This window comes from Canis lupus, chromosome 13, assembly GCF_011100685.1.
Source record: "Canis lupus familiaris isolate Mischka breed German Shepherd chromosome 13, alternate assembly UU_Cfam_GSD_1.0, whole genome shotgun sequence".
NCBI classification, from domain to species: Eukaryota; Metazoa; Chordata; class Mammalia; order Carnivora; family Canidae; genus Canis; species Canis lupus.
This window is the reverse complement of record NC_049234.1, coordinates 20,700,198-20,844,376: the sequence shown is the minus strand read 5'-3', so window position 1 is coordinate 20,844,376 and position 144,179 is coordinate 20,700,198. Positions and strand designations below refer to the sequence as shown.

General features: G+C 39.7%; 1 protein-coding gene and 1 non-coding gene across 3 annotated transcripts; one reads left to right on the top strand and one right to left on the bottom strand.

The window, feature by feature from the left end:
* The first annotated feature begins 73,707 nt into the window (after window positions 1-73,707).
* HAS2 (hyaluronan synthase 2) lies at window positions 73,708-123,573 on the top strand. 2 transcript variants are annotated; one of them, XM_038555426.1, is made up of 6 exons: window positions 73,708-73,834; window positions 91,872-92,006; window positions 93,237-93,488; window positions 106,668-107,294; window positions 120,303-120,404; window positions 121,896-123,573. In XM_038555426.1, the coding sequence occupies exons 4-6, from the start codon at window positions 106,668-106,670 to the stop codon at window positions 122,823-122,825; spliced, it is 1,659 nt and encodes a 552-aa protein (XP_038411354.1). In that variant the 5' UTR covers window positions 73,708-73,834; window positions 91,872-92,006; window positions 93,237-93,488; the 3' UTR covers window positions 122,826-123,573. The 2 variants fall into 2 exon arrangements, with proteins under 2 accessions (XP_038411354.1, XP_038411353.1); XM_038555425.1 differs by having other exon boundaries at window positions 92,891-93,488.
* Window positions 116,961-117,068, bottom strand: LOC119865569. The gene has a single exon (XR_005369102.1). It is a non-coding gene; the product is annotated as a U6 spliceosomal RNA (small nuclear RNA).
* Window positions 123,574-144,179: the final 20,606 nt, after the last annotated feature.

Genomic DNA, 144,179 nt, shown 5'->3' with positions numbered 1-144,179 from the left:
TTTCCTCTCGGGATCCTTAACTTAATCATATCTTTTGCCACTAAAAGGAACATTCACTCTTCTTTCCATATAAAGTGACATTCACAGATTCCAGAGATTAGGAAGTAAATATGTCTCTGAAGGACCATTTTGACAGCATACTGAAGTGTATCTTAAAGAACCACTTTTAAATTTTCTGAAAATAAAGGGAAGTGAGGCCAAAATACACCTTACCTTAGAGCTAATTAAGATCATTTTAAGATAAGACAGATGAACATCTTCTCCAAGAGAATTCCTTCTTAGAGGGGCTACCTCTGCATTACTATAAACAGATATGTATGGCACTTGTGAATAAAGCCTCTAAGCATGCATTACCAAAGCCATGTTTTCAAAATGAGGGAAACTAAATGAATTATCAAAGAAGTTTCTGTTATTAATTTTTCAATGGGTTCACTTTTTACCCACAAGAAATATTCTCCAGTAAAGACCTTTTTTTTGATTAAAAACAGACTCTAATAAAAGTGGGTTAGGATCACAATGATAACCTATATTCAAGAACATGAATAAAAAGTGCACTTGAAGGGAAAGGCTCACATGTGTTCACATTTGATACCGGAAAATAACTGTATGATGTTGAAGGGTGATTACTACCAGCTGCAAGTGTGTACACCACACAATAACATCTCATCCGTGCAACCACTAGGAAAATTTCTTTCTTACTCTCTCTTTCACCCGGAGTTCCATAAAATATGGCCAAATCTTTCCCCTCTTACAGAATACTGACCTTCTCAAATCCTTGTATGTGAAATGAGAGACTTTGAATCTTGAAAGAACAGTAAGAAGAAACACGGAGTTTACATGCTCTTCTCCAAGAGTAAGATTGACGAGACCATGCCATTGTATCCTTTCTTCATATTCTGTTGGGAAATGTTTTATATTATTTTCCAGTGGCATTGGCAAGTTTATAATCTTCACAGCCTAGAAAACATCACTGAACTATAAGAAAAACTGTTCTGAACAAAAGGTGTTCAGATCTCAATAAAGCATCATTTATCTGTAGACTCTTAGCACTGGATATAACTTGAAAAGTCATCTTGACCAAACTCCTAAATTTTAGGAATGGCAAATTCTGAATCACTGCTTTACCATAATTTCCTTGCAGAAAGCCTGGTGTCTTCCTAGATCTGTCTTACTTTATCCTAGCTAAACTAGAGTCTGTAGGAGGATTTCTAGAGTGTTAGATAAGAATCTAGAGGAGAAGGCAGAGAAAATTTGAAAAACACTTGATTCACAGGAACATATCTGGGTTTTTTTTTTTGTTTTAAATATTTAATACCCCAATAAGGTTTTTGTATGAAGAAACTGCACCCAGGAAAAAAGGAGGAAAAAATATTTATTTAATCTTTTTAGTAGGCAAGTCAAGAGAAAGAAGGGTATGAGACACTATCAACATGAACATCAGAGACTTTTTTCTTTAACCTGATGCAACTACATGTAAATTAATCAAAGGAGGGCAGCCGGGTAGCTCAGTGGTTTAGCGCCGCCTTCAGCCCAGGGCCTGATCCTAGAGACCTGGGATCAAGTCCCACGTCAGGCTCCCTGCATGGAGCCTGCTTCTCCCTCTGCCTGTGTCTCTGCTCTCCCCACCCCCCGTGTCTCTCATGAAAAACTAAATAAAATCTTTGAAAAAAAACAATAAAAGGAATAGAATTTTGGCAAAAGCACTTAATGTGTTCTAAAGTGTGACCCAAGTAATGTGGGACATTTCAGCCCTTGAAAGAAAGTTAAACAACAAATGGTCCATTAAACAATAAGGTAGAAGGTGGTGATCTCTTTGTCTAAGTATCACTTCTTTCCATCGCTCAGGCTTGGACTGCTGTTGCTTTGCATATAAAATCCCCTTTACAACACCTGCCTAAGCAGCCAACACACTTCATTGTAATCAGCTGCCATCCCCCACCACACACAGTCTTCAATATAAACTTTGTGACATGAGGTATTAGCTTATATTATTAAAATTATTATAGGATATAGCAGTGGATATGATTTATCTTAAATAATAGACATTTGTTGAATGAAAGAATAGAAAAATGATATCTCATGAAGAGGGGAAATTGGATTCCTACACTCAGAAGCACAGAGTTCTCTTGGTTGGAGTATCAGCTAAAGATTCATATAAGTTAATTCCTTGTCCATAATGGCCCACCCAGTCTCATGTCAACCATCAGTAACCTAATAATGAGAGAGCAATTGTTCTAGGCCAGGTGTATTACACACATTACCTCTGTAGCAATGTCACCTCTAGAGCAGGTGAGCATTACTGTCCTAACTGCAAAAACGAGAGAATTATACTCAGACATGCCCCTGCCTGCAAGTGACCATTTCCAATTTTAAGCCCTCCTGTGTATAGCTCTCAAACTAATGTTATTCCCATTACACTACTCTGTCCTTCGTTTCCTCAAAGCTCCTTTACCTTTAACAATGAAAAGGTTGGGGCACCTGGGTGGCTCAATGGTTGAGCATCTGCTGTTGGCTCAGGTCATGATCCCAGGGTCCTGGAATGGAGTCCCTGCAGGGAGCCTGCTTCTCCTTCTGCCAACGTCTCTGCCTCTCTCTGTGTGTGTCTCCCATGAATAAATAAATAAAGTCTTTAAAAAACAAACGAAAACAATGAAAAGGTTGATGAAAGCTGTTTTGATCTTATTTTGACATGGAATTCATACCACATCTTAACGGTAATATACAGCAAGGGATTGCGGATCTATGGATGGTAGCACAAGTGATCAGTGAATAAGGACAGAGGGGTTACCTGAGATTGTGAAAGGAGAGATATTAGCAGAAACTGAACAGCACCTCCATGTCCTGGTCTCTTACTGAGGCTGAGAGCTTGATAAGACAACATACCCTCTAAGAAGGGCTCGGGGCACTTTAAGCATAAGACTTTCAGAAAAAGCCAAGAATCCAATGCCCAAAAATGCAGGGGAGCCAGAGTACTTCCTGATGCTCAGTCACCATGAGGACTACAACAGAGAGCCCACTAGTGATGACCCACAAGGACCAAAAAAAAAAGGTGGGGCTTTCCAGAATATTCTATTCTGTATCAGATCACGTGAAGCTTTGCATAACTCCCTGGGAAGGGGCAGGGAATAATTCTCAATAGCAACAGAGACTGGAGTTTTGGGCAGATGTGCAGGATGAGAGCTCATAGTAAAATTCAGTTTGACCAATCTTTAAACAACATAGTGTGTCATTTCTCACATTCCTGAGACTGCTGTCAAAAACTCATACCTCATATATATTGGTGAGGTCATTTGTCATTTTGATCACATTGTCCTTTAACCTTCATTTTCTCCTTTTGGAGGGAAAAAGGTATTCTTTTCTTAGTCCCTCTTTTAGCCCACACATTAAACATTGTCATTTTCCATCACCAAGATACTGCATTGTCCAGTTGCTCCCATGCTTCACTAACATTTACTGTTACCTGAGGTGAATATTTTTAAAGTATATAATCCTGTGTTTTATCCTTAGATATTCTGATTGATTAGTTTTTTCCAACCCAAAAATAATAATAAAGAGAAGGACAGTGAAATCCATTATAAAACATGGCTAAAAAAGGAGGTTGCCAGAATTCTGATTTCATTGCTCATTCCTTAATTTGATATGATCCACATGCGTGGAGACCTTTTGAAAGAAATTTTTAAAAGAGGCAACAAACAGATCAATGACTAACTCAGCCTTATAGTTGACTAAAATCCAGTTTTTTTGGCTTAATGGAACAGTTTAGGACCAAGATTATTCCATCAAGAGAAAATTATTTTCATAAAATGGAAATTGGCAATGTACCCATTGAAGTCTGGAAGAAACTCAAATGTCTGCATTTCCACTGGGAATGAATTCTGACAGGCATGTGTAGGGAGCGCTGACAGTACAAAAATAACCACCTGTTGCCCCACAGGAGAGGAAGAAGCCAGGTGGGACACATCCCCCATAAAGGAAATGTGAGCAGTCTCTTGGCTTCCTCTGGGATACAGGGGAGTAAGGGAAGCTGGCAGGAGGGAGGTTGAAGAAAGGAAATCTGAGCAGGTTCCCTAACTGTCTTCCATGTGGGGAAGGCAGGACTGAATTGGAGAGACCATAGAACGGGAAGATTGACAAGAAAAGCTTATGCACTTAAGGCACATTTAAACTATTAGAATGCTGAGAAATATATAATAAATCCTCTGAAATTACAAGGATATCTAAATGGATATGAAACCAGGAGTTGCCTCAGTCACCATCATTCTAGAAAATTTAAATGCTCAGTAAAATGCTCTTCTAACAACATAGTATTTTCAGGAAAATAAACTTTTAAACATAGAGGAAAAAATAAATAAATAAATAAACATAGAGGAAGCACAAGGACAAAGGAATATGCTGCTACAAATCCAAATCCTTAAGGCTCATCAAAATGAAAGGCTTTAGCCTTTCTTGACATGTCTGATACCAAACTGGGCAAGAAGAGTAATATTTATTTATATCTTCCCCTTTCTTTCCGACTCTTTCTCCCGTGAGGTAAAAGAAGAAAATGAAATATTTTACAATAAACATTTAAGGAGGAAAAAAAAATTATAAACAGAATACCTGGGTCAGTAATCATCCTTTGAATAGTTGGAAATGTACTGTCAACTTAGAAATCAACTTAAAAGGGTGTAGCAGATTTAATAAGCAGCCATCATATGCCATGCTTTGTTCTAAATGCTTTACCTGTATTCCTCATTTCAACCATGTGAGGTGTCATTATCCCCACTCTGCAAAATAAGAAAGGAAGAAATAGTAGGTAACTCTTTCAAATATATAACACTCCTCAGTGATAAATCTGAAATTTGACGCTAGGCTCTACAAACATTCTACAGCAATATGTTATGATCAAGCAGCATGAACGATCCAAAATAAAACCAAGATTCTGAAAAAAGTTTTGAAAAAATAGAATGTTTCTAAGAAATTAAATACACATGTCGCAAAACTCAGTCAAGCCTTATCAGAGCCTATTGATTTATGTTAAGTAAAATATTAACAAATAGGTTATTTCATTTCTAAGCCTGGAACTGATAAATAATAGCAAATTAGTGGGGTGTTTCTAGAACTGTTGGGGAGAGACAAGGACACTGATAAAATAAGAAAGAGCGATGGTAGCCTAATTCTGGGTAGATTGTCACTTTCCTTTCTCTTGGTTCCAAGTGACAGAAAAATTAATACATTCACTTAAATAAGGAGAATTTATTAGTTATGAATCTCCTACTTGTAAACCTGAGTCATAGAGACTCCAGGGGCTCAAATATAAGACTAGGACTCAGTTTCTCCCCTTCATCTTCTACTTCTAGGCACCTCCAACACCTCTTGAATCACTTTTTTTTTCAATCTCAATAAAAGCAGAAGGAAAAATTGTGCAATTTACTCCATGTAGTCCCAGAAAAGTAGTCTCAATGGCAGTTCTTAATTCTAGTTGGCCCTGGACACAGATATGAAAGAAACATGGTGAAAGGGAAAGGGAAGCCTGGAATGGGGCAGGATGGATCCTTACCTGAAATGTACACACTGAGGTTATAAGAAGGTTGGTTCCTTAAAAAAAAAAAAAAAAAAAACACTCAGGTTTTACAAAAGATGAAATGATTAATTGGTGCTAAGAAGGAAATTTTTAAAAATGAAAACAAAGACTGACAAATCTGTTTTAAAAATGCAAGCTTAAGAATACAAAAGACTAGCTAAGCTTCCATTATTATTTAGAGCTAAGCAGCCTCAAGCAATTCAATGCATGGAGTAGATATCCCTTAAAAGTATGGCTTACCTTGAGTTTCCAAAAGTGTAATGTTCAAAAGATAGAAAGGATATCAAACAGGAAGATAGAAATAATATCAAATTAAATAGGCTAACATCTTTGTATTATTGACTATGCGCCAGCCATTAGAACATATCACAACAACTCTATAAAGTATCGTGACCTCTTTATTAGTATTATCCCCACTTTATAATGAAGATTACATGAGGCCCAGAGCAATTTCCCAATGAGACTCAATTATTTACTTGCACAATTAACATGTAAAAGAATGATTATTCAAATGTCTACAATATTACTCACTTTGATAAAATACTCAGTGTGAGAGCTAACCATGGATTCTTTCAAATATAGTTTATTGTTACTCTTTGTGCTCAGTTCTTTTGATTTTGGCATGATTGCTGAGCATCTACTATGTGCCAGGTATTACACTACACATTCAGGATACTTGGGCTTGCAATCTATACTTATATTCAATTTTTGAGTTTGTCTGGCATGCATTCCCTATTCAAAGTTTAATATTTATACAGTTCTATGAACTTTTTATTAAATATCTAATCCTAAATATTAAAATAATAACAATACCATATTCTTATTACTGCTAAATGGGAAAGAAGAGAATTAGTAGCGGTAACAAAGAATTCATTTTCATGCCAGATAAAATATTGGATGCCAAAACATGTTAACACTTCGAGTTGTTAAATATCCATCTATCAGTTACCCAGTAGAGATTGGCAGGCATTTTTATTAGGCATTATTAAACAATTCTCTGAATTTCTACGCTTGTGGTTGTCTACTCATATAATGTAGAAAACTAAGACAGAAATACTACATAAATATCTTTTACACAAGTGAAAAACACTGAAAATTCTAATTAGTACAGTAATTTACACATTTTCCTTTATCTTGGATTTGTCTGAAGCTGATTTATAAAAATTTCTTTACATGCATCTGATCCGTTACTTTTTTTTTTTTTTTTTTTTTTTTTTATGATAGTCACACACAGAGAGAGAGAGAGGCAGAGGGAGAAGCAGGCTCCATGCACCGGGAGCCCGACGTGGGATTCGATCCCGGGTCTCCAGGATCGCGCCCTGGGCCAAAGACAGGCGCCAAACCGCTGCGCCACCCAGGGATCCCAATCCGTTACTTTTAAAATAAGGGTAAAATAATCCATTACCTTTAAAATAAGCCACCAGGGGCACCTGGATGGCTCAGTTGGTTAAGCATCTGTCTTCAGCTCAGGTCATGATCTCAGGGTCCTAGGATTGAGCCCTGCATCAGGCTCCCTGCTTGGGGCAAAGTGTCTGTTTCTCCCTCTCCCTCTGACCTTCCTCCTTGCTTGTGCTCTCTGTCTCAAATAAATAAACAAAATCTTTTTTTAAAATTAAAAAAAAGCAGATAGACCAAAGAGAAATACTAACTTGTAAAGACAGAAGTGGCAAAAATAGTTATCTGTGATTTAAGTATTTAAGAAGTGTATGTATATATGGCAAAATTTGGGATAAGGATTAGGGACATGAGAGAGGCAGGAAGGGAAAATCCTTTGAGATTTATTTTACTGTAGATTTCCTTTGACTTTCATCTGTCCCTGAAGTCTAGGCGATGTTCTCACCAAGGGCATTTTCTTTCAAAGTTGAATAACAATTTTGTTATCATTTTCATGTTTCTGTTTTCATGCTGAAAACATCTTAGTTTCGTAATCAAACCTCTATGGGTCTGGAGGCTCAAAAATTATTTCTTCTGCTTCATGGAAAGGTTTCACCTCCAGGTAAAACCCTTACTCCAGCTTGCATAGATATACCAACCCTAGAGAAAGAGAAGTTGCCCCAGGCTTCCTATGAATAAATGTTGGGTACATTGAGCACATCCTTTCATCAAATGAAATGGGTAAGAATCTAGACTCCAGAGTCAGAATTCCTGGGTTCAAAACCTCACTGTGTTACTCTTAGTCAGTTCTTACTGCTACAACAAAATTCCAGAGATTAAGTGGTTTATTAAAACCAGAAATGTATTTCTCACAGTCTGGAAGCGGGAAGTCCATGATGAGGGTGTCAAGATGGTCAGATTCTGGTTGAAAGCCCTCTTCTTCCTTGTGGCAGACTGCCAACTCCTCGTTGTATCTTCGCATGGCAGAGAAAGTTCTTTTATGGAAGCACTAATCTCATTCACAAGGGCTCTGCCCTCACATTCTAATCACATCCCCCAAAGCCCTACTTCCTAATACCATCTCATTGGGCATTAAGTTTTCAACAGATGAATTTGGAGGGGACAGAAGCATTCAGACCAAAGCTCTTACTTAATAACTGGAGGTCCTAGGGATTTACTTAACATTTCTAATCCTTAATACACTCATCTGTATGCCGATTTCATGGGGATGCTGCACGTCAAATATTCCACTTAAATACATTGCCTAGTACAGGAGAAATGTTCATAACTGTTGTTATTTTTACAGCTATTCTTAGTATCAATAACGATAAAATATGTTTTTCTTTTTAACAAGATTTGGATAAATTACATGGGTCCACAAAGAAGGGATAGGATTTCCACAATGGAAAATGGATTGAGGAGGGGGAGGTATTGAACAAAAGAAAGAAAAGGAACAAGAAACCTCTGCAGAGGCATAGTGGCTAGAAAATACCAATACATTAAGGCCAGAATGTTAAAAACACTTATCCTACTCATATTGGAAAGAAGGCTGGAATCACATTTTTTTTTCCTATCTTGGATTAGTGGCCCTTCTGTATATGTTCAAAGAAGGCTTGATTTCTTTCAATACATCACAGAAATAAACCAGGAACCTTAGGCTTGGAAGACAAACGATCTACATTAAAATCCTGGTCTTGCTACTTACTTCTGTGCAAAATGGAGGGGAAAAAATAATTTTTCTGGGTCTCAGTTTTTAACAAAATGGGAAAGACTTTTGCACAGTCATTGTCGTGATTAAAAATAATGAAAATCTTAATAGCATCAACTATTACCCTTGAACGAGTACCAGGCTCTGTGCTAACATCTTTGTATCCATATTTTATTTAGCCTCCTCAACTTCTCCAGGATAATGAATGAAGAGTGGTTATCATAGCAGAACTACCTGTGGAGTAAGGGTCCCAAACAGAAGCTAAGAAAAGCTATTAATAATAAGAAATAAGATGGACACCTTTGAGTTTTTAATAGATTATAGAAGGTGGAGTTGAAGACAAATCTTAACTAGATTTCTGAGCAAAGAAATTTTAATTTGCACCTAAATTATGATAATATTGTCCTACATTCCTCATAGTATTGTTGTTAGGATAAAAAAAAAAATACTACACAGTAGATAGAAGACTCCTTATCTTAAAATGTGTGATAAGCCTATTAATCAAAAGGTCAATTTAACAAAAAGAACAATAAAAAAAGACACAAATATTTAATCTAACAAAACTTTTTAAAATTAGCCAGATTTTTCTTTCTTTATTATTGTACTTATTTATTTGTTAGAGAAAGAGTGAGGGCATGAGCAGCAGGGAGGGGCAGAGGGAGGAGAAGCAAACTGCCTGCTGAGCAGGATTCTGGGATCACTACCAGACGGTTAAGTGACTAAGCTACCCGGACACCCCTAAAATTAGCCAAACTTTTGATGTAAGGCCAAGACATTTTGAACACAGATTCACTGATTTGAACTCTGCATCATCTCTCTTATGGAAAGCACACCACAATGCATTTGTGAGATTTGTATATTTGCTTTCAAGTCGGAACAGAATCTGTGGAAAGACACTTGCAGAGCAACCTAAGTACAGAGATGTGATAGATTATTACAGTTTCCCCTCCATCCTTTTTTTTTTATATATAGGTTGTCTTGTCCACTTATATGCTGCAGCATTTTTTAATGGTGTAGAACATCCATCCTTTCAAAGCACAGAGTTTGTTTTTCTTAGGAACAATCTCTTCTTCCACACTCACATTTAATTGGTTTTATTGATATTTAATTAAATTACATAATAGCTACAAAGGATTGACATATACAAGTTTAGGAACCACCATGCTTGACACTTGCTAAACATTCAACACATTTGATAGGAGGAGAGATGTGTAGACAACCAGAGAAAAGTCTGCTGGTCATGAGCTTTCAGTACATTGTGGGCTTCAGCTATATGACTAATAGCATGCATAGTATCATTTAGTCTAGCAGCTCCACTAGGAGATAATTAAGAAAAGTCTACTCTTTGTTAAAGTGTATAACAAGTTCTTTTTATTAATATGAGAGAAGAGAGACATCTGGGTGACTCAGTAGTTGAGTGCCTGCCTTCCACCCAGGATGTGATCCTAGAGTCCTGGGATCAAGTCCCACATCGGGCTCCTTGTATGAGCCTGCTTCTCCCTCTGCCTCTGCCTCTGTCTCTCTCTCTCTCTCTCTCTCTCTGTCTCTCATAAATAAATAAATAAATAAATAAATAAATAAATAAATAAATAAATAAATAAAATATTTTTAAAATAAAAAATAAATAAAAAATTTAAAAATAATATGAGAGAAGACATCATATTTCTTTCGCTCATTCTTCTATGACATAAATACACTTCAACATATTTGATTTTACACAAAGAAAAAAATTCAGAGCCATATAAGAAATCATCTAGGTCTTAGCAGCAAACATGAAAGGAGCACCTCTTCAAGATAAGGGATCTTCCTAGAAATGTTTTTTTGTGTGTGTGGGGTTTTGGGGGGAGGGTTTTTTAAAGATTTTATTTATTCATGAGAGACACAGAGAGAGAGGCAGAGACACAGGCAGAGGGAAAAGCAGGCTCCATACGAGGAGCCCAATGTGGGACTCCATCCCAGATCCCAGGATCACACCCTGAGCTGAAGACAGACGCTCAACCACTGAGCCACCCAGGCGTCCCTAAAAACATTTTTTATACATCTCTCCTTTACCCATTCGCCTTGTTTGTGTTCCATTGGTGGCATAACACAGCCAAGCAGAGAGACGGTTTGGTTTCTCTACTTCTCTCCACTTTTCATTTCAAATTGCCATTTGTGATGTTGCCCAAGGGCTCACACAAACACACACACACACACACATACACACACACACACACATCCCAAAACAAAACAAACGTGATTGTTTCCATTAAAATTGAAGGCCTGAGAGAGTAGTCCCACATGAATCTTCCCAGTCCCTGTGCCATCAGATTTGTGCCATGAGGCTATTCTGAAGGCAAGGCTAAGAAGAAAATACATGCAGGATACCACTGGACCTAGACATCTGGGGACACCATTGGTCAACCACCAAATCTGTTCTATATTTATATTCATTTAAAATCCATTATAGTAAATCCTGAAATCTCTTTTATTTTCAGCAGTGGAGAAATGTTTATTCTCTAGATTGATGAAAAATCAAACACTAAGATAGAATTTCTTTTTCTGTCAATGAAGGATTTGTGGCAGTACAGGGTAGGAAATATCTTAGTCCCTCAAAAAGTGGCAGAGTATAATAACCCTAAAACTTAATATAAATATCTATTATTATTCCCCCACAAAATTTGATTGCCAGTATATTCTTATTTTCTTGCCTACTATGTGGAATCCTTTCATCAAATTGGCATTCAAATATGTTCCTTAGAACTGCAGTTCATGGGGGGTGGGGGTGACTGGGTGACGGGCACTGAGGGGGGCACTTGATGGGATGAGCACTGGGTGTTATTCTATATGTTGGCAAATCGAACACCAATAAAAAATAAATTTACAAAAAAAAAAGAACTGCGATTCATAAGCAAAAAATATGAGTAAGAATCAGTAGACCCTTAAATTCTTTGTGGGCTATAAGTCCAAGCCCTTTGTTTTACTGTAAATAGGTTCTATTCATCTACCCTTTGCAGAATCAGCCAACTGGTTTGCCAGCTATGGTTGTGCGGTGTGCATTACTTCTTCAACCTTAGCATAGTGAGAAATAGTTTTATTCCCACCACATTCATGTCCTATGAACATGTCTGCTGGTCCTTAACTCTGCCTCTGCATTTAGCAGAAGGAAAAAGAAAACAAAATACTATTGATCAAGTACCAACCATGGGTGAGGCACCAGGCTAAGCTTTTTACGTACAAAGTGTTCTTTCTAGAATAAAGCATTTTCAAGAGGTAGTAGGGTAAAGAAGCCAAACAACACATATTTTAGAAATTAAGTAATAAATGCTCACAACAAAAAGAAAAGTTTTTTTTTTGTTTTTTTTTTTGTTTTTTTAGTTTGAAACAGCAACCGAGGCTTGAATTATAAAAGCTCTCTGGGGACAGTAACTTTAGAGTGACATAGGGGAGAAGTAAGAATGATGACCCAGTAACAGAGGTTTTTCAGCATTAGCAGATCACACAACATACAGAAAAGACCTCAGTGTCCCTCTTCCCTTTAGCTAACTCTGTCATCAGGATTATCTTCCTACTGTTCAGATTATGGCGTTGAAAGAAAAATCAACTGAAAGTCTGACTAAGAGTTAGGTAATAAAACCACTTACTATTTGTGTGATTTACTGTTCCAGTTTAAAGAGTAATGTTCCTACAAAGAAACCAGTTGCTAGGGAGTTGTTAAAATAAATCCAGAAAAAGGTTCTAATAGTTAACTCTAGTAACTACTTTCAATCAAGCAAGAGAAAAAAAAAAAAAAAAACCTTTGCTTGATTAGGAGACAGAAAGAATAGAATAAGTGAAAACAGCCCAAAAGTTTATCAAGGAGAGTAGATAAATTATCATAGTCACACAATAATGCAATCCTTAGTACCGAAAGGAACAAATACACCAAAATATAGATGTCAAAAATATTATACTGAGCTAAAGAAGTCAGACGTAAGTATATGTGAATTTATTTCTATGAAGTCTAAGACAAACATAAATTACAGTGATAGAAATCAGAAGAGTTGGGTGGCTCAGTGGTTGAGTGTCTGCCTTTGGCTCAGGTCATGATCCCTGGGTCCTGGGATGAAGTCCCGCATCCGGCTCCCCACAGGGAGCCTGCTTCTCCCTCTACCTGTGTCTCTGCCTCTCTCTCTCTCATAAATAAATAAATAAATAAATAAATAAATAAATAAATAATTTTTAAAAAGAAAGAAAGAAAGAGAAAGAAAGAAAGAAAGAAGAAAGAAAGAAAGAAAGAAAGAAAGAAAGAAAGAAAGAAAGAAAGAAAGAAAGAAAAAGAAGAAAGAAAGAGAAAGAAAGAAGAAAGAAAAGCTTATGGTGAGGTAAGACTTGACAGAAAAGGGTCATGAGGAAACTTTTCGAGATGACAGAAATGTTCTATATTTTTCCATCCATTTGTTTTCACTGTTTAACAAACCATTGCAAAACCTAATAATCGAAAGCAAGATTCATTTTATTCAGCTCATGATTTTGTTGGTCAGCTGCATAGTTTATGTCTTCTGGACAAGCTCAGTTGATCTTACGCATCTTTCATAGTACTTCTCTATGATCTGGATCCTCTAGGAAGGGCTCTTTCATGTGTCTGGTTGTTGGCCAGCTCCAAGCTGGGTTACCCTGGTTCCCCTCTAGGTGTGATCTTATCATCCAGCAGGATAGTTCGATGAAATTATTCATATGAGCATCTTGGGATTCTAAGTTTGCAGCTATTCTTTCTATCTATTTCAATCTTGACTCAAATGTTATTTACATAGGTGTATACACATTGTCCGAATATATACTCAAAACCAGTGCATTTTACTGTATATAAGATTTATCTTATATATCTTAAAGGAAAGATACTAAAAAAATGCAGATGGGCCTTTGGGGTGGAAATATCAACATATTATGATATATGGCTTATCATTTAGCATTAGGTTTGTAGTAAGAAATAGAAAAATCTGACTCACATAGAGTCAAATAATAAAGAAGATTTAGTTTTTAAATAAAAAGGCCAATTATAGCTGCAGGTATGGCTTGATCAAGGCTCTAGTTCCACTGCTCTGTAATTACATCTTCTTTGCTATTCTTCTTATACAGGAGTAGACTTTGTTTCCAGATTGACACTCTTTATTGTAGCAAAATGTCTACAGCTATCTTAGGCCTTACATCTGCACACTGTCCAGAGAAGAATGCTGATTCTCTACCATAACCTATGAACAAAAGTCAAGGGACAATTGGACCTACTTAGGTCCTAAGCCTGGACAGAAACTGAAATATGCCTGGGTTACATACTTACCTATGAACCAATCATTGTAGTAGAGAAGAGTGGACATGTTCAAGAGCATGTTGACCAGGATCAACCCCTGAAGGTAGGAGTGAATTAATCCTGTCCTGATCCCCCTGAGCATACAAGGGGTGGAGTAGATGCTGTAGAAGCAGTCAAATTATACAGAGCAGTTGAATTTGGGGGGAAAACAGTAAGCAAGGAAAAATAATCTAAGTCGAATAACCAAATAAAAAACTAACAAAGAAGGGATTCTCTGGGGATGGGTAGAACTCCCAATCAGAAAGAGCTCATGGATTTACTTTACTTTTAGTCCTAAGTAAAATAGTAAAATAAGGGAAAATATAAAAGACTGGCATGGCAGGGGCTGTTATTTTTCTTTGTATCTTTTGATACCTCCGTATAGCTCCCTGGCTGAGGCAGTCTTCATCCCACTACACCTGTCCTGCACCTGTTTGTTTCTCTGTTACCATAGAGTTGTTCTAAGGGGAACATCTGGACATTGGATTACGCCCACTCAGGGACACTAACCTAGTTTACTTTCAACCTGTAGATTTTATTAGTGCACAATCTCTTACACAGACTACTGCTAAAGCAGAATGATCTGGAGACCTAGACAACCAAGATATGATTTTGGAAATCTGCCTCAGGGACAGTGTTCTCCTCCCAAATATTTCTTTTTATCATATGGCTCTTTGTGAGGGAAAATAACAGGCAGTGGATGCTTTTTGACACCCCCACATTCTCCAGTATATGCCTAAATCAGTCAAAAATCGTCTGTTTTATTTAACATTCTCCACCTGAGAATTGCAGATGACTGTAAAAGAAGAAATACACTTTTGCATATACTTCAACTTCAGTACATTGGAGGGCTCTGGGTACGTGGGGTAGGACAGACAAGAAAGGAAGGTGAGAGCATGAGGACATTGAGAAATCCTGAGTGTCTCCAGACAAGAGGAAATCACTAAGGGGAAAACTCCCTGAAAGTAAAACCCTAGGAGCCAACAGAAACAACATCTACTTTACAATTGTGTCCTGTCTACACCTGGGTTTATTCTCAGCGTGTTTAATGGAGCAGTTTGTGTAATGCAACACCATCACATTATCTTAGGGAGGACAAGGAAACCTCAAGGAATAGGGAAAGCGCTCTCGATATCGAGCTCTACATCCTGTCTTGGACACCTACTCTGCCACTTGCTGCCAATATGACCCCAGGCAAGTTATTTAGCCCCCGGTGAGCCTTCACCTTCTCATTTAAAAACTAAGGACAATAACATTTATCTCACAGCATAATTTCGAGAATGAAACTTCACGGTATATGAGTAAACCAGTGTAAAGTTATTTTTTAATCTTCTTTAAATTTAAATTCAGTTTGTCAACATGTAGTATAACACCCAGTGCTCAACCCATCAAGTGCCTTCCTTAGTGCCCGTCACCCATTAGCCCATCCTCCATCCACCTCCTCCTTCTGCAACCCTTTGTTTTTTCCCAGTGAGGAGTCTCTCATGGTTTGTTGTCTTCTCTAATTTTTCCCCACTCAATTTCTCCCCCTTCCCTAATGGACCCTTTCACTATTTCTTATATTCCACATATGAGTGAAACTGTATGATAATTGCCTTTCTCCAACTGACTTATTTCACTTAGGATAATACCCTCCAGTTCCATCCATGTGGATGTAAATGGTAGGTATTTGCCCTTTCTGACGGTTGAGTAATATTCCATTGTATACATACACCACTCTTCTTTATCCATTCATCTGTTGAAGGACATCTCAGCTCCTTCCACAGTTTGGCTATTGTGTATATTGCTGCTATGAACACTGGGGTGCAGGTGTCCCACTGTTTCACTATATCTGTATCTTTGGGGTAAATACCCAGTAGTGCAATTGCTGGGCCGTAGGGTAGCTCTATTTTTAACTTCTTGAGTTAACTTCTTGACCTCTACACTGTTTTCCAGAGTGGTTGCACCAGCTTGCATTCCTACCAACAGGGCAAGAGGGTTCCCTTTAATCCACATCCTCGCCAACATTTGTTGTTTCCTGTCTTGTTAATTTTAGCCATTCTCACTGTTATAAAGTGGTATCTCATTGTGGTTTTGATTTTTATTTCCCTGATGACAAGTGATGTGGAGTTATTCTAATCTTAGTCACACGCAAGCAACGGTTGTCATGGTGGGTGGGGAAGGACTAAATAAGAGGATAAAACGGAGGGGGAACTTTTTTCTTGTAACTGAAGCTTTTGAGGCAGAGAAAAATGCAAAGTACTCTGTAAGCATCTGTCCAGCAGCAGAGTAGACATTGACAGTGATGTAAGAGACATAATTCCTTTCTTTACAGGTTTCACAGTCATTGAAGAGGGAAGACAGAGCAAAAAGTAAGTGATACAAGAACCCATAATGTCAAATAAACAATGCGGTTGGAGCTATCATGGGTCAGAAGCAGCTTAGAGAGGTCAGGTAGGGCTTCATGGAGGAAATGGACTCATGCTGTTTCTGAAAGAATGGCTAAATAGAGAAGAATGCTGTGGTCTGTCCCTGGGATCCCAGGAACCAGTCGAGCTGGGTAAAGGATGATCTGCTATCCTCAACAAAAAGTACTTGCTGGCCTTCCTCCACTATGTGCCAAAAGAGCACCTGGAAGCCTTAAAAATGCAACCGTTGTAACAACTGAGATGAGATGATGTGTGAAGAAAGGCAGCCGGATGTGAATCACCGACTCCACATGAGCCATGGACTTTAAGGCCATACCTAATTCAGAACAAAGTACAGTCAGAGCATCTGAGGGAGGAACACCAGGCTACTCTAGTCATTTAGAGCTGGAAGACGTGGCCATGGTTGAAGGTACTGAGGAGCGGGTCACTCAGGCCCATGCTTGACCATGCAGGGTAGTTCCAGATCTGTAGTCATTCCCTGACTGGCCACTGCACTAACCGGGACTTCCTCTAAGGTTGGAATTTCAAAGGACAATTTCACCATAAACACTGTATCTTTCTCTTCTCTTCTCTTCTCTTCTCTTCTCTTCTCTTCTCTTCTCTTCTCTTCTCTTCTCTTCTCTTCTCTTCTCTTCTCTCCTCTCCTCTCCTCTCCTCTCCTCTCCTCTCCTCTCCTCTCCTCTCCTCTCCTCTCCTCTTCTCTTCTCTCTTTCTCTTATTTTCTCCTGAGATTAAAGAACTTGGAACAATCTGGGTTTTAATTTCCTCAATAGTGAAATGAAGATGTTGAACTACAGTATCACCATAAACTCTCTTCATCATTTTTCTGCCATATTGGAATTATTCTCCATGTTCTTCTGAACGCTTTCTTCTCATTGGACCATTGGACGTGATCAAGATTGTCCTTGAGGAGTGAAAGTAAAATTTAGGAGGACAATGAGAACAAATATTAACAGAGCACAACCACTTGCATAGGGACTTTGTGGTGACCCCGAGGAAACTATGAAGTTCCTTTAAAAAAAATTTTTTCGAGATGCTAAAGCTGTCTTCCATAAATCAGATGACTGGCTAAAGTGATATATCACCTCAAAAGTGTACATAAGAAACAAAGTAATGTGAAGATAAAATCAATATTATTAAACTGGATGGACCAAGAGACTCAGATCTTTGTAGTTCCTCACTTGGTGATATCTGTGTTTTATTTCACTGCACAAAAGAGTTCATGTCTGCCAGGTGCTTTCAGCTCCTCAGAAGAAATGTGCTTAAATAAAATATGAGGTGTCACCTTGAGTGGTGAGCTTTGACCTCCAAGTCCAGGGAGTATGGGTTTAAACTCGGGGAACTGGAAACTCATTTGTTTTGCTTCACAGCTCCTTCTGAGTCCTCTGCTTTGCTGCTCAGCTTAATAGCGTAGGTCTGGAGGTGAGTCTTATTTTTACCTATAAACTCAAGGTTTGGTTCTCATTAAAAGATGGTATTTGGAGATCTAACAATTCTAAAGGAAAAAAACAAACTGCAACTTAGCATGTGTTCAGTGGCTCTCCCGCTGTTGGTTTCCTTCTAGGAATCATTGTGCTGTATTGGAAACCATTTCCTTTCCCAGCCAGTGCAAATCCACTCTTATCTGAGATCTAGATCTTAACCAAACACCCTTACAATAAACCAGACAGCCCTACGTTTGATACCATTAACCTCTGACCTCTGAAGAACTTCCTCAGAAGGGAGCCAGGTCTGAGATGTTAACAAAACTTGGCCATCCACAGAGGCACTAGAGCTAAAAGAATTGGAATAGCTTTTAACTTTGAAAAGGCAGAAAGTTGTCTCCATTGAGTAGGGTTGATTGGGGTGGGCAGGTGGGAAGAGAGAATAAAAAAGGAAGGGACCTTTTGAAAGTCATTCTATCATAGATTAAATATGGATCGCCTGACACCCACGAACTCAGACCCAGCATTCCAATATGTCCTCTTCAAGGTCTTAATGGGCAAAGACTGCAATTATATTTTGAAAGAGATCACATCTTAAAAGTATCACTGATGCTCCTTGGTACTATAAAGTTTGTATAATGAGACTAAGCACAAAAAATTATCTGTAATATTAAATCCTCAGTTGTTTCAGATGAGGAAAACACACTGGGAAAAAGTTTAGATGTCCACCCTGAATACATTGCAGGACGATCTTTTGGTTAGAAAATTTGTTAGGCAGAATAGGATTCCCCTAGTGCATCTACTGGTCAGAATGTCCAAGTTAAAGATTTTTTTCAAATCTTGGAAATCAAAACTTAGATACCTGCACATGAAGATTCAGAAAGCTAAGGAAGCAAGGTTGACCAAATGAACTCATTGGTTCACTGTGGGGATATATTTTTTTTTCAAGTCAGATTGAGCAAGCAGATTTAAGAAGCAAAAAAAAAAAAAAAAAAAAAAAGAATTACTGCAGCTAACATCCCAGACAGGAAAATATGAAATTGGATGGTATTTATCACTCCCCACAGTAATTATCTCAACAGGCACAAGCTGAGGATTGACTCAACCAATTTTCTTTTGTTTGGGTGTTGATCATGTTATTTTCGTTTCTTTCTGTTGCCAAAGGATGAAGGAAAACTTGAAACCTGAACTAAAAGTTTTGAGCAATAGTGAGAGGAGCATTGACTTTTCTGTCACTTATTCCAGTGAATTCCTTCAGGGAAAAAAATCATTTTTGTCAATAATCGATATGTAATAAGTTGCAGATGGGTTGATGGAAGCACTGTTCTATCAGCTGCATCTTACACAGGTGTTAACTATCCCATCCGTCCAGGATCGGGCAGTTATTAGTCTTTTTTTTTTAAGATTTATTTATTTGAAAGAGAGAGAGACCACATGGGCATGAGTGGAGGGAGGGGCAGAGGGAGAGAATCTTCAGGCAGACTCCCCACTGAGGGGGAGAGCCTGACACAGGGCTCAATCTCATGACCCATGAGATCACAACCTGAGCTGAAACTGAGTCAGACACTTACCCAGCTGAGCCACCCAGGTGACCCAGCCATTTTTTTAAATTAGAAAGACATTCCACAAAGAAAGAGGAAGGTGGCACCTGGGTGACTCAGTGGTTGAGCATCTGCCTTTGGCTCAGGTCATGATCTCGGGGTCCTGGGATTGGGTCCCGCATTGGGCTCCTTGCAGGGAGGTTGCTTCTCCCTCTGCCTATGTCTCTGCCTCTCTCTCTGTGTCTCTCATGAATAAATAAATAAAATCTTTAAAAAGAGAGAGAGGGGGGAAGACTTTAGAATTCGTTAGAAAAGTACATTCACTGCAAATCTCAAAAAACCAACTTAGCCATGGACGTGGGCTCTCAGTTGGCTTCTACAATGTCTCAGAAGAGTAGGAAGCACTAGGCCAATTCACACACAGCTGACAGGTATTAAGTATCCAATAATACAGATTGATCCTGTGGAATCTAAAAGAATAAAAAATACATAATCCCAACTTTCAGGAAATCCATAACCTAGTGGAGGGCCACATGTGTTGACCACTAGTTAATATAGCATGGTAAGTGCTATGCAACATACTTGAAGAAAGGATTACCCGGCAGAAGGAAAGTGAGAATTCTGATTAAGAATTCCAATTCAAAAAAAAAAAAAAAAAAAGAGAGAGAGAGAATTCAAATTCCACAAATATGCTCTCCATAGAACACTATTCCCTCATTATAGACTATTTTCTTGGACTCTTCAAGGTTTTTTTGGACTTCAAAAACGTAAAGTACCATTTATTGAGAACTTGCTACTTGTGAGAAAGCTAAACCCGTTCACATAAGATCTACTCAAGGACTATGAAAGGAAAGCTTTATTTTCCATTTTTACAGATACAAGAGAACTCAGAGATGTTAAAACAAAGGTCACACAACTACTAAGAAGCAGTATTTGATATAATTCCAGAACTACTTGTCCTTGGGTTCAAATTTTCTGCCCACTCGATCTCATTCCTATTGAAACACAAACCCACCATAATAAACTCAAACCAGCACGAAATGCAATAGGGCTGGGGGGTTAGAAGGACAAGAGATAAAAAGACTTGGAAGGGGGTGGTTAGAGCACCTATGTAAAGTTTGCAACTTCCTAATTTTTCAGAGAGTGGCTCCTTGAGAGCGTTTTAATGGTATATGAATAAATAAATGGTGAAAGAAACGCATAAATTCTGCTATATATACGCATATGTGTGTGTGTGGTGTAAGCATACATAGTCCAGAACACACCAATAGTGAACAAAAATGGTTTGCTGAGCTTCCCTTCCTCACAGAACACAAACAAGTCAAATATTGGAAAGGAACTATCTTCTTCCAGGCCACTCTCCCACAAATAGCACAAAAATGAAGTCTTTTCACGATTCTCAGTTATGTAAGAGACAGATCTTGTATGCAGCTGTCCCTAAAATCAATGAATCAATCAGAGTGTCTCCTTGGAGGTAAGAGGAATGACTGCTTTATGGGCAGCCAGACCGGGGGTCAGAGAGGGGCCGACGAGGAAAAATGAAGTGGCTCCCAGGGCTGGTATGTAAGGGGAGGGGGGATTCATATATACATTAATAAATTAAACACATCCCATTAACATCATCTTCATCATTCACAAAATAGCTCTAACAGCCTAGCTCCCTCCTCCCCTCTCTGCATGTCCTGAGTTATACAGTTGGGATTCCTTTTCACCTTTCAAACAAATGCAGTTAAATTTGTCTCGGTCAAATCATTGTTTTAGGGAGGAGAGAATACAGCCAAAGGAGAGGAGAGTTACAACCTTTTAGACCCGTTGATTTTTACATTTCTCCTCTACAGCAGGAGATTAAGGCTTCTCCAAATGATCATCCGAGATGATCTAAACAAAACGCTGGTGAAATGAGTAGCATGTAAACAGAGTTTCACGGATGGTAGCTGTAGTCGTTGGCATTATTGCTTTTAAAAATTGTCATCGTGATTTTTAGAAACATTCCATGATGATTAGCCCCTGGCCTTGGTGTGAATCTAATTTCTTCAGATGTAGATTAACCTTTCCTTTTTGTTCTGGTTCTCATCCCCTGGTTTGAAAATGTGTGTCTTAAGATCTTTTCCTATTCAACGTGGTCCTTTAAACACGTTCCAAATTATCTGTAAAATTTCCATTTTGCCCATCTAGTCCTTCATATTTCATCCTCTAACAATCCCTTTAGCTTATAAAGTTCCCCTTATGCCATGTCCCCTCCCCCACAACACCCTGGGTTTCCCCCTCTTTCCTTCTCAAATTTTCCCACGTTGCTTTCTGCAGTCCCATCAGCACCTTTGACCACTGACAGCTAGCTAATCACTGCCCATTTCTTTGCTGACGGCCAACTGGCCTTTGGGGAACATTATGTCACGGTGACATTGAGTCCTTTAGATGTTCACAAGTCAATCTGGAAACTCAAATCCCAAATTGAAAACATATTTCAGCAGAAATGAGATGCAGATTTTCTGTACTTGGAGAGCTTGTTGGAACTCTACAAGGTGGTGCCATTGTAGAGAAAGGAGAAAACAGACAAAGGGAGCCCTGCTCTCAGAGGCCGTGACCCAATTCTTCCTTTTGGAGGGTTTCCAATCAATTATTTCCTCTCTGTTTTAAGTTTTAGCTTTAGCCTCAACCATTTTGGGGTGGCATAATGAGGAAAGCTAATAGGATCTGAGAATAGGCTTCACTGAGGTATGGACAGAGCAGTCCATATTTTTAAAATGGAATATAGAATCCTTCTTCCATCTTCTGGCCAACACAGACAAACAATGATCACAAATGCCCACATCTTCTGAGATGGCCTCTTGGAAATCCTGTGCTTTGCCAAGGCCCAACACTTGCCACAAAGATTTAGAAGTAGTACAAGCTGATGTTTCCTCTCCTTAGAATTAAGATTTAAGATCTCCATCTGTGTGGAAGGCTAAGTGCTGGAATTAAACGCTTCCCCTCTCATACACATTTTATTATGAATCCCTCTACTTTTAAGGGCATTTGCTATTTTCAGCTTCCCATTGTCATAAAAGTTTGCAGAACAGAGAAAAAATGTAATTATTAAAAATAAGATAGGTTTTGGGCAGCCCCGGTGGCTCAGTGGTTTAGCGCCTGCCTTCGGCCCACGGTGTGATCCTGGAGACCTGGGATCAAGTCCCACGTCATGGTCCCTGCATGGAGCCTGCTTCTCCCTCTGCTGTGTCTCTGCCTCTCTCTCTCTCTCTCTCTCTCTCTCTCTGTCTCTCATGAATAAATAAATAAAATCTTTAAAAAAAATTTTAAAAATAAGATAGGTTTCAAATCACTAACTAAAATAACAAGTAGGAAAATGTTCATCTTCTCCATTGAGCCTTATTCTTTAATTTACTAGAAATTAATTATTGTATATTGCACATGATTTTCCAGTATCATTGTACTGCCTGCCATAACTGTCATCTAAAAACAGGGTAGTTGGGGCACCTGGGTGGCTCAGTCGGTTAAGTGTCTGCCTTTGGCTCAGGTCCTGATTTTAGGGTCCTGGAATCAAGCCCCACATCAGGCTCCCTGCTCAGCGGGGAGTCTGCTTCTCTCTCTGCCCTTTCCTTCCTTCCCTCCCCTACTGCCTCATGCTCTCTCTCACTCTGTCTTAAATAAATAAATAAAATCTTTAAAGAACAAACAAACAAAGGAGAAAGAACTTTATTTCTCACTCACGTGAGAGTCCAAGCCTCTCCTCCTTATGGTCACTTGGAGACCAAGGATGATAGCTGTGACACCACCCTTCAGACAAAGCTTTGAAGTTTGCCAGAGCCAACATCATTTCCTTCGTTAGGAGGCAGAGAAAAAAGTAGGTACAGAATCAAAACATTTTTCTTAAGCAAATAAGGAGGAATGTAGCTACAGCCCTGCTAGAGAACTAAGAGAGAGAATGGATTTGGGGGAATTGGATCTGAGATTGGGGTGTCTGCTTAGAAATAGCAGTTAATGGGGTGATAGATGACTCAATCTTCAAGAATAACTGATGAAGGGATCCCTGGGTGGCGCAGAGGTTTGGTGCCTGCCTTTGGCCCAGGGCGCAATCCCGGGATTGAATCCCACGTCGGGCTCCCGGTGCATGGAGCCTGCTTCTCCCTCTGCTTGTGTCTCTGCCTCTCTCTCTCTCTCTCTCTCTCCCTGTGTGACTATCATAAATAAATAAAATTAAAAAAAAAAGAATAACTGATGAAGAAGAGTTCAAAGACATTTGCCTGCAGACACCCACCATAATGTCTGAAACACTGCAAGTGTGTAATAAATTGAAACTATTGCTTGTAGTTTCTTATTGTTCCAGCTATTTACAAACATTTGATAGGCTGTGAATATATTTGATGTGCATTATATACTATGAGCTGTTGTGCCTGAGATGGAACTCCACGACTTCTGTTGTGGAAATACTATGAATTTAAAGTGGCAAATCGTTATCTGCTTTTCAGGATGCAGAGCGTTGAATTTGAGGGCAGACTATTTCTCCAGTTAGACTCCTTGAGTTATGCAATTGTAAAATTTTAAAATAAGGACAAGAAAAATCTATAATGAAGCTACCTCCCATAGCTTCAAACTGACTGGTGTAACAATGAAACAATTTTGGTGATAGCTGAATTATCTCTCCACAGACTGTTTCCCTCCAACATAATTCTTTTCTATACGTGGAATAGTATAGCCTCATGCCTGTATTTATTGCTTATTTGCAAGGAAATGGCTATGTGTCTGCGTGATTCCCTTACATTAGATCTTTGCTCATGGCTTTCCCGAACAGCAGTGCTCCTCATCCTAATGAACATTGTTAGTGATTGGTCATGTGTGAATGAGTTCACTCTATCCTATATTATTTGCACGTGAGATATAAGACCTTAACCAAATAAGCCAACGTCTCAGGGTAGAATTAAGTGGCTGACAGTGTAAAAAAGGACCTAAGGGCAGAAGTAACATCCTTTAAAGCACACAAAATAGCTTTAGCTTAAAAATGGTCATAGATTTTTACAGTCTACGTGGCAATGACATGATTCAAGACATTTTTCCCCCGACTTTACCTTTAACCCAAGAGTGACCAGCAGGAAAAATGAGTAAAAATAAATATTAAATTGCAAATAAAGACTATGATAATGACTTAAACTTATGTAATAGTTTACTTTAAAAAAAAAAAAGATGTCCATATACTTAACGAATATCATCAATTCACTACATTGTTGCACTCCCTGTGCACTAAGCCTCCACCTTGTGTGCTACCATATAATCATGTACAGGATGATTTGCAACAACATGGATAGACTAGAGGGCATTATGCTAAATGAAATAAGTCAGTCAGAGAAAGACAAATACATATGATTTTACTCATATGTAGAATTTAAGAAACTAAACAAATGACCAAAGTTAAAGAGAGAGAGAGAGATCAAGCAACAGACTCTTAACTCTAGAGAACAAACCGATGGTTACCAGGGAGGAGGTGGGTGCAGGGAGGGGTGAAACAGGTGATGGGGATTAAGAGTACACCTGTCGTGATGAGCACTGAGTCATGTACAGAACTGTTGAATCACTGTATTGTACATAGGAAACTAAGCTGACACTGTATGTTAACTGTACTGGAATTCAAACTTAAAACTTAATTTAAGGGGCGCCTGGGTGGCTCAGTCGGTTAAGTGTCTACCTTCAGCTCAGGTCATGGTCCCAGAGTCCTGGGATCAAACCCTGCCTTGGGCTCCTTGCTCAGCAGGTACCTGCTTCTCCCTCTCCCACTCCCCCTGCTTGTGCTCTCTCTCTCTCTCTCTGCCTGTCAAATAAATGGATAAAATCTTGGAAAAAAAAAACTTAATAGCATACAGGATAGATAAAAGCCTTTGCTAGACAGGTGAGGCAGAGTGCTAAGCAATAAAATAATAAATACTACAGTTGTTGCAAATTTTGCTAAGTCCTAGGAAGTAAAAATGATAGCCTTGGAAAAAATAATAGGGGGAAAGATCTACCTTAGAAAGGATAGTGAGAGGGGTGGCTCAGTGGTTTAGCACTGCCTTCAGCCCAGGGTGTGATCCTGGAGACCTGGGATCAAGTCCCGTGTCGGGCCCCCTGTGTGGAGCTTGCTTCTCCCTCTGCCTGTCTCTCTCTCTCTCTCTCTCTCTCTCTCTCTCTCTCTCTGTCGATCATGAATAAATAAATAAAATCTTAAAAAAAAAAAGATAGTGAGAGACGTTCTATCATTTAAACAATAAAGGGAGGAAAAAAAAAAAAAAGGCTTGGAGAGATTAAGTGACTGGCCCAAGCTCACAGAGTTAGAGGCAGAACTAGATTCTAGATCCAGCCCACAAAGCAGAAAAATGGAAAAGAGGAGTTTCATGTGTTCATTTGATGATTTGCAAGCTGCAAGGCTTATACTCCTCTTAAAATAGCCCAGAAAGAAAACTGTATCCTCTTGCTGTCTGCAATCTCAGACCGAATAGTCTTAAGAGTGTGGAACAGAAACAAGAACGTGCCCGTCACTCTTCCAGGGAATCAGCCCGGCGCCAGGCTTGTTGACAGAACGGGGCTGGTGGACTAGAAATCGAGGATGACAAATCCGATCGTTGCTGCCACCGGCCCCCCCGGCTAGCTGAAATGTCACTTCATAGCCATGGAGGAGATTTTCTATTCTGTGCAGCTGCAGCTCCACCAGCCGACGGCCTACCTGTCAGGCGCATCCCTTAGGGAGCAGTTAGCAGGTCTCCAGGAACCTGCCACAGCTCCCGGCGTAAGGCTCTCTGCTGAAGGCTGGCCAAGCACTGCTATTTCCAAAAAAGCTCACAGTTGTCTAGTTGTTGTTGATTTTTTTTTTCTCCCTTCGAGATTTTTCCAGATATTTAATTAATGGGTTAAGACATAGCTAGAATAGAGAGACAAATTTTCTGTTTCATGGCTTTAGTTCATGCCTCTTCCTTTCCAAACTACTTTGTTTAAACCCCACCACCACCACCACCGTAAATCCTACGTCTGCCCTGAAGAGACTTTCAATCCCTGACTTAAAGGATCTTCCCCCTCGGGCCACCTGGGTGACTCAGCCGGTTCAGCTTCTGACTTTGGCTAAGGTCATGGTCATAGGGATCCTGATGGAGTCCTGGATCAGGTTCCCTGCTCGGTGGGGAGTCTGCTTGTCCCTCTGCCCCTCCCCACCACTTGTGGTCTTCCTCTCAATAAATAAATAGAATCTTTTAAAAATCCCCCTTTCCTCAATTTTCATCTTCTGCTACTTATCATGACACTACTGAGCACAAGGTAAAAAAAGAGAGCAGTGGGGCCCCTGGGTGGCTCAGTGGTTGAGTGTCTGCTTTTGGCTCTGGTCATGATCCCGGGGTCCTGGGATCAAGTCCTGCATCAGGTTCCCTGAAGGGAGTCTGCTTCTCCCCCTGCCTCTCTCTGTGTGTCTCTCATGAATGAAAAAATAAAATCTTTAAAAAAAAGAAAAAAGAAAAAAGAAAAAAAAACTGCTAACATTAATGGAACACACATTGGTTGTTTCATGATTTTTACAGAACTCATCCTCAGAGCAAATCTCTGAGCTAGAGATGATGAGGATGGTAATAAAGGTGCTATTTACTGAGCACTTATTATCCAGTACTGAGCATTTTGCTGGACTCCTCGCTTACATGTATCACTGCACAATCCCACAAAGTGTGTTTCGTTTTCTTTACTTCCCAGACGAGGAAACTGGGAAGCATAAAAGTTCACAAGGCCACTCCTGATTCATACATTAGCTCATATGATGCCTTTTCTGCAAATGAGAAAAGGTCCCTCCAAGTGGGTGCATCCCAAGGATATATGGCTTAGCATGTTAATAATGTCTCTGTGCTAATAAGAAATATCAACCTCTTCTTCCAAGTGGAAGGGGAAGTAGCTCTTGTGCCAGGGCACTAGGCTGCAGGAGCAGATTAGAGGCTGCGTTTCAGATCCTAGTCACCTCTGGGCCTGATTCCCTTGGGCAGAGAACAACCTGCACAGCCATATATGCAGTAGCGATGCAGACACACAGAGGTGAGAAATACCAGAGCTGGAACTTGAACTCGAGTCTGTGTGATTTGGAGCTTGTAATCTTAACAAGCAACCATATCTTTTGCTGTGGATTTCCCTATACGTGGATTTCCAATAGCAGAGGGCTGTTTCTTGAATGCAATTTAGAATGCTTGGAGGTCAAGAATCATGTCCAGGGAAACTCAGAACCCCATCATGTAACTTTGCACCCTAAATCAGCTCCAGATCCACCTGTCGCTGGATTGCTTGATACACGGAGGTGTTATAGGGCAGGACAACAAACCTTACCCTACCAGTCCCCAGGGAACCAGCCAAGCAGCTACTTTTCCAGATGTTGCTTCCATGTCTTCCCTCTCGCCCCACCCTTACCGTCACCATGCCCACCCCCACAGTACTAGAACTGGCACGCCTGGCCTCAGCATAGTCGCCTGAAACGGGCCTTCAATTTAACTGATGCTCTCACAACATCATTAAATCAAAACTCCAGAGAAGCAAATACCCAGAGTTAATGAGACAAACCATGAGACTGATCCCAGATATCAGAGCCTCATTCTTCCAGTTCATTCTCCTTTCCAAGGCTTCAGAGACTTCAACCCCTTGTGTCTCTTCTGTTTTCCTGCCAGCCTTTTATGTGTGGGTGTCCCTTTGGGGACCAGAAGGGAGGCTGGCCAGATTTAGTCCATTGAATGAACAGGCTGGGAAATCTCAGAGGCTTTTAAAAACAGCATCACAAAACTTTGCAGCTTAGACTTCTAGATTTGTTCATTAAGACACTTAGAAATTGAGGTGCCCGGGTGGCTCAGTGGCTGAGCATCTGCCTTTGGCTCAGGCTGTGATCCCAGGGCCCTGGGATGGAGTCCCACATTGGGATCCCTGTGGGGAGCCTGCTTTTTTTCTCTGCCTATATCTCTGCCTTTCTCTATATCTCTCATGAATAAATAAATAAAATCTTTAAAAAAAGAAAGAATGAAGAAACAAAGAAAAGAAAGAAAAGAAAAGAAAAGAAAGAAAAGAAAAGAAAAAAGAAAAGAAAGAAAAGAAAAGAAAGAAAAGAAAAGAAAAGAAAAGAAAAGAAAAGAAAAGAAAAGAAAAGAAAAGAAAAGAAAAGAAAAGAAAAAAGAAAAAGAAGAAAGCTTAGAGATCCTCTGGCCCAACCCTGCCATCCCCAGATGAGAACACTGTGGGGGCAAAGGGCAAAGGAGTACCACTGCCTTTTCATCCCCACTGCTCTGTTCCTTCTGTCCCATCCATATCCCCCCCAACCCCAGGCTGAAGTGAAAGCCCAAGCAACATATTATTCCATCTACATTCTTCTTAACCTGCGGAGAAAGCTTTTTAAATTTCATTTTGGCTTTGATGTATCTGCTCTGGTGTTTCTTTTAGTAATACAATTAAATAACAATTTTTAAAAGATTTATTTATTTATTTGAGAGAGAGAGAGAGAGAGTACACACAAGTGGGAGGGACGAAAGGAGAGGGAGAGAGAATCTCATGCAAGCTCTGCACCGAGCGCAGAGCCCGATGCAGGCCTGGATCTCAAGACCCTGACCTGAAATCAAGAGTCTGTAGCTTAACCACCTCTGCTACCCAGACACCTCAATAATTATTTCTTAAAAACAAAATTTGGGGGGATCCCTGGGTGGCTCAGCAGTTTAGCCCCGCCTTTGACCCAGGGTGTGATCCTGGAGTCCTAGGATCAAATCCCACGTCAGGCTCCCTGCATGGAGCCTGCTTCTGTCTCTGCCTGTGGCTCTGCCTCTCTCTCTCTCTGCATCTCTCATGAATAAATAAAAAAAATTAATATATATATAGCAGACATAGCCTAGGACTGCGATCTAAGAGGGTTTTTGCTTTGGGGTTTTTTTCTTGTTTTTTGAAGAAGAGGAGATAGACCTCTTTTTTTTTTCCGTGTCTCCTCCAGGCCTGCTAAATCCGGCCGCCCTCGGGCCCTGCATCTCAGGGTGGCACGGGCACCGCTGTCTGCCACTCGCAGAGCTGAGTCTGAGTGCTGGGGTGTGGACACTCTGGCTCATAAGTGCAGCTTTGGGGGTTCAGGGTTTGCAGACGGGAGACTCGTTTGTGCTGCCTGGGGCTTGCAGGTTCGCCTCCCATCCGTCTTCCCCGTCCCCAGCCCAAGCAGCAGGCTCTACTCCAATCCCAAGTGACTCAGCAGGCTTTCCTAGGCAGGCCCAGCCGGAACACCGGCCACTTGGCAAGGGCGCGGGGTGTTCCCCCAACTGCTCGGGGACCTGGCAGCGGCGAGGCACAGCGCGGGCCCCTCCCCTGCTGCCTGGGGAGCCGCGCGGAGCCGAGCGGCGTGCGCTGCAGGCCAGGCCTCCCCCGGCCAGCGCGGCTCCCACCCCCACCCTCCTCCGCACGTCCCGCCCTCCGTCCTGCAAAACACGACACCCAGAAGCACCGAGAGCCGCAGGAGCGGCGTTGGCTGAGCCGCCTGCTCCCCGGGGGCTCCGGCTAATCGCAAACAGGGCGGTGCGCGCGGAACACGGGGATCCCTCGGTCCTCCCGGTGACGCAGGCGCCGCTGAGGTGGGGCCCGCGCTGCAGCTGTGAGAGGCCCCGGGGCTGCACCCCGGGCTCCGGCTGGGGTGGCAGGTGGGTCCCGGGCTGGAAAGAGGCCAGGGGTCCCAGACTGCAAGCTGTCACCCCCAGGAAAGCACGCTGTTCGCTGGCTTATTGATGCAATCCGCACACGCTTGCCAGGCCCGGGGCTGGGCGCTGGGGAAATCTGTGCCATAAAGGCCCGGAGAAGGTGGGAGAGGTTATGGTGACATTGCCCAGGCCGTGGTCTCCAGCCTCAGGGAGCTCACAGGCTAGTTGGAAAACCAAGAAGAGAAGGATGATGGCTGGCAAGGGGATGGGTTCTTTGAACGAGTGGAGGGTCCAGCCAGGCCTTCCTCTTTTGCCTCTGGTTTTCTTTCTTTCTTTTTTTTTTTTAATAAATTTTTATTTATTTATGATAGTCACACAAAGAGAGAGAGGCAGGCTCCATGCACCAGGAGCCCGATGTGGGATTCGATCCCGGGTCTCCAGGATCGCGCCCTGGGCCAAAGGCAGGCGCCAAACCGCTGCGCCACCCAGGGATCCCTGCCTCTGGTTTTCAAAAGCACTGGGCTCCTGCCCTCGGCAACACTGCACATGCACGCCGGGATTTGCTCAGGTGTGGCTTTTACGTGGATGTCTTTCCCCGCTCTCCACCTGGATAATCAGAAGTTACCCTTCCAGACTCAGGCGCAGGCTTGCCCTTAACCATGCGGTCTTCCTGACGCCCCTGGCCCCACTCTAGGATGCAGAAGGTGCCTCTCCTTCCTCGGCCTTGTGCCCACCTGTGTCCTTGCACACGCACATTGTTTATGAAATCTTTGTGGGTCTTTGTCTCCCAGGAGACTGGGAGTTCCTTGAGGGCAGGAAACTACTATTTCTCTCAGCAGCTCTCACTCTAGCAGCAGAGCTGATATACGATAGGCAACGGATCAGCATTTATCAAATAATGTAGAATGACGGTTGTGGGAGACGGCTCAGGGGACCCCCAAGAGTCCCAACCTGGTCTCATGTCCTCCCCTTGGGTGCAGGTGGAACTGTAACTCAAATTCTGCCCATCAGCAATGACAGGCAGTGGGAAAAAAGCAAAAAAAAAAAATATTTATCATCCTCATCCGTTTAATTATGAATGTGTCAATGTGCTTTTCTTAAAAGAGCTTAAGACACTTTCCATGTCCACGATAAATTGGACAGTTGATATTATATTTTATTGCTTTATAATTATCGTCCTTCCCACGATAATCATGTTCTGATGTGTGGCAAGGTGATGAGGTGTCACCTCTACAGTCATCCTATAGCAGGCCAATTGCTCAAATTTTTAAATCCTGACGTTCACATCTTCTAAATCTTTATTGTTGGCTTTTTCTATTGGTCACTTAAGGTGTTAAAATTGCCAGCCATGATTGTGTATTGTCTCATTTTCCTTTTGTTCTATCGGTTTCTCTTGTGATTTGAGAGTATATCATTAGATGCATGAAATTTGGAATTACTCTAGCCTCTTATTCAAGTGGCCTCTTTATCATCATGAAGTATCTCCATCGCCAATATTAAGTCATGCTTTAAAGCCTACTTTGATCAGTATAACTAGTCTGGTTTTATTTTGATTGATTTTTGCATGTGTTTCTTATCCTTTTACTTACAACTTATCTGGGTTCCTCTATTGAAGCGGTGTCTCTTGTAAGCAGGATTGAACTTTTTAAGGTTTCACCCTTATGTGGAATATAAGAAATAGTGCAGAGCATCATAGGAGAAGGGAGGGAAAACTGAATGGAAAGAAATCAGAGAGGGAGACAAACCATGAGGGACTCAGCAAGGAGAGTTGAGGGTTGCTGGATGGGGGTGGCTGGGGGGATAAAGTAACCGAGTGACTGGTATTGGGGGGGAGGTGATGTGATGAACACTGGGTATTATATACCCAGTATTATGTAACTGATGAATTACGAAACTCTACATCTGAAACTAATGATGTACTATATGTGGGCTAATTGAATTCAAGTAAAAAATCAGTTGTACTACCTACATTTTATAAAAGAGGTACTTACTGCATTTTTATTTAATATAATTGCTGATATATTTGACTTTAAATCTACCATCAAATAAATAAATAAATAAATAAATAAATAAATAAATCTACCATCATCCTATTTGTTTTTTTGTTGTTGTTGTTGTTCTTTGCTCCTTTTTGTCCTTCTATTTGAGTTTGTTAAAAAAAAAAAAGTACTTTAAATATTAGTCTTTTGGGGGCACCTGGGTGGCTTAGTGGTTGAGTGTCTGCCTTTGGTTCAAGTCGTGATCCCATGGTCCTGGGATCGAATCCCACATTGGGCTCCCCAATGCATATCTTTTTTGCTTCTTATCTTGTTGACAATTCCACCATCAGGTGTACTTTTGTTTTTTTTGGAGGCAATCTGTTTTTTGTTCTGGTTTAGGTGTTCTAAAATTTCACTAAGATGGAGCTTTTAATGTATCCATTTCCCTTCCATAGCTTATTGGTTAATTATTTATTTTTTTATTCTTTTAGTCTTAAATTAGAAGTGGTAATAGTATTCTATTTGCACTCTGCCTTGAGTTGCACTTTTACCAATTCCCAGACAAAACCTGAGAACATTTGTATCAATTACCAATTGTATCAAATACCAATTTACCAATCTCATTCCTACTTCCAGCCTTTTATGCTCATTTCTAACACTTATTGTAACTCTGTATTATATGGTAGTTCTCACAGGTCCTATATATATATATATATATTATTATCTTAAAAGTCAATGTTTTGGGGGATCCCTGGGTGGCTCAGCGGTTTGGTGCCTGCCTTTGGTCAAGGGCATGATCCTGGAGTCCTGGGATCGAGTCCCGCATCGGGCTTCCTGCATGGAGCCTGCTTCTCCCTCTGCCTGTGTCTCCGCCTCTCTCTCTCTGTCTCTCTGTGTCTATCATGAACAAATAAAATCTTTAAGAAATAAAAAATAAAAAAATAAAAGTCAATGTTTTTAGTTTTTTTTTTTATTCACGAGAGGCATGGAGAGGCAGAGACATCGGCAGAGGAGCCCCATGCGGGATTCGATCCCAGGACCCCAGGATCATGCCCTGAGCCAAAGGCAGACACCAACCGCTGAGCCACCCAGGAGTCCCTGTTTTATAAATTTAAAACTCTACACATTTACCCTTTTATTCCTAATTCTTTAGAGCTTCCCTTTAAATTTGATGTAGCAAAATCTAATGATAAGCAGTATGTCTACCTTCCTCTGTAGAAATGCAAGGAGCTTGGGATGCTTTAACCCTGGTCAGCCTCACTTGTCTCCTCTGTTATTATTAGCCAAGGATTTATACTTTGAATTTTGGAAAACCATTATTATTAGCCAAGGATTTATACTTTGAATTTTGGAACCCCACAATCAAGCACCAATATTTTTAATTATCCAGCCTAGTCTATATTTATGTAGGTTTACACATATGTTTACAAGTTATTTGCTCACTATTCCTTCAATCACTTCCCTACTCCCTCTATACAACTTTCTTCTGCTGAAATGCTTCCTTCAGCGGGTTCTTCCAGGATGTAGAGGTCAAAACTCTGGATGTATAGAGTTAAAAATGCCTAAGGGGTGCCCAGGTGGCTCAGTGGGTTAAGCACATGGCTTCCGCTCAGGTCGTGACCCCCAAGGTCCTGGGATCTAGCCCCACCCATGTCAGGCTCCTTGCTCATTAGTCTGCAATATAAATTCTTAGTTGAAACTTTTGTTTTTCCCTATCTACAGCCCAGTTGGAGAGAGGATTTTCTTGCTATCAACCTGGTGGGTAGAGTTTTCTACTATTCTAATCTTTTACTTTTCTACTATTCCAATAGACCTTCTTGGATTCTGGACCTAAATGAGGGATGTCAGTTCCAACTCCCAATGAGGCACAGGTTCAAAGTTTTCTTTCTGTCCTTGGTTAGATATCAAAAATGAGTTATCCTATACATTCACTGTGGCAAGCATTTCATAATGTATATAATTGTCAATTCACTATGCTGTATACCTGAAACTAATATTTTATATCAACTATATATAAACTTCCATTTCAACAAACAAACAACTAGTTACCCTCATCCTTCTAACCTCCACAGAAGTTTCAGTAGGTGTCTATATACCAAACAACGTGGCTTTTAGTTATGCTTTGTTTTTAACCCCTGGGGAGATAGTTTACATTCTTGTGCATTCAAAAGAAATGTATGCAGGGCACCTGGCTGGCTCAGTGAGTGGAGAAGGCAACTATTGATCTCAGTGTTGTGAGTTCAAGCCCCATGATAGGTGTGGAGATTACTTTAAGAAAAAAGAAATGTACATTATAATTTATCCATAATTTAAAGGATTTTTTATTAGGGAGTGTTTTCAAGTAATCTTGTCTGTCATAATTCTTTAACTAGAAGTCAAGTCAGGTGTTCCTTTTAAGGTAATGGATTGCCAATATCGAGCTTTTGAAATTCATACCATAAATGTCTAAAACACTGTAAAAGAAATTGTTTGTCCTCACCAAAATGGGACCACTCCCAAAGAGCCATAAGGTCTCATCATGGCTCTTGGTCTCCAAAGGGCGCCATCCACTTAGACCAGGCATCCGCCAGGCTACAGTCCATTCTTGCCACAGGCTATATGTCTCTTCTCACTTTTCTCTACCTCTCGGGCCAACATCTGATTGTAAAGTTGGATTGCATTTCTATTTTGGCTCTAAGGCTCACACTACTCTTAGGAATTTAAAGGATGGAAACAGGACATCTTTTTCTCTCTCTATGGTACAACCTTGTCATTTCACCCAGAGAATCCTGCCTCAGTTCTTCCCTCTGACAGTCATGAAACTATGAACTTGCAAGACTGGTGTTCAAATACAGGTTGGCCCTTCTCCAGAAACTAAATTCTTGTCAAGCACCACACACTTTCTTTCTCTCTTTTGTTGATTTTTCAAAATCATGCACTTGGAGATCCCTGGGTGGCTCAGCGGTTTAGCACCACCTTCAGCCCATGGAGTGATCCTGGAGTCCTGGGGTTGAGTCCCGCATCAGGCTCCTTGCATGGAGCCTGCTTCTCCCTCTGCCTGTGTCTCTGCCTCTTTGTGTGTGTGTCTCTCATGAATAAATAAATAAAATATTTTTAAAAAGTAAAAAATAAAAAATAAATAAAATCATGAATACCCTTGTTCCCCTCCTACTGTTTCTCAGTTTTCTTCCTTTGGCGTCAAGTGCTGGCCTTCAACAAGACCAGGAGGTAAAGATTCTCTAAATGACTTGTGAAGGTATGTCCCTGGCTTTTAAGGTCACCAGTGCTTTGGTATGTATTTTTTCTTCCTATAGTTTCTTATCAAAAGATAGAGTACCACGTTTGTGTTAAAAGCTCATGAAAAACTTCTTGGCAGGATTCAATTCTAAGCAAAATGTTCCAATTAACTTACAGACACCAAGAAATACTCTATTTATAATGGAAATGATGAGCTCATCACTGGATTTTGCTCTATGAATAAAGGACCCTGAACAGTACTACTTTTTAAAGCCTATAAACCATTTTGGTTTTATAACTGTTAAAGATATCTTTTCAGTTTCTCTCTTGCTAGAGAACAGCCTATAAAAAGTTACTCTTAGAGCCAAGATGGAAGAAGCTCTTTGACAAATGTCCCATTCAGGGGATAAAAGAATCATATGCCTTGAAAGGAAAAGATTATTTAATCTACCTTCATCAGTTTTGAGAGGAGAGAAGAGAGAATCTTAGAGATTGAAGTGACTTGCCCAGAGTTACACGACAGCTGTATGGCAGAGCTACCTGCAAGATCTAGAGGCCAGGTGGCTTGAGCCCAATCCAGTTTTCTTCCTGAGTCACCGCATTCTTAGGCCTATTGTATGTGACAGGTGTTTTGGCCTGTATTAAAAAGTTTTTGTGTAATCTGTGCTATGTTTCTGCTTGAATGAAGGAGTGATTTGATAAATAGCTCTAAGAAAGCAGTGGCACTGCCTATCGATTGCATCTTACTTATACCTTATTACCAATTTGGTCTTATTTATTTATCTACTCAATCAGAAAGAACTATTCCACAAACTTGGAGCACAAAGGCAGCCACAGTTCTTTTAATTTTTTACATAATATAAAAACACAGGGGGTTTTTCTGGTAGGAAGACATTTAAGATCTTCCTCCTGAGGTTTTACTTGGATTTCCCAAAGAACCCTAAGGATTTGTAAAATTCAGGGATCCCTGGGTGGCGCAGCGGTTTAGCGCCTGCCTTTGGCCCAGGGCGCGATCCTGGAGACTCGGGATCGAATCCCACGTCGGGCTCCCAGTGCATGGAGCCTGCTTCTCCCTCTGCCTATGTTTCTGCCTCTCTCTCTCTCTCTGTGTGTGTGACTATCATAAATAAATAAAAATTAAAAAAAAAACTTTAAAAAAAAGGATTTGTATAATTCAAAAGAAGGGATCAAGTAGATTTCTACACTCATACAGCACCAGAGATATAATCCCACCAGTGCTCAACTGCTAATGATTCTCAATATTATATGAAGTTGAGGTTGTAAAGTTGTTGGTCACATAGAGAGGGTCATCTGCTGATCCAGATCCCTGAACTGAAATTGTGGTCTTTAAAAATGATCCATTTCTTAAATTCCAAATCCATTTAGAGTACCCTGGCCATGGATTTGCTAGACTGCAGTTATCTGTGTTCAAATGCAGAGTATCTTTAAATGAGTGAGTCAAATCAGGCATGCTGGGTCATTTGCCTACTCTTGTAATAGAGGTTTATCATGTGTCTATTGGATGTGGAGTGTCTACCATATTCCAGGCATTATGTTTGGTTCTGGAAGGTACAATGGTCAACAACCTAGACAAGGTGTCTACTATTAGGAAGTTTATATTCCAGTCTTTAGGACTTGATCCAACAATCCAACACCTACAGTCCCAGGGACCTAACATGATGACTCCTTTCCTTCTCCACGGTTTCACATCTAGCTTCCAAAGAAGCATATTCCTTTAAAATCTCAAAATGTATAGACTCCTGGCTGGCTCAGTTGGTGGTATGGGACTCTTGATTTTAGGGTTTTACCCACATTGGGTATAGAGATTGCTTAAAAACACAATCTTTAGAAAAATAAATTTTTAATAAAATAAAATATCAAAATTTAGGAGTTCCTGGCTGGCTCAGTCAGTAGAGTATGTGCCTCTTGCTCTCAGGGTCATGAGTTTGAGCCCCATGATGGACACAGAGATTACTTTAAATTTTTTTAAAATAAAATCTCAATATTTAAACAATCTGATCACTTCCACATTTCTTATTTACCTGCATAGTGGTATGTTTTCCCATCCTTCTAAACGAAGCTTTCTCATAATCTCCAAGAGACTAAGTTCCCCACTCCCAACTCTTTACCATACATACAAACAGTCTTGGAAGAGATGACCTGAAGTGATGAAGAAATGCACCCAGGAGCCTGCCTTCTAAAGAGACCACCAAAGCAACTTCAGGCAATAGGCATCTATCCTTCAGACCAGAGGGGTGAGTTCAATAGAGGCTACCATCAGTAATTCAAAAAGAAATTTCCTGGCACTTTACTACCTAAGGAAGACATAATCTCTGGGTGAGCAGGCACATAAATAAATGCAGTTTTCAAATTAAAAGGTATCAACTATCCTAATGCTTCTCAAGTTGTTTTCCAGAAAACAAGTAACCAGTAAATGGTGAGACATACGTCAGATGGAGAAGTCAAGTCCTGAGGACAGAAACATTGCTGGGGGAAATGATAGGGAACCCATGTTCCTGAAGCCCACTCTACGTAAATGGCCTGGCTTCATCTAAATTCAAAGTATGTTGGCCCAATGTTAGTAAAATGAGGATGAAGATAATTGAAAGAAATTTTGCAACTATTGATAGATAATGTGGAATAGATGAGTGGAATCTCCTTTCATTAAAGTTCATCAACCAAGAGGTAAAACTCATCCCCCTGGGAAGCCTTGCCCCCAGATCCATACCCCAAGTTTATGCCTTTAGTCACCAAGCAGATTGAGAGCCTATCTTATGGTGGGATAAAAACCTGGATTTGCTTCTGCCTGAGGGCTTTGTGTGTGACATTAAAACATGAACTTTCATTTAAGAGGCAGTAGCCACTGGGGTGGCTCAGTGGGTTAACGCATCTGCCTTTGGCACAGGTTATGATCCCAGGGTGCTGGGATGGAGCCCCGTGTTGGAGCTCCCTACTCAGTGGGGAGCCTGCTGCTCCCCCTGCTGCTCCCTCTGCTCATGCTCCCTCTGCTCCTGCTCTCTCTCTGTCTGTGTCAAATAAATAAATAAATAAATAAATAAATAAATAAATAAAATCTTTAAAAAAGAGGCAATAGCCAGTACAAAGGTTATTTGAGAAGGTTAATGACTTAACCATAGTTGACTTTCAGTAAGGTGAATCTGAGGTAAGTAGGACAAGCTTGAGGAGTGGAGATATGTAGGTAAAGAGATCAGAGGGAGGCCATTGTGTCAGGTGAGCGATGAGAACTAGACGTACAGTGTGGCAGTGTAGATGGACAAAGAAGGAAATTTTCTCAATTTGACTTGTTTTTGCTAAGCTAATTTGAGGTGTTGATGAATACATTTGATATGGGGCTAAATGGAAAAATTACTAGCCTTTTGATTCTTTCCTCATAACTAATCTCTGTTGCTGGGGCAAAAGCAGGAATGGAGACAGGACATCAGTTGAAGATTTGCAACCAGAATTTAATGATATAATCAACTATGAATTGTATGATAATTATAAAGTAATAAGATATAATATCCACTGTCCAATTTATCATGGACATGGAAAGTGTCTTGAGCTCTTTTAAGAAAAACACATTGACAACAAACATTCATAATTAAACTGATGAGCATGATATATGTCTTTTTTTTCTTTTTTCTAAATACCACAAAATACAACTGAATAAGAGTTTTCTCTTAAGGATTCCAAAATGAAAGGAAATGACCCAACCTAACTAACTTCTTGAGGGTTCGGCACCGTCCAAACCAGGTAGAGGAAAAATAAAATATTTTCTTGAAAGTAGAAAAAGGATAGTCCTGGAGAAAAACCTATTTCCAACTTTTTGCCTCAGGGTTGAATGCTAAGAAACTTCTGCCAGAAACCAAAAGTGCACAAATGCAGAGAAGCAGGACTGTGGGGATGTGTGTGATCTGAAAAGTGACTACATGGACATAGTGATTTCTCTGTGTGGAAAACCAAATGAACTCTGTGATAATCATTTGTGAAAGAAAGAGAAATATGTTGTGTTTCAGAGCAGAGTGAAAGGGTTTTAGCTCACTATCATAAAATCACTATTAGAATGGGAGAAAACTATGAATCCCAAAGCAACTATTAAAACAAAGACAATAACAAATAATGATCCCTCCATAAATTTATTCTGATGATTATACCTTGTGTTCCATCTTCTGCCAAGCTGTCAGCGGCAAGATATGTAGACAGACGTAAGCTTTAAACAGTCTAACCCCGCCCAAGAGTAGAATTAGGCCATGGGCTCTCACTGCAGCGATAGTCCTTGAAGCTGATGCAGATCGCCCCTCTGTGATGTCATGGCTCTCTTCTCCTCAGAGAATAATCCCCCTAATTCCTCTGCACTACCCATTCCTTCTACAACTTTGGATGGATTCTCTATAAAAATCACACAAGTGTCTTCCCTTCCCGTAAGAAATCATTGCATCGTTCACAGGGGGCCCTCCCTGCCCCTGAAATAAGAGAGCCTCCGTCTTCTCATTCCCACAGGTACAGAATGGCAGAAGAGGCCCCCGGGAGCCTACAGAAAGGAAGCCAGTTGGTGTTTCAGATGGAAAGAGCAGTATTATAATAATAAATCTGCAAATGAACCATAAAATCAGAAGAGGACAGATAACTTAATGGGGTGGGAAGGCAGAAGAGAACCTCCCATAAAAAGGAGAGCTTCAGCTTCTCAGGGGTTTCCCACCCATTTGGGAAGTAGTTCCATGGCAGGTACTGTCTTCATTCTTCCGAGAGCAAGGATCTAGAGGTCAAGAGCTAAGAGTGTAAAGTCTGAGCCACTCAGCCAGAACCTCTGTGCTGCGTCGCTGCCTGTCTTGTGCCTCCGTGAGGTCAAAGCTGCTAGATATTCCCACACCCCTGTTGCCAAGACTCAAAGGAGGAGAGAGGGCATTGGTCTAACCTACTGTCTTCTGAATGTAGGGGAGTGTACATTCTTGGGTCAGAAAGAGAGGAAGAAGGATTGTGAAAGACACAGCAGGGAAAGTGGGTAAAAATAGACAATGACAAGCATTTTGCAGTATTTACAATCTACAATATGCTTTCACATGCATGTTCTCATTTGCCCTAATAGCTCTGTATTTTTAATATGCACTGTTTTTTACAGAGGAAAAAATTAAGATCAGAAAGGGTAGGTACTTTGTCCAAGGTTGAGTGAGAAACCAAATGCAAAATTGTGGCTCTAAATCCTAGCCTATTCCATTTTTTTCTATTGCGAGTTGTATAGATTTTGTTTAGGGATTAATTTCTTCTTGGGGTGTTCAAAGGCCAGTTTTCTTCGATGCACAAGGAATGCACCCATTTTCCTGGATTCTATACTGAGTCGTCTCTTCCCTAACCAATTTTGATTCTACCATTGGAAAACAAACAATTGCTGGTCCTGCCTCTTCTCCCTCTAGTCTTGCTAATGGACCCCTAATAAGGAGACCAGTAGAGAGGTGTGCAGTCCTAATAAAGATTAGAGAGGGTCTGCTGGCCCCTATGCCCTACGGAGGGGTGTGTATCCCAATGCTAGGACCACTTGCAACTGGTTGGCTTGGATTTGACATTCACATTCCCAGAGATGGATTTCCGTTATTTGTGTCTCAATCATGCCCTGCAATAGGTTATTTTGTCCTCAAGTCTCCAATGACTAAGATTTCCATCTCATGACACAATTTTGCAATAATTATGTGGTTGCTCTATATCCTATCCAACCCCACATGCATGCAATCTTTTACTTGGGCACAAATCTCCCTATGAGTGGGTCCATGATGCCTACAATGTGATGCCCTGATAGCTACTTACCTCCTTGGGCTTTTGCTGATTAGCAGTTATAAGCTTATTTGTCAATTATTTTGTGAAATAGTAAAATGAGTTGCTACTATGTTTGGGGCATATAAATGCCTAGTACTATACTAAGCATTTTACCTGGGTTATCTTACTTACTTCTCAAAACATCCCTGTGAGAGTCATGTACCACAGGTTCCGTTTAAACTTGGGCCAGGGATCCCTGGGTGGCGCAGCGGTTTGGCGCCTGCCTTTGGCCCAGGGCGCGATCCTGGAGGCCCGGGATCGAATCCCACGTCGGGCTCCTGGTGCATGGAGCCTGCTTCTCCCTCTGCCTGTGTCTCTGCCTCTCTCTCTCTCTCTCTCTCTGTGACTATCATGAATAAATAAATAAAATCTTTAAAAAAAAAAAAATAAATAAATAAACTTGGGCCAAAATACTTCTGTAAATGTGTATGAATGCAAATTGACAATTTGTACAAAACAACTAGACAAGAATACTTTATTTGGTAGAAAATAAGGGTCTATGTGTTTTAAACTTTCATAACACATATATAAAAACCATATATCCTGGGCAGCCTGTGTGGCTCAGTGGTTTAGCCCCTGCCTTCAGCCCAGAGCATGATCCTGGAGTCCTGGGATCAAGTACCTGCATGGAGCCTGCTTCCCCCTCTGCCTGTGTCTCTGCCTCTCTCTCTCTCTCTCTCTCTCTCTCTGTCTCTCATGAATAAATAAATAAAATTTAAAAAAAATATATATCCTTAAATTGTCTATAGAATGAGTACTTGATAATTACTTGCCCTTAACCATTCAAGAAAATTAGATGAGAACAAAAAACTATAGGAAAACTTCCTTTGAGCCCTATTATTTCACTTTTGCGAAGTGGTGGGGGAGGGAGGGACAACTGAAACACACACACATATACTCACACAAATTGTTTTTCTCTGCTTAGATCGACACAAAAGTCTAAAAGCTATCAACAGTGATTTTTGAAATAATTGGAGCCTCTATATTGAAATGCATTGGGACTCCATTACACCACTGAAAAGGATACAGTCCATTTACTGTTATTTAACCACATTAATCATTATGATGAAATATGTTGTGAACTAATTCATGAATTTCATACTTAGACAATTACAGTGTTGCATGAGGTAATGACTTCAAGCAGTGACAGGTAAACTCCTTCCATGTTGGCTACAATGAGTAAGTATTCACTTTCCTCTGTAGGGACCAGATATTCTGGACACACCCAAACTTCTATAGACAAGCATCAGTAATGTGAAAATGAGATCCATCCATTACTATTTTAAATGTTAAATATTTCTTTTTCTTTCTTTCTTTCTTTCTTTTTTTTTTTTTTTTTTTTTTTGTCTTCTACAAGAACTTGACGTCTATGCTCTTGACTATTATAAATTAAGCAGGGGCAGAATTTTGCTTATGCTAGGAATCTAAATTCCCAGCAATTTCACTGCCTGACTTTATGATATCTACAATCAATCAAGTATCAGCTCTGAAGTTCATTCCTTTCACAGTCTTCTCACAGGGGAACACAGTGAAACTAGTTATCAGTGTGCCAATGGCTCCGTTAGGGCAAGGACCATGTTTATATTTTATCACTGTGCCTCTGTTACCTGGCATAATACTTGGCACTTAATAAGGGCTCAATGAATAATGACTATTCCAGGTCCTAAGATCCACCGCTAATTGCTTGTGTGGTTTGGGGCTAGTATTTAATACGGTACAGGAGCTGGGCTTAACGGACTCTTAGCTATGTTCTCAACTCTAATATTGTACTAGTCTTTAATTGAATTTTCTGGGTGTTCACCAGTTTACTATAATGACCACAGGGAAAAACACCGTTCCTCCCAAAAACACTTAAAATGAAATAATCCTCATTTCCCTCATTCAAACAATTTGCGACTTCTTAACTCAATCTCTCATCTGCCAAAGGAACACCCATTGCTCATGTTTTATAAAAGGATTCTCAAATCTATCCCATCATGGTCCTAACACGATTTCTGGCCCAGAGTAGGGAACATATGTTAACTTGATCTAATACTGCTTCTAGTTTGGATTTCAGAACTCAGCTCTCCTTTGGAACCATTATTAGTGCCCCTTAATCAAACCAATACCTACTATACCTTTTAATTTGTTTGTAAAATATGTCTTCTATGCACCACCAGGAGGCAGTGTTGAAGTAGCTCTAAGCTAACGAAAGACCCATCAGGCCAGGGCTCGCAGTGGAATCTGACTCCCCAAGCTTGGAGGTTTCCTATAGAATCTGCTTCAAAAAATAGAAAAAATATTCCAACATCTTCCTCACAGAGAGATGGCCAAGAGTCCTAAAAGATGCATGCACCTGTCAGAATCCATTTTTCTAACCTCTCTGCAGTTGATAATGCCATCATTAAGGGGCATTCCTGAAGTTTAATTCAGCACTTAGCCATTCAGAACTACTTCTTGTTGTGCTACTAGCTATTTTTCTATTATTAGTTATCAATGACTCTTTTGTTTTCGAAAGGATGTGATCAGTAACTAAAAGGTAGCCCTTCCTTAGAAAAATGCTTTACTTTTTAAATAAAAAATAAGTTCTTAAAAAGACCATAAGCTAAGGAAAGGGGAGAAAAAAGCATATTCTTTAATCCTAGTCATGTACTGAAACCTCACAGCAACACTGTGCAAATGTTACTCTTCCTATTTACAGGAGAGAAAATTAAGTCCAACCCTATTAAAGGTCAGATAGATAATTCAGTGCTCAGCATGAGGATAGGGCCTGTCAGGTTCAACGGTCTACTAGATCAAATGGCCTTGTGAAAAGAAACAACAATCTAAGTGAAGTGTTACAACAGTTGTCAAATTTGGTGCAAGAGTCTCTCCATTCAATGCTCTAATCTTGGTCACAGTCTGGACCCTCTTCATTCAGACACAAAATCACCTCAGGCATTGCACCTCAGGCATTGCTGCATGCTCATCAACACAGTGTATTTGAAGCATTTTTATTATTATGGGAGTATTGACACAGCCATCCTAGGCCTCCTTCTTCCCGATTGGAAGGGCCATCCCCCCTACTGCAGCCCTAAATTGCCTTTTCTGAAAAGAAAAACAAACAAACAAACAAAAAAACAAACAAACAAAAATCAAAGCTCTTATCTCTACTGATTTCCAAAGCCTAAACTCTGGGAAGAGCATTTGAAAAGTAATTAGAGTCACAGTCTTCTTCAGGCAGACCTCACACACTGTCCTAAGCCTCACAGAGTTAAGAGACACCACTCTGTCCAGGCTTGTGAGTTTTATTTTTGGCAGTTTTTAATGTTAGTCCTCTATTGACTGTCCATCACCTATGCCCAGGTTTGCATAACTACAGATGAAATGGCTGAATTTTCTGTATGCTTTTAGAATTACTCAGACTATAGAAAATACAGGTAAAGAGACTCAGAAAGGGGGGAAAAAAGGAAGTTTCATGATCTCACTTATATAGAGAATCTACAGAAGTCAATGCATAGGAGCAGAGAGTACAGCAGGGGTCACCATATGTGGGAGGTGGTGGCCAAAGGGCACATAGCCACTCATGAATAAGTCTAGGGACTGAATGTAAACCATGGTGACTAGAGTTAGTAATACCATGTTGAATTCTGGAAAGTTGGTGAAAGAAGATTTCTGGTGTTTTTATCACACACACACACACACACACAGATAACCATGTGAGGAGACCGTGTGCTTATTAGCTGACAGCGGTAATCATTTCACTAGGTATATGGATATTAGGTCACCATGATGTACCTGAAATACATACAATTTTTATTAAAAAATGAAATTTTCACAAAGAAATAAAAGAATATACAGAGAAGGGACGTCTGAACAGAGATACGATTAACAAGACCATCCATACCACAACAAAACTTTTTGCAAAGTCTTGCAGAGACAAAGGAGTAGTTTAATTAATTGTCAAGGTATCAACTATCCACATGTAGGAGTGGTTCCCCAGTGATACTGTTCTTAGAGCACACGTTTCACAGATTCTAGTAGAATAATATGTAAATATAGCCATCACACTAGTTGTCCTCCTACAGTTTTTATTTGCTAAGGAGGGTGGTGAAAAATTGTAAGTGCTTAGTAAAAAAGGAGGAGCTCTAGACCTTTGGAAAGATTTCATGAGTCTACAGATGGGCCGTTGAGAAAATAACTAGAGTAGATCTTGTGTATTTGAACATTTCTTCCAAGATAAGAGACAAAACAACCAGAAGAAATCCTAGCACGTCATTAGCACGGTGCGATCTAGAGGAAGGAAATAGGAGGTAAAGCTGCCTTCCACAGAGGGAGGGATTGAGGAAAAAAGAGAAAAAAAATGAATGGCAAAGGGGCAGGCTCTGGGCCCTGCTGTGAAACTCTTTACACTCAGCAGGTGGGTCATTATTATTTGTAATCACCTCCCCATTGATTTAGACCCTTTCCGGTGGCAACTGAGGGAAAAACTGCTAGGGCCCGAGTAGGGAAATGGAAGGAAAGACGATAAAAGCTAATAGCTCTTTGAAAAAAAAGAAAAAAAAAAGCACACATACACATTTAACGTAATAGCGATTTTATTGCCTACCCTGATTTTAGGAAGCTGAAAATGCAGAACCATGTCTTCAGATGAAGGAAATGCGGCACGCTGTATCTTTCTCTAACTCATCCATACAGCCTCCCCTGCCCCTCCTTCAGCTGTCATGAAAAACACCAAAATAAAACAGTTACCACCATCAAATCACATTGCACTGAAACTGAGGCTGAAGATGAAACCCATAGATGTTGTCTTCAGGGAGGTTCAAGAGTCCTATAGTTACATACCAGCATTGGGGTGCCTAAATAGGCAATAGAAGCACTCACGGGATTTCCATTTTCCTGCCAGGATGGTTTCATCCTCATTACACAGAGCCACCCTAGTTATTGCCAAATGAAGTGGTCACCAGAGTGCCTCCAATTTAAAAGTTAGGAAAGATTTGCATTGTGATAAAATGCTTCCCATGGAATGGAGATCCTTTGACCCCTCTAACCCTCCAGCATTTTAAGGGTTGTTTGCTGAGAACCTTGTCTTTTTGCACGCCTTTAACAGTCCAGCAACTGGTCACAGCATACATAATTGGCCATTTGTGTTTTCCAGCAAAAGGGCCAGTGGTGAATGTGGCTTTTAAGCCAAGAGCAGGGCTCCACCCTGAACAAATTTGGCCTTAAAAGCAGACCTTGGAAAAAAAAAAAAAAATCTACTTCTCGCTTGCCAAATACTCTAACATAAATACTATTCCTTTTTGCAAAGCAAGATAGATCAGAACTAGATCAGAACACTATTGCTTCTTTTCCTCTCCAGTTCTATTCTATCAAAGAACAGGAAATAAGAGGCTGGGACCAGAATGTATTGATTGACCAGCCTATCAGAAATTCGTGTCATCCTCAGGGGGATTATAATAATTACAGAGAATGTAATCAGAGGTCATTGGAGATACATTTTTATATAAAAATACTTTTATTTATGTATGTAAACATGGACATATTCACAGATTCTTACTTCTTTGTAAATAAACATTTGTATATATCGATACAGCTGGAAGAGATTCTAAAGAAAATTTTAAAAAGAAATTATCTTTTTCACTGATCACTGACTTAAATCATATACTATATTTCATCCAAATAAGAATTTTAAAAAAAGATTTTATTTATTTATTCATGACAGACACACAGAGAGAGGCAGAGACACAGGCAGAGGGAGAAGCAGGCTCCCTGCGGGGAGTCCCACGTGGGACTCAATCCCAGGACCCTGGAGATCATGCCCTGAACTGAAGGCAGACGATCAACCAATCACTGAGCCACTCAGGTGCCCCTAAAGAAGACTTTTTTAAGTTTTTCTCTTTTGAAGCATTTGGGATGAAAAGAGAAAGAAACAAGCTTTTATTGAGACCAAATTATTTTCTTATTCTCCATTTTTAATTTTATATATTTAGTAAACACTTACACAGCCCTTACTATGTACCAGGCACTATTCTGAGCACTCTGTAAATATTAATTTGTTTAAGCTTCCAACAACCCTATGAAATATGTACTATTTATTATCCCTATTTGACAGATGAGGGCACTGAGTATAGAGAAGACAAATAACTTGCCCAAGGTCACACAGCTACTAGCGGTCAAGGTGGGATTTTAGCTGGGCATTCAGTCTTTGAAATCTAAAGTCTATGCTCTTGACTCTGCTTACTCCCTAGGTGAAAAATTAACTTAGTCTCATAAAAACCTTCACAGATGATGAAACTAAGGCACAGAACTTATATAACTCTATTTAATTGCTGCCAAATTTAAACAAAATATGGTAAATTAGAAAAATAGCACTAACAATGGTATTTTCGCATCAATTTTGTGTTCTTTTTAAGTTGACACCTGTTCTTTTCTACCTATTACCTCCAACTGGCATTTCCTATATGTGGTACGTAGCATAGTTCCTTGTATGTATTTAGACTTCTCTCTTCACCAGTTAAAAAATAGATGAATCACTTAGTGCCCCATTCCCAATCAACAGTTGAAAAGCCAGGCACCTGGGTGGCTCAGTGGATTAAGTGTCTGCCTTCCTCAAGTCCTGATCTCAGGGTCCTGGGATAGAGTCCCAGGTCAGGCTCTCTGCTCAGCAGGAAGCCTGCCTCTCCCTCTGCCTGCTTGTGCTCTCTCTCTCTCTGTCCTATAAATAAATAAGATCTTAAAAAAAAAAAAAAGTTAAAGAGCACATTCAAAAGAATAAACTCACACATCAGCTATCAGTTCATTGTAAAATGGTGTAAAAATTAGATTGGTAATAAAAAATTTTATTAGGTACATCCACAGTGCATCTGCTAAATGAACTGGACTTGACTGGACTTTAGATATGCTTTTCTAGGACACTCACATATAAAGTTTGCCATCATTTGATTTTAAGTGAATAAATAAGAAATAAGATGATGTTAGCAAAAAAAGATATATTTTCTAATATTTTCATTCACACACACTGTAGAATTTCTAGAGAAAAGTAAAAGCAAAAGCAATCAAATCTTTCTGGATGATGAGGTATTTTATTCATGTTCGTTGCTGGTAATGGGGGTATGGAACCATATTTCATTGTCTTCAATCCATCCCCTTCTCAAACCCTGTTCAAGTTTTAATCTCTCTGTTTTCTTTTTTTTTTTTTTTAAGATTTTATTTCTTCTTCTTTTTAATATTTTATTTATTTATTTGAAAGAGAGGGTGCTTGAGTGGGGAGAGAGGCAGAGGGAAAAGGAGAGAGAAGATCTTAAGCAGACTTCAAAATGAGCATGAAGCCCAAAGTGGGGCTCGAAATGAGGATCCTGAGATCATGACCTGAGATGAAATCAAGAGTCAGACAGCTAACTTGAGCCACCCAGATGCCCCCAACCTCTCACTTTTCAATCTTCACTCCTCCTCTATTTAATTTTCACAGGACTGATAGATTGATCTTTCTGAAAAACACATAAATTCCTGTCACTTCCTGGTTAGAATATTTCTGTTAGGGATGCCTGGGTGGCTTAGCGGTTGAGCATCTGCCTTTGTGTCAGGGTGTGATCCCAGAGCCCCTGGATCAAGTCCCACATCAGGCTTCCTGCATGGAAGCCTGCTTATCCCTCTGCTTGTGTCTCTGCCTCTCTCTCTCTCTCTCTCTCTCTCTGTCTCTCATGAATGAATGAATGAATGAATGAATAAATAAATAAATAAATAAATAAATAAATAAATAAATAAAATCTTTTAAAAAAAAGGATATTTCTGTTATTCTCTAATATATTTTTAAAAAAATTTTTAAAGTAGGCTCCAGGGCAGCCCAGGTGGCTCAGCAGTTTAGCACCGCCTTCAGCCCAGGGCGTGATCCTGGAGACCTGGGATCGAGTCCCATGTCGGGCTCCCCACATGGAGCCTGCTTCTCCCTCTGCCTGTGTTTCTGCCTCTCTCTTTCTGTCTCTCATGAATAAATAAATAAAATATTTTTTAAAAAACCTTAAAATGGGGATCCCTGGGTGGCGCAGCGGTTTAGCACCTGCCTTTGGCCCAGGGCGCGATCCTGGAGACCCAGGATCAAATCCCACGTCGGGCTCCCGGTGCATGGAGCCTGCTTCTCCCTCTGCCTGTGTCTCTGCCTCTCTCTCTCTCTCTCTCTCTCTGTGTGTGTGTGACTATCATAAATAAAAAAAAAAAAAAAAACCTTAAAATGTGTCTGCCTTCAGAGTTTGCATTTATTAGAGAACACACACTTAATTGTATAATCATAGGTTCAGGTTGAGAAAAATTGTGACTTGGTATATTGAATCTTCCTATCAATGAACATGAATTATCTGCCTATTTATTTAGTTCTTCTTTGATTTTATTTATATAGATTTTCTAGATAGGTAATCGCATAATTTAAAAAGTCTTCCTTCCTTCCAATCTGTATACCTTTTTATTTCATTTTCTTCTCATATTGCATTAGCTAGAACTTCCAGTACAGTGTTAAAGAGGAGTAGTAGGAGGGACCATCTTTGCCTTGTAGCTGATCATAGTGGGAAAGCTTCAGATGGACAGAATTTTTCACAGTATTCCTTTACTATCTTTTTTTTTTTTAAATATATTTATTTATTCATGAGAGAGAGAGAGAGGCAGAGACATAGGAAGAGAGTGAAGCAGGCTCCATACAGGGAGCCCGACATGGGACTCGATCCCTGGACTCCAGGATCACACCCTGGGCCAAAGGCAGGCGCTAAACCACTGAGCCACTCAGGGATTCCCCACCTTTACTATCCTTTTAATGCCCATAGGTTCTGTAGTGATATCCCCTCATTCATTTCTAACATTAGTAACTTGTGTCCTCTCTCTTTTCTAGTTAGCCTGGCCAGAAGCTTATTGATTTTATTGATCTTTTCAAAGAACTAGCTTTTGTTTTTATTGATTTTCTCTTGATTTCCTAATTTGAATTTCACTGACTTCTGCTCTACTTCTCATTTCTTTTCTTCTGCTTACTTCGGATTTAATTTGCTCTTCCTATTCTAGTTTTCTAAAGTGGAAACTTAGATTTCATTATAGATGTGTCTTATTTTCAAATATATATATATGTATCATTTTTGTTACTGTTTTCTATTTTTTTGTCCTTGTTTGTTGTTCCTATTCTTGTCTTCTGCATTCTTTTTTCCTTATGTGCTTCTTCTCTCTACCCCCTGCTCCCCCAGGATGCTACCACAGCTGATCATGCCTTCTTGTGCTTATTATTGTTATTATTATTATTATTAAAGTAATCTCTATATCCAGTGTGAAGCTCAAACTCACAACCCTGAGATTAAAAATCAGATGCTCTATCGACTAAGCCAGCCAAGCACTTCTGTTTTTGCTTTTAATTGAGCATTTTATATGATTCCATTTTCTCTTCTTTTTTAAAAAAAAATGTTTATTTATTTGAGAGAGAGAGGAAGAGAGAGCATGAGTTGGGGAGGGGCAGAGGGACAAACAGATTCTCCACTGGGCAGGGAGCCTGACACAGGGCTTAATCCCAGGACCAGGAGATCATGACCTAAGTCAAAGTCAGACACTTAAATGAGCTACCCAGTGCTCTGAATTATCTCTCTTTTCTTAGCAAAACAGTTTTGCTTCTTCTCCTTTTTTAATTTCTATTTTTAATTTATTTGGTGGGGGGGTTCCTAAAGTTAGCAATATACATTTACAACAGATAGATGTCTACTTTTGTACATACTATATTGCTTCACAGGAAGCTCAAGGACCTTATTATCACAAACAATTTTAATTCTAACCTCCTGTCTCCTATATCATTGCTGTCATTCATTCATTTATATATAAATATATATCAGCATATATACCATATATAGATAAGAATATATACTATTATTTGTTAGATCTATTAAGAATAAGAAAAAAGTTTTTATTTTACCTTCTTCAATGTTCTTTTTTTTCTTATATAGATTTAAGTTTCTGAACTATAATAGTTTCCTTCTCTTGAAAGAACTTTTTTTAGTATTTCTTTCAAGGCAGAATTGCTGGCAACAAATTCCCATAATTTTTGTTTGTCTGAGAAAGTCATTATTTCTCCTCCACTCTGGAAGGATAATTTCACAGGGTACAAAATTTAACTTGGTGATTGTTTTTTCTTTCAACACATTAAATATTTCACTCCATTCTTTTCTTGTTTGTATGGTTTCTGAGGAGTTGTCATATGTAATTATAGTCTTTGATCCACTATAGGTAAGGTTTCCCCCCCTTGGGGCTTTTTTCAGGACTTTTTCAATATCTTTGATTTTCTATAACTTGGATCTGATATACCAAACTGTAGTGCGTTGTTTGTTTGTTTGTTTGTTTGTTTTGGGCATTTATCTGCTTGATGTTCTCTGAGTTTCTTGAATCTGTAGTTTAGTGTCTGATATTAATTAAGGGGAAAATTTCAGTCATTACTGTTTCAAAATGTTTCTTCTGTTCCTTTCTCTTTCTTCTCCTTCTGATATTCTAATTACGTATCTGTTACACTCTTTGTAGTTGTCTCACAGATCTTGGATACTTTGTTCCGATTTATTTATTTGTCTTTTCTCTCTTTGCTTTTCAGTTTTGGAAGTCTCTATAGAGATATCCTTAGGCTCAGTGATTTTTTTCTCCAGCCATGTCATCTACTAATAAACCCATCAAAGACATTCTTCATTTCTGTTACAGTGTTTTTGATCATTAGCATTTTTTATTACTGTGGGGTTTTTTTCTTGGAATATCCACCTTCCTGCCTGCATCGCCCATCTGTTTTTCATGCTATTAACTTTATCTGTTAGAGCACTTAACATATTAATCATAATTATTTTAAATTCCCAGTCTGAAAATTCCAACAGCCCCATCGTTGCTGAGCCTGGCTCTGATAAGTGCTCTTTCTTTTTTTTTTTTTCAAACTGAAATGTCTGTATTTTAATATACCTTGTAATTATTCATAATTGTTACACATGATGTACTGAGTAGAAGACATTGCCATAAGTCAGTATTTATTAATGTAATGGTAAGGTGTTGGGAGAAGAGAGACATTCTGTATTCTCATGATTAGGTCTCAGTTTTATTTTATTTTTTTTAAAATATTTTATTTATTTATTAATGAGAGATAGAGAGAGAGAGAGAGAGGCAGAGACACAGGCAGGGGGAGAAGCAGGCTCCATGCAGGGAGCCCGATGTGGGACTCCATCCCCAGACTCCAGGATCATACCCTGGGCTGAAGGCAGTGCTAAACTGCTGAGCCATCTGGGCCACCCTTTTTTTTTTATATATATTTTATTTATTTATTAATGAGAGATGATAGATAGATAGATAGATAGATAGATAGATAGATAGATAGATAGGCAGAGACACAGGCAGGGGGAGAAGCAAGGTCTCAGTTTTAAAGACCAGTGCTGTTGGCATTTCCCTCACTCCACATGGAAGGCTAGAGCTAGCTGGAATTGCATACTTCATTCCCCCAACTCAGTTAGGCTTTGCTAAAACGCCAACAGGTTAGGCTCTGGCTAAATAATTTCTATGAGGGCAGATCTTGTTAAGAACAGATTGTAGGGCACCTGGGTGGCTCAGTGGTTGAGCATCTGCCTTTGGCTCATGTCATGATCCTGGGGTCCTGGGATTGAGTCCTGCATCAGGGTCCCCACAGGGAGCCTGCTTCTCCCTCTGCCTATATCTCTGCCTCTCTCTTTGTGTTTCTCATGAATTAAAAAAAAAATCTTAAAAAAAAAAAAAAGAACAAATTGCTCTGGCATATTTCAGAATGATTCCTTTTTCCCTCCCCTGCCAGAAGCATGGGAGGATTTTTCTTTGATATTTTCTGTGAGACCCTGGCAGAGTTTTGAAGGTACAACTCACAAAAGTTTAGGGCTCCCCTGATGATCAATTCTCCCTGGAGTTATCTCTCAGAGTTGTCTACACTGAGCCTCTAGCAAATTTATCAATTCCAATTCAGGTTTCCCTACCCTGGTAGTAGGTCCTGCAGAGATTTCGGTTATTATCGTATATGTTGGCAAATCGAACTTTAATTTTAAAAAAAAAAAGAAAAATATTTCTGTTAATATTAAAGTTTGTTGTGCTTTTCTGTATTTGCTTGTTGGTGTCTCCAATTTGAAGGCAATGGTTTGTCCTGTGACTTCATTTCTTTAAAAAGGTTGTTGATTTTTCAGTTTATTCAGCTTTGTGCAGATGTTATTTTTTAAAATAATTTTTAACTAAAAAAGGGAAATTTGAGGGCACCTGGGTGGCTCAGTCTAATGAGTGTCCAATTCTCAATTTCGGCTCAGGTCATGATCTCAGGGTCTTGAGATCAAGCCCCACATTGGGCTCCACACTTAGCAGGAAGTCTGTTTGAGACCTCTGTCTCTCTCTTTCTCCCTTTCCCCCCAACCATGCTCTCTCTCTCTCTCTGAAACTAATAAATCTTAAATAAATAAATAAATACAATTTTAAAAATTCCCCAAATCACTATATTTTAGAATAATTACACAAAGAAACACTTGAAAGTTCTTGACAACAATTTAAGTGGAGTTATTTTGTTTGTTTTTTTTTTTTATTTTTTTTTAATTTATGATAGTTACACAGAGAGAGAGAGAGACGCAGAGACACAGGCAGAGGGAGAAGCAGGCTCCATGCACCGGGAGCCCAACGTGGGATTCGATCCCCGGTCTCCAGGATCGCGCCCTGGGCCAAAGGCAGGCGCCAAACCGCTGCGCCACCCAGGGATCCCCTAAGTGGAGTTATTTTGAAACGTGACTGAATTAGCATGCATTACTATTTGTAATTATGAATTCTTCAGATGGGTATTTGTCTACTTCATACTGTAAGCTACTCTAGGTGGTACTGAAACTTCTTATAACCAGTCAGTACAAAGCAAAGATGAAAGAATATATATATATATATATATATATATATATATATATATTTTTTTTTTTTTTTTTTTTTTAATCTTCCTTTTAGCTTCAACTTCTGGAAGGATAGAGTAGTTCTTGCAAGGCCAACTAATGCTCCAAAACACCAAACCACCTGATAAATTCACATATTTGAAGATAATCAGAGATCTACTGAAGCATCTAGAAGGAAAGAAATCTTTAAGAGGTGAACTGAAGATCTACTCCTCTCCCTGGAAGCCTTTGCTGATCTTAGGTTGCAGTAAGGCTAGAAACTTGAGGTTGTCCTGGGAAAGGTCTTATTGGGGGACAGAGAAACTGGGACAGCTTTGGGGAGTTGCATATAATGGAAGTGCCAAAATCAGAAGACAAAAGGACACTAAATACAGAGCCTGCCTATTCCTGGAGATATTGTTAAGTTGAAGCTATAGGGCTGGATGAACAGAAAGGTTAAGCCAAAACCTCTCAAAGGCATAACGGAAATTCCTATGCCCTCTCAGAGTTTGTAAGGAAAAGATATTCTACGCTTTGCTAATTGATTCTTCCAAAAATTTAAGGGAGAAATAAAGCTAATTTTACATAAAATCTCTCAAATAATGGACATAGAAGGAACACTTCCTAACAGTTTTAAAGTGTGAATAATCTTTATATCAAAACATAGCAAGACCATTACAAGAAACAAAAATTACAGACCAATCTCTCTCATGAATATTGATATAAAAGTCCAAACTCAGTGGCATACAACATGTATTATATGTTGTATTCAAATAATAAAATAAAATAGTTCTTTTTTTCAAGTTTGTATTTTAATTCCAGTTAGTTAACATACAGTGCAATACTAGTTTCAGGCATACAATATAGTGATTCAACAATTCCATATATCACCCAGTGCTCCTCATGACAATCCCCATCATCTATTTCACCCAAAATAGTTCTTTTTTTTTTAAGATTTTATTTATTTATTCACGAGAAACACAGGGAGACAGAGAGAAAGAGAGAAGCAGAGGGAGAAGCAGGCTCCATGCAAGGAGCCCGATGTGGTTCTCAATCCCGGGACTCCAGGATCACACCCTGGGCTGAAGGCAGGTGCTAAACCGCTGAGCCACCCAGGGATCCCCAGAATAGTTCTTAATAGTAGAAGGTATATTCACAGATTGATAAGAGGTATATTCACACTTTGAGAATACTACGTAATACAATGAGAATGAAGGTACTACAACCACACTTAAATAAAATGTTGATTTAAGAAAGAGTCCATCGTGAAAGAGTGTACACTTTATTTATGGTCCATTTATGTAATAGTCATAAACAAAACTAATGTAATGATATAGGTCAGCATATAGTTTACCTGAGGGAAGATGTTGACTACATGGTGGTATAGGCATGTCTTCTGGGAAGTAGTTGATGTTTTGTTTCTTCACCTGAGAGTTGCTTTCAAAGTGTAGTCACATTTAAACATTTACTAAGCTCTAAACTTATGATTTATGAATTGTTTTGTATGCATGTTGTATTTCAAAAAAAAATTGCTTTTTCAAAATCTTCTTTTTACCCAGGCTCTTCTACCGCCAGGAAACACCAAATACATCTGTGAAATACAGGGTTTTTTAAGGTTCATTTTGAAGTTTCTCTTCTCAAATTCAGCATTAAAGATACTCCAAGATTAATTCTCTGCACCCCACTGATGTAGGTATGAGTTTGGCTCTGCCATCACTATTTAGCCATTTTAAAATTATTCCCCAAGGCCTATTCTCTTATCTCCTTCCAACTCCCTCAAAAAACTGTTAGTGACGTTGGACTCTAGACAATTACACAACCCTTTTATTGTCAGTTCTGGAATGAAGACTTTATGCATCACTAGCTGTGTGCCTGTATAGTGAGGTAAAATTAATATCCTCTGTGTTGTTTAGTCTATATTCCATTGGCGAGCTGCCTAGAATGACTAAGGAAACTGCCTGAAAAGTTACCCCTTAGTCCTCAAAAAGAAAAAAAAGAACAGGCAAACTATGGAATTACTTTGAGCAGAGGGAAAATTAATAAATGATTTCTAAAATAAACTGAAAGGAGAAAAAGGAGTTCTCATACTAGAAGTTTCCTTATTGCACAAAAGGAAAAGTACTTTACTCAGACCTAGTTGTGGTCAAGCCAAACTGTCACCATGCTCTGATGATTTACAAATTGAGAGATGATAGTCACAGGCAATGCTTGTGTCACTTCAAATCTTAATGTGAAGTTAATTGTATAGCTTGGGTTATGTTCCATAGCATCTCAGGTAACATTGATGATATTGAAAATATTATTTGACAACTCTCTGAAAAGTCATGAATGTATCTCCTAATTAAGCAAAGTTTTGGAAGGACTTTGATCCTGCAAAATAGTTCATTGTAAATTAAATTTAACCATTATGTGCGTGTGTACGTGTGCACTCAATTATTAAAATGTCAAGACAAGAATTAACATATATGATTTTTTGTTCATAAATTGTTTTTGATCATTCCAGAAACTGAGAAGCAATGACTCCCTTCTCTGCTGATATTCTATATAATTTTTTAATGGTCTAAATTTCCCTTTTTTTAAAGATTTTATTTATTTGTTTATTTATTTATTTATTTATTTATTTATTTATTTATTTATTTGAGAGAGAGACAGAGAGAAAGCAAGGAGGAGCAGAGGTAAAGAGACAAGTAGACTGCGCCGAATGTACAGCCCAATAGAGGACTCAATCCCACAACCTGAGCCAAAATCAAGAGCTGGACACTCACACGACTGAGCCAGCGAGGCACCACTAAATTTTCTTTTTTTAAGAGGTGAAGTTTTTTTTTTTTATCCTGTATACAGTATGGCTTTTAGAAGAAAAGAGCCCTCCTTGATGTCTGGAAGGATATTACATGCGTTTTGTAGCTTTATATCTTCTGATTATTGGCTGCAGTTTTGTTCTTTGAAATTCCCATGGTTCTTCTTTATCCAACAGATATTTAGGACACATTTGAAATGAAGTCATTGATGCAATAGGCTTCAAACCTTGGTGTGAGCTCTGGTCCTAGCAATGTTGTTAGGTAACAGAGAAGTATAGCAAAGAAGTAAATACCTGATTTTTCATCCTGAAGTTTAATTTTGGAAACACCAGTGCTGGAATGAGATAGTCCACTTAGACTGAACCTGTACGTTTCAGGCATTAAACACTACAAATCCCCTGTTCATTGAGGTGAGATGTTGTGTGTATCATGCAGGCTGTATAGAACCACAGCAATGACTTGTTGCCTTTCTTCTCTCAGGCTCGTCTTCCTGACTTTCCAGTCTGAATTCTCATGTTTATTGATGGCTTACTCAATATTTTCCCAATATGGGAACACTGCCAATTTCCTTCTGGTTCTCCAGATGGTTTTTGGTCTCATGTCCAGAAGGATCTTTATCTTTCTTTTCTTTCTCCACAGACCACCCTATTAGTTGAAGGCACATTCTTGTTCTTCTTTCCATTTATAAACAACTCTCTAGCCCACTGCCTTCTTATCTTTTTTTTTTTTTTTTTTTCAGCCTACTCTTCCCTTGTGGCCTTTTTGGGACATACTGAAAATCAATGTTTGCTCCAATATTTGCTCTGAGGCTAGGCTGCCTTCATTCAAACCCTCATCTTTAAACTACAGACAATTGAAGACTTTTCTTTCTTTGCTTCCATACTTTCTCTGTCTTTCCTCTGGATTCAAGGTGTGGTCCTAACCACTCCCAGTTTGGTGCTGCCTGATTGGAATCAATTTTTTTTTTTAAGATTTTATTTATTCATTCATAGACACACACAGAGAGAGAGAGGCAGAGACACAGGCAGAGGGAGAAGCAGGCTCCATGCAGGGAGCCCTATGTGGGACTCGATCCGGGGTCTCCAGGATCACACCCCAGGCTGCAGGTGGCGCCAAACCACTGCGCCACCGGGGCTGCCCTGGAATCAATTTTTGTTCAAATAAATTCTTAAGAATTTTAATATGCCTCAGTACATCTTCTAACACATTGCTTAAGCCTTTTAATCTAACCATCAATGAAGAAACCCCTAGCTGAAGTTTGCCAGTACATATACCAGAAATTTCCCATTTCCTTAAACAATTTTGAATTGAATTTTGTCTCTTTTCACTCAAACAGGGTTGCCTACTACAAAGCCCTACTGATAAAAACATAAAGCTCTCTTTGCTTGCTCTCACAATTTATTCTCAGTAACAGCCCATAACTAACCCATAACTGTGCCACTTTCTCATGCTTTTCCCAAGTCTAGGGTAAGAAGCCACTGTTCACAAAACGCATTGGTGATGCTGCAGGAAGGGAGGTTCAGGGAGTCTCTGCTCCAAATCAAATACATACTTGTGACTGGTGCCTTGAAATTGAACCATCAATACTTGCTCTCTTCTATCTACTATCCCTTCCCAAGACATAGGTACTTCAGTAGGGTGTAAAAACTAGTAAGACATGTTCAACAGGGAAAAACAGCAGCCAGAACCCTTGTAGTATGTGAATATCTTCCTAATGATGTCTGAAGAATAATGAAGTCAGTTTCCAGAATATGTTCTTGGACATGAAATGAGAAAAGAAAACAAAATGAAGCAAAGCAGGAACCTAATCACCTGAATTAGAATTTATGTACTGAAGAAATGACAAGTTTTGGAAAATTAATAAGGAATAGTTTTCCAGGACAAAGAGATCCAAGTAGATTTTGCTGATTTTTCCCCCCATATTATAGTGGTTAGGTTCACTTTCTTACTCCACAGCTTTAAAGCTGGACGACGTCAAGACATGTCTTCAGGCATCAATTCTACATATCTTGTAACATGTTCCACAGAGTTAACACAGGGCATTGCATGCATTGCACTTGAAGGATAGAAATTAGTACATTTAGTAAATTCGTACATATTCTCATGAGTAAAATATATATACATATATATGAATACATTTTTATGATAATATCTCCTGAAAAATGGTATCTCTCTCATTTTTTCCCCATGTGCCATAAGATCTGTTGTTTTGCAGGTAGATTTTCCTAATCACAGGTATCCAAACTGTCAGGTCAATCTCTGGCCCACTTTTCTGATTTAATCTATTCTTATGACACAGATATCTATCCAGAGATATTCTGGTCAAAAAGCACAACTTGATCAGTTGATATATTAATGTCCAACTCTATTTTTAGCTCTGTTGTTATTAATTTAAAAATGGTTATTTTTAATAGCCATTAATATTTTAATAATTTAAAATGGTTATAATACATGCATGTATTATAATTGATAAAATGTGGCATATTGCATGACTCTGACTGATTTCATTGTTGCTAAGCTTGACCTCCTTTTTTCTTTTTTGGATATATAAAGCAATATATGGGGTGTGTAGCTGGCTCAGTTGGTAGAACATATGACTTTTGATCTCGGGGTCATGAGTTCAAGGCTTACGTTGGGCATGAAACGTATTAAACATATATGCGTACATATATATAGCACTATGGAACTCTGATATCACATGTGAAGGAGAAACTCATGCCACTTTCTAGCACTAGAGAGAGAAAAAGTACATAAGAAGTGATTTATTAAATTCTAACAAAGAAGAGCTTATACAGAATGACATAATACCAAATATGATAGATATAGATATAGGTTTAGGTATAGGTATAGATATATAGATATAAATATCTATATCTCCCTTTCCTTTTCCACTCAGAAAATGATCAGTTTTACAATTTATATCTTTTCTTTCATTTGTCTGAGCATTTCTTTTGTCATCTAGCCCCAATTTGCTAAAATGTTAAAATAAAATACACCTTGCATTTTGCCCAAAGTATGCTTAGTGTAAAAGTGACAGAAAAAAAGTCAGGATGTTTTGAATACCAGTTTAATTCAGGCATTATATTTTAAAAGGATTGGAACGGATTTTTTTTTTTTTTTTTTTTAAGGCTGTTTAAGATGCTCAGATGTGTTCTGGTGCTGGTTTTGCCACTTAATTTATATATAATCCAATTTCCATCTTAATCTACTGCATTATCTAATGTTTAACACTAAACCAGTCAATTTGGGGATGCCTGGGTGGCTCAGCAGTTGAGCGTCTGCCTTTGGCTCAGGGTGTGATTCCGGAATCTGGGATCGAGTCCCATATCAGTCTCCTTGTCAGAAGCCTGCTTCTCCCTCTGCCTGTGCCTCTGCCATTCATTCTCTGTGTGTGTGTGTGTGTGTGTGTGTGTGTGTGTGTGTTTCTTTTATGAATAAATAAATAAAATCTTAAAAAAAGGTCAATTTGCCATCTACTAAATGAGGCATTCCTAAAATTTCCCTTTAGCTCTATTTCTCTGTGATCCTTAAATTTAGGGGAAAAAATATATTCTATTCTTTAAAAATTGGTCATTTGAGAAAAAAAGGATCATGTCCTTTGATCCTAGTTAATCTTACTAATTTGAAAAATCAATCTAGCCTAAAGTAATAATCCAAATGAAAGCAAGAGCTTACATGCACACAAATGTTCACCATATTGCTTTTTATAAACCCTCAAAGTAAGGATAGAGTAAATGTCTGAGGATAGGGGGATGGTTAATCAAATTAGGTTACATCCTCAATGGGATATTATGCAGCTGTAAATGATATTTGAGTAACTACATGAAAAATTCTTATGATACACTATTAATTGAAAACGGCAGACTTTCAAATTGTGTGTACCCTGTGGTTTCATTGATGCAAAAATGTGCACACATGTAGAAACTGGCTGGAAGGAGACAGATGATCCTATTTTGCTAGAATCCTGAAAATTATTTTTTTGGTAGTCCAAATCTTCTGTTTATTGTTGTATTATGAAAAATAATACAAGGAGAAAAAAACCAGGGCGGGGATGGGGGTGGAGGGAGTTGTTTCCAGTTATTTCCTGAAGAGAGATATTGCTTCCTTTTCTAAGAAGGTATTCTTTGCCCAACCAAAATTTTTTTTAATTTTTAAAAATTAGGATATACTTGATGAATAAAATTGTATAAGTTCAAGATGTACAATATGTTGGTTTGATATATTTATATATTGCAATATGATGACCACCATAGTGTCAGATAACACTTTAATCACATCATCTAATTATCATTTCTTTTTGCGGTGAGAACAATTAAGATCTAATCTCTTAGCTATTTTGAAGTTTATAATATAAAATCAATGACTATATTCTCTATGCTGTGTGTGAAAGAGTTTCAACCTAAAATAAAACTGGAGGATATGAAGTGGTAAATCTCACGCATGCACCCTCAGAAGAACAAAGCTTTAAAACTGAAAGACTGATTTTCCACATATGTCTGATTTACAGAAAACCAAGACTTATCTCCTGCCCAATACATATCTGACAAGAATCTTCCCCCATCCTCAAGCCAATATACTTCCTGCTTGGACTCTGGCTGGATTTCCCCTCTTTACACTCTTTGCCTGTAGAGATAACCCACCCAACTCTCGACAGACTCTCCTGTAGCTTCCTGCTGCACACATCTCCTGCTACTGCAAATCCTCTGCTATTCCAAAATAAACTCAATTTCTGCTAATTCAAACTTTTTATTTAGGTTAACATGTGCATCAGATCTTCAGAATCTATTTACTTACTAGTTACAAGTTTGTACCCTTAAACATCTCCCCTATACCCTTTGAGGAACTGTCATACAGCTTCCCATAATGGCTGTACATTTTATGTTCCCAAAAGCAGTGTATAGGGGTTCCCTATTCTCCACATCCTCACCAACATCTGTTATTGCTAGTCCTTCTGATACTAGCCATCCTAATAGATAAAGAGGTGATAGCTCATTGTTGCTTTAAATGCATTTCCCTGATGATGAGTGATATTGAGCATCTTTTCATATACCTATTGGTCACTTGTATGTCTTCTTTAGAAAAAATGTCTATTCGGGTCCTTTGCCTGTTTTTTTATTGCATCACTCACTGTTTTCCTATTAAGTGGTGTGAGTTCTCTGTACATTTTTTAATATTAATCCCTTGTCGGATACATGGTTTATGAATGTTTTTCCCATTCTGTAGAATGCCTTTTCATTTTATTGATTTTTTTTTAAGATTTTATTTATTTGAGAGAGAGAGATGGAGCATGAGCAGAGAAGAGGGACAGAGGGAGAGGGAGAAACAGGCTCCCCACTGGGCAGGGAGCCCAATGAGCCCAAGACCCTGAGATCATGACCTGAGCAGAAGCCAGATGTTTAACCCACTGAGCCACCCAGGTGCCCGTTATTGAGTATTTCTGTTGCTGTACAGAAGCTCTTTAGATTAATGTAGTCCCAGTGCTTATTTTAGTTTCTGTTGCTTGTGCTTTTGGTGTCTTATCTAAAGAAATCATTGCACAGCTAATGTCAAAGACCTTATCCCCTGTTTTGTCTAGGAGTTTTATAGTTTCAGGTCTTACACTTAAGTCTTCAAACCATTTCAAGTTAACTTTTGTTAATAGTGTAAGACGGGTTCAATTTTATTCTTCTACATTTGGATCTCCAGTTTTCCCAACACTATTTATCAGAGACTGTCCCATCCCCATCATGCATTCTTCAAACCCTTGTCAAAAATTGGTTGCCCATATATGTGTGAGTTTATGTCTGGGCTTTCCATTTTTTTTTTTAAGATTTTATTTATTTATTTATGAGAGACACCAAGAGAGAGGCAGAGACACAGGCAGAGGGAGAAGCAGGCTTCCTATGAGCAGCCTAATGCTGCACTCAATCCCAAGGATCAGACCTGAACCAAAGGCAGACGCTCAACCACTGAGTCACCCAGGTGCCCCTAGGCTATTGATTTTGCTCCATTTGTCTCTGAGTCTGTTTTTATGCCATTACATGTTATAATATGATGCATAACTGATAACTGTCTATACGATACTTAATTGATATAATTGTGTAATATGGGTGAACTTTGAATATATTACACTACTTGGAAAGAAATAGTCCACATATTTTATGAATCTATTTGTCTGAAATGTTCAGGATGGGCAAACTATATATTAAGAAAGTAAATTATGGCAGCCCGGGTGGCTCAGCAGTTTAGCACCACCTTAGGCCCAGGGTGTGATCCTGGAGACCTGAGATCCAGTCCCACGTGGGGCTTCTGCATGGAGCCTACTTCTCCCTCTGCCAGTGTCTCTGCCTCTCTCTCTATCTCTCATGAATGAATGAATAAAATCTTAAAAAAAAAAAAGTAAATTAGTAATTGTCTAGGGATGAGGGGAAGGAATATTTTTGGGGCAGGGAGGATAGACTGCTAACAGGTACAGTTTCTTTTAGAGGTAAAATTTTTCTAAATTTAAAAAAAAAAAAAAATTTTTCTAAATTTAGATTGTGGTGAATGCCACACAACCCTGTGACTATACTAAAAAAAAAAAAAAAAACCAATGAATTTTACACTTTAAAAGAATTATTTATATAATATGTGGATTATATAACAATAAAGATGTCTTTAAGTCTTATTTCATTTTATTTATAGTAAGTCCAGCCCAGGGGCTTACTAAAACCCCAGAACCCCAAGACCATGACCTGAGCCAAAGACAGTTGCTGAACTCAGTGACCCACCCAGGCACCCCCTACCATTGCTTTCTTAATGTGCAAGTAGGTTTAGCACCGATCTCCTTGAAGTGTTATATTACTGCCTGTTTGCTTATCAAGTGGTCATGGATAATTTGGGACTTCACATGGAAGATTTAGCAGTGATTCTAGTTGCTATTTTAGGCAAAATGTATGATAAACACTGGGCAAATTCCTGTCCCATCCTCCTAATCACTTGCTACAGGTTTCCAAAATCCCATGGTTGGACAGCCGTCCCTTTGTGTCAAAGAACAAGGCAGCACTTCTCCAAGCTTCAGCTTTAAGAAGCCCTGAGAGTTAGTAACTCATTAAGCATCCTATCATCATTAACACTTTATGATGCTAATCAACCTATCAGCTACTGACCACCAAGCCTAAAAGTTCAATTCTAGGCCTTGCCTACAAAGAGTTTACAGCGTAATTGCATGGAAGAAAAGGCATAGGAAGCTGACTATGCTCATATAAATTCCTTTATAAGAGAATCAAATAAAAGGGGTAAAACCATGAAAACTAGAAGACTGGTGGGAAGCAAGTGTTATGAATTCTTCCCTCTCTCATGAATTATCAGTTATTGCTTCTCTCTAGAAACATGTAAGATTCCTTCCACCTACACACACACACACACACACACACACACACACACACACACAACAAACAAACAAACAAACAAAAATTGTCTTAGGGCACTGCAATCTCCTCCAGTACCATTTCCCTGTGACTTCAGTCTCTAAATTCCTTGAAAATGTAGCCTCTATTTCCCTTCATTCTTGTTTTCTCTCAAAATTATTCTGGTCAGACCATACAGCCCCCACCATGTCACCAAAATATCCAGTGATTTCCACAGCACTAAATCTCGCTGTCAATGACATGCATTACCTTCTTTGATCTATCAGCATTCTTTGGCTCAATGATTCCTCTCCCCTCCTTGAAATATTTTCTTAATGTAGCCGGGAAACCACTTTTGTTTTTGTTTTTAACTTAGTGACTATTCTTCCTTTCTTTTTCTTTTTTTGGCCTTTCTTATTCTATAGATTGCTAACCATTGAATGCATTAGGCTTGATTCTATGACTACTTCTGTTCTCTCTGCATTAATTCCTGGAAGATCTCATTTAATTTTATGGCTTTAATTGCCATTATTTGCTGACAACTCCCAAATGTATGAGTCCAGCTGAAATTTAGTATGCTCAGAACTAAATGCTGGATCTTCTCCCCAAACCTGTCCTGAATCACCATGTCAGTTGCTCAGATGAAATACTTGGAAGTCATGCCTGATTTCTGTTATGCTTTCAAATCCATTTCCAATTTCCAATAAATCTGTACATCTTTCAACTTTTTAAATTTGCCCAATCTAATAAATCTATTTATTCTATCTTTCAATTTAACCTGTAAATCTTTACAACTAGGACTAAGTAAACAAAGTCTATTTCATTAAGCAGACTAAAGTCTGGATATGTGGAGAATCAGAAAATTAAATAAGCAATCATATGCAGTGTGTTAAGTTTTATGTAAGGTTCATTAGCTATAATTAGGTTTGCTTTCCTTGAAGAGAAAAGCAGATAGATATTTTAAAGAGTATCTATTTATTTTTGTTTCATGTAAAATGAATGAATGAATGAATGAATGATTCAATCAACCAATCCTGGTAGGAAAATAGTCCAGGTATGATATAACATCTCTACAAAGTTCTCAGAGAACTTACATGGTTCTCATCCTCAGAGTCCGCTTCTGGTCCCAGCTAGTTCTTGGCTACACAGCCAGTACATCTACATGCTAGGCTGGATCAAGGAGGAGTGTGAAGGAATAGAGAACTTCAATCAGCTCAGTCTGCATCCCTTAAGCAGCTTAGAAGTCCCATCCAGTACTTCCACTCACATTGTATTGGGCAGAAATTAGTTACATTGCCACATCTGACTACCAAAGGATGTTATGAAATGGATTATTCTAATATGTACAGTACATTGTTATCCCAAATAAAATAGGGGTTCTGTTATTAAGAAGGGGAGACTGATACTGATTGGTGCTAGGCATTCTTTGCCACAGATTCAGTGTGTTACAGGTGTTCAGAGGGGAGGTCAGAGAGAGATTCCAAGAGGAAATGGTTTCTGTACCCATCCCAGTTTGGCCTGATTTAGAATTGCATCTGCACATTTCTGTCTTCCCACTGGACTGAGCCCTGAGACAGCAGGCATAGGCATTGTGTCTTCTGCATATTTGTTACCCCCAAGGGGAGTTTTTTTACACAGCAGATCCTCAATGTATTTTTGGAAAATTGAGATGAAGGTAAGGAAGTTTTTGAAGAGTAAGAGGGTAAGGTGTGTCAGTTTTACTAGAACTTTCACTATCTTTAATCTTCACACACACCCACAAAAATACCTTAGGCTTTATATCACAAAGGCAGCTTATATAAACAATTTTTTGGAACATTTATTCTCTGTAACCCTTAAAAGGTCATCTTACTTTTTACTCATCTCATTAAGCAGACCTTCCCCTCCTTCCCCTGCTCCTACTCTCACTCCTGCCTTGGAGGTCCAAACTTGGCCAGGAGCCTAACAGACAGGCCAACTTCAAAATCAGGTAAGATCATATGCTTGATGTAGGAAAGGAGCAGTGACTCAGAGGTGCAGAGACCATGACTTGCCATCCTTTCATTGAACACAGCTCTTGGAATAGGTATGACGATAAAACCAACATTTGGACACAGATCATTACCGTAACTGATTCTCACATGAATCACATTAGCTATTTCCGGATTTATGGGGTTATCTAAAGTTGAACATGACAACTGCTACTTTAGAGAGTCTAAAACCCAAACTAAGACAGATCTCGATGACCAGGGCAAATTTAAAAGCAGCTGCTAACACACTTTCTCTTATTCCATCTCATTTGTCTTAGCTGGTTTGAGATTACACACAGAAGGAATGTCTCTGTGAGATGACAGCTGATTTACCCAGAAACGAAACCTAAACTCTAACAGCTAGTTACCTTCCTGTTTGGTTTCTCATTCTGTTACAAAGAAATGCATGTTTCTATACATGTTAATAATGGCAAAGCGGATAGAAACTTGGCTGCCATATCTAGCCACTGGCTGAGCCTGGATCTGGCTGGAGACCTGGTCCAGCTTGAAGCGAGATTATTTCTTGACCTGAATTGGCTTTTCCCACTTTCCAATTCTGAGACAGCCTGATATAGGCATGCTGCCAGTTGCCTCAACTCCGACATCTGTGCATTATCAGTTGGGTGTGGAGGAGAGAAAGCAGACTGCACCCCCTTCAGATTCTGCCCAGGAGATACGGAGAGTCATGTTGGAATGCAGATTTCCAAGGATCCCTAAGATGTGCTCTTAAGTGCTCTTCAACAGATGAACTTCTTAGAACTTTTTCTTATCTCTTAGGGAAAAGAGATAATTTTCTCTGTTACATTTCCGGTTTTCACATGTGATGATTTGTGAAGAAGCTATAAAGCCATGAGGTCCAACTTACTGTTGGAGGACAGTAGTACTGTCAAACAGGGCAAATTGATAAGCCCATGAAGTTAGGGAACATAAAGATAACCAGGAACTTTCATTCTACTCTTGAGCCTGAGAAGCACTTTAAGCATAGCATCTCAATGAAGAGAGGAGAAAAACCACCTTTCCAAACAGGAAATTGCTCCTTTAGTTAGTTAAGTCTACAGAAATCTCAAAAATCCAGAACACCCAGTGGGTTGAGATGTTTGGTCCTGTGCACAATGGAACACAGGAAGCAAAGAGTCAAAATATCACAGAGCTGAGGGCACACCTTAGATTTCAAATCCAGCATTCTCATGTTCCAGATGGAAAAGCCCAGACCTAGAGAGGCGAAGTCAGCGACTTCAAACCTAAACCCAGTATAAAGATGTGCTCACAAATCTAACACCTATCTCAACGTTTCTGTAAACTCAATTGTTTTTTTGTCACCATTAGCAGAAATAAGACTGCATATTAACTAATTTATTTGCTTTTGACTGGAATTACATCAGCTTAGTGTGGTCCACTGGATTCTCATGCTAAAAGGAAATAATAATGTCTAATGAATGCAAGATGGCCTAATGGAAAGAGTATAAATTTAATCCTGGCTCTATTAATCTGTAGTAAATTGAACAAGCTCCTTAAACTCTCTGAGCCACAGTTTTTTTCATCTATAAAACAGAGAGAATTCTCACCCATAGGGTTAACAAAAAGATTTCAGATAGTGTATGGAAAGGATCCAGTATGGTGTTTGGCATTGTTTGTGTTCAATACATAGCAATTGTTATTATTGTTGTCATTAAGTAATAAGAAGACAAATTCCCGACTTGAAGGTGAGAGGGCAGCTCATTGAATCATATCTCTACAAATAGTCAAATGACTCATTGCCAACTTTTACAGAGAAGCTTCTTTTATATATAAAACAAAACAAAACAAAACAAAACAAAACAAAACAAAAAAACCTTAGCTTTTTCACCTGGCAGCTCATAGTCCACTTAAGCTCCTGATTCCCCCAAGGAAGTACCCCTCAAACCTTCTTGTCCTGAATTACACCGTGTTCTCAGATATACTTCCATCCCACGTACATTTGCTGTGTTCCGAATATTTCTGGGGTTGCCATGGTTTCTAATCCACAGTAGAATGTTTGAACTGAGAGGTTACCATTTAAGGTAGGGAAGAGGCAGGCATGGTCATGTCATACTTTTAGGGTATTCCATACAATGTGGTCTCAAATTACCAGTGGATCCTTGTATTTTCCTTAATTATAAAATGGGATCATTATACCTATTTCACAAGTTTGTTGTAGGAATTACATGGACAAATGCATGTTAAAATATGTAGTTTGCAATTTATCAGGTGTTTATTCTTTATCCCCCAGGCTGTCCCATCATGAACACAACAATCCTACTAGTCTGGTAAGTGAAACTGTCCTTGAAACACAGACCTCTTTTCCTCTTTCTTTCACTCTCCTCTCAAGTAGCTATCCCTCTCCTTCTTTTTAACCACTTAATTATATGTAATTGTAGCAAAGAATAAGGAAACTTTTATAAATGGCTTTTTATTATTTATTTGTTTGTTTGTTTATTTATTTATTTGTTTAAATGTTTGCTCCATCTAAACTAAGCTGCTGAAATCGTTTCAGGAACAAGAAGAGGTCCCAGGGAGCATGGACTGTGTTGCTTGGTCATGTATGTAACTCCAGACCTGAGCCAAGAGTCTGGCATATCGTGGGCACTCCATATGTGTCAGGAGTTGGCATGAGGCTCTAGAAGCTAAATTTGCAATCTTAATTTTTTTCGCTATCCTTGGACTTAAGGCAAGTCACTTAACCTTTGTTCTATTTTTTCATCTGGAAAGTGGAGATAGCAGTAGCATTTTCCTCTGTATTCTGTTGAGGATAAAATGTAAAATTAAATGCTCAATATATTTTACCTATTTATTGACAGTTATAATTAAATAACTATTAAAATAGCACATGGAGATGAAATAACTGACAAAAAAATGCACAAATATTTTGATATTATTTAACTGTAGATCTTGAGTTAGATGAGCTAGGGCCTTGGGGACCTTTTCATTCTTTTATAAAAGGACACCCCCTTGGGATGCCTAGGTGGCTCAGTGGTTTGGCACCTGCCTTTGGCCTAGGGCGTGATATAGGAGTTCCTGGATTGAGTCCCATGTCGGGCTCTCTGCATGGGGCCTGCTTCTCCCTCGGCCTGTGTTTCTGCCTCTCTCTCTCTCTCTCTCTCTCTTGTGTGTCTCTCATGAATAAATAAATAAAATCTTTAAAATAAAATTAAAACATAAATAAAATAAATAAAATAAACAAATAAAATAAAAGGACACCCCCACCAAATGACATTCTCCTTTGCACAAGGTGTCCTTCATGCGGCCATGACATTACCCTTGCTCATGTACTTCATTTCATTTTGAATACTTCTTCCTTCCCAACCCATAAAATTGTATCCTCCTTTCAAGATACAACCTTCATGCAGAGACCCACATGATGTCTTCTTGGATTCCCCCAGCAACTGCCTTCCATATCCCTCTTTCCCTTTCCTTCCAAATACAACAGGTCACAGGTCTTCCCATCCTCTGCTACTCCATGGCAACCCACCCACACCTCCCTCACAACATTGCATGGACTTGCCAGATTGGCTTCTCTGGCTTATCTCTATTAGATTAAGAACTCCTTGCCTGCAGGGTTGGCTTCATTTTTTATTTCCCTAAGTAGGGAACCTGGCAGGCCTCTGTCCCATTTGATGGGATCACATTGGATTGATTTAGTTGGAACTAACAGCCCTTTGTGAAATCATTTGCTCTGCCCCTTCTTACATTCTTGTTGATGATTTACTCTCATTACCTCTTACTGGAACTATATAGTCAGTTTAGTTTCTTGAGATGGGAAATTAAAACAACAAACAGGTTGAGTGGGCTGCCTTAAGGGTGATTATAAAGGATTTGAAAGCAGTATTGTAGAGACATGCAAATCAGCACCAAGAATCCACCCCACCTTATTCTCAGAGTTGTGTAGTTTCTAGTCTTTTCTTTTGGGAGGAATCAGCCTGATGCATTGAGCACAAGAGTTGGTCTAATAGCAAGCTGACTGGAATATGTGTGAACTCCCTAACTCTTTGGATGAGTTTAACTAAGTAAGTGTCTTCTGGGAGAGTCTAGCCTTATCCATAGGTTTGGCTTTGAAAACAAGGGAGAGGACAAGAAAGCTGTATTGTTCACATGTGTTTGAGCTTATTTAAGCTTTAAAGTTTTTTTTTAAGTGTTTTATAAAAGAGCTTTTAATAAGATAATCATTTTTTGTAAAAGCAGTACTTGAAAAGAAAATGCTTAATGATTAAGAGAAGCTTAGGAAGGGGTGCCTGCCTGGTGCAATTGGTGGAGCGTGTAACTCTTGATCTTGAGGTTGCGAGTTCAAGCTCCATGTTGGGTGTAGAGATTACTTTATAATTTTTTTTTAAAACATCAAAAAGAGCCTAGGAAAAAGACTCCTATTTCTACAAAATGTCTCTACATTAAAAATGTTTCAATGTACATTGGTATCATATTTTTAATTTTTTCCTTGAAGAACATTTTGAACTCTTCCTAATTTCTTAACTGTTCTTAAAACAATAACACCTTTATTCATCCCTTACAAAGTGGTATTTTAAAATTATATTAAAAATTCTCATAAAATATCTTTTACTTTGGGAAAATTATGACCCATATTAAAATCATGTAAATAATTATAAATGAATTCATCACACTTTGAAGATGCCAAAGGCTTTTCTTTTTAAGATTTTATTTATTTATTCATAAAAGACATAGAGAGTCAGAAGCATAGGCAGAGGGAGAAGCAGGCTCCTTGCGGGCAGCCCGATTAGGGACTTGATCCCAGGACCCCGGGATCAGGCCTTGAGTCAAGGCCTTGAGCTTCTGCTCAACCAGGTGCTCAATGCCACAGGTTTTTTTTTTTTTAAAGATTTATATATTTATTAGAGAGAGAGAGAGAGAGAGAGGCAGAGACACAGGAGGAGGGAGAAGCAGGCTCCATGCACCGGGAGCCCGACGTGGGATTCGATCCCGGGTCTCCAGGATCGCGCCCTGGGCCAAAGGCAGGCGCTAAACCGCTGAGCCACCCAGGGATCCCCTGCCACAGGTTTTCAAGGCAGGTGGACCACATGAGTCTGTGCCCCTTCCATCACTGTGGGTCCTTGGATATAATATCAGCCTCTCTAAGCTTCCAATTCTCTGGACAAATCTTGGTACGTTTCCCATCAGACTGATGTGTGGATTAAAGTAAAAGATGATGTGGGAGGGCAGCCTGGATGGCTCAGCCGTTTACCTCTGCCTTCAGCCCAGGGCATGATCCTGGAGACCCAGGATCGAGTCACAAGTCGGATTCCCAGCATGGAGCCTCCTCCCTCTGCCTGTGTCTCTCATGAATAAATAAATAAAATCTAAAAAAAAAAAAAAAAAAAATGATGTGAGAAACAAAGGCAAAAGAAAACTTAAGTTTCCTTATTATCCACAGCCCACTGACAAGTCCTTGAAACAAGCAGAGAGACATTCCTCTCTGAACTCAGCAGCCTTGATGTTAATACTTTGCCAAGGGTAAAAGGCAATCTGGGCCCAACCCCAGGATCTTGTAAGTCTATTTTAACATATAAAATTTCCTTTGGAAACTACCTTTATCTCTACCCACTCTCCATCCCCCAAATACATGTTGGCAATCATTCCTCAAGCATACAGCCTACTGATATCTGAAAGGTCTCATGACTAAGGTTTTACTGAACAGTAATAAATGATCTTTTCCTAACAAAAGCTAGCCTCCTCAAGGTCCTGGAAACTTTGTTTCCAAAATATCTGAGAGGCTTAGGCTTTCCCTAAACCCCTCTTAACTTGAAAGTATATAATGGGCCACTTCTCAAGACCCCAGGGCAACTCTTTCTGTCCTTGGGCCCTGTCCTCATTATTTAATAAAATCACCTTTTTGTACCAAAGACAACTCAATTTTCTCTTGGTCATTGGCTCCAGACCTCACTAACATTCCCAAACTACGTCAGAAAATGCACACAACATGTTTAGCATTAGGGGTGCCTGGGTGAGTCAGTTGGTTAAGCCTCTTAGGCTCAGGTCCTGGGAATCAAGCCCATCATCAAGACTCTCTGCCCGGTTAGGAGCCTGCTTCTTCTCCTCCTTGCTTGTGCTCTCTCTCTCTCAAATAAAAATAAATAAATAAATAAATAAATAAATAAATAAATAAATAACTTAAAAAATGCTCAGCAAAGTGCCTGACACCCACAAATGCACAATAAACATTTTTTTAATTGTTAAAAATTTACATTTGAACTTTGAATAATGTGGCAGTTAGGGGCACCTACCCCTTGCACAGCTGAAAATACGGGAATAACTTTTGACTCCTCAAAAACTTACCTACTAATACCTACTATTGACTGGAAGCCTTACCAATAACATAAACAGTCAACACACACTTTTTTTTTTTTTTTTAGATTTTATTTATTTATTCATGAAAGACACACAGAGAGAGGCAGAGACATAGGCAGAGAGAGAAGCAGGCTCCATGCAGGAAGCCTCATGTGGGACTCGATCCTGGGACTGAGGAATCACAACTTGAGCCAAAGGCAGATGCTCAACTGCTGAGCCACCCAGGCATCCCAACACACACTTTATATATGTATTTTATACTTATATTCTTACAATCAAGTAAGCTAGAGAAAAGAAAATGTTATTATAAAAATCATAAGGAAAAGAAAATACATTTACAGTACTGTAAGAAAATGTTATTATAAAAATCATAAGGAAAAGAAAATACATTTACAGTACTGTACTGTATTTATTGAAAAAATCCATGTATAAGCAGACCCTTGCAATTCAATCCCATGTTGTTCAAGGGTCAAATGTATACTAAATTTCTACCTGTTTCAGGCACCATACCCCAGCCTATGATGCTATAAAGACAAGAAAAGGGTCCTGGCCTAACTTCCACTCTATTTAGAAGAAAGCAAGGACAGTGAAAAAATTAAAACAATCTTTGAACTACTGATAGCCAGGAAACAGGGAGCACTGGAGACGAATAAAAATCTTTATGTTTCAGAAACTCCAGCTGACCAAAACATTCTACTGTTGTGATGTAAAAGGCCAGAGAGGGGTGGTTGAGCGTCTGCCTTTGGCTCAGGGCGTGATCTGGGGATCCTGGGATCAAGTCCCACATCAGGCTCACCACAGGGAGCCTGCTTCTCCCTTTGCCTATGTCTGTGCCTCTCTCTCTCTCTCTCTCTCTCTCTCTATTTCTCTCAAATAAATAAATAAATAAAATTCTAAAAAGAAAAAAAAAAGAAAGAAAAGCAGAGCCTAGAGAATGTTAGCAATATTCATGATATTTAGAAATAGAGCTTGGTGTTTCAGAGAATGGGCTCTAGAGACAGAATGTCTGGGTTTGAATATTGCTTCCACGGCTTGCTTGCTCTGTGACTTTAGGCAAGTTGTTTAAACGTTCTGTGCTTTTATTATCTATGAAAAGGGAGATGATGATGATTTCTATGAGATAAGGTTGATATAAATATTTATTAGTTAGCATATGTAAAGTGCTAAGAGCAGTGCCTGATTCATCAGAAGTAATAAAGATTTTCCCACCCTTACCCAATATCTCACACCAGTTAACAAAACAGAGGGTCCAGGAATCAAGTCTCCTGGCCACACAAACAGTGCATCTAACACTGTAATAGAGTGCTTTAATTAACTATCAATACAAGCTCAAAGAGAGACACTGAGTCTACTATGTAATCTGTGCTGTGCTAAGCATCTTACTACCTTTTCTCTTTATGGCTCACAGTGATCCTATAAGGTATTTTCAGTCTACAGTACCTTCTCTGCAATTCCAAAATAAAAGAAACTCTGAGCACTCAAAATGCTTCATTATTCATTGGGTGACTTGACTTGAACTCCTTTGGAGGTAAAAATCTGACTTATATTGATATAAAACTATCTTTAGACATCATTGCATTTAGTACAAACATGAGTATGATTCGCTGGAGAAATTTAATATTTTTTTTTATAATGGAGTGCTGTCTCACATCCCCTGAGGGTGTTAATATACATTACTAGGTTGTTAGATAATATATAGTATTTGCACTGCATTACCTTTTATTATTCAAAACTTCCAAATTGTATCTTTTTATAATGATAGAAATGTTTTATAACTTTATTGTAAGGACAGTTGTACAATTCTGTCAATTTATTAAAAAAAAAACAAATCATTGAATTGGTTGTGCCTGGCTGGCTCAGTCAGTGGAACATGTATGTGACTCTTAATCTTGAGGTTTTAAGTTCAAGCAGCACACTGGGTGTAGAGATTACTTAAAAATAAAATCTGAAAAAATATCATTGCATTGTGCATATAAAACAGATCAGTGTAGATAATATATAAATTATACCTTGGGATCCCTGCGTGGCGCAGCGGTTTGGCGCCTGCCTTTGGCCCAGGGCGTGATCCTGGAGACCCGGGATCGAATCCCACGTCGGGCTCCCGGTGCATGGAGCCTGCTTCTCCCTCTGCCTATGTCTCTGCCTTTCTCTCTCTCTTTCTGTTTGTGTGACTATCATAAATAAATAAAAATTTAAAAAAATAAAAATAAAATAAATTATACCTTAATAAAGCTATGTCCAAAATGCCATTACAAAAAGGAAAACATAGATCATTATTAGGAATAAGAAAATTAATTTAGGAACACCTGTAACAACTGATCATGGTGTTTGGTGTTTTAGACTAAAGTCGGATCTAGCTGATGAAAGTACTTGAGTGCTATCTACATAGGATTTGAATCTGTAATGACATGTGAGTGAGTACTGTAGCAGTTTTCACAAAAGAGAAAGGAAACTGCACACACACATACACACATGCACAATGGACTAAAGGGTAGTAAAAATAACGAAAAGTTAATGAAATCGAAGAATAAGTCCAAATACTGCCTCTTTTATCATTTTTCCTGAGCCACGCCATTCCATCAGAATTCATTTTCTCCCTCTGAGCTTCCATAGACTTTTCTGACTAGGGAAACTTATAATGTGTTCTGGTCTTCTGCATTTGTTATACAGAATTGTAAGCTCCTAGACAGCAAGGATAGTTCTGTTCATTTTTGTATTACTCATGGTGCATAAAAGAATGCTTAAATAGGAGTCTAGTTAATATCTGAATTATATTGAACCACTTCCTCAATAAAAGTTTATACATAAAGGGTTGCCTGGGTGCCTCAGTTGGTTAAGTGTCTGCCTTCTGCTCAGGTCATGATTCTGGGGTCCTGGGACAGAACCCACATTGGGCTCCCTGCCCAGTGGGCAGCCTGCTTCTCACTCTCCCTCTGTCCATCCCCCTGTTTGTGCTGTCTCCTCTCTCTCTCTCTGTCAAATAAATACGTAAAATCTTTTGAAAAAAATGTTTATACATAAAAAATTATATTTTGTTTCTAATTTCCAGAACATAGCTGATCTTGAGTTTTGATTAAGAGATTATGGGCCATTGTTACCACATCAGTTTTACAAAAACAAAAGGTTAAAGATGTTAAGTTACTTGTTCAAGATGACACAGTTGTTAAATGGTAGAGCTGGTATTCCAATCCATGTCTGGTAAACTTAGAACCCAAACCTTTATCTGTTTCTCCTGAAAAAAATTGTAACTATGGGTACAAAACTAACAAATAAGTAATCTTGATTTTTTAATAAAATCCCTAACATATCAATGTTATAGAAATTTAAATTTTTTCTTTTTTTTAATTTAAAATTTTTCTAAGAGTTGAAGATTTTCTTTCTTTCTATTTTTTTTTTTTTTTGGTTAGAACAGTAATCAACCTCCTTTCTTCTCTTCAGAACCTACAGACTCTATCTGAATACTAAAAACTACTGAGTCTTTATTCTTTTCTTTGTCTATTCTCTTCAAACTGTAAGCATTACTGAGCTAACCTCAACAGCCAGAATTAGATAAGATAGTACAGAAAAAAAAATAATAAAAACATTTATCACCAACTGGGTTTTCTTTTTCTTTTCTTTTTTCTTTTTTTTTTTTTTTTTTTATCAAACTCTTTAACAAATTATCTCCCCAAGCACATCTTCTCATACAGTTGGGTCCCTTACCATGATGTGAGGCCACAGGATGAACTGTCAGATTTGAAAAGCAATAAATACAGTGCAGTCCCGTTTCCTGGGAAAGATCAAATGTTTTGAGTTTGACTTCCTCTCTATTCCTAAAAAACATTTCAGAAGGAAAAGACTGATGGATTCCTCATTGGCCTTTTTCCTTTGTATGTTTTGCTAGATTTTTTTTTTTTTTTATCCAGGCTGTGAAAAGTTGTTGTTCATTAATGAAACTCAGAAAGTAGTCAAGTCCCTTTGAAGTTTAAGACAGCATCTGTTCCACTGTCCAAAGAGAGTAGAGAAATTAACATCTCCATCACATGGGTTTCAATGTAATTCAAGTTATTACCACCCAGAAGTTGCAGGTGCAAGGATATAGCTAACTTTGTTTTATGAAACATATTCGTGTGTGTGCATCTGTGTGTGATGCTTGCATGCATGCACCCATGTGCAAAATAAGGACCAGGTCTCATATAATGAATATTTCAAAAGGTAAGTACAAATACATTCATATTAAGTTAAAATTGCTCTTTGGGTGGATTTTTCTCAGTTAGCTCTCAAAGCCATTTACAGTTCAGTCTATAATGATCTAGGTCTTGTAGGAAAAAAATCTAAATTTTCTAAAGAACAACTTAATTTTTTCAGTTGAGCTACTTGAAAGGGATACATTTAACAGTAAGAAATCAAATTTGAGCAGCATTTAGAGAATTCCTATCTCACTTGTCCTTCCCAATTAAGACTTAAGAAGTAGAGTATTAAAAAATTAAATAAATATTATATTTTAATTTAACTTTGTATATAAATGCACATTAATTTGTCAGTCTTTTGATGTATAGTTATGGCATTTTGGAGAAGAGAAAGAAGCATAAGTCAAATAATCCGTGCCATCTACCTTTTATGAGCTATATCAGTAATGCAACTTCTATAATTTCCAGTTTTGGTTTCCTTAGAATGAGAACTCTAGAAACACTTGGAACATGATCTCAATGCATAAACCTTCAATATTTTCAATAGCTTATCATCCATACCTAATTTCATAGCCATTATTTCAAACAATGTTAGTTTTTATACATCCATTTATTCCCCCTGATACACACAATGTTGTGTTCATTCAAGTATAATTCATTAAAATAATCACAGTGATCCCTGGGTGGCTCAGTGGTTTTGCTCCTGCCTTTGTCCCAGGGCGTGATCCTGGAGTCCTGGGATCGAGTCCTGCATCTGGCTCCCTGTGTGGAGACTGCTTCTTCTTCTGCCTGTGTCTCTGCCTCTCTCTCTCTCTCTCTGTCTCTCATGAATAAATAAATAAAATCTTAAAAAAAAATAATCAGGGATCCCTGGGTGGCTCAGCGGTTTAGCGCCTGCCTCTGGCCCAGGGCGCGATCCTGGAGACCCAGGATCGAATCCCATGTCGGGCTCCCGGTGCATGGAGCCTGTTTCTCCCTCTGCCTATGTCTCTGCCTCTCTCTCTCTCTCTCTGTGACTATCATAAATAAATAATAAAAAATTAAAAAAAAAATAATCACAATAATTGCCAAAAGTAGGGTATGCTTATACTTCTAAGAAGATAGAGAAAATATACTTTTCTTTATTTCTTCTATGAAGTACAACTAAAAACCTTGGAAATTATCTATAAGACAAACCAAAGAAGACCTTGAAAAGTCTGTTTCTGGAAAACAGAAATAATATGGACAGGGAAAAAAAAACAAAAAACAGAGCCCTAGCAACCTGCGGGACTATCACAAAAGATCTATTTGTGAAGAGGAAATGTTTATGGCAATTATAAAACGTGGAAGTTAAAGGGACATCAAGGGAGGTAAGGTTTTTTTACATTTCACTCAAGCTGATAAAATTTCAACTTCAGTATTCTGTGATAATTACATATATATATAATGTAGTATTTACAACCATTATAAAAGACATAAAGCAATAAACTGAAAGAACTACAAATGAATCAAAATGGAATTTAAAAAAAAGTTTAAGCAATCCATAGGAAGTAAAGAAAAAAAGAAAGAAGTGAAAGAACAAGAAGAAAAGAAAATTTCAAATGGTGAACTTTAAGCCCGAACATATCAATAATATTAGATGTAAATGGCTTAAATACACTAATTATAAGATACAGATAAGCAGAGTAGGTAAAAAACAAAAAACAAAACAAAACAAAACATGGTGCAAGTATATGCACTCTATAAGAAACTTACTTCCAATATAATGACACAGGTAAGTTAAAAGTAAATAAATGGAAAAAGATAAATCATATAAACTTTAAAAGAAAGTGGGGCACCTGGGTGAGTCAATCGGTGAAGCATATGTAACTCTGGATCTCAGTGGTGTCTATGAGCCCCACATTGAGTAGAGATTATTATTAAAAAAAAAAAAAACCCTTAAAACAGTGAAAGAAAGCAGAAGTAGCTGTATTAATATCAGCTAAAGTAGATTTCAAAGCAATAAAAATTACCATTTACTAAGAGGCATATTACATAATGATAAAAAGATCAATCTAAAAAAAATTAATCCTAAATGTGCATGCATCAAACAACAGAGTTTCAAAATCTGTGAAGGAAAAAAAAAATAGAATTGAAAAGAGAAACAGACAAATTCACACTGTTAGAAACTTCCAATACCACTCTGCCAACAACTGGGAGAACCAAACAGAAAATCAGAAAAACAGTACCATTCACCAACACTATCAACCAACAGAATCTAATCAACATTTATAGAACACTCCCTTCACCAAAAATGGAATATATTCAAGTGTCCACAGAAGATATTGCTAGATGGACCATATCATGGGCCATAAAACAAATTTCAAAACATTTAAAAGAAATGAAATCATACAGAGTGTTTTCAGCCACAGTGGAATCAAACCAGAAATTGATAACAGAAAGGAAAGAAAATCACCAAACATGTGGAAACTAAACCACATACTTTTAAATAATCCATGGGTCAAAGAGGAACTTTCAAGATAAATAAGAAAATATACCGAATGGAATGAAAATAAAAATATAGCACATCAAAGCATGTGGGGAGTAGTTAAAACAGTGTTGAGAGGGAAATTTATAGTTCTACATGCCTGCTTTAGAAACGAAAAAAAATATCTAAGTAAGTATGAGAGAAATTTTTAAAAAATTCTTACATGTTAACTTAGATTCATTTACGTGTTCTTAAAATCCCACCGGTTACTAATTCATTTTACTACTACTACTGATTTACAAATTTATATGCCTAAGAGACAAAAAAGGATATTATTAATATTGTTAATTGCCACAATAAATAACAAATAAAAAATATAGGAAAAATAGAAGAACCTTCAATTTTGCTACTAAATAGAATAAAGTTGCAACTGATACTAAATTGTTATCGTGGCTTTCCTTTGGTGTGTAAGCTACCATTTCCAAATTTCTATTAACTTTTTTCTTCCCTTTCTCTCTCTCTCTCTCTCTCTCTCTTTTTTTTTTTTTTTTTGGCTTGTCTTTTTGGTGTGTTGAAAATGTGTTTAGAGAAAAAAAATGGTAGAGTTCTGTGTGTGTTTGTATGTGTGTGTGTGATAGCCAAAATGGAAATCTGGCTTTTTATCCAAGTAAACTTAATATATTTAGTCTCCTATATTGCCTTTATAATTGGACTTTAAAAAACATAGTTGGACTTATCTTTATCTCTGGTTTCATATGTTCTATTCATCATCCAATTATATCTGTGAAAATAAAAGACCTATTTTTATTACATCGATGTTTTAAAAAGTTTTCATTAAATCCAGTTGATTCTTTTTTAAAATAAACTCTATACCTAACATGAGGCTTGAACTCATGACCCCAAGATGAAGCACCAGAAGTTCTACCAACTGAACCAGCTAGGTGCCCCAGAAAAATGACATTTTAGATTTGTGCATTTTGCATACTTCACATTGGTGGTTATATATGGAATTAATTTATGATCAGAAAATCTGTTGATAAATACTAAGAATCTGAACAATGGACTGGTAGGTGAGTTACAGAGGGGAGATCAGGTTTGAGAAATGCATAGAGGAGAAATGTATAGAATTATAACAACTTGAATGTTAATTCAATTTGGAAAGTGGTAGACAAAAAATCACTTCGGCAACTCTAGCTGGGAGAACTTACCAGAGGGCGTTACTGTACAACATAAAAAAGTATGCAGTACATTTGCACCAAAAGTGCCATTGCTCTCCCAATAGGTCCTGCCCCTTAGGAGGGGCCCTCCCTCCGGGAGGATTATACTTTCCACTCATTTGATGTCGGCTTTGTCCATGTGACTTGCTTAGACCAATGAGTTATGAGCAAAGGCGCTTCTAAGCAGAATCCAGCCTCCTCTGCAACCTTCTCTTTTTCCTTTGAACGTCCCAGGGAGGAGCTGTTCTCTCAGCCTAGACACCAGAATAAAAAGGCATGAAGCAGAGCCTCAGTCAATCACACAAAGACAGTGAGAAATAAACCTTTGCTTTCCTAAATCACTGTGATTTGGGGTCTTTTTGTTTTTTTTTTTTTTGTGCTGTCGCATAACTTAATCTCAGCTGACTGATCTATGCAAATGAGTTTTCTTATTATCTGGTCTGAGCTCGTTATCTCTATCAGCTGTAAGTATTGACACCACTTTTGCACCTAGACTCAAGACTTGCATGAATGGTGTGATATATATATATATATTTTTTTTTAATTTTTATTTATTTATGATAGCCACACAGAGAGAGAGAGAGGCAGAGACACAGGCAGAGGGAGAAGCAGGCTCCATGCACCGGGAGCCCGATGTGGGATTCGATCCCGGGTCTCCAGGATCGCGCCCTGGGCCAAAGGCAGGCGCTAAACCGCTGCGCCACCCAGGGATCCCCCCTGGTGTGATATATATTAAGTGAATAAAGGTTTAGAATATTTGAAATCGGGACTGCCTAGTAAATTCTCCCTCTATAGTCACTTTCTTTTTTTTTAAGATTTTATTTATTTATTTATGAGACACACACAAAGAGAAGCAGAGACACAGGCAGAGGAAGAAGCAGGCTCCATGCAGGAAGCTGGATGTGGGACTCGATCTGGGGACTCCCGGATCATGCTCTGAACCAAAGTCAGACGCTCAACCACTGAGCCACCCAGGCGTCCCTATGGTCACTTTACTTAAAGAATGTGGATGCATGTGTAGGTGGGAAGAAAGAATTTATATAGATCTGAATACATTATATATATATATATTATATATATATAATGTTTATATTGTTATATAAATTCATATTATATATTACATATTTATTTCGACTTGATATTATTTCTATAGCCACAGAAAACATTTTTATGTTAGACTCTACGAAGAATAGGAATATTTGTGAAAGTTAGAATAAGGATGATTTATGCTAATTTGTTAAAACAACTATTTTTAAACCACAATTATTTCCCCTAAGGATCCAAATGTCACTATTTCCCCCCAAAATAAAAACTCTTAGCCTTTTAGATTAGAGCCCATATTTCAAAATATAAATGGGAGTATTTGGAGAGAGATAAAAGAACAAAGAACCTTTGAAGACTGATTTAATCTTACTTGGGTCAGTTACTGTGGATGTTTGGGGATGATTAAAATTTCATCTATCAAAATAAAAATAAGCCAATGACAGTTATTGTTAAAGAATAATATTTTGTAGAAGATATCAGCATTAGACTCCCTTTTGTCTTTGCTCCTTCCCTCCTTTTATAGGAATATGTATATTTTTAGGATCTAACACGTACCAGGCAGTGTGCTAGATGCTAGGGATTAATCAAAGAATAGGACAGAATCCGTCCCTTCCTAAAATGAATTACATGTTTTTACTTAAAAACTACCACCTACTTAGGCAGCACACATTCCTGCCTTATCTTAACAAGTGACAGGATTTTCAGCAAACTTGCCATCTTCACCAACTGGAAAAAGCAAAGTCACCCTCAGGTGTAGCTGGTCTGTTGGAGGCACTGAAGAAACAGAAGATCGTTCCTTCTTCCAATTTGTATCTTTCCATTGGCAAAAGGAGAGACCACCTGCAGAGTGATTCTAAGAAGACAATGCCTGTGGCAGAGTTCTTCATTAAGATGAAATGGTGGAAAACCATCATTTGGTTAAAAAGCAAAGTGGTGGATTTGAGAAAACACGAGACTGGAGGAAAAACATAGTGTGGGGCTCCTTCCGCAAGGCAGGTCACCTTGGGCAAATCATTTCTTCCATCCTACTTCAGGTTCTTCACCTGCAAAATAGAGGCAGTGACATCAACTTTATCTTTTCAGAGCATCCTTGGGAATAGCAAATAAACACAAGTAGTGGGGGCGCCTGGGTGGTTCAGTCCGTTGAGCTTCTGACTCTTGTTTTGGCTCAGGTCTTGATCTCAGGGTCATGAGACAGAGCCCCGCGTGGGGTCCCCTCTCAGTGGGGAGTCTGCCCCTAGGCCCACTGGTGTTTTTGCTCTCCCCCTCTCTCTCAAATAATCTTAAAAAACAAACAAATAAACAAAAACATAGGTAAGGAAGTGTGTCACTGCACATGTATCTAGTTCTTTTGATTTTAAACTTTATTATCTCCTTTTTTTTCTCTTGAAGTTTTTGTCGATGTAAATAAGTAGCATAAATCCAGATTGGCTCCTCCCAGAACATCCAATTACAGTACTGCATTAGGTCAGGTATATATATAGATATTAAGTAGCCAATCACTAACGAATTAATGAATTTACTTATGTAGCCCATATTGATTTACTATCTATTTATTATAAGACTTCACATCAGGTGCTCCAAGAGATACAAAAGTGAATGGCACTTTTTTTTTTTTTTTAAGTTTTTATTTATTTATTCAGGAGAGACACAGAGAGAGAGGGAGAGACACAGGCAGAGGGAGAAGCAGGCTCCCCACGGGGAGCTCGATGTGGGGCTCGATCCCGGGTCTCCAGGATCGCACCCTGGGCCAAAGGCAGGCGCCAAACCTCTGAGCCACCCAGGGATCCCTGAATGGCACTTTTGTATCACTTTTCATGCTCTGACATGAAAGAATCTCTAGTTTTAAGAATTTATCCCAAGGGGATAATTGTACATGATTGGATCTTGTATGAATTGTACAATACCATGTCTTATAATATTTTTTATAATAGATAACAGAGAATAAGATAAAGAAAACAATGAAGCAAGAGAGATCAATTAAATAAATTGTAAAGTATTGCCAGCGTAGAATAATAAGCAGTTATTTAAAAAGACTAATGTAGATCTCTTTATCAATCAAAAAGAAAAGGTACAAAGATAAATGTTCTTCTTGCATAACTTCTATACATCGATCCATGAGTCTATATGAAAAAATTGGCAACATTTCTGAGTTTGTAGCCTCTTAAGCCATCTATTGTGGTATGATTCATTTACAACAAATAAGCATAATTTCTACAAAGACAATAAAGATATTTTCAAAGAACTGAAAGAAAGTGAGTGGCAGAGGACTAGTCCTCAACACCTCACAACCAAAACTAGTCTAAACATACAACTAGAGACTTAGTAAGGGATAAGTCTGATGGAAAGAATAGTGTGGAGTCTCCTAAAGGATAAGGAGAGATGAATAAGAATATCAAGCCAGGCAGAAACAGAAAAAGTATTTTAGGCAGAAAGGAGAAATAGAGTAAGTTACTGAGATGGAAACATGATCTAACTTGTTTACCGTGGGTACACTGGTGTTAAAGAACAAAAAACAATAAGTAAATATAAAGATCTAATTTTTTTAAAAGATTTTATTTATTTCTTCATGAGAGACACACACAGAGAGAGAGGCAGAGACACAGGCAGAGGGAGAAGCAGGCTCCCTGTGGGGAGCCTGAATGTGGGGCTCTATCCCAGGACTCCGGAATCACTACCTGAGCCAAAGGCAGTTACTCAGCCACTGAGCCACCCAGGTGCCCCCAAGACCAATTGGTTCTATTAAGTGATTCATGAATCAGGGAGCAGCATCCATCTAGCAAGCAGAGGGGAGTTCTGAGGAGGTGTACAAAAGGTTTTTATAGGAAAGAGGTTGGGGTGAGAAGTTACCAGAGAAAGAAAGGATTGTTCCAGGCATGGTCACATTCCCCTGGGGAGAAGGGCAGGGGATCTTATTAGGTAGTTTACCTCATTTTGGGGGGGATAGAGAGGGACAATATGATAGATTACCTCATTGGTGCTGATCAGATAATTCCTGACTGACTCATCAAGAATTACATTTCTGGGGGAAGTCGAAATTGCAATTAGGTTGGGTATTAAGCCCAGGTTTGGTAACTTGGCTTAGGTGAAACCATTTTTTTTTTTTTAAGATTTTATTTATTTATTCATGAGAGACACAGAGAGAGAGAGAGAGAGGCAGAGACACAGGCAGAGGGAGAAGCAGGCTCCATGTAGGGAGCCCAACATGGGACTCTATCCCAGGTCTCCAGGATCAGGCCCTGGGCTGAAGGTGGCACTAGATCATTGAGTCACCTGGGCTGCCCAGGTGACACCATTTTGACCAGCAGTTTTCTTTTTAACACTGTAGATGGAAAAGTTGGCTATCAAGTTGGAAAGTCTAAGGCCAGATCAGACTAAGAATTTGGACTTTTGCTGAGTTGACAATGACAGTGGTGATATTTTAGGAGAATGATATATATACTCAGATTGCATGGTGGAAATTTTAGTCTTGCATCGATGGCAAGACTGGTATGGCTCCTGGCAGTACCACCCTTAGATCCAAGCATGAAAGGCCTTATTTCTGAGCCAATTTCCAGGGCTAGCAGAATCTTCTAACCTCAGTCTGAAGGGCAGGGGTCCAAAGAATAGTACAGTGGAGCCTGATGTCGGGAACTGTGGATGTACTTGGATGTGTAAGCTGAGATTCAATGCATATTCAAGATGCACTGTGACCAAAAAAAAAAAAAAAAAAAAAAAAGCACTGTGACCAGCTAGACCCCAAGACCTGACATTTACTGCTCACCTGTTTGTACTCACGTTTGTCCCACATTTTTCCTTAAGCTCTTCTTGCCAGCTTACCTCTTAACTCGGGCAAATGAAACCTGAAACCACCCCTCAGGTGATGGTGACTGTCCTGACAAGATCTCCAGCCCACCCAGACCTTCTGAGCTATACCACAGTAGGGCCTGTGCAGACAGACCATGGAGTGACATGTGGAATGACCCACCATTACCTTCACCTCATTATATTACTAAAATCTCCACCCAAGGAGAAGCCTCAGCCTCATTTACATAATACACAATGTATATGTAGGCATGTTTTCTTTTTTTTTTTAAAGATTTTATTTATTTATTCATGATAGAGAGAGAGAGAGAGAGAGAGGCAGAGGGAGAAGCAGGCTTCGGGGATCCTTGGGTGGCGCAGCGGTTTAGCGCCTGCCTTTGGCCCAGGGCACGATCCTGGAGACCCGGGATCGAATCCCACATCGGGCTCCCGGTGCATGGAGCCTGCTTCTCCCTCTGCCTGTGTCTCTGCCTCTCTTTCTCTCTCTCTCTGTGACTATCATAAATAAATAAAAATTAAAAAAAAAAAAAAAAAAGAAGCAGGCTTCATGCCAGGAGCCCGATGAGGGACTCAATCCCGGGTCCCCAGGATCGTGCCCTCGGTCAAAGGCAGGCACCAAACCGCTGAGCCACCCAGGGATCCCCCTAGGCATGTTTTCTTAAGGTGTATGTGCCACCCTATGCCTGCCTCTTCGTACAATGACAAGGCTTCCCTGTCTAAAAACTCATCCTAACCCTAAACAAAAGGAACTCACTCACCCTCTCTTAGGGAGGAATGCCTTTGGAAGCTCTTCTGTGATCTCCTTATTTGCTGCAAATAAAAGTCTTTGTACAACAGTCACCCTAGTGCAATTTCTCACCAAAGAATGAACTCACGAACTCCTGTCGGTCCGGTTACCCATCACATTAGAGGATGAAGCTGGAAGTGGGAAAGAAAGAAGTCAGTTCGATTGATAAATATTAGGCATTTAGATATACTTAGTACTCTTGGGCTGAGTCCTGCAAATGCTAGTGGCAAGACTGTAGAATAGCCCATAGGAGATAATCAATACACTTTTGGAGAACGGATACTTGGCAACAATGAACACAGTAACTCAAGCTGAGGAGTGATGACAGAGAGTAGATCAAATTGGCCAGAATTTCCAAAAGATAAACTCTCCTGCGATACTTCCAATTCACTATAGTTAGTTACACATCATAAATTTCGCTATTTGGGAGACGGTTGGGAGGCCATGTTTGAGTTATTATATTTAGAAATATTTTTAAAATTTTATTTAGAAATTTAAATTTAATAAAGATGCAAGAAAATAGCAAATGTATCCCTTTTCTTTGCTCTAAAAGCAGAAGCGTAAATATTTATCTCAGTTAACCATTTATTTGTGGACACTCCCACCAAAGAAACTTGCCAGGAACCCGGGCATAAAAATCCTTGATTCAATTAGCCCTGAATCACTGACTCATTGTGTGTGACCTGGGGCAAGTCACTTGACCTCTCAGCACCACAGAACATTCAGCTGGAAACATAGGTGTAAAGCAAGGGTGTGCTGAAAACCAGATGCCCCATCTAAACTGGCTTCCTTCGGTAAATATATCATGGAAGAAAAAGAACATTAAATTCTTTCAAATAAGTATTTTAAATTTGGCTTTTAATTCTCATACATGGGCTTCTTATAATATGGGTGGATTTGGTGAATACTTACATAGCAAATTCTTTATGAACTGCATACTTACTGCTGGTACTCAGTACCTTAAAAGGATTTTCTTGGAATTTTTTTTTTTTTTAAGATTTTATTTACTTATTCATGAGAGACACACACAGAGAGGCAGAGACACAGGCAGAGGGAGAATGTGGGACTTGACCCCAGGACCCCGGGGTCATGACCTGAGCCCAAGGCAGATGCTTAACCACAGAGCCAACCAGGTGTCCCTTTTTCAGGAATTAAAAACCAAATTTACAGCTTTTAAAATCTTCAAGATTTGACCAGTTTTTAAATGTTTTGAATTCCGAGCAAATAGGGTGTCTGGGTGGCTCAGTCGGTTAAGCATCTGCCCTTGGCTCAGGTCATGATTCAAGGGCCTTCATTTGGACTGAGTCCCCACTAGGGCTCCCTGCTCAGCGGGGCGCCTGCTTTTCCCCTTGCCCCTCCCCCTGCTTGTGTGCGTGCTCTCTCTCTCTCTTAAATAAGTAAATAAAATCTTAAAAAAAAAAGTGAATTCTGAGCAAATCCAGGAATATACAGGAGCAGGAAGCATAACAACGAGGGAATAAGTTCTTGGGTGCTGCTCTTTCAACATAATAGTGTTTTCAGTGACAACAGTAATTATAGTTAAAATTGCTTGCTCACTCAGAGTTTAAGATGGATAATTTTATTTACTTTCCCCATGAACTTCTAAGGTCCAATTTTACTACAATGCCTGTTTTACATAGAGAGAAACTGAGGCATAGAGAGATTAAGCAATTTGCCCAGACTATACAGTTTTTCCCCAAACAGGTAGGGTGAGTTTAGAGCTCTCACTTTTCTACTTGATATCGCCTCACTTGTGGTAGAAATCACTGGATTCAGATGCAAGCAGATACCGTATTGACTGTATAAACCTCATCAATACAAAGATGCTGTCATTATAAAGAGAAATTCGTTCAATTCACAATTCAGTTGTATTCTGCAAAAGAGGCATTTCTATTTTTTTGTTATCCAAGTAGAGTTAGGGACAAAAATCGAATCTTAAAGAGCAATGTGTAAAAAGCCCAGGAAATGATCTCTTCATCTACAACATCCCGAAAGCAGAAGTTGCCAAGCATCAGAGGGCATAACAATAACCTGGGCAATTTTTCAAAATAGGCATGTTCCCAGGACTTGCTGCTATAGATTCTGATGAAGTAGGTCTGGAGTCTGGGCATAGAATCTGTGTTTTTTAAAAGCAGCTTGGTAACTGCAGTGGAGGCCACCCTCAGTCCACGCTTTCAGAGGGTTTTAACAGTTCTTTTCACCCCAGACTCTGGGAGACACTGGGCTTTTCAAAACAAACAATAAGGCTACTTCCCAAATTGCTTAATTAGAAGCTTGACAAATTCGGTGCAAACAAACACCAGGTGCTATTTGCAAGAGGTGAGTCAGGACCCAAATCAAAATGTGTCCTGGTTCTTGGCTTTGGCATAATACATAGATGGAACCACGGCCTACTAAGTTCTCAAAGCCACAGAGATCTGGGTGCCCTCTGAAACTGTAAAATACTAGAAAAATATTGCTATGGGGAAGAATATTTGCATAATTCAGAAAAATATAGTTCTTTCGAATAGCTTCACAGTTACTTGGTTTTACTCCCAAAATTATCCTGATATCTATGGTAGGCAGGAAGTGACTAATGCAATGCATGGAGTCACACCTCTTAAGGTATTTTTAGGATGATAGCGGCAGTACCAGCCCTCAGGTGCCATTGGAATGGTAATTCGGCTAATTGGGTCTTGGAGCTAACACCTCTTTTGGATAAAGGTAGGAAGTCTCACTTTACTGAATGGGTTCAGGGTTTTTCCTCCCAAAGATTTCAGCCACCTGTATTTGAAGGCAGGCTTTTTTATCCTGAAAGTTTGGTATCATTTTGGATGCTGTTGTTTTCTTAAAAATCCAAGATCAGGTCTCAATGCCTGAGGAAGGCTAGATGTAATGGATTCTTGAAATATTTTGTATTTCTAGGTTTCTGTTCCCTTTGAATAGCTTTCTCCTAAATGCCTAAAGTTCCTTTAATTTGAGATTTCCTTTCCCCCCAAACTTACGATTTCAAAAGAAAATTAGTGTGAATCAATAGAGAAAATAAAAGGCTCATTTCGTTTTTTTCCCCCTTTTGTTTTCTTTTTCAACCTTTAACTATATGGTGTGTTTTACAATGAAGTAAGAAGTTGTAGTATTTCCAAAGACTGAATAATACTTCTTTGGGACAAGGAGATTTTTCGTTCCTCCATGAATAGGTTTTGGGGAAAGCTCTCTGTGAACCCTCTGAAACTGTATGAAAACTTTTGAATGAATATTTACTTTTCTGGGAACAGAATCACTTTTTTAAAAATTACACACCAAAAAGGTCCCTCTACCTAGAAACTTTAACAACTAGTCAGAAATAAATTTGTTTATAATAAACAGGAATAAGGAATAAGAAATAAATTAGCTTCTAGAAATTAAACTATCCTTTTAAAGATTTTAAAAAGCTGGAAAGTTCAGATCTTTTCAGGAGTTGAAATTTCCAAGGCAGATTATTTAAATAATGTGACTACTTACTCTAATTCCACAATTAAGACTATTAGCATCTGCTTGTGGACAAAGACATTATAACATCTTCCGCTTAGACATTATGATTAAGACTATTAGTTTGTGTGTTATTTCCTGTAAGTTTGTGTGTTATTTCCTGTAAATAAAAGAATTTGTACCAGAAAAAAAAAAAAAAGACTATTAAAATTTCAAAGGACAATTAGACTATAGGCTTCCCTTTGAGTAGCACTTTCTGCTTTTATTGATTTGTCATGTAAATTGTAAGCCCTTGTTGACAGAAATTATTGGCATTTAAATCAAGTAGGATAAATAGTCCTTTTCTGTAATCTTTGTCAGAAAAATGCAAGTGATAAATGTGTCCTTTAAACTATGTAAAAGAATTTGTTCCCCTTCCAATCTGAAATACATAGGAGTCTGGAGGTAATTTTTAAAAAGTAAATAGTCCAACAATATGAAAGTAAAGCTTCTGCTTATTCAGTGATTTAAGGTAAAGTTCCAAAATACAAGGCATTTTTTCTTTTTAATTAAAAAATATTATATATATAAATTTTATATAGTAAATATATTAAGTAAACTCTACACCCAATGTGGGGCTGGAAATCATGACCCTGAGATCAAGAGTCACAAGCTCTACTGACTGAGCCAGCCAGGCATCCCTCTATTTTTTTTTTTTTTTAATAAATCATCCAGATGGTTGTATTTGGAGATTTTATTGTCAATCAAATTACAATCATTAATCTCAGGTCCTTTTGAGCATCAACCTTTCAAAGTGTAGACTAAGTCATATAATACTTTTTAAAAAGATTTTATTTATTTATTCATGAGAGACACACAGAGAGGCAGAGACATAGGCAGAGGGAGAAGCAGACTCCCTGTGGGGAGCCCAACATGAAACTCGATCCCAGGATGTGGCACCTGAGTGGCTCAGTTGGTAAACTGGATGCCTTTGGCTCAGGTCATGATCTCTAGGTCCTGGGATGGAGCCCCACTTTGGGCTCCCTGCTCAGCGGAGCCAGTCTTCTCCTTTTCCTTCTGCCTCTCCCTCTGAGTGCTCTGTTTCTCAAATGAATAAACAAAAAAAAAATCTTAAAAAAAAAAAAAAAAAGAATAGAAAGTCAGGAGAAGGGTATGAATACTTTTTGAATACCCACAATGGTTATACTGGAAACCACTGGGTTACATGAAGAACCATTGGCTTACATTACCTAGGAGTAGACTTTAGGCCTATACTAAGGTCTTAATATAATTTAACAAACTGTATCATCATAACAACTGTGTAAGGCAGGTATTTTCTTCATTTATCTACTAGGAAATAAAGGTCTAGTGAGGTGAATATGCTTCTAGTGAGGTGAATACAGATTCCACGGCTCACAATGCCACATCAAAGATTGGGTTTGAATTTCAGGTCTCTCTTATCCGGGATCGTCCCTAAGAAAATCTGATGTATATAATAGTCTGCTCTCAAGAACTTTCATGTCTAGCTTTAAATTGTACTAGTCTCTTCCCTATTCTCTTGAGGTAGGGGGAACTGATAGAAATGGATGGATGTGCAATGAGCTTTTATATTCATTCATAGTCAGGCAACATTTTACTTTTTCTTAATGGGCCATGAATTTATAAGTACAAGGGACAAACAACAAATGTGTTTTTGTTTAATAAAGAAACCCAGCTTTACTAAATGTTCTCATTGCTGGAACTATCAGCACAGGGACAGCTAAATGCTACTAATCAAGAATCTGCAGTCCTGCATTACATATAATATTCCCTGAAATTTAGAGCTGAGGTTAAGTGTTCCCGTGGGGTCCCACAGCTAGACACTTGATACCCACAATTTTCACACTACCCCTAAATAAGCTTAATCCATATTATATGCAAGAGTACATAAGTTAGATGACGTATTTTAAGTTACAAGTTAGCATTTAAAAACTACCATATATAAAAATAAATAAATACATAAATAAATAAATAAATAAATAAATAAATAAATAAATAAATAATAAATAAAACTACCATACAACTAAAATTCAAGAAACAGGAGTCTAAATGGGATGAAACTGTGCTCTGAAATCTAAGCCAGTTCCTCAAGAGTTGAATCACCTAAGGCAGTGTTCAAAGGCTGAAGCCTTGAAGGTTTGTAGGGGAAAATTAGTAAGTGGGTTTCCCCAGAGCAGTGTGAAGTCATCAGACCTGGGTAATGCTTCCCAGAGGTGTAACCGCCGCGGGGGGGTGTGGGGGTGTGTGTGTGGGGGGGGGGTGGGGAGGTGGCGGAAATGCGTGGTACTTTGCAGGTCGGCCCTGGCTGACTACCTGGTATCGCAATAAAATTCTTGACCTCTAAGCACATCCCCTAACACCACACCCTGCGTGACTTGTTGAAAAGCATCGTTTCTAGTTTACTCGACTTTTCTCTTTCGCCTTGTTCGTTATTGTCCAAAATGCGTGATAAGCAGCAAGAACCCACTTTGCAAGGCCTAGCCGAGACCCAAAGAAGATACCTTGAAATACCAGGGATGCCTTGCAAGGGCAGGGAATAAAGACATCTCTTTTTACCCTAGAATAATGATAGCGGAACCGTCGAGGGCCAGATTAGTGAATTTGTAAACTCCCTCTCATTTTTTCCTAAACAGTGCCACCTACCGTCCGTTTTAAGTGATCAGGCCCAAAGAGAAATCGAGGGGGAAAAGGGTGACCGGCCCAAGGAACTCTTCCCAGCTTTAGGGCATTGGAAAAAAGGATGGAGAAAAGAGCGTCTCAAAGCAAAAGTAAGCATTTTGACTCGTTAGCTTCTCAGAAGGCTCGCAAGAAGCAAAGAGCCAGTTAAGTCATTCTCTTGGAAATGGCTTTTTCTAACCGCGCTACCTTCGAGGTCTCCAGGGCACGATTTTTATTTTACGTTTCATTTATAACGCGTGCTGCTTGCGTATCTCTACGTTAGGGGGTCAAGTTATGGGAAAAAGTCTAACTGCTTCGTCTTTTTTCCGCCCCCCCCCCCCACCCATGGGAATGTCTGTGTAAGAGGGGCTGTGACACAGGACAGCCCAGAAACTTCCGAGCTCCTGCGAAGAAAGGGTTAACCTGTAGCCGATTTTATTTAGAGTCGCAGCCGGCTCTCGAGGTTCCAGGTGTGCACACACACACACACACACACACCCTCCCCAGCTATCTCCCCCCCCCGCCCCCCGCCCGGGCTGTTACTTAGCCTAAGGGCACCACTTGGCCTGAAAGCAAATTAGCTAAAAGGTGCGGGGACTTTTTCCGCGAAGAGGGAATCCTCGCAGCTCAGCCTGGAGGTCGGGGATGTCTGCAGAGCGCGGCCTCCCCGCTCCACCGCTGGAGGGAAGGAGGGAATCAGGTGGCGGCCAGCATCCGCGCACGGCCTTTCTCTGCACACGTTAGCAATCAAGTTAATTGAATTCATTGGAGTTTAGAACCGGCCTCTAGCTCAGAGAGGGCTTTGAATGGCCAATTTCTCTTTCTTCCTCTCCCCCACCCCGCCTCCCGCCCGCCCGCCCGCCAGCCCGCCCGCCCGCGCGCGCTCCCAGTTCCCTCCCCCTGCGGGTTCCCCAGTCCGCACCTCCCTCCTCCACTCCCCCCAGCCCCCTCCCTCCTCCGCCCTATTAAAACACCCACCGGCTCTCTTGTTAAGACCCCCTTAACTTGGAGGAGGCAGAAAGCAACAACAGCGAGGAAGGAGAAGTCAAGACGTCTGGAAAGAATTACCCACCCAGTCCTGGCTTCCCGCAGCCCATTGAACCAGGGACTTGAACCAGCCCCAGCCAAAGACTTTCTCCTAATTCTGCGCTTCCCGGGTTCTGCTGAGTCTTCACCGGGCTTTTCTTGATACGAACAAGAAAAGAGACTTTCCGATATCAGGGGAGGGGGAAACTGGAGCGAGAAAAAAAAAAAAAATATATATATATATATATAAAATAATAATAAATAAAATAAAAATAAAGTTAATTTATTTTTAAAGCACAGATTTTTCTTTTAAGAATTAGACTGAAGTGCGACGGAGACCTTAACAAGAATAGTAGTGGAATTTCCTTTTGAAGTGGGGGAGAACCAAACGTTGAAGACTCCCCCATCCTTTTTAAATGTTGTTTTTAAATTTTTTATTTTTTTTGGCCGGTCGTCTCAAATTCATCTGATCTCTTATTACCTCAATTTTGGAAACTGCCCGCCACCGACCCTCCGGGACCACACAGACAGGCTGAGGACAACTTTATGACCAAGAGCTGAACAAGGTATGTTGCACTGGCGCGAGACGGTGAACCAGGAGGGCCCCCCGAATAGGCCAGGGAGAGGGAAGAAATGATCCACATCAGCGTTAAAAAATTTTAAAAAAAAAAAAAAAACTGTAAAGCTGGGTTTTTCGACAGAAAAGTTTGAGGTCTGCCAATTGCCCAGCAGCCTGAAAATCAGGGGATATTTCAGATCACTGTCAGGCTTGGCGGTGCATCCCTGTCTTTTCCCATCCCTGCGGCGCTCGCCAGCAGTCCGCTGCCTTTCTGGGGACACAGGTAGCCTCTCCGCCTGGGACAGCCTGCACGTCCCGGGATGTAGTTTTCCACTCCTCGCCTTCCGGAGCCGCAGAGGGGCTCCCAAGTTAGGAAACAAGGATTTCCACTGTGCAGGGAAAAGGCATTCCGCGCAGCGGCTCCCCCCTTGCCCCTTCCTTCCCATCCCTTCCCACCCCCTCTCCCGCCCCCCCACTTTGCGTGGGGAGGACAAACCTGGAACAGCCCGGCGCCTTTTGCTTCTAAGGGGCGGGGTGGGGGGGGGGGACCCGCTGCTTACTTGGATGCAAAGGGTTAACGCGGCCCGGGCTCCCCGCTCCCGAGCGCCGGGACCCCCGGGAAGGAGGGTCCTTCGCCACCTCCTCGCAGCTACCGGCCTCGCTCGGCCACTCCCACTTCCCCGGGCTTCCCCTCCTTTGCACTCTCCGGACCCCCAGAAAGCGTCAGGCTGGGTCCGCGCGGGCTCAGCCGGGCTCCGGAAGCCGCGCTGGGGCGGGGGTCCCGGGGTCCCGGGGTCGCGGGGCAGGGCGTGCGTGGGGCCCGCGGGCGGCGGCACGGTCCCGGGAGCCGGCTCCGACGTGGCACCGAGCACGCTGGCGCTTCTCCCCGCGGGGGCGGCGCGGGGCCCGGCGGGCGGGGGGCTCGGGGTGCAGCCGCGGCGCGCGGCCCGGAGCTGGGAGCAGGGGCGCGGCGGGAGGCGAGCCGGAGGCTGGGTCGGGATGGGGACCGTCTACACCCCGGGCGGAGTGCGTCAGGCCGCCGGGCGGGAGCGAGGGCTCGGATCCCGGTCCCCGTGAAGGGGGGCGGGGGGTGAAAGGAGGGTCTGTGCGGGCGCGGCGGCGGGGAGCCTGCCCCTGCGGCGGGGACACTCCAAGGAGGATTCAGGCTGGAAAGCGGGGCAGGGAGCGGGGGGCGGAGCTGGGAGGGCTCCCGAGCCCCGGGTCCTATTACACCCGCTTGGGTCCAGCGCCTCGCCCTCCAGCCCCCAAACCCCCCCGCGGAGGAGGGGACCCCGCGCCCCGCGCGCCCCCGGGGAGCGAGCCGCGGCCGCCGTGCCCCTGGGTGCGCATCGGAGCCCGCGCCCCCTCCCTGCCCACGTCCCCGGCCTGGGCACCGCCGCCGCCCGGCGTCTCCCGAGCGGCCGCCCAGCTACGCCGCGCTCCAACCCACGTGGCTGGCCAGGGATTGCCTTTGACGTCACGCCCTGGGGGGAGGTGTGACGCAATAGGTCGGGGAGCCCTGATTGGCCCCGAAGGGCTTCCCCGAGCTGGAGGCCTGAGTATATATAGACTCTCAGCTCTGGGTTGGGAGTAAAGGGAAGGGTGTTGGTAGCTGGGCTTCGCGGAAGGCGAGGGGTGTGGGGCGGGAGGGGGGGGGGGGAAGTTCTCTGCCCGTTGCGGATGTCAAGCTCTTGTTCTCCCCCAGGCAGGTTTCTTCTTTGCAGTGAAGGAGGAGGATAATGTACCTTTGGAAGCGTTAAACAGGATTAAGTTTTATTATTATTATTATTATTTTTTTTAGAAAGGCAATTTAAACTTTTTATTGTATTTTATTTATATATTTTTTTGATTTAAACTTTTTAAAAGGTCAACACGTATTCAAACACATTCAGTGGGGAGAGGTTTAAAATTAAAATGTGTATTTACGTAGATGTGGCTAGGGACAGATATTTATGCCCGTCAGATTGTTTGTAGATAGGGTTTTAAATTTTACAAAACAGGACTGAAGGGAATACTTAAAATCTAACCATTTTCTTTTCATTCCAATGTGTGCAGATTGATTCATTCATTATATTTTGGCTGTGCTTTTCTAGATGCTAAATAAGGTTACTTAAAGTACTGAGATACTGCATTTTTTATCCTTTTTATTTTTATCATTTATTGATTGATACTACATTTTTAGTACTCATCATATTCATTACAGGTCTTTTCACTACTTGGCTATTTTCGATTTTCCATAGAAGTTAACTCTTTAAAGTGCCTATTTTAGTAGTTATGTCATGTGTGAGTTTTCAGTTTTGGGACAAGTATTCAGAATTCTAGGTCAACATTTCTCAATGACAGCACTGGAATTAGAATATGAACCCTTCTATTCACTTCTGTTACGTATTCCTCCTGAATTGGAGGAATAGCAAAATGTCTTGTAGATTTATTAACAAACGTATTACCTGAGTTGCTTGTATTGTACATGAAACTAAATTTTTTTTTTAAGACTTTATTCATTTATTCATGAGAGACACACAGAGAGGCAGAGACACAGGCAGAGGGAGAAGCAGGCTCCCTGCAGGGAACCCAATGTGGGACTCGATCCCGGGACTCCAGGATCACTCCCAAGGCCGAAGGCAGGCACGGAACTGCTGAGCCACCCAGGTGTACCTAACTCCTTACTTTACCAGAGGAAGTTATGCAGCTTCCAAAAATTAAGGTCTTAAATCTGACGATTAGCAGCAGATTTGAATGTCACTCTCCACAAAGCAAAGATGTAGTAGCTGCCTTCCTGGAACACAGGGATAGAGCAACAAATGAGTCAGAAACTCACCAGTAAGTAGTCAGATTGAAACTAATTGTTTTTGTTAGGTTTATAGAATAGCCTCATAGTTTTGAATCTTGTAAACACTTTTTTTTAAAGATATTTATTTATTTATTTATTTATTTATTTATTTATTTATTTATGATAGACCTAGAAAGCGAGAGGCAGAGACACAGGAGGAGGGAGAAGCAGGCTCCATGCAGGGAGCCCAATGTGGGACTTGATCCCGGGACTCCAGGTTCATGCCCTGGGCCAAAGGCAGGTGTCAAACCGCTGAGCCACCCAGGGATCCCCCTCGTAAACACTTTTTTATACATGGTTTCTGGACCAGTTGTCTTTTAAAACAAAAATTTTTTAAGATTTTATTTATTTATTTATTTATTTATTTGAGAGAGAGAGAGCACGAGCTGGGGTGGGGGGAGGGGTAGAGGGAGAAGCAGACCTCCCATCACGGAGCAGGGAGCCCCACACAGGGCTCCATCCTAGGCCCCTAAGATCATGACCTGAGCTGAATGCAGATGCTTGACCAACTGAGCCACCCAGGTGCCCCTAAAATTTTTTTTCTTGAAATTTTAAAGCACAGACTGTTCATGGATTCATTTAGTGTCTCTTATTGGAACTGTGGGGAAAACCTTTATGGATAAGGTGTGGGTCCTCTTGGGCAAAGTTATATTGCAGTGTTACATTTCTTTAATTGAATTATAGTTCACACACAATGTTACGTTAATTCTAGGTATACAACATAGTGATTCAACAAGTACGAACTTCATGCTGTACTCACCACCAGTGTAGCTACTCACCTCTCCTCATCATACAGCATTGCAATACCATTGATTGTATTCCCTATTTTGTACCTTTTACCCCACAACTTATTTACCTGGTTACATTTTTTTTTTCAATTTAAGAACAAGTATTACATTATTAGCTTCCTGACTTTTATATAATGTGGGAGTGATGAATTAATGTAATTAGAGAACAGAGCATAAACTCCACTGTCCCCTTCTGGGTTCTGGGTTCTTTCTTTCTTTCTTTCTTTTTTTTTTTTTTTTAAGATTTATTTATTTATTCATTAGAGAGACAGAAAGGCAGAGACACAGGCAGAGGGAGAAGCAGGCTCCATGCAAAGAGCCCTATGTGGGACTTGATCCCACGATGCCAGGATCACTCCCTGAGATAAAGGCAGATGCTCAACCACTGAGCCACCCAGGCGTCCCTGTTTTTTTTTTTTTTTTTAAATTCAAATTCACCCAGGTTATGTCCCACTAAGAGGCTGCAAGGACCAACCCAGTGGCAGCTAATGTGACAGCTGAATGGGGGAAGATAGCTCCCTGTAGAAAAATCATTTCCACTCCAACTTGGTTTTAATCCTTTCCCCTCTAGCGGCAATCTGCATAGAATAAATGTCACCCCATTGAATATACCTTAAATTATTCAAGTATATTTTGAATGTCATCAATGTATACAAATGTATATAGATGTGTACAATGTATACAGATGTGTAGTATATACTATATAGTGTATCCACTATACATCTATATATACTATATATATACATACATACATATATATATATACATACATACATATATATATATGTCCTGTCCACAGTCTATCTTTCCAAGTTATGCCCCCCTGGGGGGGGGGGGGTTGGAAAGATGGGGGGCAGGGCTTGAACTCAAGACCCTGAGATCAAGAATGGCATGATCTACGGACTGAGCCAGCCAGGTACCCCTCATAACCTATGAAAATGTTGTTGATATTAGAGTCAAAATAAATATAATGAAGTTACACTCTTAAATATATTTTTTAAGATTTTATTTATTTGAGAGAGAGCAAGCAGGAGCAGCGTGGGGTGGGGGCAGGGGGAGAGAAAGAAGCAGGATCCCTACCAAGCAGGGAACCAGATGTATGCTTAACTAACTGAGGCACCCAGGCACCCCTCTTAAATTTTTTTTTGACTTTAATAAAATAGTTCCAAAAGAATGTCTCTTAAATTCATTATTTTTACTGCAAATTTTTAAAAAATAAGATGCAGTTCACATTTTAATGGAATTTGTCATACAAAAAATATACTCGAAGAAGTCTTTATAAATAACTATAGTGTAGGGCAAAATATAATAGGGTCCATAAAAAAGTAAAATAGCTACTGTTTATCACATGTCTAATATGTATCAGGCACTGAGTTAGATACTTAATATACATTATATCTAATTCCAACCCTCTATAAAGAAAATTTTGTAATTAAAGGAACCTTGCCTCAGATTAAGCAACTGAATCAAAGTCACAGTGTTTAGTGAGGAATGTGGATGGAATTTAGTCTAATAATTTTTGAATATCTTGCCTTGGACCTAGACCATGCTGCAGCTGGCCTAGTCAAGTTTTATGGGGGCTTAAACTGAGAAGAAATCACATCTGAGAGAGATCAGAAAAGATTTCATGAGAAGACTTGGCATTTGTGGTGCATATGGCTACATGGGGTTTTGACCTATAAAGATAGTGCCCAAGAGCCAGTGGAGGAGGAGCATAGAGAGCAAAGATTCTATGCCAGGGCTTTTTGCAAACTTTCTCCTTTGCCATGCTGAACTTTAGGATGAAGTTTGTGATGGTGAAATTCAGGAACCGATAGGGCAGTTGGGGGAATTGGCATCCTAGGAGTAATTAATACTGATGGTACAAATGAAGAGAAATCTGAAACCCAGAGATCTGGATCCAGACACAGCTGGGGTGACAAGGCCTTTGACAGGCCTCAAGCCTAACCTTGCAAGCTTGGCTCCAGGGTCTCTGCTAGGATCAATGCAGTGGGACTGGTAAGACAAAGGCCAACTTCAAAGCCAGAGAAGGAGAGGAGGTCAGAAGGGGACAAGCTGAGGGTCATGTGCTCTAATATGTCCCAGAGGGTAATGTGCTATAATGTGAAGACTGTTGAGAGGCTTTCTTTGGGTACTTTTACCTCGGATTTCTGGTCAAGAACAGTAGCAACAATACACAGGAGGGATGTGTGTGTGTGTCAATGCAAATAAATCATTGAAGTTTTCTTAGACTTTAACCCAGTGATTGCCACACTTTGTTGCAATGAGAATCGCATAAGGAGATTTGAAAACTACTGATGCTCTGTAGCCACCCTATACCAACCAATTAACCCAGAATGTTTCAAGAGGCACCCAGGAGTAGATTTTACAGATGCCCCAGTAATGTGGATGTACATCAAAATTTGGGAACCTCTTCTTTCTACCTTTGCTCATCATACCTTCGTAACTTATTCTTAGCAAGCAAATGCCTACAAGCAGAGTATGTCTTATATCACCAAGAGGCAGGTTTCCAGGATCCTTGCTAGTGTCACCTAAGTTAATATTCTTAATTCTAATCATTCTACATATGATTTGATCTGTAGATACAAGTTCGGGGTAAAGAAAACCTGTGTTCTCGAACCAGGTCTGCTATTTATGAGATGTGATTTTGAGCAATGCATTCGCTAAGTAAATGTCCTTTACGTATCTCCATTTGGTCTTTGTGTGTCTAAATATTGGCTACCAGTTCAAAAGACAGCAACCTAGTCTTCAGTGGATTTTAGGATATAATAAGGAAGAGGAACAAGTGCACTCCATCAGTTAAGTTACTCTCCCTTTACCTTAAGACATTGAAGCTGTTAGTATCCCATTGAACCTGAGATAAATATATATATTCCTTGCCTACTTACAGGAAGCCCGCCAAGAGGTTGTATTTCTATTTAGCAGATGAGGAAATGAGGCTCAGGGAGTAGATACCGAGAGGAATTTATTACTCTTTGTATTCCTCCTTCAGGTGAAGAGCATGCCCACATTGCAACATACATTCATCCTGATAGATACTCAGCTATGGGTGGTTATGATATGACAATTAATGAAGTTTCAACCCTAATCCCCCAAATTTGAAGTTCAGAGATACTGATTGTCTAAGGACACATGGCTCATTCACAGGAACACTCAGTTTGTCAGATATCTAATATAAGGCAGAGCTTGGGCTTGAATCCATTTCTTCCCAGCCCAGCTATGCTCACTATGCCACGATTATCCCTTATTAAGGGAAGGAGAGTCTGACTGATTAGCAGGAGGGCAACAAGTGGCAGAGAGTGAACATCACTGAGCTCTAACTGTTGGTACTTTATTTAGATACTTGTGAGTTCTCTTTTAATTTTATTTATTTGTTTATTTAGAAACACCATGCTCTTTTTTTAAAAGACTTTATTCATTCATTCATTCATTCATTCATTCATTCATTCATGAGAGACCCACAGAGAGAGGCAGAGACACAGGCAGAGGGAGAAGCAGGCTCCATGCAGAGAGTCCGATGCGGGACTTGATCCTGGGACTCCAGGACCACTCCCTGAGCCAAAGGCAGATGCTCAACCACTGAGCCACCCAGGCATCCCCTCTCTCTTAATTTTAAAAATCTGTCTTGTGGAATCAACATGATCATTTCCATTTTATCTTAGATGAAGGAAACTGAAGATGTCAAGTATTATGTAACTTGTTCAGTGAGACCGCACCATTAAAAGAAAGAGCCAGGAATCTATCCCAATTCAGTTTGATTCCAGAGACGTGTAGGTGTGCATGCATGCACCCGCAAGTATACACACACCCGAGTTATTAGATCCAAACACGAAACAGTATATGGATCAGTAGACAATAAATATTGTAAGAGTACCAGATTTCAAGTTGATAAGAGATTACCTCATTACCCTCCATGTCCCAGACTTGACCTCTGGATTCATAAGGTTCCTCAAATTGTAACTGGAGCAATTTCTGGAAATGCTTTTGGAAGGCCACTTGCCTTTTCTGACTTATCCAAAGATCTTCTACAGCTGGCCTGGTACTCCCTACAACCATTACATTTAGATAGTTGGGCAAGAAATTTTTTTTTTTTAAGATTTTATTTATTCATGAGACACAGAGAGAGACAGAGACACAGGCAGAGGGAAAAGCAGACTCCCCGTGGGGAGCCCGATGTGGGACTCGATCCCAGGACCCTTGGATCATGACCTGAGCTGAAGGCAGATGCTCAATCACTGAGCCATCCAGGACATCCCAAGGGCAAGAAATTTTTTAAAAATAAAGAAAAACCTTGCTGGTAGAGGGGTAAGTAGTCTTAAGGGTTCAACATACATTCATTGACCCTGCAGCAGAGATAGGAGAGGGGTCTGTTCTTTGTCTGCATTGACTGCCTGAGTCCAAAAGGACTTATTCATTTATTCAGAATGTCTTTATTGCATGCCTACTATGTGCCAGACCCTGTTTTTGGTACAAGAACACACAGTTTGTTGAGATCATGAAATCTCTGTAGCTGTAGAGTATATATAGGACTAGTTAGAAAATCCAGCAGGGTCTGGGGAGAATCACAGGGAGTGAAGAAAGGGTAGGGTGGAGGAATCATTTTAGAAGGGAGTGGTAAGCTAATACCTCTCTGAAGAGATCTCACTTGGCCCTAATCTCTGTAGCCTTTCCCAGATGCTGAGGACTAATTTGCATTCACTTCTCTTCTCCCAGATTCCAAACAGAAGGACCACTTTAAGAAGCTGTGAGAGCAGCTGTCCTTCTAGCTCATTCCACATTGCTTTCTGGTTAATAAGACATCAAAGGGGAAAAAAAAGGCTGATACCCAATGACCTGTAGAGAAGTACTTGGGGTATGTGAGCTAACAGCAAGGCTTATATCTGCTCTACAGGTGGAAAAACGAAGGCAGGAGTGCCTTTCTTATGGTAAAGCAGGATTTTGGCTGCAAGCATTAATAGAACTGATACTGTATAGATGGAACCACTAGTTTTCTCTGGGATAGTGTCATTCTATGCCCTTTTGGGCTGCATCTGCATAGAAAAGTATATGAGCCCAGAAATCTTCCCTGAGTGTGGGCTGATCTCGTATCTGTACCTGAGTGTCAATTCCCCATTTTCCATGGTAGCAGGAAAGTTCATTTCTAACATGTCCTCACACAACATGTTGTATTAACCAGACACAAAAGGATGCTGCCTCTTTTGTCATGATGATTCAAATGTATTCAGAAAATATTTACTGAGAATACTCTAATCTGGCATTATGCTACCATGTGGATTCTACTCCTGATTTTGTGACTGTGGACAAGTTACTTGAATACTTAAGAGTCTTGGTTTCCTCATCCTATGTAAATGTTATTTGTAACATGAGATTAAGAGTACATTTACCATTTAAAGTTAAGATTAAATAGGATCATGCTACTCAACAAAACAGACAGAGCTTGCCCAGGTGCCAGGAACCTAATGAACGGTGAATGTTAGTGGATATAATAGTGATGCCAAGGATGATGTGGATGCATAAAGTCCCATCCATTCACTCAGCAAATATTTACTAAATACCACCCATAAGCCAGGCAGTGTTGTATGTCCTTGAGGCACATGAGTGAAAATAGATTTTTAAAAAATCTGTTGACTTTGTGGGACTTATATTATTGTACATTAAGGTATTCTCAAACATTTGGTTTGGCTTAGAATTCCGTGAAGACTAGTAGTTAGTGAATAATTAGTATCAGGTGTAATAGTAGCTTAAAAATCAATTAAAGTTTGATTTGGGCAGAAAAAAAGAATCCAGGTTTTAGGTCTTAAATACTACTGGAAGGTGGATTTCTAAATCCCCTTTCTATGTAGCAGTAGACTCTTATGATCCAGGATGGAACTAACCATATTTCCCAATTTAACAATCAAGCCATATGTCTGACAAGGAGAGTTTGCTTATGAAACAGAATCTGAATTGAGGATTGTCTCCCAAAGTCTCACACATATGGTGCCCATATCTCTGAAATTGCCCTGGGGGAAATTATAAAGAAACACTCTGCGTGTCACTCCTTGAGATCAATGTATTCCCTCGGGAAAGCTGGCTCTGAAATGTGCCTTTTGCCCTTTGGCCTGGCCAGAGATGTCGCCTGTGTCATACCAGGCAACAATCTGATACGTCGCCGAAATAGGTTCGATTTTAGTCATGTTGCTGTGGTTTACTAGCAGCTTTTCCCAGGCTTCAAAGGGACATTCTGTAGACTCCTATGATGTAAGAGGGTGTTCCCACTTCAGCTGTGGCCAGCAGATGCTATGTGCACACTCTCTTTGTCCACGTGTGCTGATAAAAGCAAGGAAAATGTGAATAATGGAAAAGAATGGCAGGCAGTTCTTTTGCTGGCTCTGGTGATTTTAAACACAAGCGAAACACACACTTCAGCTTCTCCCTGGCAGAGCGTTTTGGTCTCCTTGAAATTTTTCACTCTTGTGAGAATGACTCACGTCTTGGAAACGTCAAGTTCCAAGTCTGGTGCTCCCCGCACCTTTAGGCATTGGTTAAAGTGCCCGATGGGAGTTTTCAGCATCCTGTCAGCTGTTTGAATTAACAAGGGATGCTGTGCTCTCTTGCCTTTCACTGGAAACTCAACATTTCACTGTTCCCCAGCACCGTGAATTTTCCATTGTGTTGTGATTACCTTAATCAGTCTCTGATGTCCTATGGAAGGATGCGAAGGGGACCGCATCTGTGTACTGTTGTTTCAGCTTCCTTGTTAGCCGATATTTCAAACTGCATTGTGTCTTTTGGTTTTGTAAAACCCTTTCAAGAAACACTTTGATTTGGCTCCTCACTGCAGCTCTGTGAAGGTCCTTGACAAATACTATTAGCTCCACTTAACAAAGGAAAATAATGTCCACAAGCTGGAATCCTGGTCACCAGGCTGCTTTGCATTACCCTGGTTGTATAAGTGAGGGGGAGGTAGACTCAATTCACAGTGGGTAAAAAAAAAAAAAAAAAAAAAAACACACACACACCCAGAAATTATTTCTTGCTAACTCAGTGTCCAAGGCAGGTCTTCCTGATTGGTGGCTGGCTCCCTTCCACGTGGGAATTCAAAAACCAAGATCCCTCTATCTTTGGGTTCTGCAATCCCCCCGGGGAATTTGTTGGTATGTGCATCAAGCCTGTGGAAGGAAAAGAGATTGCTCCTGACTCTCCCTCAAGTCTTTATTGGAAGTGGCCCATCTCGGGTTTCCAAAAGCTGGAACACCAGGGCCAGCCACGTCAAGCAGTCTGTGCGTAGGAGAGGAAGCACGATTGATGAGCCAGTCATGCAAAGGGTCCCCAAAGCATAATGCATATCCACTCAGGACCACCTCAGTGGAATATGAATGGTGCCTCTTGGATCTGAGCGATGTGTTGACCACACAATGAGTAACAACCAGCATCATACTGGGTGCTACGTGGACATTCAATTTTAAGTCAATGTCAGAGTCGGAAAAATAGAAACAGCATATCCAGCAAGAGACTGTGCAGAGATAATTGCTTACTTTAAGTTTCCACTTAGAGTAGATTTACTCAGCTTTCAAAAGCTGGTTGAATTAAAGAATAAGGTTAAGTATTAATTATACATAGATAGGATGAAAACCCTGAAGTCAGTGTGAATGATTGAAGATCGGGACACTGCATTTATGCCAACTGTGTCCTTCATTATAGTTCATTATTGAAAGAGGAAGAAAATAAGCTTTGTGTGAAAAGTTCTTATTGTGACTTATAATAAGAAATACATATTTGGTCTTCATCTTGTTCAGGGCAGAGCTTCTAAAACCCTTGGTACATTGAAGTGAGACACGGGTGTCTTTTCTTCTGTTAAGTGACTTTAAGACCTTCAAAGTAAGGGTGAAGACTGGTTGCCAATGGAGCCAACCGTTTGATTAGAGGATTGGAGCATCTAGTCCCACCCCCAAACCTCTGGGGAGCTGAGTGGGGCTAGAGATTGAGTTAAATTAAAACACAGAAGAGAGTTGAGAGGGCTTCTGGGTTGGTGAACACACCGAGATTTGAGAAAAGTGGTGCTCTTGGAGAGGCATGGAAGCTCTGTGCCCTTTCCCCAGATCTTTTATCTGGCTGCTCCTGGGTTAGGTCCTTTTTATAATAAATCAGTAATCTAGTGAGCAGACAGGTTTCCTGAGTTTGTGAGCCACTCTAGCAAACTAATCAAACACAAGGTGGGTGGGGCTTGTGAACCTCTGATCTATAACTGGTGGGTCAGATGATGTATAGGTCACAACCTGGGCTTGGGACTGAAGTTGGGGAGATGGGAAGCAGTCTTGTAGGACTAAACCCTGGAGTCTGATACTATTAGGTAGATGGTGTCAGGATTGAGTTAAATTGTGGGACACCCACAATTGTTTGTTGGATGTCTGGGAAACCTTTCCACCACACACTGGCCCTGGGTCCAGGGAACCCAAAAGAAAAACAAAATAACAAGTCTACCAGGTAACTCTAATGCATTCAGCTTTGGAGATACTTTAGGAAATATAAAAAAAAAAAAAAAAGAAAAAGAAAAAAAAAGAAAAAAGAAATTGTCCTCCTATACTCTGGATGTTTCGAAACCTTATTCAGGACACACACAAACTATAGGGAGGAGCACACAACTGGCTGTTATTAAAAGCTGAAATGTGTCTCCGGTATAATGTATTAGAGCTTCGAGAGGATGGGAAATTTACCTGTTGAAATTAAGCATGGTGCTATTTCTTCCTTAACTTATGAATCATTTCTATAAACATTTATTGTGTGCTTACTCTGTTACAGTAAGCTCTCTGATCCCCAGGATTTAACCATCTGGTGTTAGTGCTGGTGGATGGAGGAAAGAGACTTCTGAACAAAGGAATGCAAATCAGAATTACCAGGGCTTGATAGATGTATGTGCAGGATCCCCAGGCATGAAGAACTTTTAATGTCAACAGAGATTTGGAGTCTAAACTCCCTCTTTTAATAGATTAAAAAACCCTGAGGCTCAGAGGGGTAAAGTGGCTTTCTCAAGGTCACACAGCTAGTTGTTGGAAGAGTTAGTACTAGAATCCAGATATCCTGATCTCCAACCTCAGCTGGCTGCATGGAAAGGATGTGAGCTGAGGGGTTTGGATTGGATTCACTGGTCAGTATTGGGGGGTTCGGAGTAACGTGGTGTAGGAAGAATGCCTTGCTCACTAGGATGTTTAGGTTCTACACCTAGCTATGACCACCTCCATAGAGTGCATCCTTAGGTAAATGATCTAACGTATCTAAAATAATACTTGCATGTATTTGTTTAACACATTATGGTTTTCAGTACCACCTTGTCACCATCATCTCATTTGATTCTTGAAACAGCCCTCTGAGGTGTACCAGAAGGGCAACCTAAATAGATAGATCCAAAATAGGCATCTATTTTGCAAATGAGCAAACCTGAGGTATAGAAAGTCACACAACTGGTTAAGTGAAAAAGTGAGGTTGGAGCTCCCAAGTGCTTCTCGTCCAATACTCCCCATGATACCATGTTTATAACAAGTACGGGACCGGAGTGGCTAACCAAGAGTATCCTTTGATTATATTACAGATGCATTGTGAGAGGTTTCTATGCATCCTGAGAATAATTGGAACCACACTTTTTGGAGTGTCTCTCCTCCTTGGAATCACAGCTGCTTACATTGTTGGCTACCAATTTATCCAAACAGATAATTACTACTTCTCTTTTGGACTGTATGGTGCCTTTTTAGCATCACACCTCATCATCCAAAGCCTGTTTGCCTTTTTGGAGCATCGAAAAATGAAGAAATCCCTAGAAACACCCATCAAATTGAACAAGACTGTTGCTCTTTGCATCGCTGCCTATCAAGAAGATCCAGACTACTTACGAAAATGTTTGCAATCTGTGAAGAGGCTAACCTACCCTGGGATTAAAGTTGTCATGGTCATAGATGGGAACTCGGAAGATGACCTTTATATGATGGACATCTTTAGCGAAGTCATGGGCAGGGACAAATCAGCCACTTATATCTGGAAGAACAACTTCCACGAGAAAGGTCCTGGTGAGACGGATGAGTCACATAAAGAAAGCTCGCAACATGTCACCCAGTTGGTCTTGTCCAACAAAAGTATTTGCATCATGCAAAAATGGGGTGGAAAAAGAGAAGTCATGTACACGGCCTTCAGAGCACTGGGACGAAGTGTGGATTATGTACAGGTAGGTTTCCGAATTCCTGCCAGGGCAAACATACATTTAAATAAAGCAGCTTTTGTATCTCTGCAGGCATATGCTATAGCCCATCCTTGTCCCTCTGAACACAGTACTCCTTTCAGTTCTTTTGAAAACAGCATGACTGTTGAAAGCACATTTTGAAAGGGAGGGAAAAAAAAAAATCTTGTGTAACTGTTAAGACTATCTACGAAAATGCTTAACTTCTCCAGTGTTATTGGTTGGAAATCAAGATTATTTTGAACAGGAGACCCTTCCTTCCTTCTCTGCCCCCCTCCCTTACCTTCTCTGCCCCCTTGCTTCTGCCAAGTCAAATCCAACGTCATTTTCCACAGTCTTAAAATCTCCAGCCTTGTAAGAAAATAGTGTCTGCCGAGCAGAAGGGTCTTGAGAAAATCTGCAGGCTCGAGAGATGGCTATAAAACGTTTTTCACAGAGACTGGGCAAAATGGGGGTGGTGAGAACAATTTTGATTTAAAAGGCGAAGGAATTCAAAACTGAAAGACAGAAAGAAAAGGAAAACAAAAAAGGGAGAAAAACAAACACACACACACAAAAAACCCTTCCCAGAGCAAAAGCGAAGTAATGTTTATTTCACTCCCCAAACAGCATTACCTCACTCACTGCACTTGACCTTTGAAAGCATTTGTGATGGTGTTTGGTCTCATGAAAATGAGACAGGCTGTGTCTGTCATTAATTCCCTGACTGCTGGCCCTGGGGCTTCTCCCCTCTTAGTAGAAGCTTTCTTTAGAATGTTAGTAGCGTCCCTGTGAGTTTGCTGGTTGCAATTTTCCTGCAGATACTTTAGTTGGGTTTTGGCCATGATGATTTGGAAAAGGGAGACATGTCTCTGATTTAAGAAAATCCATTGGGACACCCTCCCTGTCCTCACATAGGTGAAATGCTTCTTTTCAGAAGACCTATCATATACTTTAGGGACTTTTATTCCCGCAAAGTCATGCCCAGTGGGATGACATGCTTTGTGTAATAGGATGCCAATGGGCAGTGGCTGCAGAGTCCAAGTATCGCTAGCTGGGTGACCTCGAGCAGGACCACCTCCCTTGCATAGAGTTTCCTGCATAGAGTAAACCAATCTCACAAGGGGTTTGTGAGGACCATGGGGTTAATTTTGGTTAATATCTGAAGAGTTTTGAGGCATTTTTAAAAAAAAGATTGTATTTATTTATTCATTACAGACAGAGAGAGGCAGAGACATAGGTAGAGGGAGAAGTAGGCTCCATATGGGGAGCCTGATGCGGGACTCGATCCCAGGACCCCAGGATCATGACCTGAGCCAAAGGCAGATGCTCAACCACAGAGCCACCCAGGTGGCCCGCAAGGCATTATTTTTCTTCCAGTTGATACCAACCTGCATGTTAATCTCTTCTAGGGAATTGATAGAGTTTCACTCCTAAGTTTCTCCTAGTCTCCTAATTTTTAGAACCGTCGCAGTTGAGGTAATTTTAGTTAACTCAGGACATTTTTATGGGTTTTCATAATGCAACTTCAGGCCCAGATAGAGGATGAAGCAGTCCTTTTAAAGGAAGTGATGAGATGGTCAGGGAACTTCTAGAGAGGGTTTGAAGAATGAGGCTCTGGTCCTAAAATGAGGAAGCGTGTTTTGATATTTTGCCTTTAATTCTAATTAAAACGATTGCTACATTTGTCATTTCTAATCAGATTGTCATTGTGAAGGTTTTCTTTTCTTTTCTTTCTTTCTTTCTTTCTTTTTTTTTTTTTTAAAGCCTATTCCTCCCAAATCTCTTTCTCCCATCATTCTTGTTTTGAATTTTGTTTGTATCCTTGACGACCTGACATTGTGCCTGACCAGGGCAAAATAATACAAACTATGAAATGTTAGAGTAACCTCCTTGCTAGAGCCCAAATCAGGCTTGAGAACTCGCCTTCCATCAGGGCTGAGGACTTCAGGTATAGACCCACTCTGAATCCTGCTGGAATTTTTAGCCCATTCCAAGCACTCACACTAGGGTAGAAAAACTTTTGGCATTCATCGGCTCCCCGATACTTAACCATGTGCGCCCTATAAAAATGGAAATGTCATAAGGCTCAAATCAGTGCATTCTCACCATCCATTCTGACTGACCCAGGGTCTGAGCATTACAAAGCAGAAGCCACAGAAAGACGGAGAGGGGTCAAAGGATGTTGGCTACTAAACATTACAAGTGACTGAATGTGGAGAGCCGATTGCCTACAGAAAGTAGGAAGTAAAGTTTGGGTGCTCATACACAAGAGAAAATAAGGGCTGGGCAGAAACAGGACCATCTGCTCACATGCTTGCTTTTCTTTTTTTAAGGCTGCTCCTCCCAAATCCCCTTTTCCCATCATTCGTGTTATGGCTGAAGACACTGCTTAGCTGTGCAGACATGGCCAAGACGATTGGTTTCCTCCAGGCTCTTGGGCACTGGTTAGCCCTCTTTCCATCCGATGTCGAGTAGATGTCTTGCTTGTTGCTCTCATGACCTATTATTTCATGCCTTCACCACTCTCCGAGCACCCATCCAGAGTCCTCCCCAACTGCTCATGCATGAGTCTGCCTCCTAACAAGAGAAAATCAAAAGTCCTGCTTCTGAATGCTGTCAGGATTCTTCTTTTCTGTTCTTGTTTACAGTTGCAAAGGTACCCAAGTTCACTTCCCATCTCAAGGTTAACCTTTCTACACACACACCTGGGCTCTCTCGGTTGGTTCCCTCTGCTCTCCACCAGAGCGAGGCTCTGCTGCCTGTCCCTCCGCCTCTCTGTTTTCACCTCTAGTCTTCTTGACCGACTACTGTCTCAGCCTAAAGCCATCCAGATAATCAACACTGCTCTAGAATGTAGAGGGACGCTTTAGTCTAAGAGAAAGCAGAAGGTAGCAAATTCACCCGGGGTGCTAGAGGCTGCTTTCAGAGGTAAAGAATGTAGGAAAACATCAGTAATGAAGTGAGAAAAGAAGGAATTGAGAAACGAAGGGGAGAATAGGGAAGATTTTCTGAATTTTGAATCAAAGCATTTTCTGGAGAGAACTTTTTTTTTTTTTCCAAAAAGAGATTCTGATCTGTCTGGAATGGCTTAAGTAAAGTAGGGCAAAAGTCTTTTTTACCTTTTTAAAATAATACTTTTTTTTAAAAAAGATTTTATTTATTTGCGAGAGACACAGAGAGAGAGAGAGACAGACAGACAGACAGACAGACACAGGCAGAGGAAGAAGCAGGCTCCATGCAGGGAGCCCGATGCGGGACTCGATCTCGGGACCCCAGGATCACATCCTGGGCCAAAGGCAGATGCTCAACTGCTGAGCCACCCAGGCGTCCCTCAAATTAGTACTTCTGTTAGCTTTTTTATTTACCATAGTAACATATGCTGCTGATGGTGTGTTTAAAAGTATGGAAATGGACAATGAGCAAAATTAAAATTCCTCCACAGCAAATACATGACCCATAGATTCTCAAGTCTGATACTTGACAGCATATACCTTTCTAATTTTCCCCTATTTTGGAAACAGTTTTCAGGTTATGTTGTATTTGCTTTTCATTTTCGTTTGTTTGTTACTTCTTAACATCAGAAGACGTTTTTAGGTGTACTTTGATACCTAGATTATAGAATTTCTTTATTCTTATGTCCTATTACTGAACGTGGATATTACAGCATAGCGGGCACTGGTCTGTGTGACAAGGGTAACTGACAATATCCCCTGATGTGTGGTATTAGGGATTTTCTGATGGGAAAATCTATAATAAGTATAAATATGGTCTACCAGTGAAGATGATAGAAGACAACTTTTTTTTTAAGATTTTATTTATTCATTTGAGAGAGAGAGTGTGTGCATGCACAAGTGGGGGGGGAGGGGCAGAGGGAGAAGCAGGCTTTGCCAAGCAAGGAGTCCAATAGGGGACTCAATCCCAGGACCCTGGGATCATGACCTGACCCCGAAAGCAGCGGCTTAACCAACTGAGCCACCCAGGCTCCACTCCCCGTTTTTTTTTGTTTGTTTATTTGTTGTTTCTTTTTAAAAACATTTTATTTAAATTCAAGTAATTAACATACACTGTATTATTGGTGTCAGAGGTAGAGGTCAGTGATTCCTCAGTCTTCTATCACACCCAGTTCTCATCACATCACTTGCCCTCCTTCATGCCCATCACCGGGTTACCCCATCCTCCCCCTCCCTCCAGCGACCCTCAGTTTGCTTCCTAGGATTAAAAGTCTCTTATGGTTTGTCTGCCCTCTCTGATTTTGTCTTGTTTTATTTTTAATAGGAGACCATTTATTATTAATTTAATCTGACAGTGTCCTAGGTATCCATGTTCCTTTTAGCAGGAGACAAGTGAGACTAAATTATTCATAATTGTAGAGTTGACCTTCATTATTCATGGAGTCTGTGTTTGTAGATTACCTTACTCACTAAAGTGTATGTGTAACCCCCAAATCAGTACTTGCAGTGCTTTTGTGATCATTTGCAGACGTGTGGAACAGCAAAAAAATTTGAGTCACCTGATGTGCATGTTCCCAACTGAGGTCAAAGAAGACTGTGCTAGAAACTGTACTGAACACGGTACAGTACAGTATAACAAGGAACTTCATAATCTACTTGGTATCATGTTTTTCACATTGTTGGGCTTTTTCTTGGTCATGCAGCTGTTTAAAATGCCCCTCAAGTGTCCTGCTGAAGTGCTGGCTAGTGTTCCTGAGCACAAGGCTCTGATTGCCTTATGGAGAAAATATGTTTGTTAGGTGAACTTTGTTTAGGTGTCAGTTATAACTGTTGGTGCTGAATTCAATGCTAAGGACTCAAATTATTTATTTATTTATTTTAAATGATTTTTATTTATTTATTCATGAGAGACTGAGAGAGGCTGAGACATAAGCAGAGGGAGAAGCAGGCTCCCTGTGGGGAGCCCGAGATGGGACTCCATCCCAGTACCCGGGGATCACGAGCTGAGCCAAAGGCAGACGCTCAACCACTGAGCCAACCAGGTGTCCCTAAGATTCTATTTTCAAGTAATCTCTACACCCAACATGGGGCTCGAACTTGTACACTCAACCAACTGAGCCAGTCAGGCTCCCCTCACTTTCATTTTTAACCTGCTGTTCCCCCCAAATTTGGAATCTTGAATTTAGGTCCTGAGTTAAGTGCCATCATTATGGGATTTCCTGATTCCTTTCTTTAGAATGAGAATTCCAACCATTTGGAATAGGGGTGTTTCATGACTTAAGCCTTAGAGGTGTCAACATTTGGCTTCCCACGTTCCCAGCTGGCTTGTCACCTTTGTTTTGCACCTTCTAGGACTTTCACTCATGTTTAAGCCTTCCTAAAAAGAAAAGAGAATGACCAAATGACTTCTTTTTTAACCTTAATGTTTTGAAGAGATTCTAGGTTGATGAAGGACAGTAATTATTTTACAAAAATTTGGATAATTCATTCTACCAGGGAAGGCATATATCTTCCTAATTCTTTTTTTAAAAAGCAACAGAGAAGGGCCAAATTGCTTAGATGTCTATGATTGTCTTAGATGTTCATTGGCTAGATTTAGAATCCCTTGCCATAAACTTAATTGATGTAAGAAAAGATGGTCTTCCTCATTCTTCCCTCTTACAAAAGAAAGATTACCTTTCTCTTTCTTGGAGAGTATTTTTTTCTGGAATGGTTTTACTAACTAATTTCAAAGAGTCTTTTTAGCTCTATAAGTCTTAGATTTTATGATTCTTGTATTTGCCACTTTAATCTGAGGCTGGTAAATTTAGCTGCATTTGCAAATTCCGTTTATCTAGAATACAAATAAATAGAAAAATCAAGATTTTTAAAAATTGAAAGCATCATGCAATGTTGATAAAGTCCTAGAGGTTTGCTATAATAAAGTTAATTATTGTGTACCATGAACTTTTGAGTGACCTTGTTGGTTATATGAGAAATTTTAAATTGTGTGTGATATTCTGTTTTTGTGAAGGTTATTTTCCATTCTAACTTTAGTTTCCACCATCTTCTGCATGTTTATGGTCCCATCCAAATTATGGATTCATTTTTAGCAGATAATTGAGTCTTCAAGTCCAGATTTAAAAAGTAAAATTCTGCCCTGTATGTTTATGTACTTATAAAACCAAAGAGTATGTTCCTATTTTAAATAGTATCACATTCAGCAGATACAATGGCAATGAGATACGAAGTCAAGATACAACAAACATGGGACGCCTGGGTGGCTCAGTGGTTGGGCATCTGCCTTTGGCTCAAGGCATGATCCTGGAGTCCTGGGATCAAGTCCCACATTGAACTCCCTGCATGGAGCCTGCTTCTCCCTTCTACCTTATCTCTGCCTCTCTCTCTCTCTCTCTTTCATGAATAAATAAATCTTAAAAAAAAATACAACAAATACTTTTGTAAGTTTTAAACCCAGGATCTACCCTTTGCTATAGGAGCAACTTTCACACTTTACACCCCAAGAGTACATTCAAGGCTATAAATGAATACTCATTAGCAGCAAACTACTCTCTATTTTTTTTTTAATTTCTTTTCTCTTGTAAACAACCCAATCTAAGGATTTTACATTGCCTGCTCAGAATTCAGTTTGCTTAACTTCAGCTTATTGGGTATGGTGTAGGCACTGGCTTCTTGCTCTCTCAGTGAGCCATCACTTATTTATAGTGATAGTAAAAAGTGATAGTAAAAAAGTAATCCACTTCTCATTGGATTAGTGTCCTTAGTTGGGGCCTCTGTTTTTGGTTTGTCACTTCTGGTTTAGGTTTACCACTTTATGTCTTCCTTTTATTGAGCATTTACTATGAGCTAGCCATTCTTAAGTGCTTTACATGCATTATCGAATTAACTTACCAATACAACAAACTTTAGGTGGATATGATTAACCACATTTTTCATCTGAGTGGTAGAGGCTTAGGAAGATGATGTGAGGACACTAAAGTCAAGAAGCTAGTCCAGGTTTAGATAAACTTGGTGAATGGCGGATTGGGACAGATCTGTTTGGTTCCAATATTTGCATAGTGCTTTCTCTTCCACAGCAGAGTGTTTCCTCTGGTATTATACTGTAAGAATTCAAGGAGACTGGCACGATCTTGTGTTTGCTAGTAAATAACTATTTGTGATTTTTGTTATTGTTGGTCTGGCCTATCCCTTTTCACTAGAGAAATGTCTCCAGGGAAAGGAGGGATGAGGGAGACTCCATTTACTTCATGGTAAAGCTGTGTCAAGAAGGCTGGTAGCAAGGTCACGACCAAGTGTACATTCCACACACTATAGAAAAAAATAGTTTCACTGGGTCAAGGTTAAGATGAAGGTTCAAGTCTTGTAAGCAGGCAAGGGATAAAGACAGTAGCAGCAGAAGGGGTCCTGATTTATTTTCAACCTGTTTCCTCATTGAAGGCAGCCAGAGTAATTAAGATTTTCTCTTAATCTGTATAGCTCTCAATGCCCTTTGAAGTGGTATGGGGCTGGAGGTGGGGGTGGGGAGATCCACCAGGCAGTTTCAAAAGGAAACACGTTTTGAAAAGTGAAACATTTAAAAAAAAGTAAAACCCGGAGACTTGAGATTTTAGACTTCGGTCTTAGATTTGAACTGTGTTTTGTAGAAGAGGTAGGAATATTTCTAAAGGAGATTTTTGTTTAAATTGTAGTGAGGTAGATTCACTTTAAGATCAGTGAGATAAGTTGGAATGAATTTATAGTCAATTAACTTATATAATAGACTATAAACTAATAGTTTTTAAAAATATTTATTTATTCATGAGAGACACACAGAGAGAGGCAGAGACACAGGCAAAGGGAGAAGCAGGCTCCATGTAGGGAGCCCAATGCGGGACTCGATCCTGAGACTCCACGATCACAACCTGAGCTGAAAGCAGATGCTCAACCGCTGAGCCACCCAGGCATCACTAAACTAATAGTTTGTAACTGAATTATAGTTGCAGACACATTTGAATTTGTTTATTGGGATAAAAGTACCTTGATATGTAATCAATTCCCATGGTCATTTTAGAGATTCTCTACTAAGCCATCTATTTGTGGTAAGAATTGTCATGATCCCTTAGGTTAGGGTTACTTAGTGAGTATAAAAAGGTAAGAATTATTACCTTATATTAATGGTGTACCTCTCTACAGTCCTTTGTACTTTACAAGGTACTTTGATGTGCAGTGTCTCACTCCAGGACCATGATGATGGTCAATGGCTTGTTAAAGGTCACAGAAGTAGTCAGATACAGGACCCAGGACTTAAATGATTTTTTTTATTTTTATTTATTTATGATAGTCACAGAGAGTGAGAGAGGCAGAGACACAGGCAGAGGGAGAAGCAGGCTCCATGCACCGGGAGCCCGACGTGGGATTCGATCCCGGGTCTCCAGGATCGCGCCCTGGGCCAAAGGCAGGCGCCAAACCGCTGCGCCACCCAGGGATCCCAGGACCCAGGACTTAATCTGGGGCCATTTGCCCTTATAATAAGCCAATGTTGGCCAAAGAAAAAAAATCTGCTTTACCTAATGATGTACTTTACACCTTCTATGCATTTACTGTTCTTTATAACACATGACGATGGAGGCAATGTTTTTTAAAAATCCACTAGAATTAAAATTGGGTTTAGAATACATTTAATCTCAACCTTTTTTTTTTTTTTTTTTTTTAATGAAAGAGAACCCTCCCCCTGCAACCAATTATTTTAGTCTCAGGGTTGGCAAACTTTGCTTGTAAAAGGCCTGATAGTAACTATTAGGCTTTGCAGGCCATATGGTCTCCATTACAACTATTCCACTTTGCTGTTTTAGTGTGAAAGCAGCCATAGCTGATGTGACAATGAATGAATATGCTTGAGCTCCAATACAACTTTATTTATGGATACTGAAATTTGAGTTTCATATAATTTCCATGTGCAACAAAATAGTATTTTTTAATGAATTTTTACATTATTTTTAAAGATAAAAACCATTTTTTTTTTAAGCCCACAGACTGTATCAAAACAGGTGGCAGGCTAGACTTGGCCTGAAGACCTTATTTTGTCAACCGTTGTTTTAAATAGGGAGGGAAGGAAAGGCTATTAACCTCTTGACTGCAGAGAAGGAGGAAGAAGGAGGAGTGGTAGTCATAGGCACTTCAGTTGATGATTCTGTGGTTAAGACTGAGGTGGCTGGTTCCTCCCCAAAATGTCATTCTGTCTTGACATTTTCCACTCATTTTAGTGAAAACTTGATGACTTTGCTTCATTTCCATATCTCCTAGTGAGAAATCTTATGACTAGTGATCATGTGGTTTAGACAAATGACAGTGAGATATTCAGTGTGGAGAGATTTGCTTTCTAATTGTTTCCTGGGTGCTAATCACAGCCTGTATTTTGTCCTTAGGTGAGGTCAAACTCTGTGTCCACTGGCTGTGTCCCCCCCCCCCCCCCAGTTTCTAGCCTAGAGCTAAATAGCCAACATTTATGGAATTACATACTTGTTATTAACTGGTGGGGAGACAACTAGAAATCCTGTTCGCACTATCTTGATTTTCAGAGGAGCTAAAGTCACACTCTTTAGATACTCATAAACACATACCATTAGGTCCATGGGCATACATGCTGATTGTCACCGATGATGGCTTTCTAGCTGGCATTTCGTCACCAAAGTGCATCCAGAAATCCAGACATCGAACTTATTTATCTTCTTTCTTCTCTTTTTAAAATATGGAATACTTCACAACTTTGCACGTTGTCCATACTCAGGGACCATGTTAACCTTCTCTATATTGTTCTCAGTTGGGTATATGTGCTGCTGAAGCGAGTCACAGAAATTGTACTTCTTTAAAGCTCTGTGATCCTGCTGTAGCAGGGATCTGGGAGCTTTCCCTTCTGACACTTAAACCCACCAGGAGAACAGTCTCTCTCAGAACTGCTGGCGCTTTGCTGTTGGAAACTGGGAGGGACAGGACCAATTTAAATATTCAGAGCCTCAGAAGTTTAGTCATTTCAACAGGGCAGTTCCCTTGGCTTGCCTGTGCTCACAAGGCGGGGTTACTTGAACATTAATTCTAGATTGCCCCCTTCCTGTTATTTTTAGTCTTATTTTAGCTCTCCGGCTTTACCTGTCCCAGCCTGAGTCAATAGAGGTGGGTGTGGCCATAAGCTTGGGATCCTGGATTCTAAAGGTGGGCTGAACTCTTGCCTTCACCCTTCTACCCTCCTTAGAGGCCGAACAGGTTTGCAGCCATCCAAAGACAAGCCATCCAAAGACACCCTTCTCCCTTGCAAGACACAAGGGAGGTAAAAGGTCACTTTGGGAGAAATTTGTTGAGGCTTCTGAGGCTTGCATATGAACCCAAGTATTAGTAAAATCCTGCTTTCTACAGTGAAAAACCAATGCCTTGCTGTTGCCTAAATAAGTGAGCTCATGCTGGACCAAAATAGAATGCTAAGAAATGAAATAAAACAAAATAAGTGGTTATAACTGAATACCCTACATCCTTCTTAATTTACAAGCTTCAATAATGCATTTAAATTGTTTTCACCAACATTATTCATTAATGTTTTCAAAAATATATATTAATCCATGTTTGTTTCAGAAAAATATAGCTGTTAGTAAAACAGAGGCAGACACTTTTTTTTTTTTTTTTAATTCATGAAAGACAGAGAGAGGGAGAGAGAGAGAGAGAGAGGCAAAGACACAGGCAGAGGGAGAAGCAGGCTCCATGCAGGGAGCCTGATGTGGGACTCGATCCCAGGTCTCCAGGATCAGGCCCTGGGCTGAAGGCGGCACTAAACAGCTGAGCCATCCGGGCTGCCCATGCAGACACGTTTTTAAAAATGTTGAAATTCCTTAACTAATTATGTGAGAGACTCATGCTATTTATATATATATATATATATATATATATATATATATATATATATGGAGAGAGAGAGAGAGAGAGAGAGAGAGACCCTTTCAACTTAGTTTATGCTTTTACAAGTTACTAGGTTTTTGTTTTTGTTTTTCATTCAAAACTGGTATATCAGATCTCTACTATTTTATTTTATTTTTAAATATTTATTTATTCATGAGTGTCTCACACACCGAGGCAGAGACACAGGCAGAGGCAGAGGCAGGTTCCCTGTGGGGAACCTGATATAGGACTTATGATCCAGGACCCTAGGTTCGTGACCTGAGCCACAGGTAGACACTCGACCACTGAGCCACCCAGCTGTCCCAGATCCCTACTATTTTAATAAAGTAGTATGGAGAACTATAAAGATAATTACTTTTGATATAAATAAATAGGCTTAATCTTGATTAAATCCATCCAGTGGTCAGAATAGATGGCAAAATATTGGGAATTGCTGATAACTCTCCCATCTCAATTATGTTCTATGTTGTTTGGATGGGGGTGTGAAACTGGTTCATTACAGGTCAACTCTCATTAATTTTTATCTACTAGGCTTTGCTGCAGTCCCCAGAAAAGAATATGGGGACTATGTCTAACTGGTATTAATCAGAGATAGAGAGATGGGAGCACTTTTCCTCCTTCTGATTTTCTTTGATCACGTGGAAGAAGCTCTGTCCCCAGGTATAACCCACCTGGAGGGAAAGGTAGTAGCCTTCCTCACTCTTTCCTTCCTAGGACAAGTGATTTAATCTGATAGCTGAGGATGGGAGAAGGGGTAGCTGGCTCCTCCTTCCCCCTTTCTTCTGGGTGTGGATTACCACCAAGAAGCCAGCACCTGCTATACCTTTAGAAGGGAATGCACTTTACCTGTAGGAGGAGGCCGACCCCACTCAGATGCTATTTGGACTTTATAAGTCTGTCTAATACTGGGAACATAATTATGACACCTGCTATTCCACAGGTATAAGCTCTGTTCTCTGTATTAGCTTTAGGATTAGACATGTGATCTTTTGGTTTCTCCTCTCTTTTATTCTTCTGTTTCATTTTCCAACTGGCTCAGAAATCAGGCTGGAAAGAAAAGTAATTATAACCCTGCCCCCTTGGACCTCCAACAGAACTGTCTGTCAGAGGTTCACTGGTAGAGATTAATCCCAATAATTTTCTTGAAATTGTAGTTTGGTTTGGTTTCAGAATTACTTTTTTAGACCTATATAAAGATTGTCTTCAAGAACAACTAATGGCATTTCTAGAATGGCTTATGATAATTTACATTTGTTTTTATGTACAGAAGGCTAGTTGAGTACTTAATGGTTTAGAATAGGAAGGTGGTCTGCAGATCAAGCTAGTTCCCTTCTCGTTGCTCTGTCAACTGCTAAGTCCAGCTCATATGGACATCTTGCTTCAAAAGTATACAACAGATGTAGGGGAATTACTCTTCTGCCTTTTAGTCACCATATTAAAATAGGAGAGGGAGGGCACCTCGGTGGCTCAGCGGTTGAACATCTGCCTTTGGCTCAGGTCTTGATACCGGGGTCTTGGGACCAAGTCCCACATCCCACATCAGGCTCCCCACAGGAAGCCTGTTTCTCCCTCTGCCGGTGTCTTTGCCTCTCTCTGTGTGTCTCTCATGAATAAATACACAAATAAATAAAATCTTTAAAAAGTAAATAAATAAAATAGGGGAGGAAATTTGTTGTTAAACATGCCTCCCTTTCAATAGAATTTTCTGACCCTCATTCAGACCTGAGGGATAAGCTGCCTAGAGGGCTTATTTAAGGCAACAGTAACAACAATAAAAGATCTCCGTGGTGACCAACCTAATGTGTTTCCTAAGTCCTGGAAAACTAGTGTGTTACCTGGGACATAAGACTTTTCATTGCCAAGATAAGGAACATCCATGGTAAACCAAGACGAACTGGTTAGCCTGTAAGACACACCTAGCACATCACTTCAGCTGGTCTATCTAGCTATGCCATTTCCTTCGATATCAAGCTTGCTCTTTGTATTGGTCATGACAGAACAAACCGTCATCCCTGCAATACTGGCTTATTGAGGCCCTGTGACAATAAAGCTGAAGGCATAATATGGATGCTCAATGTTGACTGCATTGACCACACTTGTGCTTCTTCCTTTTCTTTAACTCATTGCTACTTCTTTGCAGGTTTGTGATTCAGACACCATGCTTGACCCTGCCTCATCTGTGGAGATGGTGAAAGTTTTAGAAGAAGACCCCATGGTTGGAGGTGTCGGGGGAGATGTCCAGGTGCAGATCAGCTTCACTTTCTGCATGACTTACTTTTCATTATACTCTTTGATTCATTGAACATATATTTATTATACACAAAACACTATCAGATGTTGCTTTTGGTGCTAGTGACATGTTAGTATGTGCCTTGGACCCACTTTATTTCCTCTTTTCTAAATTGAAAAAAAAAAAAAGGATTTTTTTGCTTAACCCTGGGATATAATTCTTGTCTGTTTTGGCTGATAAGTTATACACAATTAATTTAAATGTGTAATGATTTCTATCATATCTTCTTGAACCATAACTTAATGTTCTGGTAAAATCTTGATATTGGAGTTCATTTAGTTGAGAAGGTAAAAAAAGAATGGAAGAAGGGCAGAGATGGATGCTGTGTTTTATACCTAGGTATTTAAAAGCTGGTCAATATGTAGTTGATTAAAAATCCAAATTAGGTTACAAAAGAGGAAAAGAGAAGTAGCAACTCATATTTATACTGGTAAGAAAGGCAAAGGAACAATTAGCAAGTCGGTTTTCTGATTATGATTTATTTCTCACTAATTACTATTGATTTCCCATTATTGGCTATAAATGGAGAAACAATGAAGCAAATATTAACGAAGGCAACTTGGAATCTGTGGGATGGGAAATGAATATATATGTGAATACCTGAAAATATGTGAAGATTAAAATGAGTGCTTTGCAAATGTGATTTTAGCAAAAGGTGAGAGGCACATGGAAACCGGAGTTTAAAAATTAGGTATTGCATTGCTGTATAACCCATTTTATACATGCATGGTGTACGTATAAAATGGCAAAGACAATGCCTGGAAAAGACAAAGAAACAGCCTGGTTGGTGGTAAAAGAGGAAGCATGCGAAATCCAGATGAGAACCGAGCAAAATCGAGATGGAGGAAAGAATTTAGAAATCTTGCCAAGAAAAAGCTGATAAGTTTCAGTAGCCTTTACATAAAGCATGATTTCAGGATTTAAGTTTTGGGGAGAGGCCAGAACAAACAGTTTATCACTGGCATTGCATAAAAGAGGGAAAGAAAGAGGAAGAAAATTGATAGAATTGAATGAGCTGGAAATTAACCAGAACAGGAGAGATTAAGACTTAAAAACCTTTCAGATCTTACATGGTAGGAGAGAGTGGGAGAATTTAGGATCTGAGAAGTAATGCCTAAAAAAAAATGCTGACTATTATAGCATAACAACAAGAAAAATTTTAAAAAGCCCAACAAAAACGAGGACAGAGTCACGAAGTAGAGAAAGTATTGCTCATCAAAAACTAAACGCATGCACACAATTTATCAGATTAATCTCGGAACACAGAATCAGAGAAAACAAAATATAACCATGTCAAAAAGAAGGACGGCTAACTAACCTAGGAGGATCAAACAACAAACATCGCTCTAGGTAGTAACCTCACGATGGCACCGATTTTGTTGGTATTAGTGAAGGCTTCCCTTTTATTTATTCTTTTTTTTTTTGTTTGTTTCCTTCTTGCAGATTTTAAACAAGTATGATTCCTGGATCTCCTTCCTCAGCAGTGTGAGATACTGGATGGCTTTTAACATAGAAAGGGCCTGCCAGTCTTATTTTGGGTGTGTCCAGTGCATTAGTGGACCTCTGGGAATGTACAGAAACTCCTTGCTGCATGAATTTGTGGAAGACTGGTACAATCAGGAATTTATGGGCAGCCAATGTAGTTTTGGGGACGACCGGCATCTAACGAACCGAGTGCTGAGTCTGGGCTATGCAACAAAATACACAGCTCGATCCAAGTGCCTTACGGAGACGCCTATAGAGTATCTCAGATGGTTAAACCAGCAGACCCGCTGGAGCAAGTCCTACTTCCGAGAGTGGCTGTACAATGCGATGTGGTTCCATAAACATCACTTGTGGATGACCTATGAGGCCGTTATCACTGGATTCTTCCCTTTCTTTCTCATTGCCACAGTGATCCAGCTCTTCTACAGGGGTAAAATTTGGAACATCCTCCTCTTCTTGTTAACTGTCCAGTTAGTAGGTCTCATAAAATCCTCCTTTGCCAGCTGCCTTAGAGGAAATATTGTCATGGTCTTCATGTCCCTCTACTCAGTGCTATACATGTCAAGTTTACTTCCTGCCAAAATGTTTGCCATTGCCACGATAAACAAAGCTGGGTGGGGCACATCTGGAAGGAAAACCATTGTCGTTAATTTCATAGGACTCATTCCAGTATCGGTTTGGTTTACAATCCTCCTGGGTGGTGTGATTTTCACCATTTATAAGGAATCTAAAAAGCCATTCTCAGAATCCAAGCAGACAGTTCTCATTGTTGGAACGTTGCTCTATGCATGCTATTGGGTCATGCTTTTGACGCTGTATGTGGTTCTCATCAATAAGTGTGGCAGGAGGAAGAAGGGACAACAGTATGACATGGTGCTCGATGTATGATCTTCTGTTGTTTGACGTTTGCAGTCACGCACGCAGACACACACAAAACCTTAGTTCCTCTCGGGACTGTACAGTATCGTGGCATCAGATAATGCCACCAAAGGAGACATATCACTGCTGCTGGGACTTGAACAAAGACATTTCTATGGGTTTATTTTGATTCTGCCAAAGTAAAACAAGACATCCATGAGAAGAAACTCAGATTTAACCTGTTATTTCTATGAAAGTGGGAAGCATTCTTTGTTTATGCACTTTTTCCTTACTGTACATCCGCCTAACAGTGTTTGCCCTATATACCTCACTAGCCATGCTTTATGTGGGTTATCATGGAAGAAAAGGATTTTGGAAACTCAAGGAAAAGTTCTTTCAACATATACAACCTAACTTATGGACTGTGTTGATAGCTAATTTGTTTTTTTTTTTTTTTTTTTTAGAAAGGATTTTCTGTTTAACTCTACCAAATGAGATGCCAAAGGAAATTTTAAAGGCCGTTGGCTGTGCTGTATTTTTATATAATTGTACTGTGTTTTAAAATTTTGTATGCCAATTTTTAAAACAAATTTTGCATATTCTATATTTTACTTCTCTGCCAAAATACACCTGTTCTTTTTTATTATTATTAAAATAAGTTCTGAAAAAATTCATACTGAAAAAAAAAAAAAACCTACCCAAAATGTGAAGCTTGGTTGACTGATGTTGTTCATGATAGAAAGAATAAAATGTTTCTCTCTCTCTCTACCTTTTAAAATGGAATAGTTTATTTCCGTGGAAAATACTTAAAACTTTCAATATTTTAATTTTTTTTCTTTACCTTTAGAAAAGGCCAATACCTGTCACCTTTGGGAGTAAGAAATACATACTTACGTGTACAAAAAAGAAAAAAGAAAAGAAATCATTGAAAATCAAGGCCACGGGGGTAGAAAAGTGCAATTTTTCATGAGATTTAAACGAAAAAAGGGAATGCTAGTCCTTGAGAGAAAACACTAAGCATCCGGCACTGGACAAATGTGAAGATTTCTGGCAGTGTTTTCTCAGGCTGAGTAAATTGGAGAGTGGAAAAAATGATCTGTGTTACTTGGATAAATACAATACAGTTCATCATTTTGTTCTGTGGCCTGAATTTACCAGATCCTGTCTACATATGGAACATAATTTACCTGTCTTTTTTTTTTTTTTTTTCAGCTTGCCAGTTCACTTTACATGAGGTTTACAGGGGTGAGTTGGATACATTTTAGTCAGTGTTAAGCCTATAGATACAAAACTGGCACATTCAAGCTCCTCTTCTACTTCCTAAGGAGGATTTTTTTTCCTGAATTTATACAGATAATTGCTTCTTCTGTCCTGCTATTGGCCTACATAGATATGTTTACGTAGTCAAAATAATATCAAGGTTTAATACGTGTATCAAGAATTGGCACATAAAAAAAAAAATTGATGAACCTGGTAACCTTAACCCTGGCTAATTTAACTACTTCAAGGGCCTCAGTTATCCAGTTTGGCTTTTGACATGAACCATCTTGCCTTGTAGCTGGTGCTGTGTAGACCTGTGTTAGAAACAATCAAATACACGGGTCATTGCATTAAAAAAATGTTGGGATGAAGTGGAGTGCGAATGTGGAGAAGTGTTCAACCTTGTGCTTCTGCCATTCTGCTTCCTTTCCATGCAGATGTCTATGCTCCATCTATCCTGCCCAAGAAAAAGCTGCACATTCTATCTTCGATGTACAAAAAGGTACAGATCATTCTGCAACCCAGACTCACTGACCAGAGAGTTTGTGGGAAACGAAACACACAGCATGCCAATAAATGAAACTGAAACTTGAGTTTGCCTTTTTAACTATTTATGTTCTAAGTTAAGCTTTGATAACTTTCAAATGTCAAATTCTCTCATTCTTATAAAAGATTGAATTAATTGCCTGTATTTATTTTAGCAATTATTCAATGTATTTCCAGGATAGGATGTATAGTATAATTGATTTTTTTGTAAATAAAATATTTTTGATAAGACTATCGCCTTTTTTTCTAAGGGAAGGGGGAATTTCAAATGAAACAAAAACTTTGTTTTCCTGATTGTAGTGGAATAGATTGAAGAACGGGGTATGTAAAAAACAGACAAACATGCTTGGTCAAAGATAATAGAAGTCGCTTAATGTTACTAATCATGAAGCAGAAATCCCCCAAATTGGTGTTTGGAAATCAGGAAAACGAGAGAGAGAGAGAGAGAGAGAGAGAGAGAGACCCAATTAATAGAACATGTCTTTACCTTCTACTTCCCTTGGAAGCAGCCCAAATTTAGACCGAAATTACTTTATTATAGTAATTTAGGGGAAAAAACAGATTTTCAGAAGAGTTACAAGCAAGTTTGTTTAATTATAATACTTAACAAATAATAGCAAAATCTTAAAAGAACTTCAAATCCAATGAGTAGCAATAATTAAATGAATTATGGCATTTTCAAACATTGGAGCATTATTATCCTTTAAAATATTCTCAGAGGATATGGGGAGTTAGACAAATGTTACATTAAAAATATACAACCATTTTGTACAGTAACGTCCCGATTTTGTAAAAATAAAAATGTTTAAGCTTGGTTATCTCTACTCTTGGGAGTATCACCGATTTCTATGCTGTATACATTTTTGTATTTTCCAAATACCATGATCCTGTATTGTTTTTATAATCCGAAAAAGGACAATAAATACTGCTTTTTTAAAAAAGTGGGTTGGGGCATCTAATAGCATTTCCTGTTCTGAGGAGCTTTGATGGTAATCCATTTTGCCACTCATCCCTCAAATTCATCTTATTTCCCAATTTTTATTATTTGGTTCCTAAGAATCTCTCATTACTTTGGTACAGTTACATTTTATATATAAAGAAAAATAACAGTAGCCACTGAACATTATTGGCACTCTAGTGGTGGTTCTAATCCCAATAATTCACTGATAAAGTCACGTGGTGCAATATAAGAGGTTGGCAAACAATGTAAAGAGCCAGTGTACGCTGCAGTCTTTCCTGGCCATGTGGTCTGTTATGGGACTACTTACTTTGTTCTTGTAGCACAAAAGCATCCATAGGCATTATACCAACAAATGTGTGTGGCCATGTTCCAGTAACCCTTTATGGACATCGAAATTTGAATTTATAATTTTCATGCATTATGAAATCTTTTCATATTTTGTAGTCCTTTAAATATCTTAAAACTCTTCCTAGCTTAACAGCATTACTAAAACAGGCGATGAGCCAGGTTTGGTCTGACGGCCATGGTTTAATGGCCCTTGCTCTTTAGAAATCTGTTGACTTATTTGTACCCTTAAATACTTCACACCAACACCTAATTTTTGAGCCCATACCAGGTTATCAGGGATTGCCAGAAGTACATTGTATAGACTGCCTATTTTAATTCTATCAGTCCAAAGGGGTTCCACTGTTCCTGCCATTTTACGGGTGAGGAATCAGAGGCTTAAAGAGACTTGGTATCTTGAGATCATAAAGCTAGCAAATTGCAATGGCAGAACTTGGCTGCACGCATTCTGATGTCAGACTTCTTCAAACACAACACTCAGTGTGCCATCCATGGTCCAATGGTGCCAGCATCACATGGGAACTTGTTAGAAATGCAAATGCACAGCCTTGGTCCAGACCAGCTGAATCAAAAGCTCTCACTGAATCAAAATCTTGGGCTGGGCCCCAGGACCTGTTTAATAAGATCCCCAGATGACTTTGACTCACCTTAAATTTGAGAAGCATTGCTCTAATCTAGTACATTCTACTGTTTTCTTCATACTAAGTATTGTCTCTATGATAACTGTCAATTCAAATATTTGTATTTTCCTACTGAGATTCTTACCTTTACTATCAAATATAGATGTTGACACACACCTGGTTTTAGTGAAGTTCACTGAATACCCATCATGAGTAAGAAATTGAATAAGGGATATGATAATTATACTAACATTTGGTGCAAAATGGCGTAATAAAGGTATAAAGAATGGCACAGGGATATAAAAAGTAGGAATGAAGTGGATGATTAACTCTGTTAAGATCGATTTCAAGATAGTGTGGCATTGAGGTGTCTGGGATGAGTGTGCAAATTTATGGGAACTAAGGACTTTCCAGATGAAAAGAATATGGGTAGAGCAATAAAGATGTGATTTTTTTAAAAGATTTTATTTATTTATTCATGAGAGACACAGAGATAGAGAGATGCAGAGACACAAGCAGAGGGAGAAGCAGGCTCCATGCAGGGAGCCCGATGCAGGACTGGATCCTGGGACTCCTGGATCACGCCCTGGGCCGAAGGCAGGCGCTAAACCGCTGAGCCACCCAGGCGTCCCAAGGTGTGATTTTGATATATGTTCCTTTCCACAGAACTAACAAGTTTAATTAAGGTTGGCCTGTATCTATAAGCAAGAGTGCAGACTTAGCTATAGAAAGTACATTTGAGGACACCTGGCTGACTCAGTCAATAGAGCATGTGCCTCTTGACCTTGGGGTTGTAAGTTTGAGCCCCACATTGGGCGTAGATTGTTTAAAAATCTTAAAAAAAATAAGTACATTTGAAGGTAGATCACAGAAAACCAGAATCCAACTGGGAGAAATACTAGAATGAGGTGTTTCAATTTGATAGGGCACAGGACATGCAGGTAATTTTGAATGGGGTGCTGACATTTTTGCAAACCAAATGATATGATGGAGGTTTGGATTTGAGTGCCCCACATGGACAAGTATGATTTGGTTCAAGTGTGCTTATAATAAACTGGCATTATGCTTCCGGGCACTTGACTATTTTCATTCCTATTCCATTCAGATCTCCCTCTAGTTGCCCAAACACCAGCTTCTTTTATCTGCCCCATAACTGGATAGTCCCAATCATTTGATTCCCTCCTTGCCATGTCCGTCAAATTCTTCTCTCACCCTAGTTAAGACATACTGTATCTCCTACCTGAATCATTAAAAACACCTCCTAACTACCTCTTTTCCTCCTTTCTGTTTCATCCAATGAATTCTGTACATTTCTGTCAAAATTTCCCTTCTAAGACCTAACTCTGAATACAAAGGTTTAATTTCATCTCATTGTCAACAAGATAAAAGCATTAAAACAAATGCATTCAAGGCTAATGATTATGTTTGCATCCTCTCTCATAGGCCTTAATCCTATTTTTTGAGGTCCCACTAAAGTATATTACTTTGCTTCCTCTTGCACACACTTTGCCCTTTACCTTAGCTTTTTTTATTGCAGAAACTCTCGGAAAACTTAACATGCTGATAAAGTTTTATGAGTCTGCAAGATAGGCCCATCACATACAGAAATATCTACACTTAGATGACTACAGTATCCATTCCACAGGGATGTTGGTTAACATCTAGATTAACATTGTTATCCCACAGTATATAGTTTAGGTTATGCTGGTATATAACCCCTGACACCACAAGTTGGATTTATTTTCACTCAAGATCTGGAAAAAATATGCAATGCTTAAGCTCCTTATTTCTTGAGTAATCAGCTCCAGGTGTGGAGACCACAGGCTTAAGAGGGAGGAGGCTTCAGGTTCATTTGGCTCAGCCCCTGAGTTACAGAGACAGGCTCTTTTTGAAGAGTTGTTTACCCACTTGCTGTCAGAAAGCTCTCCCCACTCTGGCTTCAGCAAATCTAGATGACTTCTTTTAGCTCTGCTATTCAGGGCAACAAGGAGTTCAATCCTAATACACTGGGGGAAATGTGCAATGAGTAGGTGAGCCTAATCTTTGAAATAACTTGGCAATGTACAGGGTGCTGACTGAAAGGAAGCACAATTGCTTCATAAACTGAAGGGGGGGTTGCCTTTTATCTTGGACTGAGTTGGGTTGTTGAGTCGAAAAATCAAATACAATCACTTTTAACAAGGTCAGGAGAGGATCACAGTTGTACATGTTCACTCAGAAAGAACAGATGCATGAGCATGTCACATAAGGACACATCCCACTTTTCTAGACGATCCACTTTTCTAGACAACTCAAGCAAAATATCAAAAACATAGGGCAAAAATTTTAAGGAAAAAAGAATCTTGGAAAAAATATTTCTGGGATCCAAGTTGAATGGCTGTTTAAATGAAGTGATCAGTATAATCCCACTGTACAAAGGCAACTTGAAGTTCATTTAGTCCAACTCAGCTGCCTCAAATCTTAGTTGGAATCAGTCAAGACCTAAAGAAAGGGGGAGAGTAAAGGCCCCTTATCTCAAAGGAATCAATTGCAATCCAGTTGATTTTAGCACCTCGCTCAAGGTTGCACAGCTGGCTACAAACCCTGAGGCTAGCATCTGGGGCTCTTTTACCCAGATGTTTTGGCCTGCTTTATAATGCAGAAAACCTCAAATTAGCCGTTTCTGGGCAGCTACTCCCCTCTTAAATCTGACATATTGAGGCTATGCTTAAATCCATTCCCCTCGAAAGGAGTTGTAAATCATAAGCTTTCAGGTTTACGGGTCTTTGATATTTAGACTTTAAATAAAAAGCCACCCTGGGCTGTCTACAACAATACCTGACATTTTCAGTACCACTAAGAAATATTGCAACATATCAAAAATGGATCTTCTAAAGTTCTTGCCCTAAACCAAATTATTGCCATATTACCCACTTTGGAAGTGCACAGGCTGGAACAGGTTTGGAGGTCTGACTTATTTAGTATTGAGGTTTGGGTTGCAGATTGACTTAAAGTTGAGAAAATCCCACTTCTTTGAGCCTTATTTTCTTCATGTGATTAATAATGGAGATGACACATCTCAAAGTTACCAGGCAGTCAAGACAGCCTACGAAGTGCACCTAGGAAAGATATTTGCCTCCAAATAGAAGTTCAATAAAATTTTCTTTTCTTTTTTCCCTCTTTCCTGAGCAGCTAACTTCACTTATGTTCCTTTCTTCTTTCTTCCTTCGGTTGTTCCTTACTTCTTTATTTTTATTTTTTTTAAGATTTTTTATTTATTCATTCATGAGAGACACACACAGAGAGAGAGAGAGAGAGAGAGAGAGAGAGAGGCAGAGACATAGGCAGAGAGAGAAGCAGACTCCTTGTGGGACTTGATCCTAAGACCCCAGGATCACGACCCGAGTCACAGGCAGATGGCTCAACCACTGAGTCACCCAGGTGCCCCCTTATTTCCTTTTTAAAATTTCTTTACACAGCAAACCACTGGACCAAGAGCTGGGACATTTAATGCAAATACCAAGGAATTTTGCTTCTCAGAAATACATTTTAACTTTTTTCCTAGGTTCATAATGTATTGTACGAATTGACTAGCACATGATGAGTTGACATTAGCTTCTCCAGGCAGGGGTACTTAACAGATACAGTATAGTTTATTTCTATTTTCTTAAGATTTTTATTTTTTCACCCATTCTTGAGAGACACAAAGAGAGAGGCAAGGACATAGGCAGAGGGAGAAGCAGCTCCCCATGGGAAGCCTAATGTAGAACTTGATCCCAGGACCCCGGGATCACGACCTGAGCTGAAGGCAGACACCCAACCACTGAGCCACCCAGGCGTCCGAGATATAGTCCAGTTTAAAACTCATTTATATTGCTTTCACAACTGGTGTGTTTTTAGATCTTAGGTTGATGTATTAGACCATCAAAGCAATGCCTCCATCTGTGGCCAGTACACTGTGAGAATAGGAGAATAGAATTTTTTTTTTGATACCAGTGAAATGGAATTGAGCAGCAGTTTCTTTAATCTTGCCAAATGGACCAATTCCACTGGTTGTGTCCTTCAGCATACCTCAAAAATGCATTTTAAATCATCCATTTGTTGGCTTCTTTACAGCCTTAAGATTTTTTCTAGCAAGAGGTGGCCTTCTTTTCCTTTAGACACAAAGCAGGAGAATTGTTATAATTGCCTAGTATATAGGCAATCCTGAAGTTCTAACTTCAAGAAGAGCACTTGATTCAATACAGTTTTGTGTCTGACAAAGTAAATACTCTGGAATGCCTGAAACATGGTAGGTGGGCCAGTAGGAAGAGCATGGTGTTGGCATCCAATGGATTTGAGTCCTGGCTCTGCTGTGTTCTGGTTGACTCTTAGTGAAAACCCCAATTTATTCATTTGTAAAAGTATAAGAACTCCACTGCTACGAACCTCGTAGGGCTGCTGCCGGGCTCAATAAAAATAATAGAAGGGAAATGCTATCGGAGATTCAGAAGAATCCTTCAGATTTGAGTTTCTGTTATTTGTTGAGAGCATTAGGAGACATTCAGACATTTACCACAACAGAAGTCAGATTCAGGCTCCGAGTCCTAATGACCATGTTTTCTCATCCTTGTTGCTACCATTCCAGCCACATCGCCACACCATCTTGTGTCTGCTGTCACAGACATCCCATTGTGTCCCCCATTCTTGGTCCTCTTTATTTTTCCATGGAACAGTGTGAGATCATGACATTTACCTGCTTAGAACCCTTCGAGTGTCTTCTTATCTTGGGATAACACACTCTACAAGATTCTACATGATTTGCCTTCTGTTTCCATGACCTCTGTTGAACTCCTATCTTTCTTTTTTTTTTTTTTTTTTTTTGAACTCCTATCTTTCTTCCTTATTACACTATACACTGGCACTTTTTCTGCTCCTCAGCCAAGACAAACTTGTTTCCACTTCAGGATCACTACCTAAGGACTTAGCATGGTTGGTTTCTTCTTGTCATTTAGGTCACCTCCTCATAGAGGCCTTATCTGACCATGCTCCCTAAAGTGACATCCACATTCCCACTTTCCAACGCATTATCCTGTGATTTTTCTCAGTGCATTTATCATTAATGGAAACGATGACATTTATTTATTTACTTGATTGTTGTCTCTCTCAGCACTTAGAGTTTATTTATTTATTTATTTAAATTAATTTATTTATTCATAAGAGACACACACACACACACACACACACACACAGAGGGGGGAGGGGGCAGAGACACAGGCAGAGGGAGAAGCAGGCTCCATGCAGGGAGCCTGATGTGGGACTCACTCCTGGGTCCCCAGGATCACACCCTGGGTCAAAGCCAGGCGCTAAATCACTGATCCACCCAGGGATCCCCAGCACTTAGAGTTTAAATAAAACCCTGATAGCAGGGGGATAGTCTGTATTTCAGAGCCTAGAGCAGCACTTGGTGGAGAGAAAGTACCCAGTGAATATTGTTGAATGCATGCAGGTCTAAAATAATGGTGCCAACTGCTCAACTTTTGTAAATCTTGTACCTGCCTTCCCAAAATCTCTTATTCAAATTTTAAAAAGGGATTTTCCTCTTCTCTGTTATTCATTTCCACAAATCAAGAACTAACCCAAGTTAGATCCAAGGAAAAACTTAAAACTGGGTGGCTTGTTTATACATACACCGTGGATCCAAATTTGCTTTCCATGTTATAATCAATATTGCATGAATGTGTATTTAGCACACCAACCAGAGTTTTACATTTTTTACCATCTTTGATAACTGGCAAGATTTTTTGAAAATGTCTGAGTATCTTGGAGAAGATCATTTTAGAAAGGGAAATAGACTAACTCTGTGTGCGTTGATGACCACAGTCATTGCTTGCCTAATTTTCAGCTCCACCCAAGAAAAGTCCCACCCAGTATTGCCAAGAATCTAGGCACTGGATGGTAATTTGGAACCAGTACCAGTTTTCCACAAGTATATTTTTGGCAGAAGAAACAACTAGAGATTAGGGAGTGTAAAGAGGGCTGAAAGCTTCCATTGACCTTCTGAGACCTTGACTAAGGCTGCTTATGTTGCTGTGACCCCCATTAGATGGCTACTTTCCAAACTGTTCAGAATTACTTCTGGGCATATAGAGCTCATATCTCACTGCATGGATAGAAGCCCAGGCTGGACAAGGTCCAGTTAAGAAAGCATCTCCATTGGAATAATGTTATCTGGCAAGGGATAAATCCAATGATGCCATAGGTATTAGCCGTCTTTCCTTTCTATGCTTGAGTCATTTCCTTCATAGACCAGATAACAGGCAGTCTACAGAAATATAACTGGGTGAGAATCTGTATATAAACACTGAAATATTTCTTCAGAGTTAATCTCGTCCAGCTGAATTTCTGGAGTCACACAGGGATATGAGCCCCAGCTAGAACCTCGTTCTCTTTCTACCATGATGAATGACAACATATGAACCAGTTGTTTCTGTTTTGTTTACTCTGAACCCACTGATAAAATCTTTTTCTTTTTTTTTCCTGTTTAAACTAAGTTGACAAGTGTGAATGCTACAGTGGATGAAGGCTTAGATTTGGAGTAAAAATTAGTAGATAATCACTTTAATTCAACTGATTCCTATTCATGATGAGTTCACCAGTCCTGATAAGGTCACACAACCTGTCACATCATCTTGTAAGGCCTAGGTGAAGTAACAACTTCCTCTGTGAAGCCTTTGGATGGTCACTAACCAAGAGGTAGTGACTCCATCCTTTCTTTCCAAAATGCACATGTATTTTCCAGTAATAATACCCTTCATATACTATATTTAATTATTTAAAAGTTTCTGTCTTCTTCTCTCTACTAAGTTGTGATATGCACGAGGAAGAGGGCTATGTCTGATTCATCTTTGTAAACATATCTTACTAACATGAAATGCTTATCCATTAAGGACTTTGTATTTGTTGATCAGGTAAGTAAATAATTGATCAAGTGAGTGAATAAAAGTTATTTATCTTAGTTTAACAAAAAAATACAGAACCCTTAAGTCAATGACAAGTAAAGTTTGTTTGAGTACCTGCTGAATGACAAGGAGTTTAGAATACATGATTTCACTAACACTAAACAAGCCTATAAATTAAATATTAATGCCTCCTTTTTTTCAGTAAGGAAGGTGTCATGAAACACAGGGTTGAGGGAGCGAGTGCCAAGTTCAAGATCTCAAAAGTAGAAAAGTGTCTTACTTAATATGAATTTGTTTACTGTGTGGCCAAACTTATGTTTTACTGAACTTAATTAATAGAAATCAAGCTAAGTGGCCCTCAATGGAGATATCTCTCAGAATAATGACTTTGTTGTTCAACTTACTCATTTTGCATAATAACCCCATTGTATAGATGAAGAAATTGGGACTCAACAGTATAAAAAACTTCTTTAAAGTCTATAATGAGACAGAATTAATTCAAAACAGATTTGTTCCCTTCAAGTCTGATGCTCTTTCAATTTCTCATAAACCCCTTTCAATTTTTTTTCTATAAATCCTAGTAGCATTACATTAAATCATATCCCAATAAACACATTTTTGCAGGGTGTTAAAATAATGGAGTCCATTTATGTTACTCTAATTACCAAAAAACAAAGATATCTGTTTATCTAATAACATGCAGCTCAAGAGAATCTAAAAGAATCTAAGATTGGAGTGATTAAAAGCATAGGTTTGGGCCGAAGGTGTGAATTAGAATCCTGGTCTGCTATGGAGACCCATATGAGACTTCCCAATGAGGCAAGTTTTCTCATTTATAAATAAACCTTTCCTTGAATGCAATGGAACATGACTGGTTAATCAGAGCAGAGATGGAATGCCCTGGACTTTCTAATGAGGAAAGACCAGAGAATCAGGTAAAGAAGAGGGTAGAGACATAGTAGATCTAGATAATTAAAGGAGAAATCTCATCTTGATTCCTACTCTTTTCCATGCCCACCTCCCACAAGGAGTGAGCTTCAGCCCAGTTTCTGTCTTTGCTTAAATTCTCACAAGGGAGGTTCTGATTGGTCCACGTGTCCATTCTGATAGGTCCCATGACTACCCTTGGCTAAGACTGGAGAGAGTGCTTCAATAGTCATTGCCATCAATTCTGTACACAGTAAAAAGGAGATAAAAGGTAGCAGAAATCCTCTTACCAAAAAAAAAAAAAAAAAAAAAAAAAAAAAATCCCAGGCATCCCCCAAACAACAGACATCTATAGAACTCCTTCATAGAATTATTGTGAAAGTGGCAGTGGCAGGGCAGAGACTCAAAAGAGGGTAAGAGAAAGGAAGAGATCTTTGGTCTTCAAGCCACAGATTGCTTGATTAATACCGCTATTAATGAGCAGGGTTATATTATTTTAGAATCAATTTTGGATATTCTAAATTTTAAAAAGTCCTATGAAATTGATCATTAGTTGTAGAATCAGGAATTATAAGAGCTTTGCTTTGTCTGCTATGTTTCTATATTTATACTTTCTCTATGAGGTTAAGAAAGCTCCTTTGTAGGAGGGAGATACTAAAATATCAATCAGAAACACAATTTCAGGGGCTCCTGGGTAGCTCAGGGGTTGAGCATCTGCCTTTGTCTCAGGCGTGATCCTGAGGTCCTGGGATCTAGTCCCACATTGGGCCCTCCAGGGGAGCCTGCCTCTCCCTCCGCCTGTGTCTCTGTTTCTCTCTCTCTGTGTCTCTCATGAAAAAATAAATAAAATCTTAAAAAAAAAGAAACATAATTTCAGATCAAAAGAAACATCAGACATAATTAGGTCCCTCTTTATCAGAGAGAAAAGCTGAAGCTTAGAAGAGAAAAGGAGCTTGCCAATCCTGTTCTGTAATTGTAGGTCTTTTTCAGTTATATGAAGAACCGGGAACAAAAGGCCAAATGAATGAATGAGGTAACCTATAAAAGCCTCTTTTTTATACATGAAATTCTTTTTTTTTTAAGAGTTTATTTATTATTCATGAGAGACACAGAGAAGAGGCAGAGACATAGGCAGAGGGAGAAGCAGGCTCCATGCAGGGAACTTGATGCAGAACTCGATCTCAGGACCCCAGGATCACGCTCTGAGCCCAAGGCAGATAGATGCTCAACTGCTGAGCCACCCAGGCATCCCGACAAAGGAGATTTCTTAAAGATGCCTAAACTTCAGCCTTTATTTTTGGGAAAAAAAAAAGAAAAGAAGAAGAAGAAGAAGAAGAAGAAGAGAAGAAGAAGGATCCATATGTCATGCATATAGCTTTATGGAAGTTTAGCAGAGGGCATGGCATTCTGGAACACAAAAGTACCCCTAGCTCCTCGTAACAGAGAGGAAGGTCCCTGGCAACCTGCCCCCATGACAAAGCTTGTTCTCAAAATTTAGGCTCCCCTAGGGTTGGCGATGATGGTTTTCATTTAGGACTGGTTGGGCCCCCCAAGTAGAAGACTTCAAGACTGGTTCTGAATCAACTCCGTCATGCAGTACTTGGGGTGCCAGACTGGAGAAGGAAAAAAAAAATAGCAAAACAAAAAACACTCTCAAAGTCCAGAATAGTTTGGCTCAAGCCTATGCATACCATAAAAAAATAGCAAGGAGGAAAAGTGTGTGTTTGTTCTTACAAAATATGGAGTCAGTGCTTTTAGGTATCATCAGACTTCAGCGTCAGACCTCAGTGACAGCTGCTGCTAAATGGCTCTGAGAAAGAACTGGAAGGTGAGTGCCTAGGGTGGGATTATGTGAATCCTTGCCTGACAAATCTGTGGATTTCCACAGCCCAGCTAATTACAGGGCAGGGCAGCCCCAGCACTGCCTCTGACAGAGAGACCGGGTTCCACATTCGGTGTAGTAACTTAAGCCACCCTGGGTGTCCAACCTCTGCTCTCAATCTACCCTCAGAACAGGCTGTCCTCAGGCTTAATCTACAGAACTCAAGAGGAAAGAGGAGGCAAAGAGGAATTTTTGTGTGCCTTTTAAAACTCCAGCTGAGTTCAGGCTTCAAAAGGCAAAGGAGAGCTTCCCATATCCCTATGCCTGACCTTTCCTGCAATACAATCTCCGGGATTTGAAGGGTTTTAAATCAGTGTGTCTCCACCCTGTTTGGAGGGTGTCATGGGAATCTCCAAACAAAGTCGTATTTCACTTTTACTCCAGCCTGTGGGAATGCGGTGTGCGCCTCTATCAGCTGTGCCAGTCCCCAGCCCTTGGGTTTGGGTGGCATCGCGCCAGCTCTCTGATGGTTGAGGGCTCTAGTGATTAAACTCAATTTAGATGTGGGGTGTCGAGGTTTTGAATGCAAGCTGCAGAACTGCATTGCCTACGGTCAGATTTCAGCGCCACGATTTTAAAAAGGCATCAGCTCTACCTGGTTGGTTAAACCCCAAGTCTGTTTCTCCACCTAAAAGAGAGAGACGAGAATAGCAAGCATTGGCTGAATTCTTACTCCATGAAATAAGCACAGCACTGTATGCTTCCAACCCATGTCATCTTCACAATATTCCTACAAAGCAGGTACTCTCAGCATCATTGACTCCCCTGTCTTATTGAGAATAACAGGGCACAGAGTGATTAAATGTCACAGCTCGGGTGGCAGGCTCACACACAGAGGACAGGGATTTAAACCCAGCAAATTTAGGGCACCTGGGTGGCTTCAGTTGGTTAAGCATCTGCCTTCAGCTCAGGTCATGATCCCAGGGTCCTGGGATCGAGTCCTACATCAGGTTCCCTGCTCAGCAGAGAGTCTGCTTTTCCCTCTGCCCTTCCCCCTCTGCAAGTGATCTCTCTTTCTCTCTCCCAAATAAATAAAATCTTAAAAAAAAAAAAAAAGCCACCTAGCAAGTGTAGCTCCAGTGACATAGTGCCTAGTTACTATGCTGCATTGCTTCTCCAACTTTGATAGAAAGGCACAGTACCTAACTCAAAGGATTCTGGTCATGCTGTATAAACAGGTTATGCATAGTGCCTGGACCATAGTAAACACTTCATAAATGCCAATTATTATTGATAATGGTGATGGCAGTGTGACCATTATGGGAATGTGATGATGCTAATAATGATGTTTGAGAAGATGTACATCCATCCTTCTCAACCACATGTCACCTTCTTGAGGACAGGAATCCAGGACAGTGGAGTTTCTCATCATCTTGAACTGGTGGAAAGGGGAATGAAGCTCCCACCTCTTTAGAAGCAAGGCTCTACTGTCTTAAAATAACCCCCTGCCCCAGGCCAAAAAAAGGGCTCCTCTGTCTCTGGGTTACTCAAAGATGAAAAAAAGGAAAAGAGCCAAAAGAAAAAAAGAAAAAGAGCCGAAGCAAGAATTTCTCTGCCCTCCTTCCCCGAATCTGACTTAGCAGGCCCGACCCTAGGTGACAGCCACAACAAATTTGTTGGGTGGACCTTAGTTTACAATTTTGCAAATCAAGACACTGGAACGTGAAAGAGGCTAAGAAAGGTGCTGAGATATCACAACTACAACTACAACCTCTGAGCCATCGTTTCATTCAGGACCATGGTGCCCCTGCTGCTGTAGTGGTCATCAGTCACTGGATGTAGAAAATAATTGGAATAAACCTCATAGAATCCCCAGGGTAAGCATCATCCCTGACTCTTCACGGCAATCTCTCACGTGACAAACGCTGGCTGAGCATCTTGTAGACACGAAGCCTGTGCTGCCGGATGGCCTCCACCAGCCCTGCCACAGACCATTCAGAAAGTGTCTGGTCAGTTAAAAGCAGGGCTCCAGAGCCATTATAGCAGGAGGCAGCTGTCCAGGAAGATATTAAACAAGGACACAGACTCATAATTCCCAACAGTTGGGAATCTGTTGTTTTAAATACTCTTCAGTTCCTCTTTAGTTCTCTGTAGGCAAAAATAGCTCAGTTGCCAAGAAACTTATGTGTGGTGGTAACTTTGCGCTAAACAGATGTACAAATCTGTTGTTAAAGGCTAAAAGATTGCTCTTTAAAGCTTCCACTTATGTTTGCACAATATAAGATGGGTTCATCATTAACACCCTAAAAATCTGTTTTCATGTTTAAATAATGGGAATTAAGACAAGAATACACTGATCACAAAAAGCTGTGTGATCACTAAATACTGTCCCTATCAATCTTGTCTCAGAGACCACACAGTTTGAGGTAGGTTGAGGAAATTGGGGCATCTGGGTGGCTCAGTCAGATTAACATCTGCCTCTGGCTCAGGTCATCATCCCGGGGACCTGGGATCCAGTCCCACATCAAGCCCCTTGGTCAGTAGGGACCCTCCTTCTCCCTTTGCCTCTGACCCTCTCCACCCCTGCTTGTGCTCTCTCTCTCTCTCAAATAAATAAATAAAATCTTAAGAAACAAGAAAAAGAAAATTGTTTCTGAGGCAAAGCTGTCACATTTCCAAGTTAGCTACACCCAAGGCACATATTGGATAGAAGTAACTGATTTTAGAATCGGTTTTTTTATGGGTTGAATTATGTTTCTCCAAAAAGATATAGTGAAGTCTTAATGCCCAGTACTCCAGAATATGACCTTTTGGAAATGGGACCACTGTAGATGTGATGAAATTAAGATTATGTCCCTGGGGATCCCTGGGTGGCGCAAAGGTTTGGCGCCTGCCTTTGGCCCGGGCGCAATCCTGGAGACCCAGGATGGAGTCCCATGTCAGGCTCCCTGCGTGGAGACTGCTTCTCCCTCTGCCTGTGTCTCTGCTTCTCTCTCTCTCTCTCTCTCTCTCTCTCTGTGTGACTATCATGAATAAATAAATAAAATCTTTAAAAAAAAGGTTATGTCATTCTGGAGTAGAGTGGGCCCTTGATTCAGTAGAACTGGTGGTCTTATAAAAGAGGAGAGGGACATAGGTAGAAGATGGCCATGTGACAACTGAGGCAGAGATTACTGCCTACAAACCAAAGAATAAGATGTTCCAGTAACCATGAGAAACTAGAAATAGGCAAGAAGCATTCTTTCCCTCTGCCATTAGAGAGAGCATGGTCCTGCCATCACCTTGATTTCAGACTTCTAGCCTTTAGAACTGAGAGAGAATACATTTCTGTTGTTCTAACCCACTCAGCTGTTGCCACCTTGTTACAGCAGCCTTAGGAAATGAATACATAGGTCATTCTAAGAATAAAGACCAACTTAATTCAAGATAGAAGAAAAGTCTTCCCAGGTTAGATATTATGCAATATCTTATTAATTGTATTGATTTTGTCTGATTTGTTTATCTTGCATCCTCAGTGCTTAACAAGAATTCAGTGAATGAGGGATCCCTGGGTGGCGCAGCAGTTTGGCGCCTGCCTTTGGCCCAGGGCACGATCCTGGAGACCCGGGATCGAATCCGACGTCAGGCTCCCGGTGCATGGAGCCTGCTTCTCCCTCTGCCTGTGTCTCTGCCTCTCTCTCTCTCTCTCTCTGTGTGACTATCATAGATAAAAATAAAAAAAATAAAAAAAAAGAATTCAGTGAATGAATGAATGAACATCACTTTGTTTCCTGCATAAGAGGGACTATGTTACCAACCTTCAAATTCTCCAAAATGCTAAACAGCGCTTTGTAGAAAACAAACACTCAATTGCTCAGTAAACATTCATTAGATTGAATTAAGTTAGTCGAATTTTCACTGTTACCTCCATGTTCACTCTCTCAGTCATCTCTCCTAAGCTCTGCTTCATAATTTATCTGGTTACTATCCCTTTGTCCCGCACTTCAAAGACTGAGATGTTAGAACAGCTGTTCCAGTCCCTTTAGGGAACCAATGAACAATTATTAACATTTTGCCATATTTACTTTATGATTTTTTTTCTGAAATTTTAAAAAGAAATATCAGACATCATGACAGTTTACCATTAAATACCTTAGTATGTATTTCTAAAATGTAAGACCATCTTCTTATTTAATGCCAAGATTATTATTACACCCATCTTACTGTAATTGTATCAATATTATCTAAAACCATCCTAGTTCATATTAAGTTTTCCCTAATTATCTAAGAATGTATTTCATAGCTGTTCTATTTAAACTATGATCTAATCAGTTTTCATTCATTTCATTTGACTCTTCGGTCTTTTAAGTAACTTTCCATTTAGACAATTGCCCTGTTGCCCTGACTTCCTTTTTATAACATGATGTTAAATCTAGATCATAGGTTTGGAGAGTTTATATTTCTGTTCATCTGTATGTTCAAAGTTCATGCAGAGTAAAAAGTTTAAAAAAATAATCAAGGTCAAAATGGATCATAGATTTAAGTGTAAAATATAAAACTAAAACTCTATATCAAATGACATAGGAAAAAACTCTTTGGGACCTAGGGCTTGGTGAAGTTTTTATATATGATACTAAAATCACTATTCTTAAAGAGAAAATTGGTAAATTGGATTTCATCAAATGTAAAAAATTCTGTTTTGAGAAATACCTTATTTTTTTTTTTTAAGATTTTATTTATTTACTCACAAGAGACACACAGAGAGAGGCAGAGACACAGGCAGAGGGAGAAGCAGGCTCCATGCAGGAAGCCCCATGTGGGACTCGATCCTGGGTCTCCAGGATCACGCCCTGGGCTGAAGGGGGCGCTAAACCGCTGAGCCACCTGGGCTGCCCGAGAAATACCTTATTAAGAGAATGATGAGACAAGCTACAGAAAGGGAGAAAATATTTGCAAACCTCATATCTGAAAAAGGACTAGTATTTAGCATATATAAAGAATATGTAGTACTCAACAGTAAGAAAGCAAACAATCCAATTGGAAAGTGGGTGAAAGACATGAATAGAAGAGGATATGTTTCACCCAAAAGTATATTCAGGTGACAAATAAATACATAAAAATTTATTCAATATCACTTGCCACTTAAGGAAATGTATATTAAAACCATGATGAGATATCACTACATACTCTTAAGAGCTACAATCAGGGATGCCAGGGTGGCTCAGTGGTTGAGCATCTGCCTTTGGCTCAGGGCATGATCCCACAGTCCCAGGATGGAGTCCCACATCAGGCTTCCTGCATGGAGCCTGCTTCTCCCTCTGCCTACCTCTCTGCCTCTCTCTGTGTCTCTCATGAATAAATAAAATCTTAAAAAAAAAAAAAAAGACTGCAATCAAATAGTGACAATACCAAACATTCACGAGTATGCACAGAAGCTGTATATCTAATATATAATTGGTAGGAATATAAAATTGTAGAGTTACTTTGGAACACCATTTGGTAGTTTCCTAAAAATAAAAAACTAAAACTAAATATGTACTTGCCATACAACCAAGCAATCATACTGTTGGACATTTATTTCAAAGAAATGAAAATATGTCTACATGAAAACTGGTACATGAATGTTCATAGTATCTTTATTCCTAATAACCCAAACTAGAAACAACTCAAATCTCCTTCAATAACCCAAACGACTAAACAAACTGGTACATTCATACTAAGTAATATTATTTAGCACTGAAAGAATAAACTATTACTATATCTAACAACTTGGATGGATCTCAAAGGAATTATGCTGAGTAAAAAAAAAAAAAAAGCTATTTTAAAAAGGTCATATGCTATGTTGTTCCATTTATATAACATTCTTTAAGTGGTAAAATTATAGCAACAAAGACCAAAGTAGTGATTGACAGGTGTATGGGATGGTAAGGGAGTGTAACTTGAGATCTATGTGGTGATGGAATATTTCAGTATCTTGATTGCAGCGATGGTTACATGTATCTATATATGAGATAAATATGATGCAGAATTGTATACATGTATTGTACCAAAATCAACTTCCTGGTTATCATATTTCATTATAGTTATCTAAAATATAATCATTGGGAAAGCTGCCCCAAAGGTTCATGGGACTTGCCTGTACTATCCTTGTAACTTTCTGTGAGTTTATACTTATTTCAAAATAAAAAAGGTCAAATTAATTAAAAAATAATGAGTTGTATTCCATATAATTTCTGGACTCCATGCATCATTATCTCATCTTCTTACACTTGATTGAGTGCCTCTTTTTCCTGAACTTTACCTTTCAGTCTAGCTTATCTCTTGGGTTCCTTTCTCTAAAGCATTTAACAAGTAATGATGTCTATGCCAAATTACAGCAGCGGTGTGCTTCTCCAATCAGAACTACATAGGAGTCTTGTTAAAACACAAATTCCAGGGACACCTGGGTGGCTCAATGGTTACACATGTGCCTTAGTCTCAGGGCATGATCGTGGAGTCCTGGGATTGAGTCCCACATCAGGCTTCCTGCATGGAGCCTGCTTCTCCCTCTGCCTATGTCTCGCCTCTGTGTCTCTCATGAACAAATAAATAAAATCTTTAAACGCACACACACACACAAATTTCAGGGCCCAGCCCAGCCTGAAATAGTCTGACTCAGGAAGTCTGGGAGATACCAATAATTGATGCTTTTAACAAAATTTCAGGCGATGCTAATGGGGACTGCACTTAGTACTCCTGGCATAGTGTTTTGTATAAGGCTGATAGTCAAGACCCTTGGAACCTTAACTCCACCCTAAATGCTGTTCATCAAGATAATCTCTCTGAGCCTTGGTTTTTGAAAATGTTAGGTACTCAGTTTATGGGATTATTGTGAAAGAGATAAGTATAGTAAGCTACTGAAATAAGGGATGTGAGGGCTGGAGTCACAGAGATAGCCAGGGGCACTCAAGTTTAAAGAGTCAGATCTCTTAACTCTCAGCTCAGGCTTCTTTCCCCTATACCAGGCAATCACTTCTGTAATTAAGAATCCTGACTATCTTTTTTTTTTTAATATTTTTTATTTATTTATGATAGTCATAGTCACAGAGAGAGAGAGTGAGAGGCAGAGACACAGGCAGAGGGAGAAGCAGGCTCCATGCACCGGGAGCCCCACGCAGGATTCGATCCCAGGTCTCCAGGATCGCGCCCTGGGCCAAAGGCAGGCGCCAAACCGCTGCGCCACCCAGGGATCCCAAGAATCCTGACTATCTTATACAACTTGACACTTCTTGTACTATCAGTTTACTCACCTGATATCACTTCACCTCACTAAGTAAAACCTAGCTCAGGGACTACTCAGTGATTCAGCTCTACTTTGGTATAATTCTATCACAAAACACCACAGCAGAAACATAAATATGGGGAAATTTCCAGATGTATATTGTCATGCATAGTATAACTTTATAGCACCACATGTGGCTTTATTTTATTTTATTTTTTAAAAAGATTTTATTTATTTATTCATGAGAGACACAGAAAGAGAGGGGCAGAGACACAGGCAGAGAGAGAAGCAGGCTCCATACAGGAAGCCCGATGTGGGACTCGATTCCGGGACTCCAGGATCACACCCTGAGCTGAAGGCAGGCGCTTAACCGCTGAGCCACCCAGGCGTTCCACATGTGACTTTAAAAAACAATTCCTTAGCCAAAACATTTGTAGTGGACCCTAAATTGGGGGGCCTGGGTTTTCTAGGTCTAGTTCTGCCATTAAAGGTCTTTGACCCTTGGCAAGACACAGCTCTTCCCTTGTCTTCAACTTCCTCATCTATAGAATAAGACATTTGACTAGCTGGTCTCCAGTGGGCCTGCAAGCTCAAGGATTCTGAGTCTGATTGTACCAAAGAGATTTTTTTTTAAAGATTATTTCTTTGGGGGCACCTGGCTGGCTCAGTTGGTGGAGCAGGCAACTCTTGATCTTGGAGTCATGATTTCAAGTCCCATGTTGGGCTTAGAGATGACTTAAAAT

Bases quoted from the DNA above. Each gene is read 5' to 3' on its own strand.
- HAS2 (XM_038555426.1), top strand. From the start codon at position 106,668: ATGCATTGTGAGAGGTTTCTATGCATCCTGAGAATAATTGGAACCACA. The intron at 107,295-120,302 runs GTAGGTTTCCGA...ACTTCTTTGCAG, and splicing joins GAAGTGTGGATTATGTACAG to GTTTGTGATTCAGACACCAT. The intron at 120,405-121,895 runs GTGCAGATCAGC...TCCTTCTTGCAG, and splicing joins GTGTCGGGGGAGATGTCCAG to ATTTTAAACAAGTATGATTC.